The following is a 121896-nucleotide window of genomic DNA, read 5'->3' as shown; positions in this document are numbered from 1 at the left end:
TGACTTGGCATGTCCCATTATCTGCTGCATCATTTGTTCCTTGACTCATCAGAAGCACACAGGTGGCACAAGAGAGAATACTACCCTGTGTTTAGTCCATTAAACTTGCTATAACAGGAGATAAAAAGGTAAAAAAAAAAGAGAGAGAGAGACCAGAGATTAAGGAGAGACTTTTCATCCATGACCTTGGGGCTATTGATAATTATGAAGAGAGGAGACCATTAAGTATCATTCTAAAGAGTTTAAAATTTGCACATGTAAACTAAAGATGGTTGGCCTTCATAGGGCTCATTTTAAATTCTTTCCTATGTGTTCACTAAAGCTGCCCATCCTGCCTGATGATGTCAGTGTCTTCATTTAAGATACACTCAGCTGCCCTGGTGGGTATGGCTCAGTGGATTGACTGCCAGCCTGTGAACCAAAGGGTTGCCAGTTTGATTCCCAGTCAGCACAGGCCAGGTTTGCGGTAGGGAACGCATGAGAGGCAACCACACATTGCTGGTCTCTCTCCCTACCTTACCCTCTCCGTAAAAATAAAACCTTTAAAATGTTTTTTTAAAAGTATTAAAAAAAGATCTAAGTTCAGCTTCTGGGAGCCTGTGAAGATGGTCTGTACTGTTAGAATGACAGTTCCTAAAAGGTAGGCTTGAATCTCATTTGAGAAAAAAATGCAGTTTCACACAGTACTGACATGAGAAAGTCTGTAATTATTGGCTTAAACCCAACAGATGGATGCCAAAAGGGGGGCAATTATCAGATACAAGTTCCCATGGTAGCAACTTCCTGCAGAAAACATGATCCGACCTTCAATTCCTGGATAAATTACTTTCATTTTTGAGATGTATTGAGAAACTACGTTGATATCTTGGTCACCTAGAAAAATACAGACATTATTTTAATTACAGAGGAGGTATCAGTTAACAGTAAGATTGGGGAAAACCAATGTATTTCTATAAAGACCTTTCTAATTATGATTGGGAAGATAATCCCCTCATCAGCAGAGATAAAGTGTCACAGAAAAGAAGTAGTGTTCACTCTGCAAGGATTTTGGTTGCTTTCTTGTGTACCAGGTGTCAATGTGCCCATTGGTCACTGCCGGATAACTGGGGGCACAGTCAGCTCTAAGATGACTCAAGAAAGAGGTTGCTGGCATAACTGCCTTGAAACCACTCCAGAACAAGGGCCTTGGGGAACTGGGTCAAGAGAAAATAGTCGAGACTTTCTTTTAAATACAACTGGCTTCTTTTTGCTTGTCTGCTCCAGAATAATTTTCACAAAATTGCTGGAGAGACAAAGAAGACTTCATTTCCAAAAGAGGAAAGCTGATAAGGAAATACTAATTTCCTATAACTACAACAAACACATAGGAACCTGACGAAATTTCATTTTAAAAATGTCACTCTATAAATTGTAGATCTCATAAGGGGTTAATATTAAAAATATATATCAAACTAGTACAACTCAGTAAAAAAAAGCTTGATTAAAATTGGGCAGAAGATTTGAATAGACATTTTTCCGAAGAAGACAGATGGCCAACAGGCACAAGGAAAGGTGTTCAGTATCACTAATCTTCATGGCAGTACCAATCAAAACCACAGTGAGGTATCCTTGGACACCTGTTAGAATGGCCATCATCAAAAAGACAAGAAATAAGTGTTGCTGAGGATGTGAAAAATAGAAGCTTTTTGCATTGTTGGGAATACAAAATTGGCAAGCCACTATGGAAACCTTATGGAGGTTCTTCAAAAAATTAAAAAATGGAACTGCCTTATGACCCATCAATTCCACTTTGAAGTATTTATCCAAAGAAAATGAAAACACTAATTTGAAAAATATGCACTCCTCCCTCCCTGTGCACAATGCAACATTATTTTCAGTAGCCAAGAAGCAACCTAAGTATCAGTGGATAAATGGGTAAAGAAATTGGGACAGATATGTAACATATTCATTCACATGCACACCTAGGGTGGGGCAAAGATAGGTTTGTAGTTGTTTGTATGGAAAATGATACAATAATAAGTAATAATACAAGAATAAACTGTTTCAAAGCATACATCTGTAAACCAACCTCCTTTTGCCTTACTCTATATATGCACACTATTCAGCTATAAAAAAAACAAACAATAAAATCTTGCCATTTGGGGAAACATGGATGAATCTTGAATGCCCTATGCTAAGTGAAATAAGCCAAAAAAGACAGATACCATATGATTTCACTTATATGTGGGACTCAACCACAAAACCAACCTAACAGATACTGAGAACAGATGAGGTTACCAGAGGCAGGGGGTGAGGAGTGGGAGAAATAGGTGAAGGGGATCAAAAGGTGCAAACGTCCAGTTAAAAAATGAGTCTTGGGAATGAAAATTATAGTATGGTGATTATAGTTAATATCGCATTGTGTACTGAAAGTTGCTATGAGAGTAGATTGTAAAAAGTCCTCATCATAAGAAAAATATTGTTTTGTAACTCTGTATGGTGATGGATGTTAACTGGACTTCCTGTGGTGATTTCACAAAGTATATACCCAGATGAAATAATTATGTTGTACACCTGAAACTAATGTTATGTCAATAAAAGCTCAATAAAAAATTACTCTAATACTTAAAAAAGAATAGCTCTCTGGTTCTCACCCCTGGGTATACATGAGGATCACTGAAAGAGACTTTTCTCCCAGCCCAATTAAATTGAGTCTCTTAAAAGTTGGGGCTAAGGTACTGGTATTTAATTAAAATGCTCCCCTAGTGATTCTAATGTATGGCCATGGCTGAGAAACCTTAGGGCCAAGGCTCCCTGAGCCTCCAGTGTGAGCTCCTTCTCTCCAACATCCAGCAGTCTGGGCTTGGGTGCTGCTCAGCCATCACCCTCTTATCTCATGGGGAGCTGATGGCCACGGGACTTCAGAGAACACCTTGTTAAGTTTGATTTACATCTATCAGGGAACGGACAGAAGTAGCTAGTGCCTTTTTCCCCAGGAAGGGCTGCCCCCTTTGCCCTGACTCTGCTCTCCACCCTTCCTGGATAAGCCACCAGAATGGTAGGTCACAGCAAGGCTGAGGAAGCCAGCTGAGCTCCACCCCAAAGATCAGAGAAGCTTGCATGTGTCTTCTACCCTGGAGAGAGGAAGGGGTGGTATAATCTCTCAGTGTACTTTAAGCACATGATGTGGTTCTCATAGATTTCTAAAAGGTCGGGGCCTAATGACCCTCAATGCTGATGAAAATATTGTCTGGGTCAAGTGGGGTTCCTATTTGCTCCACCAATGCGCTGTGCTGACTGGTGGGGTTGTGTCCCAGGCCCCCGGACCCATTCACTCAATGCTTCTTTAAGTTGAGATGATTTACTGTGGTGATTTTCCACATTCAACCTTAAGATCTCGGGTTATGTTTTTTTCTGTAAGGGCAAAACTCATTTTTCACAATCCAAACCGCTGTTTATATGTGCATAAAAGAGTTTTAAAACATTTTTGATTAAAAAATGTGTCTTCCCTGGGCTTGGATGGATGGGTGTGTGTGCTGGGAAGGGACAAGACATGGGTTCGCACAGATAGGCAGCAGTCGGCAACCAGAGTAGCATCTGGATTCTGGCTTCGCCGACCCGGCGTCACAAGTAGCTCCCCTCTTCGGACCAGCACTGTTGATTCTGAGTACCTTTGAGACGTGGACAGGAACAGGTGCTTGTGCTCACCTGAGTTATGTTGTAACACCTCCTCTTTTATCATCTGGTATCCATCTCCACCTTTGGCAAGGAAGTTCGGGAGGACCACATTATATTCGTCATCCATTCTGAGAGGTTCGTAACTGGGCACTCGGCACCGGGTGCAAAGACCATCTAATTTGACCACCCTGTCCCCAGGGTTCCGGGAAAGATCATACATCACGTGAATTCCTAGAAAAGAAATGAGTCTATATGTTTTCCCTGGATCCAAATGGAAATTTCTATTTTCTAAGAGAGATTTTGGCCAAAACCTAAAATTGGGGCACTGGGCTTAGTTTTCATTTAGTTTGAACTTGAGTGGAATTTCAGCAAGCGAGTTGAGGTAGTAACATCACAGCTTCCCTTTCTTGGTTAGTTGCATCCTCCTGGGAGATCTGAGAACCCAGGAAAATGGGGTCTGGCCCCGACTGGGCAAGGAGCAACTCTATGGGGAGAGACCACATCTTTCAAAAATCCTGAGTGAATTGGTCTAGAAGCTCAGTTCAGCAGCTTTGAAAACAGACATAGATGAGAGGTGGCAAAGATTAGCTACAATTTTGAAGACTACAAAATGGTAATAATTTGGACTTGGGTGACTTCCACAAAACACACAACTACCCAGCACAACACTGGAGTATCAAAGCCTGGCTGTTCCCTCCACTCTCTCCTGGAAAATTGCAGAATGTCTGTGTGACCCCACAGCAGGCCTGAGCCCCACCACCTTCTGCAGCCCCTCAGTCCCAACAGGCTTCTGCAGAGGGAGAACCCCACAAAGCCATCACACCCATTGAGTGGGGGCCCACCGTGTGCAGTCAAAGAACTGAGGGCACGAAGTGGTTTTGGAGTCAAATAAGAATATTAATTTAAAGGTTAATTCACTGGGCTGTGGAATTATTGACAAAAGCGCTTCCGAAGTCCTTGGCAATTTGGGAAGCATTTCTCTTCATCTACTAGTCACTGGAATCCCTGAGGTGAGCAGGGCAGGTTTTCTCTGCATTCAGAGACAGTGAAGACTTGCCCCAGGCCACGGTGAAATCACCCTCCATGGGGGTGAGGCCAGGGCTGCGGCCCTGCTCCACCCAATTCGAACCCCTTTGCTTCAGTCATCAGGTGTATCTATGCAGCAGGCTGCGCCTCCCAGAAATCATCCTTGTTAACAACTGATGGACACAGCATGTCTGCCTTTGAACTTCAGCATGGTTCCAGATGATTATGACTGGAATGCAGGAGGGATTTTTTTTTTTCCACAAAGAGTACTGAATGCTTAAACAACTAAGATTTTAATAGAAATGATCTCAATGCAGCTGACCTGCTTAGAGTTGAGAGGGTCCATCCGAGGTTCAAATCAGACTTGGCAAATACTGCTCATTGCCAGGCACTTGGGGCTTTGAGAGTGACCTACTCTCAGTGGTCTGGGAGTCTACAGCCATTGAAAGACTATGTGCCAATGTTGACTTGTGGAAACCTGAACAAGCTTGGCCACAGGGTCCTGGTGAAGAGGGAGCTGGGCCATCTCGCCAGGAATCCAACCTCACTGGGAGGGTGACTTACCGCCCACCTGCAGGAACTCTCCAGTGGACCGGCCATAGCGGTGCACGCTGTGCTCAAAGGCCTTCTTCAGGGTGGAGCCTTTTAATCGGATCAGGTCAAAGGTGCCTCCAAAGGGTAACACAGCAGCTAGGTTCTCCCACGTAATCGTGCCTGAGGGTAGTCACAGGTGAGGCAAGAAGGGAAATATCTTGAGAACAAGCTGACACCCAAACCAGTTTTCTTTAGGACGGCAGGCAGTGAGGGGGAGAAGGTGAAGGGGACATGGGGCCTTGGGAGGCTATTGGGTCAGCATCAGCTGTGTTTAAGTGCCTCCCAGCACTTGGGGAGGGAATAGATTCCAAGAAGCCTTCGCCTGTGCCCTCCATCACTGAGCAAGACAGGTGGGGCTTATAAATGGCTATGGCTCCCAAGTCGCCTGTGCCCTGCCCTGGATCTCCTGGCGTGAGGCGGGATCTGCAGTGGGTTCTAAGCATTGCTCAGGTCCTCCAGACAGGCAGTATTTCCCTGCCCACCCCCCCTCTCCCCCTGGCCGTGAGGTAAGCGTGAGACTCACACCCAGACTGGCTGGTTTTGACAGTGTATCAGGGAAGACAGCAAGAATGTCTTGAGTATCTGTCTAGTTGGTTTATTTCATCATATAACATAATCCTGGGTATCTGTAAATGCCCTAAAAGGGTTTAATTCAGTGGTATGCTTTCCAGTACAGAAAACAATTTTGCCTTTCTCTTTCCAGAGATCAGGGTGGAGGCTGTCAATGTTTTGCATAAATCAGCAACAATTCCTATTTAACTTTGTGAGTCAGAAGTTTAGATCAAGCTTGGGTTCCACCAACCTTAGCCTGCCGCTGCTGTGTGCAGACACACAGGAGAACCTGAGCGTGTGTGTGTGTCCTTTGGGCAAGGTGCTGACTTGAGTAGTGGCGAACTCAAACTGAAGGGACTGACGCTGTGGTGCATGACTGGCAGCAGAGGTCAGCTGAGGCTGCCCGCGTGCATGGTCAGAGAGAGGACGCTGAGCCGAGGACTGGGAGCCCGGGGAGCATACCATTGTTCTGCTCGTCGATGGGAGACCGAATGCCACCACTGTTTAAAATGCACATGGACACGTGGTTCCAGGACATTTCATCCAAGTGTCTAAGGTTGTTGTTAATCTGCAACAGTAGCATGAATTTACATCACTTATTCTGAGTCTTCGTCTTTAGGATCGATCCGTTCCAGGACTTTGGTTGCTCTACTGAGGAAATAAAGCCGCTTTCCCCTGCTCCTGTGTTCCCAGAGATTTTTCAAGTATAATGAGAACTAGTTTTATGCTCTCAGCATGTCCCATGCTCTGAGCCCCCTCTCCTGAGGTGCCTGTGATCTCGGTGGGCCTTGGCAAAACCAGCTCTTCTCATGCAGACCGGCCTGTGGGACTGCTCCTCCAGGGCAGGCCCCACACTTGCTCCTGAAAGCAGGACCTGAAAGCCTTTCAACTCCAGGCCTCAGGCCAACAAGGAGCTTGGTCTTGCCCTGACTGGTCTGACTGTCCTGCAAAGCAAAAGGTCTTCAGTTTGACTCCCGGTCCAGGCACATGCCTGGGTTGTGGGTTTCAATCCCTGTCCGGGGCATGTGTGAGAGGCAGCCAATGTCTCTCTGTTACATCGATGTTTCTCTCCCTCTCTTTCTCCCTCCCTCCCCATCTGTATTAAAGAAATAAAATCTTTAACACAAACAAACAAAAAAACTCTGGCCTCAGGTCTGGGCCCCCAGGAAGTTCACAAACATGATTTTGAAGACACAGAGACAGCCTCTTGAAACTGGAGAGAACCAGTTAACATTCTTACTTCATTTTACAAAATACATGTTTAGTTACAAGAAATAAAATGACTATGTTCTCATTTGGAAAAAAAATAGTGCAAAACTAAACATTTTCTTACACTTGCCCCAGCCTATTAACAGAGAAGTAAGCACTCTTTAGCCTGGGGGATTTCCTTCAGGACCTTTCTCTAAACATCCACACCTGCTGGTGTCTGCAGCTCCTCTTGCAGCATCGGTCTTACCTGGGACAGTGTGAATATTGTTATTTTTCACTTGGCAGACATTTATTGAGGGTGGGTGGCTATGACCCCCGCACCGTCCAGAGCTCAGACCAAGAAATGACCCCTCAGGTATGGGCTTTGAGCCTGATGTGGGAGGCCTGGCTCAGCAGAGCCCCAGAGGGAGGGCTGCTGCCCCAGCAACCCCACAGACAGGTGCTGCTCAGGGCAGCTGTTGCTCAGCTTCAGACCTTACTACCATCACTGTACAAGTGTTGTCATCCTCTGTTTGTGGCGGGGGCTCCAGCCACACGAGGCCTAGCTCTCTGGAGCCAAGTTAGGCCCAAGTAGACGTTTTACGTCTACATCTTCAGAGTAGTAGAGTTTTATGTATTCAGATCGCCTTACAGGAAAAGCAACATCCAAAATTCAGACATTCAAAAGTGAATACCTTAAAATAAAGGCTTTGGTTCTTGCAAATCAATAGAATGATGGTCAGCTAGTCTAGTTTACATACCTTCCCAAGGTGCTGGGTGTCACTCCATGCAGAGTTCTAGTCTGGGCACTGATTTCTTTCTAAATGCTCAGTTCTGTAACTATCAGGTTGCCCCTCACCCCCTGCCCCGCATCTTCCCTCTTTCTTTTCTTGCCCCCCCACCCCCTGCCCTCCCAAGGCCCGGCCCTGCATCCCCACGGGCCACTCACCATAGCATCGCAAATCAGGTTGCCCATGTTGCATTCTTTAAAGCGACACGATTGAGAGGAGCCGTCCAGGTAGACAATTGTTTTCCCCAATTCCTGGGAAGAAAAATTATCTAATTTTATCCGCCACTTGTTAATTTCTGCTTTTATGGTTGGATCTAGAAGAAAGCAAAATAACCACCACAACAGAAATCAGTCTGCCATTAAAGCCCATCTCACACTGGCCTAAATTTTGAAAAAAGATCAAGCATTATTTAGCCCTTGTGTGTGAGTATACATTTCTTTACCATATGTCTGTACAGTTTGGTTTTGATTATGAAATTTCCTTAGGAGCCTCTATTCTGTTTCCTGGTACTAAGACCCAGAATGGACCCTAACTTGAAGACAAGCCGAGTATCTGAACATCAACGCATCCCACTTGGGCAGTGCCTGTTGGCCCCCTGGGGTAGCATTGGTGGTGTGCTGGACCCTGAACAAATGGCCCAAGGGCAAGTACGAAGGGCCTGCTGAGGTCCTGCTCTCTGTGTGATCCCTGCCCCTCCCTCTGGTTCTTGAGAGGTCTGTGTTGAGACCATCGCCCTTCAGGGCCCCTCACTGTCCATCCTTCCCGACCTGATCATCCTAAGCAATGAATGGCAGGTAAGGGGACATGTAGGAGTGTGTTTGTGTATACTATATGAAAATGGATGATGTGAAGTATATATTTACTCTGCATCCCAGACCAAGAAGGGGGAAAGACACTCCCTTATTTGATAAATAAAGAAACTGAAGCCCACGAAACTGGGAGATTTGCCCCAGGCACACTGCTGCTGGGGGTGGGGCCCCGCTCCACCCCATGTGAACCCCTTGAGAGGTCTGTGTGTCAATCATCAGCTCTCCTCTGGACATGAGCTGAGAGTGGCCTTCCCAAGCCAAGGCAAAGCTTGCAAAGGCACAAGAGGCAGTGACAGTGTCTGATGCTAAAAGGACTTATAGAAGCAAATGGGAATTTGTGGCATTTGGGTGTGTTTTAAATCTCTTTATCCATGAAAACAATAAATTCAGAGAAACCTAATTCTTTAGAAGTATATAGCCTTGTCCTGAAATATTAACAAAAAAAGGAGAAAAAAACTCAGCCATCTAATTTTTGGATTAGTGGAACATTGCCCTGAATTTCACATACCTTCAGGAATGCTGCTGTTGAGAAGAATGGGATTCCCATGTGAAGTGATGACATTTCCTTTTGCATCAAACTCAACCTTCAAGTAGCCTAAGTATTTGCCAAAAGCATAGGCCTGGACCACAGGAACCTTCCGTCCATCATCGGAGGTGACTATGAATGGGTAGTTCCCAGCGGGCTCCTCTTTGGAAGGTGGGTTGCCTAAAATAAAAGGGCCAAAGAGGATCAAGTCAGCCCTCGTACATGGCTGACTGCAGGCCAGCAGGCCCCTGGCCAGGTGACAGTGAATTCCGAATTGATGAATTGCTACCCACTGCTCTACCCAGCTGGTCTTCCAGAGCCCCACTTGCTAGGGCAACTGCCCGTGTTTCTTTTTGCAAACGAATCCTTCTGTTTGTGACTCAGCAGGCATTTGCTAAACTCTTCCTGAGTCCAGGGCACTGCGCCTAGTGCTGTGGGGGACGCAAAGATGCAGTACTGCTCAGATTATCCTACTTCCTCCATCCTGATCCTGGCCCTGTTATCAATGGCCAGGTATAGCCACTTCACTGTACTTCAGTTTCCTCAGCTGTAAAATGGGTGAAATCATTCCTACTTCACAGGGCCGCTGAGGCAATTAAATGACTAAACTCTCTAGCATGGTGCATGGCACATGGTAGGTACTCAATAAATGTATATTTCCTTCTCTTACGCGGTGATGGCAACCTCTAGAAACGCTAGCCACACACTTTCAGATCTTTCAGAGTCTTCAATGACACATGAACAGAAATGACAAAGGGCTGTTTTCAGGTTTTGTTACTAAGTCTTGTGTCCCCTCAGGTGACTTTTGGAAGAGCCACATTCACCCTGCTGGCCAACCAGCACACACACTCCCTACCCCAGCCAGACCTCACCTGTGCGGTTCTGCTGACTTCCGTCTGAAAGGGCACCCCTGGAGAGAGCGTCCAGCCACTCATCCCCCAGAGGCTGAGGCCCACCCACCACTGCGTTGTGGACCCATGACTACATGAGGGTGAGGTACCTGGCCACACAGAGCCTGGGCCCTGGCCTCTCATCACCTGGCATGTTTTGGTTCTGTAACTGCACCCCTCCTTCAGGCACACTGCAGGTTGTATCTTACCTCCTCAGAGACAATGACCTAGTTTGGGTTTGTATAGAACAGATACCATTGACCTACTACTGTTTCTATCAGCTGTCCCTCTGCAGCCACGAGCAGTCCTTCCAATGGGAGGTTTAGAGGGCCCAGGGAACTACAATGGGGGCTGCTTACTCGCCTGAACCAGCTATGAGAGTCAGCTGAGAGACAGGCCTGGGCTATATCTCACTTAGTTCTCCAAGAATCTCCTGAAAAAAGTCCTATTATTATCCCCAACTTTCAGACTAGGAGACCAACTGTCACAGGCAGCGTGTCCAAGGTCACATGGCTGGTATGTGAAGGAGGGCCCACTGGAAAGCAGGGCTGGAGGCCCTGGGACTTGTGTCCTCCCCACTCCAAGCCTGGGGCAGCACTGAGGTGCCCCACGCTGTTCCGGGGCTTGTCTCTACACCTGACACAAGGGCAGTGAATGTTATGGAACACCCCCTCAACCCCGCTCTGCTCCTGTGCCAAGAGCAGCCTCCTCCAGCTCAATAACCACAGAGCAGAAGTGATACAAACACCAGCACTTTACAAGCACAAAGGAGCTGTTGCCAAACTTAATTTCCAATTTTCTAACTACCTCTGGAAAAAAAAATAAAAGGAAAAAAAGTCTTGTAACTTTATTCTCACAAAAGCACCTGACTTGAGAGGCAGTGCAAGCCTTGTCCCATCTCCATCTGCAGGGTACAGCTTCAAGGGCTATGACAGCTGTAGGTAATCTGAAGCACTGCACAGTAGTTCGGAAGATTATCACTCGCATCCTCCTCCTTCTTTTCTGTGCCGGTCCTCCTCTGGGCAAGCCTGGGACCTGCTTTACTTCAGGGAACCAGGGGACCAGCTGGGAAGGGCTAGCGTAGAAGGTGGTTTCCCTGAGCCCAGAGAAGTTTGGGGATGTGCAGTTCCAGACATACCCACAAGATGGCGCAGAACACACACCCAGGAGGAAACAGCACTAAATCAATTTCAGAAAGGAAGTCTGGCACTCATCTGGAGATCCAAGAGAAGGACGAGCCTGACTTTTTTTTAGTCTGTAGTTTTCTGCCTTCCATATCTGAACTTAAACAGAATGTAAAAGCTAGAAATTTGACGATTGGTCAAATGCCCCATCTAATCAGAATGCACTGTGCAAACAGGAGCTACGAATCCCAGGTGCTATCTGACAGGGAACACCCTCCAGTACTGAGAGTCCGTGATGTTCCTTTCCTTAGAACAAACGACATGTCATCTGTGCCTGAAATGGACTGAATCAGGTACCAGCAAGATACTTTCCATGTGGTTAACTCCGCCTCCTCCACAGCTGAGCCCTCTCTGCTCCCCCTCAACTCGGCAACTCCAGAAACTATGAGCAGCGAAAACAATTCAGGGCTTCAGATTGTCCACACTATTCTACCTCCTGCCAAAGATCCTCATGCACCACATATTCTGTCCACACGGGGCCACACATCTGTCTTTCAAAACCCAACTTGTCATCTTGGTAGGAGAGAAGTTATTTACCAGAACGCTATTTCAGCCATTTAGCAAGTGAACAAATCTGGGAACCAAACGTGGAGAGTCCGTGAAGTTGTAGGTGGCATTTAGAGCTGCTAAACAGGGCATTTTCTAGCACATAGTGGGTGCCCCTGAGAATCCTCCAGGAGGGCCCTGCCCTGGGAGCCTGACCCCAGCAGCCCTCAGGAGTGCGATGGCTCCAAGGCTGGAAGAGGCAGCCATGGTGGATCCCGTGGTTACAGAGGTGCCAGGGAGCCGACCTTTGACCTGGTTTCCAATTGGCTGAAAACCAATTTCAGCCAATGAATTTCAGAATATTTTAACATAGTCCATGTCATGGTTTTTAATGTGTATAGGGACCAGTTTAAGAACTTCCAAACTTCTTATTAAGGACAGGATAAAAGTAATTGGTAATTAGCATATTTCACATCATTGCTTCTAAGGGACTTGAGTCTTTTATTTTTATTTTTTTAAGATTTTATTTATTTATTTATTTTTAGAGACGGGGAAGGGAGGGAGAAAGAGAGGGCAACGTCAGTGTGTGAGATACATTGATTGGTTGCCTCTTTCATGCCCCCTCACTGGGGATGTGGCTCACAACCCAGGAATGTGCCCTGACTGGGAATTGAACCATGACCTTTCAGTTCACAGGCTGGTGCTCAATCCACTAAACGATACCACCTAGGGAGAGCCTTTCTTTTAAATTACTTGGAAGTTGCTCACTTCCACCACCCACTGCTTTTGTCTGCTTCCCTACATCTTAGGCAAGCCACAGGGTTAGTCACCATTGTCTTAAGCCTGGGCTACTGCAACGGCCACAAGTACCCGGTCTCTGTACATCCCTCCTTCCCCTCTTTCTAATCCAGCCTCCACACCGCAGCCTGAGTGGTCTTACTGAAACATAAACATGATCATGTGCTCCCTGGTATAAAATATTTCCTACTGGCCTTAGGCAAAACACTACAAATTTTGGCGTGAATATCATGAACTATTACACCTACATGACGGGGCTCTTTCTTACTCGACCAGCTTCATCTAGAGCCAGGGGTGTCCAACATTTTGGCATCTCTGGGCCACACTGAAAGAAGAGTTGTCTTGGGCTACACATTAAATACACAGACACCAACGAACACTGATGAGCAAAAAAAGATTTTAAGTAAATTTACAATTTTGTGCTGGGCCGCATTCATAGCCATTCTGGCTGCATCCTGGCCACATGCAGCCCGCAGGCTACAGGCTGGACACGCCTGGTAGACCTTCGGTCCTGCACTTCACCAATCTTAGCTCCTTTCATTCCTCGACCACACTCAACCGCACAGCCTGCGAATGTAGAGTAAGACCCGGAGCTGGAGGGCTACGTGTGAATTACATCATCTTGTTTCAGTTTAATGCATCTTGGTAAAATGAAGAAAGTAACAAGACCTACCTTACACAGTTGTTGGGAGGATTAAAGAAGTTAATGTAACAAATGAAGTCCTACTTAGGTAAAAGCTCAATAAAGATTAGAGATAATCATGTATCAAGTTAACTCTTGGATGTCTGTCTTATCTTAGCCCAGGCATCATTTCCTCAGGAGAACACCCTTTGATCATCCCCCAGACTTGGCAAAGTCCTTCTATATGGTGTGGGGCAAAAGTAGGTTTACAGTTGTTATATGGAAAATAATAGCATAATTGCTGTATAATAGTACAAGAATAAACCCTGTTTTGTGTACTAACAACTGTAAACCTACTTTTTGCCCCAGTCTGTATGTGCTCTCACAGCATTTTGTACTTCTCCCTCCACAGGACATTTTGCGGTGATGTATTGTAGGGGTTCAGAAGGAGGCACCCCATGAGGTGTCTCTGTGGCATGGGGATGATTTTGAGCTAAAGGCAACTGAGACCCTCTGGGTTCAAGGCAAACTTCTGCTCCTTCCCTAACTACCTAGAAGAGATTGAATTAGTGGCCTTGCCTATAATAAGAGATTATCAGAGATAACTGTAAATTAACCGATCTACAGCAGGGCAAACTTCTAATTACTGAACATTTGCTCTTATCATCCTGAGAGTGACCGTGACTGTCCTTCCCCAAGGTGCCTCCCCCCACCTTTAGCTCAGAACATTACATATACCTGTATTTCCTTTCTGTCTCTGAACCGCTCATGAACGCAGGGTCTCTGACTCTCTCATGTATGTGGGGTTCCCATGTGTATGTGCGTTAATTGCATTTGGTTATTTTTCTCTTGTTAATCTGTTTCATATAGATTTAATTATTTGGCCAGTTGAAAGAAGCTTGAAGGTAAGAGGAAATTTCTCCATCCTCTATAATATAATGATTGATTAACTTGCATGCTTTACGAGGAAGCCGATCAGGGTCAGTGTGGAGGAGAGACCATTCCACTGCCAGGTCCAGCCAGGTGAGGTTGCTTCCTGAAAATCCCATCAGGGACTGTCTGATTGAGCCCTCTGCCTTGCCCCAGGCATGCTGGCTCCTGGCACAGGCTGTTACCCACTCCCCAGGCAAACACGCAAGTCCCCTTGTCTGGGACAGGTCACTCCCCAGTGCCCTTATCAATCCTGCATCTATGTAACCCCTTAGCACCTGCCACGTCACACTGAGGACCCACATCATCCCGTCACTGCCAAGACATGTCTCCCTCTTATGTGAGTCCCCTTAATAAATATTCTCAATACAATCATGGAGTTGTCAACCTCTTTCTCTAGTCTCTCAGCCCTGGAAAATTTTACTTAAGAGTCAGCATCTCTTTTTAGACAGTTAAGTCCATGAGGGCAAAGTCTGCTGTGTCTCTGGAGTTTGCCTAGCACATAGTAGGTGGTCAATAAATGTTTGTTGAATGACTAAGCTTAAGTAATTTAGCCAATACTTTTCTATAGATCAGTCAAGAATTTTCTGCTTTCCCTGTAGTGGAATCCGTTTGTAGAGAGGAGCAAGGCCTGTGTGCCCACCGGACTCCCCTGCATTCCACTTCCTCAGCTGATGAGCTCGGCAGGGCTCCCAACGCAGGATGGGAGTTGAAAGTCAAGAAAGAGGGTTTGGTGCTAGCTCAGTTTCCATCTGGTTTCATGACCTTGGGAGAGACAATGAGCTCCTGGGGCCTAAATGTGTCTCCTAAATTTGTAAACTGAGAGATTTGATTAGTGGTTTAAACCAAAAATGGTTTAACTTTCGTTGGTGTTGTTTGTTTGTTTTAAAGCTCTGAGCATGCCTCGCACACAGATTCAGTGGCAGTGTGAGGCACAGAGCAGGCTGCTCAGGTCGTGAGGCGTGAGGAGGGGCTGGTGCTGGAGTCCAGCTCCAGGCTCCTGCCCTGGCATCCTTCAGGGCACAGTGCTCACACTGGCCCTGGCTGCTCACACTGACACAGTGCTCACAGGGCTGCTGGCCGAGATGCCCTCCGCGCCCAGCTAGTAAGGCCAGGGTCCCCTGCCATATCCCCTGCCTCTGGCACAGGAGCAGCTCTGGGTGTCCAGGGCTCCCTCCATCTTCACAACAGAGTTTAGAGGTGGCTGGCAGCCAGAGAGCTGGGTCATGGTCTCCCTGGCTGTCCCTGCACCCAGCCAGGGTGCACCCACTGTCACGTCTCCTCTCTTTCTGCACACGCTTTGACTCCCTGCTCAGATTCTTGCCCTTGGACATTCTGTGAAGACCGAGAAGCCTAAAACAGGCAATGCACCTTTGAGTAGTACCCAAGGAGGATGGCCTAGAGCGTCAATTTTTAACCTTTTTTTAATCTCATAGCACATATGAACTATTACTAAAATTCTGCGGTACACCAAAAAATGTATTTTTTTCCAATCTGACCAAAAAAAATAGGTATAATTTCAATTCATTCACACCCAATGGCTGTTGTGCTGACTATTGTCAGTTTTTTATTTGATAGTCTAAGGGAAAGCAGGTCAGTGCCCCTGTCTACATAGTCAGGTGTGGCGTGTTTTAAAAATCCTTGTGGCACACAGGGTTGGAAATCGCCAGTCTGGATGAAGCTGGCCTGAAATCCATCCAGGCTGCACTCAACCCTGACTGGTCTGGGCAAATCAGGGAGCCCTGTGGGGAATGGGCTGCCACACACCATTCACTCGGCCCGCAAACATGGACAGAGCTGCAAGTGCCCAGTGTTCTGGACGCCCACCACCCCACGGGGCCAGGCCTCAGGTCTGTGCTTCATCCCCGTGGGGCCTGCAGAGGCTGCCCGACGGGAATAGAGAGCGAAGTAGTGATGCTCCTGTCTATCACCCGCTTCTCTTCTATAGGAACTGGCCACCCATGGCTCAGTCCCCTTCCAGGTACCAGATTTCCCATTCGCTTTCTACACTACAGAATAGGCATTTATAGAACAAGAGAAAAAATGAAAACAAAAATTATCACACAGCCACCCTAAAACCGAGGGTCCTTATGGCTTTGATTGAATTTAGTTTTAAATTCTAGCTCTGGAAATCATATCCCTCCGGTCCCCTACCCCTCAGAGACCTACCCTTTCACCAGATTAATCAGCAACCCCTGAGGCAGCAGAAGGCAGCAGCTGGGCCCTGAGTAATGGTCACAAGGTCTGGACACCTGGCAGGCTAAAGGTAACATCATGACCTAAATCATGTTTCAGTTCCTGAGACCTAAGGTGGAATATCCCCCTACCTACTTTCCCATGAGACCAGACAGAGAGTCACCAGAAAAGACCTCAGAACTATCCTCAACATCTGAAGAAATAATTTATTACCCTTAATTCACTTCCAGCCAATCAGCTCTCAGCATGATGTCGAACCCCAAATCCCACAGTGTCTTGTGATTTTGCCCTTGTTGATTCTGCAACCAGGAAATGGACATGCAAGTTCAGAAAGCACAGAGAGTCTCAAACAAATGGATGTGATGAGGCCCACTCCAAGACACATCATAATTAAAATGCCAAAGGTTAAAGATGAAAAGAGAGAATCTTAGAAGCAGGAAGAGAAAAGCAGTTAATTACCTACAAGAGAGTTCCAATAAGACTGTCAGCAAATTTCTCAAAAGAAACTTTGCAGGATAAAAGGATTGGCAAGAAATATTCAAAGTCATGAGAAGCAGAGACATATAGCCAAGATTGCTCTACCCAGCAAAGCTATCATTTAGAATCAAAGGGCAGATAAAGAGTTTCCCAGACAAGATAAAACTAAAGGTGTTCATCCTCATCGAACCATTTTTACATGAAATATTAAAGGGACTTATTTAAGAAGAAGATGATCAAGACTATGAACAATAGAATACAAAAATACATATCAACAATTGAATCTAAAAAAACAAACTAAGCAAACAGGAAGAACAGAGAGAGAATTATGGATACAGAGAGTGTTTCTATGATTACAAGATGGGAGGGTGGGTGGGAGAATGGGTGAAGAGGTGAGGACACTAATAAGTACAAATAGTTAGTTACAGAATAGCCATGGGGATGTAAAGTACAGTGTAGGAAATGAGTAGCCAAAGGACTTGTATGCATGACTCCTGGACATGAACAATGGTGGGAGAATTGCCTGAGGGAGTGGGGGTGCTGGGTGAAGTGGGGCAAAAGGGGAAAAATCAGGACAACTGTAATAGCATAATCAATAAAATATAACTTAAAAAGAGATATTCTAATACTAAAAATAAAATCTATTTTTTTTTGTTTCAATACTGCAAACTCCTGCTTGTGCATTTCTTAGGGCCTGTGTGTGCAGGCAGGCAAACTCCAGAAAATACACGGGAGCTCTGGTAACAATCCTCTGGTTTCCATCACTATGGCCTGTTAAAATGCAGAGTCCAAAGGAATGGGATGGAAGGAGAGAGAGAGACTGATTTTCATCTTAGCATACCCTTGTGGTTCCATTCATCAACAGTGCTCTTTTCAGAAGTAATACCTAATTTCTTGAAATTAATAAGGAGGTCCACATGACCATAAATTGATATTTTTTTAGGGAAAAATCAGCATTTAGCTGCAGAAAACATTCCCAGCATGGTCACACTCCTGGTCCAGTGCAAAATGCTGTGTGTTTGTACTCAGTGAGGGGTCTTAACAACTGATTCCCACAAATTCCTCTCAGTCACATAGGTGAGCTAGGGAACTTTCAGTACACAGTTTACATAAGCCTATCAAAGAGAACCTGGAGATCACCTGGATGACTCAAACTCTGCATTCAAGTCGTGACAGAATATTTACAAATTCCCTCATAGATGAACACCAGTTCACAACCATTGGAGTTTCTAGGCCTGGGAGAAATTTATAAACTGAGACAAGAGAATCGAGTAAACACAGCTTAGCTACTTGGGATAAAGCACTATATTCCTGGTTTATTATCTTTTAAATGTAACAAGATATACTTGGTCATATTGTATTTAGCTCAGATTCTCAAATCAAATATAAGTATCTTTTTAATTTATCAAAAATATTTATAATATCCCAATTGTTAAAATAACCAAATCAGCCCCAAGATGCCCTTGCTCATTAGGCTGCACGTCAGCAAACCAAAACTTCTCTCTGTCCCTATGCTCAGCTCTCCCAGAAAAGGAAGTCCTGGGCCAACCAGTCAGCACCTGCCTGCTCACACAAGTTACCCGATCGGCTCAAGATCAACTCTCTCCACAGAAGGAAGGTCGCCCTGCTTAAACCGATCTGCACAGGCCCAGTGTTTCCTCCCTGTTCTTGCTCACTTTGGTCTATGAAGTGCTCTGGCCTCGTGTAGCTCTGCAACGCTTCTTCTTATCTACTTAGATGGGATGCTGCCTGATTCACAAACTGCTGAATAACAGTCTACCTGATCAGTAGTTTTCAGTGGAAAATTTTTCTTGTTATAAAGTTTAGAATTGGTGGTTGCATTTATAGGGTTTAAAGAGATTCAGAATTTTTTTAAAAAAGTAAAAGTAGCATGACAAGATTTGACAAAGAGAGAAGAAAAAAATTATTTGTAGCCCCACCAACCTATGGCAAAATTTTAAAAATTTCTGTTAATTAATATACATATTTATTGAATTAATGTATATATTTATGGATTGCAATGAGAAGAAAGTGGGTGGCAGAAATCATTTTAGGGAGAAGGCATTTTCTGTTCAGTAAAACATCCAGGAGAGGACAAGGGCCCTGGTGTCCCTGTTCCTTCCCTCTTCCCCGAGATGAGGTGAGGCTGACCTCTCTCGAGAAGACAGGCTCCCTGACAGGGACCAGGTTGGGGGCAGGGTGGGGGCTACGGGGTGTGGTGGTAGTGAAGGTGCAGGCAGAGAGCACTTATTTGCATAAAAGTAGTGGGAGAAATCTTGAGTTTTGGGTAGCCTTTGATAATAGGGTTTGGGACAGAATTAAAGAAAGAAAAGGAAAGTGGGAGGTGGAGACTGGGAGGAGGAGTGGGCTAAGGAAGAGAGTCAACAGGCACGCCTGCCCTGTGATGGCATTGGCAGGGGCTCGAAGACTCATTCCAGGCTTTAGGCTTTGTGCTGTGCGGTGGCCGGCTCCCCTGTGGGGACAGCATACATGGAGAGAGACTTGTTTCAATGCAGTTTGGGGAGATCAAAATGAAAGGTCAGTTTTCCATATTTGGGTCTATGCTGCATGGATAGAAAAAAAATGGTTTGAAAGAGTCAAGACCAGAGGTGACTGAGATTTCAACCGAAGTAAAAGTTAGAATCAAAGGGACCAGTACAAATATGGGATCCCCAAGGAATTATCAGAATTCAGAAGGAGGAGGTGAGAAAAGCCCTATTGTTTCCCAAGTTTTGTGTGATAAAGAGCCTACTTATTTACTTACTTTTTAAATTAAAAAAATATTTTACTTATTTATTTTAGAGAGAAGGGAAGGGAGGGAGAGAGGGAAACATCAATGTGTGGTTGCCTCTCGTGTGCCCTCTACTGGGGACTCAGCCCACAACCTAGGCATGTGCCCTGACTGGGAATCAATCTGGTGACCCTTTGGTTTGTAGGCTGGCATTCAATCCACTGAGCCACACCAGCCAGAAGAGCCTTTTTACTTATTGACAGTAGGAGCAATCCCATAAGTTAGCTTGAAGATGTGTATCTTTGACATGGTTACAGCCTGGATAATAAGTTTTTATACAGTTGTAAAAAACTTTTTTGTGTGTACTCTACTTTTTCATTTACCATAACATGTGTTTTCCTATGTTGCAGAATATCAGAGAGAGTTGACATATTTGTCTTGGACCTACTATGCTCCAGGACCTAGTTGTGTTCATATATTACCTCATTTAATCCCTACAACACTCTCTGAGGTACTCGTATCACTGTAATCCATTTTTAAAAATAAAAAGCTGAAGCCCAGAATGGGTCAGTAACTTGTCCGAGGTCAGATAGCTTGTAGTGACCAGCCCCAGCGGAGTGGGGTTGGTTGGAGTCCAATGCCCTTTCCACAACCCCATGTGGGTAGGGGGTAGGGGAAATGAGGTTCTTCTTGGAAGACCATCAAGCAGCAAATTAAGGCAACACAAAATGCAGTTCTGGGAAAATATTTGTACCTTGTAGTAAGAATGAGCCTACGATTTCACAATAGTTGGCTTTCCTTATAACGTGACCTGCCAAACCACCTTGACCTTGTTTTGTAGTTCTTTGTATTACATTTTGGGTTTGGCTAGCTCCACTTTATCTTGGAAAACAGTTTAATGAGACCTAACTAAAAGTGATCAGTGTTATGTAACTGCAAAAATCAGTAACCAGAAGGCTTTGCTCCATGAAGGAAGCTATTGCTGAGGCTGGGGAATGGCTAGAAATTGACTAAAAGGTCCTGAGTGGTGACTAACTATTGAAATAAGTAAGGACATCACCTTTGCAACCAAGGACATCATCTTTTGAAGCTACAAGCCACACGTCTGCCCTCTGGCTGATCTCTCCAGCTGACTTAATAAACTATAGCTGTCAGCAGTCCTCATTGGGGCTGATGGTTATTTGTTGGAGAGTTTTTCCTTGTCCTGTGGATGTGGTAAATAAGAAGACCATTTTCTTGTTCTAAAAGGCAAGATTATCTGCACTGCAAGAGTGAAAGCTGATGGAGAGATGAACAATGATTGCAAACAAAGTCTTTCGCCCTCCCTCATTCTGCTGAAGCGGGGAGGGTTCCGTCCCTTCGCACTGTGCACCTGGACACTGGCTGCAGGGGGAAGAACCAGCTGTAGGTTTTTCTGCTCTGTCTTAATTTATATTTACACTGCAAGCTATGTTTATTTTGAGAACAAAATTTAATACTCACTAAAATCATTTATGCTCTCTGCATAAATAAAACATTTGAATTTCATATTCAACCAATGGGTGCCAGAATCCAGAAGCAATACAAATTGGGTACTTAGTAAAAAGACTGATCAAATAAAGAAATCTTGCTTTTAAAGGAGCTGCATCTGTTAACAGTCGTTCCACAATCCTGGGCACCTGCCTTCCATGTGTCAGCCGTAGACTCCACCCAGCGTCTGTAACGGACACTGCCAGGCTGACGAGGAAAGAGAAGTGAAGCCCGCCAAACTGGGAGGAGAAGAGGACTTCGTGAGGCTGAAGTTTCAGTAAGGCTGAAAGCAGCCGGCTGGCAAAGGAGTTAGGGGTGAGAGAGCTTTAAGGCTAGGAGGCTCTGACAAGGGAAGTGGGCAGTGTTTGGAGATAGAGCAATTCTGGATGATGATATGACCAAGTCTCAGCCTGTGACCCTAAAAGTGAAGGAGTGGAGGTGACGGTCGCAAGGATCCAGGGGCTCTGAGCCTTGGGTATTGGATCAGCTATCCACGTGGCCACACAGCCAAGATGAAAGCAGGAGCTGCAATGGGGAGGGAGAAAGGAAGTTGAATGCTAAATTGTCAGTGACTCTGAGGAGTGGTTTGGAGGCCATTCCATGACAGTGATAGGGAGGGACAGAGAGTGGTATGGCCAGGAGGCACGGGCCTCAAAGGAATAGAGGTAAAATTAAATTCCTGCAGTAACCTCAGGAAGTTATAAGGTGTTCTGACAAAAGATGTCTTATTTCCCCATGTTTTGAAAGTAAGCAATCAGGCTGTTTTCATGGGTGACTTTCTAGGGAACAGGATGTCAGAATCATAGACTTACTACCTCTAACCCTGTTATTCTGCTGATACAGACACTGATGTCCGACTCACCCAAGGCCACAGCTAGCCAGACTGGCTTGTATAATCCAAAGGTAAGTTAAAATAGGTGGAGGCAAACAGAGAGACAGCATCTCAGGGGTTTGTCTACTTTCGAGGACTGGCACAGAACAGGTTCCCCTGGAGTATTTGGTGCCGCTTTCAACCTGCACTCACTTCACTACTTTTTTCCCAAAGGCAACAACATGGATTCGACCCCTTCAGAGAAGATAGGTGCAGACCAGCCCTGGTCCTTGCAGCTTTACCATTTTGTGAGTCTGGTGAGTCTGGTTCCTCTCCATTCGGACAGGCAGACGGTTTATCTGTTTGTGTGCTACAGAGTGGTTGTAATCAAAAGGACCTACAATGACGTCCAACATTTGGAGAGGAGCTGTTCATGTACTCTTTTTGGTCATGCCTTATTTAAAGCTGTTTAAATTTTTGTGTTATTTTACTTATTTTGTTTAAACTAAACTTATTGGGGTGACATTGGTTAATAGCATTATATGTGTCATGTGTACAATTCTGTAATACATCATCTGTATATTGCATTGTGTTCTCACCATCCAAAGTCTAGTCTCCTTCCACCACCATATGTCTGATTCCTTACGGGGTCAAATGGACACTCCAGGCTTCAACCTTACCTCACCCTAAAGCTGAGTTTTCAAAAATATGGGGCAGCTACAATACAATTAAATTAATTTAACAGGTGGTAACCAGCATTATAAAAATTAGGTAACAAAACAGGAAAAACATTGGGTGCTACGTAGATGCTTTGTGAGATTTTCTTTCAGGTGTGTGGGTACGTGTGGGTGTGTGCCAAAATGATTCTTGGCAAAACTTAAAATTCCGAGCAGTGTGTCATTTTTAAGTATATTTTATTGACTAATAATATATAACTTTAACTTTATGCTAATTCAGTTCAAAACAATTCAGTGAAGGTTTTTTTTAAGGCTGGAAAAATTATTTAAATAAGAAAATATGCCCCATCCCCTGTTGTGTCCTGGAGTTACCTTATCACCTTTGTGAGCTCACTCCTCAAAAAGATGAGTATCAAAACAGTGTTTTTCACAAAACAAGTTTAACCTTGGTAAGCAATCAGGATACGTGAAAGACATGACTAAGACTCTAGAGGTAGTTTTCTCAGAGACGGTAATTATCTACTTCTAGATTTATGGATATGCAAATTATAATTTTTATCCACACATCTTTCTTTCACCCATTCATCATTAAATATATTCATCTACTTAGCAAAAGGCACATATTATTTTGCAGGACTTCATTGGCTGGAACAAAAGGACAGGCTACAAAATTAATGGAAGCCAGGCAGAGCCACCAGTCCTGAGAACTATCAGGGCACACACTTAATTGACAGCTACATGTCAAGGCTGAGGGTGACCAGTTGGTGCTGTAAGAAGGCATTGACTGAGACAATGTAAAATCCTGAGTGACAGGGAGGTGACCTCAGCATCTGAATGGAGGGATCAAGTACTATGATTGTTCATGCATGATTTTGATCGTGCCTCATTTAAAGCTGAGTTTTTCAAAATATGGACTAGCTACAATATGAATAAATTAATTTAATGGGTGGTTGCTGATGCTTAAAAAAATGAAACTGTTGAACAGAAGATATCAGAGTGCATTCCAGGTGCTTTGTGAAAGTTTTCTTCCAGTTTGTGTGTGCATGCATGTGTATACATGCACACACATACAATGCCTTTCTTACTATGGATCAAAATGAACAGAGTTTGAAATCACTACTCTAAAGCATGAGGGGGTGAGAAGCGGATATCTAGCTCCCACTGTGTGCCCTAGGGTTCTGACATTGTGTTAGAAGCTAAGAAAAGGATCCAGGGAAGGGTTTTTCGTGGGTCTTACCTACAGAGCTGGGACCTAACTAAAATAAGAACAGCTAAAGCAGAGGCCCTGTCCTGAGGCTCTTCACTGACAGCCATTCATTACACCCAGGAAGTCACAACAACCCTTTATAACAGGTTCTGTTGTAACCACCCCCATTCTACAGATGAGGGAAATCAAGCAGCGACAGGATTGAACCACTTATTAGTGGCACAGCCAGAGTTGGAACCCAGAGCACTTTACCCGGCACTGCTCTGGATTTTTCCTGGTCTTGGTACGGTCAGTCCATCTAACTCACTGAGGTTACTTAAGTGGCTCTCTGATGTTTGACTGCACCATTACCAACACTAGGAAAGTTCACATCACTGTCAGTGACCATCAACACCCTCGTCACACTTATAGATTGCCTGCTACGTGCTTGGAGCTGTTCTCATCATTTTGTATATGTCTTTTTTTATAATTTATTTTTATTGTTGACACTATTACAGATGTTCCCATTTCTCCCCTGTTTGTCCACTTCCACCTAGCCCCCACTCCCCTTCCCTCTGGCCATCATCACACTGTTGTCTGTGTCTGTGGGTTATGCATATATATTCTTTGGCTGATCCCTTCACCTTCTTTCATCTAGTTCCCCTCTTCCCTCTCCCCTCTGAGATTTTTCTTGCTTCTTGAGGAAGGCCTGTAACGCTATGAATTTCCCTCTCTGGACTGCTTTCCCTCAGTCCCACAGATTGTAGGCTGGCTGTGTTCTCATTTTCATTTGTTTCAAGGGAACTTGATTTTTCCCTTGATCTCACTGTTGACCCATTCACTGTTTAAAAACATGTTGTCTAGCCTCCATGTGTTTGAATGTGTTTTTTTTTATCCTCACCTGAGGACTTTTTTTCATTGTTTTTAGAGAAAGAGGAAGAAGAGAGAGATAGAAAGAGAGAGAGACACACACACAGAAACATTGATGTGAGAGAGAAACATCAATTAGCTGCCTTCCTGTACGTGCCCCGAACCAGATAGCAAACCCACAACCTAGCTATGTGCCCTTGACTGGGAATCAAACCCATGACCTTTTGGTCCATGAGATGATGCTCCAACCCACCAAGCCACATTAACAAGGGCTGCTTTTGCTTTTTTTTTTTTATTGTAGTTTCATGCCATTGTGACCAAGAAGGTGCTTGATTTCAATCTTCTTGAATTTGTTAAGCCTTATTTTGTGTCTTGACATGTGGTCTATACTTGAGAATGCTCCGTGTACACTTGAGATATATGCATATTCTGCTGCTTTGGGATGAAATATTCTGTAAATATAAACTTTACTTGCTCTGATCTAGTGTGTTGTTTAAGGTCACCATTTCCTTGTTGATTTTGTGTCTGGAAGATCTATCTTCTGGTGACAGTGGGCTGTTAAAATCCCTTGCTATCACTGTATTTCTGCTGTTCTCTCCCTTAAAGTCCACCAAGATTTTCTTTATATTTAGGTGCTCCTGTTTTGGGTTTGTATATGTTTTTATAAGTGTTATGTCCTCTTGCTGGATTGATCCCTTTAATTTTATGTAGTGACCTTCTTTGTCTCTTGTTACGGCCTTTGTTTTGAAGTCTATTTTGTTAGGTATAAGTATTGCTAAAATACTTGCAAAAATATTGCAAAAATAAAAGCTGGCTTTTATTTTTGTTTCCATTAGCATGGGATTTTTTTCCCACCCCTTCATTTTCATCCTGTGTGAATATTTTGTTCTGAGGTGGGTCTCTTGTAGGCAACACATATGAGTAATGTTTGCTTATCTATGCAGCTACCCTATGTCTTTTGACTGGAGCATTTAATCCATTTGTATTTAAGATTATTATTGATAGGTACTTATTTATTGTCATTTTTTCCCTTTATACCTATGTCCCTCTATTTCCTCTTCTTAAAGGAATCCCTTCAACATTTCTTGCAATACTGGTTTTGTGGTAATGAACTCCTTCAGTTCCTTTCTTTTGGGTCTGGAAAGCTATTTCCCCTTCATTTTTAAATGATAGCCTTGCAAGATAGAGTAGTCTTGGTTGCAGGTCTTTGCTTCCCATAGTTTTGAACACTTAATGTCAATCCCTTCTAGCTTGCAGTGTCTGTTGAGAAATCACTTGACAGACAGCCTTATGGGAGCTCCCTTGTAGGTAAATAACTGCCTCTCTCTCGTTGCCTTCAAGATTGTCTTTAACCTTCACCATTTTACTTATGATGTGTCTTGGAGTGGACCTCTTTTCGTTCATCTTGATTGGGATTCTCTGTGATTCCTAGACTTGTGTCACTTGTTCCTTCACCAGGTTAGAGAGCTTTTCTGCCATTGTTTCTTCAAACAGGTTCTCCATCCCTTGCTAACGTTCTCCTCCTTCTGGTAGCCCCATGGTGTTTGTGTTGTCACACTTGACATTGTCCCAGAGGTTCCTTATTTCTTTTAATTCTCCATTCTTTTGATGATCTACGTGGTTGCTTACCATGAACTTGTTGTCTAATTAGCAGATTTCCTCCTCTGCTTCATCTGACCTGCTGTTGATTCCTTCAAGCAAATTCTTCATTTCAGATATTGTCATCTTCATTTCTGACTGGTTCTTTTTTATGGTTTCTATGTCCTTTTTAATGTTTACTATCTCTTTAAGTTCTTACTGAGGCTACCTGTTCTTCCCCTAAGGCCTTTGAGCATCCTTGTAACCATTATTTTGAACTCTGCATCTGGTATTTTTGTTTTTTCCATTTCATCCATTTCATTTAACTCTTTTTCTGGGGATTTCTGTTGTTATTTTGTTTGGGACATTTTTCTTTGTCTCTCTATTTTGTCTCTGTGTGTTAGGTAGGTCTGCCATGACTCCCTAACTTGTTACAATGGCTTTATGATGAAGGTGTCTTGTTGGGCTCAGTGACACAATCTTCCAGATCACCTGCACTCCATGTTCCAGGAATGTTTCCTGTGGGTTATGTGCACCCCCTGTTGTAGTTGAGTCTTAAAAGCTGTTTGCCCTTTTGTGAGTGGAGCTGACCCTTCAGTCTGGGTAGCTATGAGAGTAAAACCTAGGTCACTGTGTATGAGACACTGTTCAGGGGCTGCCCCCCAAGGCAGAGTTGTTCCCAGCAGGGTCTGGTGCCTATCAGAATACCCCTTTGGGTGTGCCACTTGTGTGGCTGGTTGGGTCAAGCTTTGGTATGGATTGAAGTCTACCACTGGTTGTGTTGGTTCTGGGTCTGCTTGGGTGGGGTTCAGGTTAAGGTCACTGTCAGATGTTGTTTGTAGCCTGCCTTGGCCTACCTGTTCATAGCTACCATGCTGTTCACTGTGTTTGCATCTATTGGCCCTGGGTGTGTGTAGGAGGGGCCAGGCTGTGTACCAGGATCAGCTTCCTAGAGCTCTGAGCTGGGGGCAGTTAAGTCCAACACACCCCAAAGTCAGCATCTCCATAAGAGGAGAACTCTACCCCCACCCTCCGGTTGCCTGGACTTCCTCCAGAGTCTTATGAAAAAAGGCTGTAGAGTGGGCCCAAGCTGGCGGCACTCCACTGACCCTTCCGCAGGGCTCAAGCTTGGTAGGGTGAAGTGACCAGGTCAGGAGAATTGGGCTAGTGGGTCCCCTTCTAGGGGCATCATGGTCAGGCACTCAATGAGGAGAATGTGGCCCCTACTCCTGAGCCATACCTTTCAGTGTGTGTTAGAGTCTCCAACTCTAGCTGCCCCAGAAGGAGCATACCACAGGTTCAGGTTGAGTGCAGCCAGCTATCGGCCTCTACAGGACCAAGCTCAGCAAGACAGGGCATTGTCACCAGAACTTGGGCAAACAGATCAAGAAAGGCTTCCTTTGGGGGTGGCATTGGCTGGGCCATGAGAGGGGTCAAGGGGCCCTCCTCTCCTCAGCTCTGTAGTCACACCTGCTTGAGCCCTGGGCTGGAGCCTCTGAGGTAGATGCACTCTGAATGTCTCAGCTCTGAGCTGAGCTGCCCTGCCCCCTGCAAAACTGAGCCCAGCAGGACAGGGCCAGTGAGGCTCATAAAAACAGACCAAGGCAGTCTTCCATGGGGGGTGGTGCTGGCCTGCTCACCTCCCTTAGCTGCATAGCATAATCTGCCCATCACTGGAGATTAGCAGCAATAACCTTTTTGACCCATCTATATGGTGGGGCAAACTTGTGTTTACTGACCATCTCCCCTTCTTACCATTCTGCAGTGACACTTTGAAGACCCCAAGGCACCTGACCTCATCATCCCTAGTTCAGAATGTCCCATATTCCCGTTCCCTTTCTGTCTCCGACCCTCTCATGCATGTGGGGCTCCCATACTTAAGAGTGTATTAAATTTGGTTATTTTCTCATTTTTATCTATTTCATGTCTATTTTATTATTAGACCATTAGAAAGAATCTTGAGGAGGAAGTCTGTTTTTACCACACACTCTTCTTAGTGTTAATCTTTTAAAACATTTTTGGGTATTATCTACTATTTGGGGGCTATTTCCTACTGTTGCTTTTATCACCTTAGATAGCCCATATACAGATGTGCTAAGAAACAACCTCTTCAGGGGGTGGTTTGCTCCCCACCAACGCCTTCCTTCTCACTGCTGATAAAGTCTCTAATCAGTCAGGCCTTCCTCTTTTTCCTTTTCTTGAAAATACTTCAAAGCTCCATGCAGAGGGGATGTGGAACATGATGGGAAAGACTCACTGAGCCAGACTCAAAAATTTTGGGACTTTACAGTTCAAAATTTCTTTTAAAATTTCTCACTAAAACTACGTAACACCAAGGAGAGAGGGGAAGAGAAGAAGAGAGGGGGTAGGGAAAGAGGGAGAGACAGAATAAGAAGGTGAAGAGTGAAGAAGGTGTGAATGAAAAAAAAGGGTTCTGTGGAAAATAACCTCACAGGGAGAGCTGATCATAATTTCCTAACTGGGCAGGTCATGGAGGGCAGTCACACCACAGGCATAGCCACCTCTGTTTATTGTTCCTGTGCATCCAGGTCAATACGCCTTTAAAATGCCTCTTGAGTAAGGTATGTAACCCTCAAGAAGGCACACAGTGTTGTTAACTATCCTGCGATCCAATCCCCTCTTTCTTGCTTTCTCCGGTCTTCCTTGTTTCCTCTTCTTAATTTCAAATGCATAAAAGAAACTGCAACATTCTTATGCTCAGGAGCATTTGAAATCTTGCTTCCTGGCACATATCCTCAGTTTGGCTCCAATAAAATCTTACAAAAATTCTCTAAAGCTTTGGCTGTTTCTTACATTGACAAAGGGAGGGAGGTAGAGAGAAGACTGAGGGAGAGAGGAGATGACAGAAAGACCAGATCAGACCACTGGGGAGAGGTAGGGAGGGGCCGCAGGAGGAGTTTGTGGAGGCAATGGTAAACAGCCTAGGACAGGATTGGCTGAGACCTGAATGCCTTCAGAGCCCATGCAAATAAAGATGGCTGGCTCTCTCTTCCTCCGAGATGCCTGGGTAATTGTGCTGCAGCTGCCTGCATTTCCCAAAGGACGGTGTTTTGCATGGGAAGGAACTCTGGGCACAGCTTAGCATCAGGCTGGCCTGGGTTATTCTTCTTTGGATGTCTAGAGGGGATGGCCTCTGAGGCAGAAACCAATTCTAAAGTTGTGTAGCTTTTGTATCTTATGTTGTTTTAGATTGTAAACTAATCCTATAAAAATAAGATAATTAAAAACTAACAGGGTGAATGATAGGAGAACTCAGGTGTTAAAGAATTTAGCCTTAATTGATAGGCTTAAGTGATCAAAGCTGTAACTGAAGATTTAGAGTTTAGCCTTAATTGACAGGATTAAGTGACTAATACAAGTAGAAAGCTGTTATTCAAAATCGTGCAGCTTTTGAATAAAGACTCCTTTCCTTTATCCCAAACTTTTGCCTCTGGAATTTTGCCTAGAGGATGGCAATGGGCTGTTAGGACCTCAGCTGCTGTTCAGTAACAGAGGGAGAGGGAGCAATAGAGATGGGGAGAAGAGGAAAGAGAAAGTGAGGGAGGGAGAAGAAAAGGGGGAGGGGCAAGAAGGGAGAGGGAGGGAGGGAAGAAGGAAGAGAGAGCAAGTGCCTGCTCTCCTTGGGCCAGCAGAGGTGTGGCTCCAGGACACTCATGGCCCTGGTCTGCAGCTTCTTTTACCTCTGACCCTACAAATAAGTCTTGTTACTTTGAGCTATGAAGGCCTTATTTATAGTGTTTTGTTTATGCCTAAAAAGTTTTTTAATCGTCACCGGAGGATGTATTTATTGACTTTAGAGGGAGAGGGAATGGGGTGGGGAGAGAACGAGAGAGAAGAAACGTAAGTGTGAGAGAGAAACATCAAGTGTGCAGCCCAGTAGGGGATCAAACCTGCAGCTTAGGTGTGTGCCCTGATGAGGATTGAACCCACAACATTTCGGTGTCTAGGACAACACTCCAGCCAACTGAACCACCTGGCCAAGGCATGCTTAAAAATTTTTATATGACATGTTGCCTTTTGCTATAAACTGACTTTTGGTTGAAGTTCAGTAATTTTTTGTTACATATGTTTTTTATACATATGTTATATATATTTACAATATGCATAAATGGAATTGACATAATCATGAAAGCAATAAATTATTCTTAGTAATGTCTCTGCATAAGATTTACATGTTACCTTTCAATGTGTACTACATGTATATAATGTATTACATATGATGCAATTTATGTAATATGTTAAATAGTAGTAAAAATGCTAGTAATGGTTGCAAAGGCAAAAACCACTAAGTGATGGAGACATCCTGGCTGGTGCAGCCGTCTGGAAACAATTACCTGTGTAGAGAAACGTGTTGGAGTGCCCTCCCACCACGACGTCCACACCCTTCACTTTCTGGGCAATGAGTTTGTCCATTTCGAAGCCGGAGTGCCCCAGGGCAATAATTTTGTTCACGTTTAGAGTGGTTAGCTTATCCACTTGATGTTGCAATGCTGGGATTTCATCTTCAAATACTAAATTTGTTCCTAAAAGAAACAAAACAAATAACATGGACATTTATTAACAATAATTTTATTATACTGCTTACTGTACACACTAACATGCCAAGTAAAAACACCTGAATCTGTTTAAACCCTTAAATTACTAAGGCCAACACACATTTTTAATTAAATATAGAATCACTGCAAAGGTAACCCCAAAATGTTATTGATTCTTAGTTGCACTTACTTAATATTGCATTAGTTTAAGGTGTGGATGGTATTATGTTACTCAAATTCAAGCTCAAGCTGTGAGGAGGCTTCAGACTGGCAAGCCTATCTTTTTCTATTCTTTTAAAAAAAATTTTTAAAAATATTTTACTTATTTATTTTTAGAGAGAGGGATCTTAAGGGTAAGATTTCCTTTTTTTTTTTTTTACAGCTGTGTAGTATTCCATTATATACCACATACTTTTTTATCCACTCATTTACTGATCGACACTTGGGCTGCTTCCAAATCTTGGCTATTATAAATAATAGTACAATGAACATCGGAGTGCACATATTCTTTTGCATTAGTATTTCCAGTTTCTTCAAACATCTTCTCAGAAGTGGAATTTCTGGGTCATAAGGCAGTTCCATTTTTAGTTTTTTTGAGGAGATTTCAACTGTTTTCCTCAGTGGCTGCACGAGTTCGCATTCCCACCAGCAGTGTACTAGGGGTTCCTTCTCTCCACATCCTTTCCAACACTTGCTGTTTGTTGATTTATTGATAATAGGCATTCTGACAGGTGTGAGTATCAGTTTAATTCTTAATAAAAATCCTTATTTCTGCTAGCTTTCAGTTTCTCTTTTTTCTTCAAATATGGAAAGAAAATTAATTTGGATAATTTAGAAAAAACCAGCATTTTCTGTCCTCACTGACAGTGTTTTGGTGAACGTGTTCCTTCCTGTTAGAGTAGCTCGGAAATATTTCTTGAATGGTTTTAGGAATATAAATGAATGTGTACAAATGGATAAAAGATATAGCAGATATATATCACATATATCATCAGATGATTCAAGAGTATATATGTATTTCCCAGAAAGCCAGATACACAAAGTCATTAAAACTGCAAGAGATGATACCATATGATCTCACCTTTAACAGGCGCCTAATCAACAAAACAAACAAATAAGCAAAATATAACCAAAGACACTGAAACAAAGAACAGGCTGACAGTGACCAGAGGGGAGGGGGAAGGGAATTTCAGAGGAAAGGGGGAAGGGTTTGCAGGAACAAGTACAAAGGACACAGGGACAAGAACAAGAGAGGGTGGGAACAGGAGGAAGGTGGGAGCACTGTGGGGGTGGGCTGGGAGGCGAGTAAAAGGCAGAAGACTATACTTGAACAATTAAGATAAAAAAATGCAAGAGATGAATAGTGCAAAGGAAGAAAGGTGAGTTAACTAGACATGTAATAACCATACTAAAACAGGAGAGGTAAGGTTAATTGAGGTAGAGCCCCAGCTCTGGGCACTGGACTGCACAGGAGGGAAGGCAGTGAGTTACATGGCTCCCATTCTCCAGTAATGTCTCTGTTCCATTAGCCCTGGATTTAAATGGACTTCTCCAATTTTGAACACACTGAATTAAACAAAGATACTGTCAACAAAGAAGTTCAACATGAGCAGAAGGGCAAATGTATTTAAGAAGTACCTTAGAATGATGTGGAAGCCACCAGCCTGGCTTTATCAATGTCATCCTAAGGGCACCACTTGCCCAAAGCACCCATTGTTCCTACTTTTCCCTGCAGTCCATAAAAGCAATGCCAAGCCCTAATGTGGAGCATTGATTTCTGGGCAATGAGTGCCATAAGAGTAGAAAATACCTGGATTTGAGAGAATAGGAGTTTCTTTTGAAGTGTATCCAACAATTCCCACACTTTCACCACCAACAGAAAGGATTTTATATGGCAAATAAAGGTTTGCTATTTGAGATGCTAGTGGCTCCTTCGCTTTAACGTTTGCACTCAGAATTGGGAATTTTGCCTGTTTGAGGAGTGGATCAATCAGACCCTCTGCACCATTATCAAATTCATGATTTCCCAGTGCCTAGTAGAAAAAGAAAGGAGAAAAATAATTAGGTACTCTAGAATTTCCAATAAAAACATACTTCAAAGAATATTCCACTAGCCCAGTGGCTCCCAAACATGGCAGGGCTCCAGGAGTTGATCACAGGGTCTCTGTCCTCCTCAGGTCCAAAGTTGACTCAGTTGTCCTGGAGCCAGGCCCAGGGACATGCAAGTTGTCAGGCTGGTTTGAGAACTGCTCTAATACCACCTGCTATCCTGAAGGTGGTATCTACGGAAGAGTCACCTGGGAAGCTGGCTGGGTGTCCATTGTTCTGCCATCCCAGATCTGGGACTGCCTGGCCTTTTTTACTTCTGTGTTCTCTCAGAAACCCACATTTCAATCCACCTACCCGTCTGCCAGGGAAAACTGTTAAAATCAATGGGACATGAGCAAAAGGTGACTGAAAAAGTATTGTTGACAGAGACCAGGGACCTCTTTTCTTTATCACATCTCCCTATCTCCTTGGTCATGATTTCCTCATGTTTCCACCATTGTTTCCTGCCAAGGACTCTGTGGTCCCTTCTAATGTTTCTGGGGAAACGAAGATCCCCAAAGGCAAGCAGGAGAGAGCATTCTCATTTTACAGGGTGGCCTTGGTTTCTTCCTTCTCTCTTCTCTGGGCCACACTGTGTTTCATCCCAGCAGCTTCCTGTCTGATAAACAACAGCTGAAATGACCACACTGTGGTCGGGGCTTCCAGACACACTCTGAGCACAGGGCTTTGTGAAGAGCTGGCATGGTTTAACGCAAGCCTTGCCTCCCACCTTCTCTGCTCTCTCCCATTCCCTACTGCTCTGGAAGTGGCTACGTGGCACGAAACAAGCCTTTTGACACCTGGCAGCTTCCCCTGGAACAAAATACAACGTGCCAGTCACTTGCCCTGACAAGCCTGAGCCTCTTTCTCCATTGGCCTCCTGGAATTAGTCTGTCTCCTCCTAGAGGAGACAGACTAATATCTATCTGCTCAGGTTGCCAAAGCTGTTTTGCTAACTTAATATTTAAACCAGTGAGTCTCAAACTTTCTAAATACCACTCCTGATTTTGCTTCACTTAACTGGTTATCTGGGAACAGGTCAGGAACTGCTGGCTGGTGACCACTCAGTCTAAATTAGTCACCTTTGACCCTATATTTTCTTATAGCCCCATACCCCTCCTTCCTAGCACATTCCACACTCTAGTGGCATGTTCATGGGGTTCTCACCCAACTGTGTCCTGCCCCCTTCTCCTTGCTCCATGCTGTAGCCACTCACCTACCACACAGGCACTCCCTGAGCATCTGCTGCTCAAATGGTTGTGCATTATGCCCTGAAGAGGACACATCTACACAGAGATAGCAACACAGCATCTTCACATTCTCACTACCTGCCTCCTCAGTTCAACTCAGAATTTCTGATTTGCCTTCTCCCCCATCTCTGAGTATCTACTCATTTTTACTTCTTCCTCTTACCTAATTACTTCCCTCTTAAAAGCTAACCTATTCTTAAACTTTCTCCCAGTCTTGTGTAATTGTCTTTTTCTCTTCTATTCTGAGAATACCATTTCTTCCTATGGTGAAATGTTACCGTTAAGAGATTTCAATAACAATCTTGCTTAATGGTAAAGTTTTTTAAAATAAACATTTCTATAGTTCTTCATGAAATGTGTCAGCCACCTTGAAGTTTACCAACCACCATTACATGACTGGAATTAGCTGACATCCTATTTTTCATTTGTTACATCTTGACCCAAGCTGCCACCAACTACCCAGTCAATAAAGCCAGAAACCCTGGAGCAGCCAAATCCTTCCCACTCACTCCCTCCCCCTCTCCTTCCACCAACCTCCCTTCCCTTTGCCTATATGTCCTGTCTGCCCCATTGCTACTACCTACCTGCGGCCCTCACCATTCTTTCTGGGTCACTGCAACAGCTTCCTTACTGGGCTCTCAGCTAAGGTCATTCTCATCTCTAAGCTGTCCTGTATACTGCTGCTAGAACAACCTTTCTAAAAGGCAAATCTAATCTTGTCAATCTTGACCTTAAGGTCCTACAGAGGGGCTCTACTCCCTTGTTGATAAAACTCAACATCCTGAACACTTTGAACCACAAGGCTCTTTGAGATCTGGTCTCAGCCTCCCCTCCAGCCTCATTTCTGACACCACCCCCGAATGTGCAAGGCAACCAGGCAGGACTGGCTCCACCACTCATGAGCAATGACCCGGGCACATTTCTAAACCACAGCTCTCTCTGGAAGGGCAGTGAATGAAAAAAAACAAAAGTTGGAGTAAAAATGAACCAGCATTGACCAAGCAGTTGCCTCATACCCACATTGTGCAATGGGATTTCATACAGACAACCTGGTTTTGGGCTGAGAGTTGGTATTATGACTATTCTCATTTTACAGATGAGAAAAACTGAGATCTGGAGACATTACATGAATTGTTCAAGATCACACAATTAGGAAGTGGTAGAGCTGGGACTAGATCCTCTTCTGTTTGATCCCAACCTTCTCAACCTCTATGCTTGGATATAAAGGGCTTTGTATATGACCCAGTATATAGTGAACACTCAAAACCAAATCCTAACTATTTGTGGCTTTTCATGCTCTCACCTATCCTTCTCCCTTTGTACCTGATAAATGATGAGTGACTGGCTGATACATAGATAGGTGGAACAGAATATTCCTTTTTCATGCCATGCCTTTATTACCGTATTCAACTATGGCTTCAGTTCCTAAAGTCTGATGATCCTTCTAGAAGAGAGATTTCCCAAGAACCCTTCATCGTGTTCCCTGAGTTAGATGTCCTTCCCCTGGGCCATGGTCACCTCTGTGCAGCCCTCACAGACTCTGCACCTGCCCACTGGGCCCCTAATGCCCAGCAAAATTCCAAGAGCAGAGCAGGGACATACCATCAAATGAATACATGAATAAGCAGAAGTACTAATGTAGAAACTCAAGAGTTCGACAATTTTTATTTTTATTTACTTAATTTTGAAGTTGATAGGTTAGTTTTAGTTTTTTTAATTTAAATGCTATTTTATTGTTAATACTATTACAGTTATCCCAATTTCCTCCACTCTATCCAGACCCCTGTCTATTCCCTCAGGCAATCCCCACACCGTTGTTCATGTCCATGGGTCATGCATATATGCTCTTTGGCTACTTTATCCCCTAAGCTGTACTTTGATCCCCCTGACTATTCTGTAACAACCAATATATATTTCTTAATCCCTGCACCTTTTTTGTCTGTCTCCCCACCCCCTCACCCATCTGACAACTATCAAAATGCTCTCTGTATCTATGATTCTGTTTTTGTTTTGCTTGTTCGTTTATTTTGTTTTTTAGATTCAATTATTGATAGATATGTATTTATTACTATTTTATTGTTCATACTTTTGATCTTCTTTTTAAAGAAGATCCTTTAATATTTCATATAATATAGGTTTGATAGTGATGAACTCCTTTAGCTTTTTCTCATCTGGGGAGTTCTTTATCTGTCCTTCCATTCTAAATTATAGCTTTGCTGGATAGAGTAATCTTGGCTATAGGTCCTTGCTAGTCACCAATTTGAATATTTCTTGCCAATCCCTTCTAGCTAGCAAAGCTTCTTTTGAGAAAGCAGCTGACAGTCTTATGGGAACTCCCTGGTAGGTAATTAATTGCTTTTCTCTTGCTGCTTTTAAGAGTCTCTCTTTGTCTTTTACCTTTGGCATTTTAAGTATGATGTATCTTGATATAGGCCTCTTTGGATTCATCTTGTATGGGACTCTCTGTGCATCCTGGATTTGTATGTCTACTTCCTTCACTAAGATATGGAAGTTTTGTCATTATTTTTTCAAATAGGTTTCCAATTTCTTGCACTCTCTCTTTTCCTTCCAGCACCCCCATGATGCAAATATTGCTATGCCTGAAGTTGTTTCAGAGGCTTCTTGTACTATGCTCATTTTTAAAAATTTTTATTCTTTTTTCTTCTTATTGCTCTAGTTGGGTGACTTTTGCTTCCTTATATTCTAAATCACTGATTTGATTCTAGGCCACATCCCATCTACTATTGGTTCCTTGTAAATTCTTCTTCATTTCAGTTAGGGTATCCTTAATTAATGATTTCCTTTTTTAATGATTTCCATGCCCTTTTTTATGCTGTTGAGGTCCTCACTAAGTTCCTCAAGCATTGTTAAAAACAATGTTTTGAACTCTGCATCTGATAGACTGCTTATCTCCATTTTGCTCAGTTCTTTTTTTGGAGTTTTGTTTTGTTCTTTCATTTGGGCCATATTTCTTTGTCTCCTTGTTTTAGCAGCCTCTCTGTGTTTGTTCACATGCATTAGGTATAGCTGCTACAACTTTGTGGTTCAGTAGAGTAGCCTAATGCAGTAAGCGTCCCATAGGGTCCAGTGGCACAGCCTCACCTATCACCCAAACTGGGTACTCGAGTTGCACCCGCCATGTGGGCTGTGTACAACCCCTCCTGCAGCCGAGCCTTGATTACTGTTGGCAGGTCAATGGGAGGGATTTACCCAGGACAATCAGCTGCAAGGATAGCAGTGACCACTGGCCACCAACTTCCAACCACCATGGAAGATCAACTTGCAGAGGCCCACTCCACAGAGCAGGACTTAGCAGGGCTCTGGTGCCCACTGAGTCCACCCCCTGAGTATGTTGCCTCTGGAGATGGCTGGGTGGTGGTGCCCTGATGTGGTCTGTAGTTATTCCCTGGGTGCATAGCCTCTGGGGTCTCTGGGAGGTTGAGGCCAAGTGATCTGTTCAGGGCCACCTAAGTAAGCCACAGAACAGTCTGCAGTTGGCTGCTACTTATGCTGGGTTTGGAGTTGCCTAAGTGAGTCCAAGCTGTGAAATAAGACCAGCTTCTTTGCTGCTAGTGTTGGGCCTTGGGCCCCTTAGCAATAGGCAGGGGGCATGCTGAGGCTAGATGCTCTCTGTTTGAAAGAATTTAGGAAAATATGAAGCATGAGCCAAGCAAACCATTTGTATGGAAAAGCCACCTGAAACAGCCTGGGTAGACCCGAAGGTTGGGGATGGGGGAAGCCTCAGAAAATCACCAGGGTGGGGCAAACAGTGTGAGCCAGGTTGATGGAGTGTCATATATGACGTCTGCCTGCTGGTTCTGTGGCTTTGTGGGTGGAGTACTCAGAAAACATCCAGTGGCCTCTGCCAGCACTTTTTTCTGGGATTAAGTTGCCCCCAGCTCTCACCCTGATGCTGGACAATTCAGTTCCGCCCTGTCTCTAGTGCCTTTTAATCTGCTGCCTATGCCCTGGAACTCAGAGGGAGTGAGTCCGAATAAATCTATGTGCAGGCCCTTTAAGAGGAACTGCCTGAGACTAGCAGTTTGTTTTCCACAGTCTCATTCCTCACTGGTTTTTACAGCCAGAAGTTATGGAGACTTTTCCTGGCACTGGAACCCTGGGCTGGGGGGCTTGGACCCCTCACTCCTGAGATATCTCTCCCAATATTTTTCCACCACAACGTGGGTTGGGACCAGCCCATTCTGCATCTCCACCCCTCCCATCAGTCATGCTGTAGTTTCTTCTTTAATTCCCTAGTTGTAGGATTTCCATTCAGCTAGATTTCTGTCAGTTCTTAATGATGGCTGTTCTGTAATTTAGTTGTAATTTTGATGTGGTTGTGTGAGAAGGTGAACCATGTTTACATATGGAATCTTGACTGAGAGTTGGAAAATTTCTAGTTGTAAGTTATAGTTAATAAAGTTAGTAGTTAATGCATGTGAAAAGGAACTGAAGGTATGACACACCATGACTTCAAGAGACCTACAAGCATTTCCACCTTTGTGCCCCAGGAGGACTGTGAGTGACCAAGATGGTATGTGAACCGTTGTGCTCCAGGGAGAGATGTCCACCCTGATGATGAATCACTGGTCACCTGAAAGGATGCTAGGAAAAGGGTTGCTGGACTGCAGTTTTTATCTAGTTAACCTTTTCCCTGAATTACAAACCCCTTACCAAACCTTTTCCCTGAATACCAAACCCTTTACCTACATTTTTCTTCCCCTTATAAAAAGGGTCACTTTGAAATGGAACGTAAGATGGCCTGTTCGGGTGCACAACCAGCTGTCTTCTCAGATCACTGGCCATCTGAACAAAGTGCCATAAAGATTCAATCCCTGTCCTACTTACTGGTTCTCGTGGTAACAGGCAGCATGAAGACAGGCTTTGCCTGTTTCAGTATCTCTAGCAAATTTCTTTCCTCTACACACAACTAATTTTTCTTACAAAAATTCATGCAGGTGAGGGGGGTTGGAAGGTAGAGGGATCAAATGAAAAAAGAAAAAGAATTTATAGATACAGATAACAGTGTGGTGATTGTGGGGTGGGAGGTGGGTGGAGGTACAAGAGGGTATAAGGGGGATAAGTGATAATGGGAAAAATACAATAAAAATTCATTCAGAAAATTCCTTTAGAAACTCATATTTTCATTTCCCCACCGTGACGCTCTCCTGTTTGTGTCTTCCTCGAACCTCATTATTCCTAAGCTCTTCAGAAGGAGGGTCATGCCACTCACCGGAGCGCACCGTGTTCCTACCACACTACTAGCATGCAGCAGGAGCTCAAGAAGTGTGCTAAATAATTTAATTATTCATTTCTATTATTCTTATTAATATCTTGAAAATCCCTCAGAAAAAGTCTGCCCATGGGAAGAACTTAGAACAATAAAATACAGAATATAACAGCAGATCACGGTTCCATGTTCTTTTACATCTCATAGAGCATTTGTATCAACAACACACACAGAAGAACATTTAAAGATTCATACTGCAGTGTTATTCCTTTCTCTTTTGTGTCCTCTGGAAACTGCCTTAGGTGTGTACTTGCCAACATGAACACGTTGCTGCTCTGCCCAGCTTCCCTCCTGCCTTTCACAACTAATCCTGATCTGATCTGCAGGGTTACTTGCCGCTGAATGGTGTTATCCTCACATCAGGCATGCAATTTCCCTGACCCTAACTCATACTCTTACATCCTCCCTTTCTCTCTTCTGTTCCTTTGCTTTCTGAACACTTCATTTCTGTTTTTGGGTTCATTCATTCACTAACCCTATTCATTCACTAATTCTAGCCCAATGGCAACCTTCTATGTTTTTATTACAAACACTGCATTTCACTGCCCTATCCCCTCCTCTGTCCATGGCAGATGCCAATGCACTTTCCCATAAATTCAGAGAGCTGAGCCTAGTAAATGACCTTCTTCAGTATCTCTAAGCAATTTCCTTATTTAGACAAATTTTCAGGTAATTATGAGGTGATCACATCTCTAATCATTTATTTGCAACGCACTGTATGCTAAAAAGAATTTGACTTAACATTCAATTGTCATATTTTGGATACCAGAATCATAGAAATATGATGTGTGCATCTGATCTAAACCCAGCTCCTCACCCTCACTCCTTCCTTTGTGCAGGAGAACCCTAAAAAACTATTGAAAAACCCAAACCTGATGATTTTACATGAAAGAAACTTTCCACATCCTTCATTGAGCTCAGCCCAGGATAACAGACCACCCAAACCCCTGAAAGCTGAAAACAAATGAAGTGTAAGGACAAGAGGAGATCTGCTTTTTCTGTGACTCAAAATCCTGTTGCTGTTGTTAAATGAACTATGAGGAGTACAGTCTAGTGTTTTTTAATACCTTCTGTCAGTATTTGTCAATATTTACATGCTATGTGGATAGCTTGTGAAAGTGCAGTGGCACTGTAGAAACTCTATTGACCGAGGATGAGACCCAGAAGGCTTTTGAGGTCATATGTGTAGGCCATGGAGGAATGAAGATATTCTAAGATTTCTGACTCCAAATTTCTTGTTTTCATTATTAAAAATACCCTGCCATTATGAGTGAGGAAAAGCTTGTGTCTAAACTTTGGTTTGAAATTTTCACAAATTCTGAACACAGGCCAAAGTCTACCTTCTCTTTGGGGGTAAGCAATTTCCTTACTTAGACAAATTTTTAGGTAATTATGAGGTGATCACATCTTTAATCATTTCTTTCCAATGCACCGTATGCTAAAAAGAATGTAACCCAATATTCAGTTATCATCTTTTGGATACCAAATTAAATGGAAGGTAACTAAAATTCACCTAAATAGAAGTACAAACAAATGCACAACATCATAGTGCTACTCTCCCCTATACCTCAGTATCTCCAACACCAGAATCACAGAAATATAGTGTCCATGGAAGATGCTAAAAAGTTGATTGAGTCAGCCTTTCCCACTGAATTTGGACTGAGCCTCAGAATCCTGCTTGTCTTGCCCTGCAGGAAATTACTGTCAATCAACTAGACACCGACACTTGAGATAAAATTGTTTTTCATGCTTACACTATGATAATAATTATAAGTGTGGAATTTCTTTATTGACTTTTAACAATGGTGAAATATATTTTCGATGAGTAACAAATGCTAGGGATAATACTTTCAAATAAAGAAGAAAGAATCTGACTTTCCTGTCTTCACCACGTTTGTTCCAGGATTGTGTGGATGGGACCTGCAAGTGAATTCAGTAGTTGCTCAGACAGTCTGCTGCCTGGCCACACTGTTGTCTGAGGCTACATGCCAACTGACATGTTTTTCCACTCTCAAAGCTTTCCCTAGGAGGACCTGCCATTTAATTCACTTCCTGCTTTCACCCAGAAACAAATGTTCCCATTGGTATCAAGTAAATGCATGAACAGAACTAACAGTGAGGACATCCCTCAGGGAGAGAGGAAGAGAAACAGAGAACTTAGTGTGAGAATGGTCAGTGGTGGAGACACTGCAGGGGAAGTTAGGGCCAGAGCCTTGAGGCTGACATTTGTTCCTGGTCTGCCGAAGGGGACACAGAACACAGTGGCCATCTGACAGCCTTCCATGTAGGCCTCCAATGATTCTGGAATATTTCATTTTAATGGAGAAATCTTCCCCTTTCTGACTTTTGCAGTTACTGCTGATTGAGCCAAGCAATCCCCCTCCCTACTATTAAATAATATGCATCATTGGCCCCCCAAATCCATTTAAAATGTACCTAATACAGAGGGAACATTGGTAAATATTTATTGAATGAAGGTACAAGTAAAGAAATAACTGGTGAGCAGGAGAAGAAGAGAATCAATTCCCAAGGCTGGAGTTGCTGCTCCTCAGCCCCTGGGCCAGTTGCCTGCACAGCCTCTTCCATGTCACCTGGAATCCTGGACCTGTGTCATGGTGTCTGAGAGCTGCAGTGGGTCGAGGCTACAAGACATAGTCCCTCTGGACTCTGGTACCAAACCAGTAAAGACTTCTGTTTTGAAAACCTCTAATGAATGAACACAGCAGCCACAGAATAATTTCATCAGGAAACTGGGCCACCAAAGGCAAGCAGGTCACAAAGTCCTGAAAGCTGAAAAAGCCTCCCAGGCCAAGAACCTGTTAGACCTCACTGAAGACAGAGCCTGCGTTCTCAACTGGAAAGTGTGTCCCCAAATCAATAAAGCTGTGAGGCGGTCATAGTGTCCCAGCTCCAATGAGCTCCTGATACAGCACGCTTGGTTAGTTTGCCTCAACCTGCAGCAGAATTTCTATTACATGGTTTACCAGAAGATGTAGATCTTTTCCAAGTTTTGAAGGGTGCCTCCCCTGCTCCATTTCAGGCTTTCCCAGCTTGAAACCAGGCCAGGTGGGTTGTAGACACTGTGAAAACTCATGTGCCCAGGAAGGCACTGGTGGAACAGAGGCCGGGACCACTACGCCGTTTCTTGTTTCAGCAGACACTAGATGAAGTTGTCTGGGTGTGAGCTGGTGGTCACTGCCCTTTCTCTGCCCCCTCCTCCCCCCATGGCTTCCTATTCCTCTGTGCTGGCCAGTGAACCCCCTGCCAGGTGGAACACCCAGAGAAAAGCACTTACTCCCAGAAACTTATGAATGAGACACTTGTGTGGATGCATGTGGTCCCGGGTGTTGGGAAAGAGCCTCCAGCACCACAGAGACACACCCTGAGAGGCCAGCAGCTCTACCCTCCTCCCCTCGGCCCTCCCTCATGGCCAACCAGCCTGAGGTCCTGTTGTTTGTGCTCCTGCTCCATCCCCCAAGGGCTCTCTTCCTTCACCCCACTCCACTGCCCCACTCTGGCTCATCAGTGTCCTCTAGCTGGTCTCCTGGCCACCAGGCTCACACACTTCTCAGCCACTCACTCCCTACAGGCCACCAGACTGCCCATCCCCAAACACCCAGCTGCTTCCTGCTGAGTGTCTCCAAGGCTTCTCCACCTCCCACCAAAATCTCAGTCCTGACTCCCTGGATAGCCCCTCCTTGATCTCCCTGATCTCCCTGAGCTGCCTCATTTTTTCTGCCAAACTTCAGGTGCTCTGAGGTTCAGGAACCACTCTCGTGCAATGAGCCGCTTTAGATGCAGCTCAAGGGTGACTGCCTTGAGCAGCCTTCCGTGGCAGCTCCGCTGTCCATGCTCGCCTCTCTGTGCATCCATCACACCTCACACACATGTGTCTAGCAGCCTTTGTCCTCACTGTGGCTGCTTGTCCTCACATCTTTTTCCTAGAGGCAGGAGTGGTGTCGCCTCTCCCTGCATCCTCCGTGACACCAGACGAATGGCTGGCACCAGTGCCAAACAGATGTTTGCTGAATGGATACTAAAACCTCCCACTCCCCAGGTCCTGTTAAATGATCTCTGTTTTACTCTATTGTTTGTATGGGAGCCATTAAAACTTCTTAGAAGAAGGCAGGATATAAAAACAAACAGTGAAGTAGTTAAGCAACAACTTAATTGTAAAATGAGGGGAAACCAAGTTGCTGGGCAGCAGGTGAAAAGCTTAGGCAACTGCCTCACAGTTCAGAGCCTGAGCTCCGGTAGCTGCCTACAGGGCAGCTGGCCTGGGTCCCTCCTTTTCATTTCCTGTGTTTTTACTTATATTCCTACTAACATCTTACTGGCACTTGTGTATGAATGGAATAGGCATTTTTTTTAACAAAGCTTGTTGAACATTTCTGTGTGTCTTGCATGTGTGCATATGTGGACATTATTTAGATTTCATGACAGCAGTTACAGAGAAAATGGACACTTGGAACAGTCTCTTTTGGAAACCTGCTTGGGAGACCAACCGTTCAGCCTGTCAGAGGGCGCCTACGTTTGAATTAAAAGGGGGCATTTCATAGCCTCAGCTTTGCTCACAGAAAACTGTAAAATTTGTCATTGAATTTGACATAGGGGACTGTCAAGAAAGAGAATTCTTTTAAAAGAAAAAATATAAAAAGAAGTATTAATAGTTACACTTTGATGCTATATGGCCAAGGTCTGTTGACATATTAACTCACTTAATTCTTACAATGAAATGAGGTAGGTGCTATTATTTGTCTTTTTCAGAGATGGGGAAACTGAGGCATAGAGCTCACACCACTAACATGTTGTAGTGAACAGGGGTAGTGAGGTTTCAGCATGTAGAGCCTTAACCACTCCGCAAAAACTGCTGCTGATATAAATGCCTGGAAGGGATGGGTATTGTAACACCACCAGTCTCTCACAGGGTCCTCGAGTGCCAAGTAATGAGGCCACGGTCCTCATTTTCAGGAAGCAGACAGGGCAGACAGGGAGACAGCAAGACATAGCAAGCACATCAACCCGTCTATCCATGCATGCAGGAAACAAACGGGAACCACAAAGAGCGATGTGAGTGAGACCGGCCAGCAAAGACACAGGCACACCCTGCCAGTTAAGGGCGGAAGGGGCTCAGAGAGTGAGCTTTACCTTCCTGGCGCCAGTCAGGGGGATGCTCAAGGGCAAGTGACGCTGTCGACTGTGTAAACAAATGAGGAAATGAAAACAGGAGGGCCAAGGTCGTCAAAAATGCTTCCAGTGAAGAAAAGAGGCTTAAACACAATGTCAGAAGAAAAACAAAGGAAAGAAGAATTGATTTAAGAGCAGTGCAATTTGCTGTGATGCAGAAGAAAAGATTCTTTTTCAATTCACAGATACCAATTGTACAAATGTCAAAAAGCCACTCAGGAATTTGCAACACATGACTTTAGTCATACACACTATCTCACCCCATTAAGGACCTCGAGTTGCTGTCCACCTTATAATTTAAGCATCAGGGACAGGCTGGTCTGTTACACAGTGAGGCTTAGTTCCTTATCACCCAGGAAGACTCAACAATAACTTCGGGAGGGGATGATTACAAATTATGTTTGTTTTGGCTGATACATATCTGGCATTGTAGACCACTTCTGGCTTTGGGGCACCCTCCATCCTTCAGCCCTGGCAGGTAAATGTGGCTTCTGACTGAATGGCAGAAATAACTGTTTAACATTTTCCATAACAGATGAAAAAATTTACAAACCTTCCACACATGCAAAATATGCATACCAATGTTACATTTAAAATGACCTGCTCAACTATTTGAGGTTCAGGCAAGTTTAACTACATCTCTGAGGGGCTAGAGGGCTCCGGCTAATGTGTGTGTTATGTACAGAAGTAGTTACTGAAGTGAGGGAAAGGGAATATCAAGGGAATTTTCAAATTCTTGTGATGTGGTTGAAAAAAACAGAGACAGGAATTTGCACAACATTCAGGTGTATCTGGGAGTGAGTTCTGGAAAGCTGCCCATTTGGTGTGTGCTTTGTTTGGCTCTTTCCAATTTTTGGTTGAGCAAACACAGCCTCTAGAATGAGAACAACAGGAGCTCCTGAGGTCAGTGGCACCCAGCTCAGCTCTGGTCTGTACCTCAGAATGGGACAGAGGAGGCAAAAGGGCTGTGACCACATGCATGGGCTCACATCTCTGAGGCCTGGGCACCCACAACCCCTGACACTTCCAACACCCAAGGTTTGAGATCCAGAAATACTAACAACCTTCTTTGTCTTTTAAAAAACACCATTGTTGTCAGGAGAGCCCTTTTGGGCCTCCCAGTGCAGTTTCAGAACTAGCGTTGCTAGTTCCGTCTTCCTTTAACCAGCTTTGTGATTCAGCTTAGTAATTCTGGCAGTTTCCTTGATATGAGAACATCAAATTCCTTCGTAAAAATTTCATCTGTAAAGCACTTGGACATAAGGTGACTTCTCTTTACTTTAGGGATCAGTTTTTCTGGGGCAGAGAAGAAACACATTCACTTCCACGATCCCTGTGCACAGGTGCTAGAACTTTAGTCATTTGTGCTTTGCTTTGCTTATCCCCCATCCTTCACTGGACTTACCCAGCCTCTTTATTTGGTTAAGAAGGGGTCGGATGGGTACTGCCCCCTTCATCTACTGAACAGCGAGTTTTGCCCAAGCAGGTCTTGTTCACTGTCCTCAGTACTAAGCTGAGCCTGGCACAAGGTAGTGCTTAGTGAATATTTGTGGACTGAATGAGTAAATGAGCTGCAAAGACAACAGGCTTGAAATTAGGCTCATCGTCCTCCCATTTCCTTCTGCATCATTTTCTATTACTAATAGAATAACACTATCTGATATCCTGGGGTCCTCTTTCTCTGGAAACAATGAGAGAAGACCCAACCCACTGTCCCACAAGGAAAGGGCTGCTGTGAAGGTAACTGTGAGGGAGAAATGAGAGAGTTGTCAAGCAAACTTAGACCTGAAAATTAGGTCCCCAGGGCAAACCAAGTTATGCTGGTGGATTAGAAGCCAGACAGAGGGGTGGCCAGGGGCTGAAATGCTGAAATGACATGCAACACACCACTTTCTCCAGTCCCCCCATCTTATAGATGAGGAATCACTGCCCAAACTTACAGAACTAATGAGTTGCAAGAGGCAAGCCAGAAAGCCTGGGTGTCCCAACACCCCACCCAAATCCCTTTCCATTGCCCAGATCTGTCACACCAACATAGGGGGCCAATCAGGTCCAGTAAGCCCAGGAAAAGCCTTCACACAGATTGCATCTCTGTGCTGCAAATAGCAGGCTTTAGCTGTTGATGTAAGCTTAAGTAGAAGAATCTGCATTCCTGTGTAGTAGTGTCAAAGTCTGCAGACTCTCCCAGTGCTCCCAGCTTGAACCCTCTTAGTTATCTCTTGATTACCACCCTCTCCTGAGACACTTCAGCCAAAAGAAGGTGAGAGCATGGCCAGCACTTGCTGATCCCTTACTGTGGGCCCAACCTGTGCTAAGCACTTGACATGCATCATCATCTCCTTTAAACCTTACAACAACCTTTGGGATAAGACTGCCATCACACCCATCTCACACATGCAGAAAGGGAGGCCCCATGAGATTAAATGACCTGCTCGCAGTTCACAGATTGATTATAAGGGGCAGAAAGAGGACTTGATCCCTGACCCCATCACCAAGGAGTTCATCCTTTCAGCCATAAGCCATACTGCCTGCCTATTAAAACTGGCTCCCCTGGATTCAGCCTTTCTTTCCCCATCAACAAAGTTCAGTCCTTAGCATCTCACACCTATACTACTGCCCTGCCTCTTCCCTCGGCCTCTTCTGTGGTGTCTTCTCCTTCCATCCATTTCTGCTCATCTTCCAAAACTGTGGTTCTTCTATGTTGATGAGAGGTTTTTCTCACATCAACCAATTCTCTGTAGACACCAACTGGGTGTCCAACAATTCTATTCAGTTCTGATACCATCTACCTGGAGTGAGCAGCAGATCCCACAAGGTAAGGGGATCTGCCACTTCAGATGACAGTGGAAGTCTTGGGCCACCTGTACCTTTGGCTGATCAGCTATCAAACTTCCACAGGTTTAATAATTTGCTAGAATGACTCATAAAATTCAGGAGAGTACCTTAGTTACTAGTACTGGTGTATTATAAAGGATACAACTCAGGAACAACCAAATGGAAGGTGTGCATCCACAGGGCGTGATGGGGGGTGTGGTTTCTGTGTCCTCTGGGCACACCACCCTCTCAGAACCTTGATGCATTCATTAACCCAGGAGCTCTCTGAACCCCATCACTTAGGGGTTTTTAGTGGAAGGTTCATTACACAGGCATAATTGATTAAATCATAGGCCATTGGCGATTAGCACAATCTCTGCTCCCTCTCCCACCCCAAGAGGTTGAAGGGAGGCTGAACATTCAAACTCTCTAATCATGGCTTGGTCTTTCTGGCCGCCAGTCCTCATTCTAAAGCTATTTAGGGGACCCCAGTCATCAGTCATCTCAGAAACTGGGTACAAAGACCAAATACTTCTCTTTTCTTGTACCAGAGTCATACTCTACTCAGAAACCTCCATGGCTCCCCTGACAACAGAAGAGAGCCCAGACTTGTCCAGGTGGCCTCTAAGCTGTACACAACCTCACCTCCCATGGTCCCTACCACTTGCCATGGTCCAGGCTGGTCTACCTTCCAGACTCCTGCCTCTGCACCTTTGCCCCATTCTCCTGCCCTTTAAATGAATTGAAATGCTTCTTAGGACACCGTTTGTTTGAAGATTGAGGGGGAGTAGAGGGCTCCAGTCAATCAAGAAAGCAATCTGGTAGTCCTTAGTCAAAGTCAGGATACAGCTGCCTGCGGCCAGCAGTTCTGCCCTTGTGCATGGGTCCCAAAGAAATCCTCACAGGTGGGACCAGCAGGAAGCTATTCGGAGCAGAATGCTTGTGGAATTGCAGCGTAATTTGTGTGATCTCCAAATGGACCCATCACTCAGGGGTGGAGAGGGGAGCCGATGGTAAAGTCTGTGGAGATCTCCGTGGAGCACGATGCACATTATGTGGTCTACAGAGAGTGACAGGGCCAAACCATACAACCAGTTTAGGACAAAAGTAAGAAGTACAATAAGCTGAGTAACAGGATGAGTTACATAATTTAAAAATACAGGCACCTCAAAGAATAACAAAGGCTCTGCAAGTACATACAGAAACGAAACATAAACATCTAACATGTTAGAATGGTTACCTATGTGGGACATAAATACCTGAGTAGTGGTCCCCTGGGTGAGTTAAAGACTGGGGCCACAGTCTCCACCCCAGCTCCTGGCTCAGTTACCTTGGAGCAATTTGTGGACCGAAAGTGGGCTGTCAGGCCAAGGCCTCAGAAGCAAGGGCAGCTAGAGAGAAGGCTACGCTTCTCTACTGAGGCTATCTTCCTCACAGCCCACCCCCCTCCATGGCGATGGTGAGAATCTCATCTTTAGAGATGAATTCATTTGGCTTTGTGCTTTGGGAGTGGGGGATTTCATAAGTCTGCTCAATGAGTAAACATTAAGGATAGTGTAGACAATGGGACTTAGAAGAGATGGTGAAGGGGGTAGAGGAGGGAGGTAAACTGTGCCAGGCTGTCAGAATCAGATAAACTGAGAGCTGCAAAACCCAAACCTTCCCTTCCTCTCAACTTTTTTTTTTTTTCCCAGAGCACCTGGACTTAAATCTCTACTGAGCACTTATAACAAGCCAGCAGGGTGCTAGGGAATTTACATTAATTATCACATGTATTATTCACAAATATCCCACCTATGGATGGCGGTTATCCCTCCTGGTTTGCAGCTGGGGAACTTGAAGTCAGAGAAAGTAACCTGGCCATGCTGGCCTGCACTGTGAGTGCGTCCGTGTTGTTTTCCTACTGCTCGGGGAACACTGGACTTTCCACTGCTACAGCTACAAACATCCTCTTTTGACATCCTCTCTCTAGAGATTCCTGCCTAGCAGCACGTCCAGATCTTCAGTCTCGCCTTGGGACCTCCAGGGCTATCAGAACTGCTCCAGCAGCTCTCGCTGGAATGTGGCAGGTCTAGAAAGTCTACATCTCCTCAGAGACTCTTGCTGAGGGAACTCCCAGGGTTAAGCTAGGTTCTAGTAACTTCCTCTTTGCCTCCCACACACTTGAGTCCTTATTTGTGGTTTCTCGTACTAGGTCTAGTTTTTAGAGAACTAGAGATTGTCCTCCACAACTGTTTTCCATTCTGATCTGAATCTCCAGCTTCCTGAGATGCAAGATGTGTTACGGGTAAGGGGTGGGGGGAGGGGGATCCTTTAATGAATTCTTCTCGAGTAGTATAAACAAAATGACAGTGAACCATCTCTGTAAAACAAGAATACGGCAGAGTTTTGCCACATGCTAAAGCATTACAAGAACTAGGGTTATATGCAGGTCAAATGATGCCTGTCAAATGCAGGAATGCACAAAGTTCTGAAGAGATGGTGTCAGAAAGGTGGCTTTTACCCAGCCTTCCCACTGTCGCTCCTCACCTGCTTTACACCCTGCCAGCTATGTAAGCAGCCTAGTTTTCAAGTCCCAGGCCAGTCACTTTGAGTGAAATTTAAAGGAAAGTAATTCCATACAACACCAAGTATTCTGTAGTCCCTGGTGGTGATTATAACTTGCAGATTGCCCATGCCTCACCCAGAGTCCTGTCATAAACACTTGCTGAGGTGATTAACACCACAAGCTCAATTTGACTTAAACAGGAAAACAGTATTATTAGAGAAAACTATGGATTTTCCTTTTTTTTTTACCATAATGAGTTTATAAAACTGTGAAGAAAAGGGTGTCACAAAAAAGTTGACAAAGTTGTGGTTTATATGTGAATAAAAAAATAACTCATGAAAGGTTTATTCTACCCTTCTGGAGAGCAAATGGAGATGTATGCTAATAACAGTTCAATTAAATAAATATTTATTTTGCCATTACTGTGTGTAAAAGACCAGGCAGGTTGAGCAGTGGAGATACCAAAGCTGAGATCACATCGAGTTCTTGAGACCCACAATTCTGTGGATTCAGGGGCTGGTGAGCCCCCCAGATAAACTCTGGGACTTAGGGATCCCTTTGAATTGCTGTTGCCTTGAGCATCCCTCATAACCTTAAAATCAACAAGCAGAATGGAGAGGAGCTCTATGGCCTTCTCTTATCTCTCTAAAAGGAGCTTCCTTGTTACAGGAAAAACAAAAAACTAAACCAAACAACTCTACCCTCTTATCCTGTCCTTTCTCCAAGTCTCCAGGAACAATACAGCATTGGGCTTTGCTGACCTCTGTGCTCTTCTTATACAAAGTATATTGTTAGCCCCCTGTATCCCATGCAAGACCACGCCTCTCCTTACATTCCACATGCCTGGACTTTACCCTTCTCCCTGGACCCTTGCTCTGTTCTTTCTCTTCTGAAGCTCCTAAGATTTTTTTTTGTCCCAGTTTATCCCCAGAATCCCTTTCCTCTAGGACTTTACACAGGGTTAAACTTGGGTGGTGGCGGTTTGCTTAAACAAACCAACCAACCAACAATATGTATGTTTTGGTTATACTTATGTATCAATGTGTAACCCCTGTCTGCTCCTTTTCTAAAATTCAGTCCAACAAATAAGGAGTAACCTTAACAGAGCGTTTGGGAGCTTGGACTTAAACTTTTGCATGCATTTTAAGAGTCTGTCATCTCTTAAGTTGGATTCTTCCTAAGTCTCTTCTGCCGAACTGATTTTATTGAAATCCTTTGAAATACTAGTATTTTAGAATATTGGTCCTCTCTGGAAGTTTCTTTCTTTTTTCTTTTTTAAAAATTTACACAGCAGTGTCTGGTAACAATAATAACTAACATTTATAGAGGCTATATGTACGCTGTGCCAGGCAACCCTTTGAGGTAGATACAGTTCTTACCCTCATTTTATAGAGGCTGGATAGAACGGAGGCACGGAGAGAGTAAATAACCTGCACACATACGGTAGCTGAGCAGGGAATCTAACCCAAGGCTGTGGGTTAGAATTTAAGGTCAAGCTCCAGAGAGAGTCAAATGGCTTTGGAATCCACCCTTATCCATTGATAATGTACTCAACCTCTTTGACTCTGAGTTTCCCTTCCAGTACAATCGAGACAAAGCATTCTTAAATAGCTGGAGCAGTAAATGAGCCAGACGCGTGGTCCCCTACTTGGGTCCCTGGTAGTGGATAGTTGTCAATCTCCCGCGCAGCCCACCTGAACCGTCTCAGGCAGGGCTGGGCCTTCTGCATTTGCATCTACCTGGCACACCGACCAAAGTCTTGCTTTCTCCCCACATCTCCCCTGGGTCCTAAGGGGAGCTTGCAACCTCGCCATGTACAGGCTCCTCCTGTACCCCGGCTTCTCGCTCCGTCCGAACTCCTACCCGGAGCTCCCGAGCCTCCGAGCTAGCCGCTGGCTTACCATGGCATCATAGCCCAGGGCGTTCATGAAGTGTGCCACCTCAGCTCCCTTGTATACGGTGAACCAGATGGTGCCCTGGTACTGGTCGCCAGCGTCCAGCACTAGTACGTGGGGCTCCGCAGCGCGGATCCGCTGCACTTGGGTGCGCAGTCTCGCTACCCCACCCACGCAGCGGCTGGCAATCATGCACTTGCTTGAGTCCTCGCTGGTCTGCTCCAGCCGGCTGTGCACGTCGTTGGTGTGCAGGATGGTGAGTTCCCAGGCGCCTGCCACTTGCCACAGCAGCGCTCCCAGCACTAGGAACTGCGGAGCTTGGTGACACATGGCTGTGGCGTGCGTGCGAGTGCTGGCTAGCCTAGCTAGCGCTGCGAACCGCAGCGAATGCAGGCTAGCGGAGGAGCGAGACGCCTCGGTGGAGCGGGGAGGGAGCGGGGAGGGAGCGGGGCGGGAGCGGGGCGGGACCGGGGCGGGAGCTCCTTCAGCCCAGAGTCCATCCCCGCCCTTGGCACCGGTGCGCCCCTGGCAGCTGGCACCCGCTCCTGCAGGAACAGTGGGGAAGTTGTTCCCGGCGAGGAGCGAGCACCAGCCACAATCCCGGGCCGACCGAGAGCTTGGGCGCCGGCAATCCCGCGGCGGGCGGAGTCGGAGCGTCCACCCTACGCCTACCGCCAGGCTGACTCTTGCTTCTTTTGAGGACTGGATTTTTCTAAAGAAAAATCGCACGATTTGTGTTGGAGTTGTGGCGGATTGTGCGAGCAGGTCACTGGAAAGAACAAAAGAGGGTAAAGAAAGGAGGTGGACAAAAAAGGTGGGAGACATGGGGGCGCGTAGGGTGAGGAGAAGAGTAAAGAGAAATCCAGACGAAGGAGAGAGACGCGATGTGCATTTTGTACTTTGGGAACCAAAAACGGATTGTGAGACGTAACCAGCCACTCTCTTTCCAGCCTTTGTGAGAACTCCTAAGGAGTGAGAACTCCCTAAGTCTATCTACTTTGTTTAGGTGGAGAATTTTAGAAGCTAACAAATAATCCAAATCCAGTCCGTGTTTATTTACTATTAAAACCTTAGCGATAAATAGCAACGGTGGGTAGACAGCTGTGGGAAGCTAAAGCGAACTATGAGGAGTGCAATTAGTAGCTCTGAGTGCGTGCTGCAGCCTTCTGTTGCTTTTGTAGGCATTTTTTTCTTTCTGTCCTGTTTTGAGGGTTTAATGTGTTAAGGATGGTGCATACATCTTTTAACGCAAAGCTTTTGACAAGGAGGATAATATGAACACAATAAACAAATCATCATTATAATCTAATTTTAAATGGCAGTATTTCCTTCTGTTTAACAGATTGATTTCTTAGTGCAATCAATAATCTAGCCACTTTGGTTGCTGGGTTGGGGTGCGTGGGTGCAAAAGGTGAAAGGGGTTGATAAGAAGTGCAAACCACCAGTTATAAAATTAGCCACGGAGATGTAAAGTACAGCATAGGGAATGCAGTCAGTAACATTGTAATAACTGTGTATGGTGTCAGATGTGTGCTAGCCTTATCATGGTGATCACTTTGTAAGATATATAAATGTCTAATCACTATGCTGTACACTAATATAATATTGTATATGAATTACAATTTTTTAAAAGTAATCTGGGCATTTTGGGAAGGGTAGGATAGGAGAAGGGTGTTTACCCATTAGTATATCAATGAACGTTGTTTTTTCTTTTTTTCACCTTTTGGCTACTAAATCAAATGTGAAAAGAGTTTAGATCAAAGAAAGTAAAGGTTTGTTGTTGTTGTTGTTGTTGTTGTTGTTTTAAAGAAAACGGCAGCAAGCCTGGAGTCACAGCGGAGCTTGTGCTCGGAGGCCTGGCCCTGGGTGGCATAGGGACAGCGTGTGTATGGGGAAGGTTGTTCATCATGGTGAGGAAGCAAGTTGGGGTCCTAGGCTCTACTGACTGGTTTGGGGCCAGGGTAGAGAGTAGTTGATCATTTTATTAGGTCCTCACATCGATCATGGCATCTTTCTGTCTAGTTTCATGAGTGTGGTAGGTAGGTTGAATGTGTGCCTGGGGCTGAAACACTTAAAAAAAGGTGTTATCTTTAGTTTGAGCAAAACTCTGTTTCTGTGGTCAACTGACTTGAGGCTTTGTTCTTAAGAGTTTGATGCTGACCAGAATCTCGCATCCTAAGGACTTACTGATTAAGGAACGGAGTGAACAGACATCAAGGAGAAAGAATCATATTAAACAAAAGAAGTTTCTGCACCGTTGCAAAGTCTGTGCTTTCAGTCGTGAAAAATGATGCAACTGAATGGAGGTCAGCTGGGACTCCAGCCCAGGCATTCCGGGCCTCACCAGAGTCCACATTGTCCCAGCTGCATCACCAAAAACTGTCACCAAGTGCAGGTTTAGCTGCCTACCTCTTTGAAAACAATGCTTGAGAGGCAGGTGCTAATGTAAAGAAAAGTGGTTTATTCAGATACTGGCCATCTGAAAGAAGAGGGACTCGTGTTTCAAAGACCACCTCTTAATCTCAATGCAGGCAGAGGTTTTTATAGGGAGGGAGAAGGGAACAGAACAAAGAGAAGATCAAGGGAGGGGGTTGCAAAGCTCTCTAAGTGCAGACAAGCACAGTCTATTCAGGTAAGGCAAGTGATAGTCCACCTTGCATCATCCTGGTTTAGTCATCCTGGCTTCACGTCATCCCAGCTTCATGTTATTCTGGCTCCACAGTTGAAAGTCAGCAAAGCTCCCGGAGCTAGGATGCCTGAAGGTCAGAGTCTATCTGTGTCTTTTGAAGTTAATTCCTAGGATTCTTATACAAACATGCTGTTCACCTACAAGCTACATATTAGTCAAAGTCAGCACTTACAGAAACAATGTCCAAAGAATGGCAGGGTGGGTTACAATTCCCCACTGTTACAATTTTCCACTACTACAATAATAAAAACAAAACCACTCCAAAATTGGGTTAGAGCTTCTATGCATAGGAACTGCCTTGTATGTCTTACTCCTCCAACCTCTGGAATGTTAAAACTGGGCACAGTATCAGCCTGGGGACTGGGCCTAAAGCAACGCTGCATCGCAAACCACTGTGTACAAAGATAACAAGAAAGCCAGTATTACGACTTTCGAACTGAAGATTAAAAAATTTCATTAGAATTCGTAACACTATGCTAGTTTTTTTGCACTGATAGAAATGCCTTCCCTCTACTGATAAAATTATTTCCCTTCCCTTGCTCATAAATACCCCTTACCTTCACCTCCTAATTGGAACACTATTTGGGTTTCTGCCTAAATCAGTGCTTGCTGAATAGCTATTCTGTTGGATCTCAAATAAATGTTTGTTGCCTCTCACTTCAGCCTTCATTTTTAGGTTAACACATTTTTTTTTTGGATATATACTCAGAAGTGGAATTGCTGAGTCATATGGTGGCTCCATTTATTTTGTTGAGGAATTGCCATTCTATAGATGACTGAACCATATAACACTACCACCAGCAATGCACAGAATTCTAATTCTCCACATCTTCAACACACGTTTTCTGTTTTTTTGATAGTAGCTGTTTGGGAAATAGTATCTCATTTATCCCACGGCTGTTTGAGAAGTAGCATCTCATTTTGGTTTAATTTGCATGTCCCTGGGCTCTGGAGCCTGGTATGGGGCTGGGACACCTCATGCCTTAAGGGGCAGGGACCTCCATAGCCAAGTAATCCCTCCCATTTCATAACTGCCACCCACACATGGGCGTGGGTCTCGCCCACCCTGCATCTCCACTCTCCCACCAGCCTCGACATGGCTTTTTCTGCATATTCTAAGTCATAGGACTAGTGGTCACCTAGTCTCTGGGTGGTTCTCAGTGACCGTTTTTCTGTAGTTTAGTTGTAAATTTGAAGTAGTCATGACAGGAGGCAAGCACAGCGTTGACCTACTCAGCCATCTTGACTGGAACGGCCCGAAGATAGATGTTTTACTACAGAAGTTATATGCTGGGGCAGGACTACCCACCATGACCTGCCCGTTAGGAAATGTGTTTTCCTCCCTCACACCTCCAAACAACCATTCTAACCTGCTCTCTCATTTCATAGTAGATCACATTTAATACTAGTTCAGACTTAATAATAACAAATTTATTGGAAAATAAGACACAACTCCATTTGTCAAATCACAGTAGAATTGGAACCACAGTTAGCTATGGATAAAGAAGCTCAGCGAAAGTCAATGAAAGTGTTCTGTGAGAACCAACACAGATCCCATAGTACCTTTAAACCCCCCCCACACACACACACAGTCCTGCCTTCCTCCCTTTGCCAAATCAGGCCAGTCAGGGGTACCATATCTCAGGAAAAGAAACAGAAGTCTATAGCCTGGCTAGACTCCTGGTTCCTCCTGGTAATCTGTGCTCAGCTGGGCAGGTCTCCCACAGTCCCCAGCACCATCAGCGGTGTCACCAAGATCTCCAGTTCTTAATCCAAAACCACACGGCACCTCCTCATGGCCCACCAGAGAGAGTCCTTTCACCCCTTTTCTTCCTGCTTGGTCTCGAATTGTCCTCCCATCTAGTCCTGCATGGTCTCATGCATTTTCTCTCTCTCCTCGTGGTGGCCCACCTTTAGTGTAAATCCCAGCTGACCCTCCTCCATAACCCCATTTCCAACTCCTCCCACAATCGGCTGTACCTGCCAGCAATCCCATAGTTTCTGCTTTCTTTGGCTGTCATAATTAGTCTGGGCAGATGTGGACCCCTGGTGTGGAGCAAACCATCACCAAGCTCTGGTGCAGGTGCGGTAAGGGGTGCTGCCTCCCCGTTACACAATGGGTCAAAATTATGCATACCTTCTGGCTCCATTCAGGCTGGAAGACTAGTCTGCTGTTGTTGATATGCAAAATAACTCTTCATGGCCCTGCTCCATGTCTCCCTTCCCCCAGCCAGGTCTATGGGGATATCCTATAATCCTGGACACCCCAAGTTCTAGACACCATTACAAATTCCCCCTTTGAAGGGCCCTGGGGCCTCCCAGCCCATTACAATACTGCTTGCCTCAATTTCATTTAGCTCTTTTTCTGGAGATTCTTTCTTTTCTTTCACTTTGTGGTTGTTTCATTGTCTCTTCATATTAGTTTTCTCTTTGTGTTTTTTTTTCTGTGTATTAGATCGATCTGCTTTGACTCCCAGTCTTTGTAGGGTGGCTTTATGTGTGAGGTATTCTGTGGGACCCAGTGGTGCCGTTTCCTTGCTCTCCTGTAGCAGATACTCTGGGAATGTCCATTGGGTGGGTTATGTGCCCTCTCCTGTTGTAATTGGGTCTTGATTGTCATTAGCCCATTTATTGGTGGGATTTCCCTTCCAGCTGGCTGACCCAGAGGCTCATCCCCAAACACATCTTGAAAGCTGTTGTATAGGTGCTGACAGAACAAAACAAGATCACACACACACACACACACACACACACACAAACCCAAAAAGAAACAAAAATTCACAGCAAAAATAACAAAAGCGAAAAAGAGCAGTAAAAGAAAAAGAATATAAGAAGACAAAAAGAAGGAAAAAAGATTATGAGATGAGAGAAGGAAGACAAATATTAAGAATAAAGAATAGAAAGAGAAAAATAGCAAAGAAGAACAAAGGGAGAAAGAATAAAAAATAAGAAAAGGAAAGAAAAAAGGATAAGAAAAAGTAAAATTAGAGTTATGAAAGAAAAATAGAGGAGAAAAGAAAAAATAGAAGAAAAATAAAAATTATGAAAAAGAAAAAAAGGAAATAATGGAAAAGAACAAAGTGGAATTTGTCTCGGTAGAGTTTAACACCTGCCAGTTGGGATCTCTGTTTAGCTATGGCTTCGCTGTTGTCTGAAGCTGGTGTAAGCTAATGTCAGATGCTGCTCACGTCTTGCCCTCAGCAGCCTGTTCAAAGCTGCAAGCAATCTGCAATTTGTGGCTCCTCTGCCAGGCTTGGCTGCACATAGGTGGGGTCAAGCTGCAAGGCCGGCTTTTACCAACACAGGACCTAGAACTGGGTCAGCAACCATCTCAAAGCACTGCAGGATCTGCCTCTCCCTGCCTCTGCCTGCCTCTGCCTGCCTGGGCTTGCCAGCCTGGTGTCAGTCTTAGTCACTGAACTGCTTCTGAAGGGGCTTCTGGAAGATTTGGGAGGAGTGGGCACCTGGATCTCCCATGGTGGGCAGGTGCCATTCTGATTCCAGGGAAGACAGTGGGTGTTCCTGCATACACCTGAGTCTGTCCCGGATTGTTCTCAATTTGGCTAGGGCAGAACCCCTAGTAGATAAGTGGGTGAGGCTCTTCAGCCCAGAGTTTGGGTCTGCTGGAAACCAGGAGGGGTTTCTATTGGCTCTTTGGTGAGGGGGAAGCACCAGTCTGGTTCCTGGGAAAGAGTAAGGAAGGGAGGTGCCCCAAAGCCAGTCTATGACACCCCTTGAATCTACGCATGAGGCTGTCTCCTCCTTTCTGGAGCAGCCAGGAATCAGTGGCCAGAGGGGAAATAAAGCAAGTCTCCTGCTTTATTTAATCTAATGAAGAACTTAAAACAGGAGACTAGATGCAAAAGGGAGGCATGTCACCCACTCACTCAGCAGTCCTGAGCCTGGTCCAGTAAGACACCAGGTTCCAAACATCGCAAGCAGGACTGATAGAGCAGGAGGAGGGCGGGGCCCTGAAATTCTGTGTGTATCACTTCCACGAGCAGGGAAAGAAAGCCTTTGAACTGTGAATCAATCCCAAGGTCTGGAGAGGGAAGGAGCAGGAATACCTAAAAGCTGGCTAAAGTATGTAACCCTTGGAGTCAGTGCGCTCAGATTAGCTGGGTGCCCACTTACAGTTTCAGGCTCAAGTGTATAGAACAAACTTACTAACAACTTTATTTCTTCTATACATGGGGGTTCAGACTACCTGGGTGCCTGCTTGTAGTTTTGTGCTCAAGTGTATTTCATAAATAAACTTGCTATCTTATTTCCACTATATGTGTTTGTATCTTGCCTGATTCTCTTGCCAGAAAAGCAATAACTGAGGAGGGGAACCCCCTGACTCTGGTCTCCCTGGTGCCCTCCTTAGCAGGGGTTAAGATGCAGAGTGTGGGGGGGCGGGGAGATGCAGGGTGGGGTGAGTAGGATTCCAGATGGTGGGGTGAGTGGCACCCCCCTGGGTGGGGTAATTGTTTTTCCCCAGGTTGATTTCTCTGGGAGGGGCTTGCTCTTAAGAAAAATGGCTGATTCCATACCCAGGGATGACTGCACACAGGGATACCGGCAGCTGCTCCCCGATGTCTCTCCCTAATGCCCCCCTCTCTGGACCCTCCTCAGGTGACTCCAGTCCACATTGCCCTTCTTTCACTGGAGCCCAGGGTGAGTGGCTGCAAACAAAAAACTTGTGTTATGGCTTCTTAAAAAAAAGAAGTGGCTTTGTCTCCCACAGGCTCTATCTCCCTGTGGACAGAAACCCCACGTCTGGGCTGGGGAGCCCAGTCTGGAGTCCAGGCTTCCTTCCTCTCAGGGTGCGGCTCTCACAGCCTGCTCTTCCTCTGTGACCTCAGCCTGCTGCCTGTGGGAGCAGGGTCAGCTCCTTTCATGACCCTGCCCTCCCTACCTGTCTCGAGATGGTTTCTGCCTGTCCTTGTTTAAAAGTCTCCTATTCAGGCAGTCTGTAGTTGGTAACTCTGAGTGACTGTTCCCCCACTTTGTTTTAATTCCAGTTTGGTTGTGGGAGGAGGTGTGAGAGTGGTGCTCCTACTCTGCCACCACCTTGTGACACCCCCAATTTATGTACCTTCTGATGAATTTTGCTGTGAACCTAAAACTGTTCTAAAAAATAAAGTTTGTTTTTTAAAGAAAAGTCCTAGAAGGATGCCAGTCCTGCTATTTTTAAGTCTTGGCAGCTAAGCCAATAAAGTATGTTATTTTTCAATAGTATGCATAATGGTGATTATAGAATTTTTTTAAAAATATATTTTATTGATTATGCTATTACAGTTGTCCCATTTCGCCCCCTTCATTCCCCTTCACCCTGCACACCTTCTCCCACCCACATTCCCCCTCTTTAGTTCATGTCCATGTGTCATAAGTTCTTTAGCTTCTACATTTCCCATACTATTCTTGCCCTCCCCCTGTCTATTTTCTACCTACCATCTATGCTACTTATTCTCCATACCTTTTCCCCCTCTCTCTTTCTCCCACTCCCCTGTTGCTAACCCTCCATGTGATCTTCATTTCTGTGGTTCTGTTCCTGTTCTAGTTGTTTGCTTAGTTTCTTTTGGTTTTTGTTTTAGGTGTGGTTGTTAGTAATTGTGAGTTTGATGTCATTTTACTGTACATGTTTTCTATCTTCTTTTTCTTAGCTAAGTCCCTTTAACATTCCATAAAATAAGGGCTTGGTGATGATGAACTCCTTTAACTTGACCTTATCTGAGAAGCACTTTATCTGTCCTTCCGTTCTAAATGAAAGCTTTGCTGGATAGAGCAATCTGGGATGTAGGTCCTTGCTTTTCATGACTTGGAATACTTCTTTCCAGCCCCTTCTTGCCTGCAAGGTCTCTTTTGAGAAATCAGCTGACAGTCTGATGGGAACTCCTTTGTAGGCTACTGTCTCCTTATCTCTTGCTGCTTCTAGGATTCTCTCCTTCATTTTTACCTTGGCTAATGTAACTATGATGTACCTTGGTGTGTTCCTCCTTGGGTCCAGCTTCTTGGGAACTCTCTGAGCTTCCTGGAAGTCTATTTCCTTTGCCAGATTGGGGAAGTTCTCCTTTATGATTTGTTCAAATAAGTTTTCCACTTGTTGCTCTTCCTTTCCCCATTCTGGTACCCCTATAATTCAGATGTTGGAACATTTAAAGATGTCCTGGAGGTTCCTAAGCCTCTCCTCATTTTTTTGAATTCTTATTTCTCCATTCTTTTCTGTTTGGTTGTTTCTTTCTTCCTTTTGGTCCACTCCTTTGATTTGAGTCCCAGTTTTCTTCCCATCACTATTGGTTCCCTATGCATTTTCCTTCATTTCACTTAGCATAGCCTTCACTTTTTCATCTAATTTGAGACCAAATTCAACCAATTCTGTGAGCATCCTGATTATCAGTGCTTTGAACTGTACGTCTGATAGGTTGGCTATCTCTTCGTCACTTAGTTGTATTTGCTCTGGAACTTTGATCTGTTCTTCTGTTTGCGCCATTTTTTTTGTCTTGATGCACCTGTTATGTATGGGGACAGAGCCTTAGGTGTTCACCAGGGCAGGACAACCCAGGTCGCCAGGTTGTGATGCTGTATTGGGGGCAGGGGTCATAGAGGGAGCAATGGTGCTTGCTCCTTTCTCTGTCGGATTTCAGTCCCTTCTACCTCTTCCCCCAAGCAAACTGGGCCCCTCTGGTGCTGATTCCCATGTGGGCGGGCTTGTGTACATTCTAGGATTCTGTGGGTCTCTCCAATGAATTCTCCTGTGAGGCTGGAAGTCTCTCCCGACACCTCAGCCCCTACAGGTGTTTTCAATTGGTGTTTTGAGGCTTTATTTCCCAGCATTGGGACGTTGAGTTGTGAAGTCTGTCTGGCTTCCCAGTTTTGCCTGGTTTATCTGCGCATGAATGTCGGACTGCTCGGTCAGCCAGCTGCCTTGCGCGCAGTGCCTCACTTCACAATTGCCACCTCGCTGGGTCTGCTTGTTACCACCTCCCGCCCAGGGTCCGTCAGCCCCCACCTGCTCACTTGGGGTCCATCAGCTGCCACTATTTTTGCCGTTACCCCTCTCTGCCCAGCTGCCTGACTCTGCCCCTCCTACCCATTTGGATGAATGCATTTATTTTAACTCCTTGGTTGTTGGACTTCCATACAGTTCAATTTTCTATCAGTTCTGGTTGTTATTTTGTTTCTAAATTGTTGTTGTTTTTATTTTGGTTGTGCGAGGAGGTGCAGTGTGTCTACCTATGCATCCATCTTGGCCAGAAGTCCTGATTGTAGGATTTTTAATAGACATATTTATCCATGTAAATATGAATAACTGGCAGGTAATACAACTAAAAGGTATATGTATCTTTTCAAAGTGAAATAAGAATGAGTTTTCTTTGGAAAACTGAAGTTTCTCATATTTTCAGGTGCTTTTAAAGATTTCCCTCTTCTGGGTGGTAGAGAAGTGCTTTCCATGATGTTCCTATTTTTTGACAAAAATTCTTAAAAATGCCAGACTTCAGAAATCGGCTCCTGATGATGGTGTTGCTTCTATGGCTGCGGAAAAACTTCTGGGTTACATGAGGAGTCCTTGCTGCAGTATCTGTCTGTGCAGAGAGCAATGAGAGCTGTCTTGAGGAGGTTCCTTTCTCATGAAAGTGGGAAAAGATGTGTGACCAAGCGTGGCCAGAGTCCCACCTGTGCGAAGGGCAGGAAGTGTTTCTTTTCCAACAAAATTCTGCTTGGCAACTTTTCTTTTCTTTATTTAATAAATCATTTAAAAATGTCCAGTCTCTGTAGTTTTTAAAAAGGACTGAAAAAGCATAAGAACTTGTCTTTGGCGACATCAGCAAGCACATAATGAACAGGACAAGGAGGTGGCTTCTTTAAGGAGATGGCCCGTAGTTTCCACCAGTTGCCTGCTGAAGGGGAACCTTGAGGTTGCCCATTCTTCAACAATAGGCCTCAGAATGTTAAAAAGAAATGTTGTTTCTGGAACATCACATATTGGACAGAACTATTTCCAGCCTTCCTCCACCCAGCACAAACAGGGAGATTTCAGAACGTCTGTGTCATTATTCTGGGACATTAGACGAGACCTTCAGAAGCCAGAGAATCAGTGTGCTACGCTACCCCAGGAATATGTGTGGGTCACGCTGCCTAGCAAACCTAAAACTGTCTGTAGTAGATTCAGTCATTATTTAAAAAGAAGTTTATAGGTTAGGCTGCCCCAAAGCTTTTGCAGAAAAAAAGAATTCCATTTGGCTGGAGACAGGTCTGGAATCCAGTGCTCCAGGTATAGAACCGGCCACCCCCTGGACTGGTGATACCTTTGCATTGCTGCTCCCAAGGCTACTAAATGCTTTTGCATTTTTATTGTTACCTTTGAGTCACTCCCTTTCTTTCCACAGGTTGAGTTTCCTGGGGATTTTGTCAGGCTGAAGGTTGTCTTTACCATGCTTCTGGAGTTTTTCTCATACTACTGTTATAATTACTAATGTTTCAATTTATGTTTCCAAACAAAGTTGCCTTTTGTTCTGTAATGAGCTCTTTTTTCCCCCCACTGGAAATCCTGAAATTTGGAAGAATGTAGCCATTTGTGTAGAAAAAAATAGCTGCATATTTATGGCTATTTTTAAAGAAAAAAGACAAATAATACATTTTTTAAATTATAAGGAAGGTATGTATTTTAGGAGGACCTTCTATGTGACAAGCCCTGTAGTCAACACTTTATTTTAACCATTTTATTTAATTCTCACAGCAGCCTTTTCAACATTGAGGGTTATAAGACACAGAGCGATGAAGCACTTTGTCTAATTCAGGATAGCCAGGTCTGTCTGGATAATAGCTTCACTGACTCAAAATTGAACACATTTTTTAATCTCTTTTGAATGGGAGGCAGGGTGGATTGGAAAGAACACATTGAGACCTTTGGCAAGACTCTTGGTTCCACTGCGGTATAATTTCTCATTTTATGTAAGAAGAAACAATGTAATAATCTACCCTCCAAAGCTTGCAAAACATTTTCTGGAGAGATTGTCATTGGTGACATGGTGGTGGGTGAGGCAAGCCTAGGGTTGGGGCTTCCTTGTAGGACAGTGGGAGAAAGGGAAGCCACAACGGGTTCCTAGAATCATTGACAGGGAGGTGGCAGAAGAAGTGGTAGGTAGTAACTGGAGCTCAAGAGCCATTTCTGTGGGGAGCTGAGGCCCCATTCACTCCTATTCAAGGACACTGGGCTGATAGGTAAGGAAGACTGACATTAGCATGATAAGCTCCCCCTTTCCTTTGCAGAATAGTTAACATAGATCTTCAAGGGCAGCCATAGCATCCTGTAACGTCCATCATATCCCTTCCATGTGCCTAGCATTGTATACCATCCTCTTCAATATCATTTTGATTGTCACAACAACCCTACAAATACTTTTGTTGTCTTTTTTCAGAGAGGGCGACTGAGGATTTGAGAGTCTAAGTGTCTTGTTCAAGATCGTAGAACTGGTGGGCAAAGAACAACCCTGCTTTTGATTACTAACACATTTGTACCTCTTTCATAGGCTCTTGTGTTTTCACAAAATTGTGAACCTGGATTTCACTTAGCTGAGAGGCTTTCAGGTTGAGAAGCTTAAAATAAGGTCAGGAATGCTCTGAGAAACTTAATCCCATTTTCATCAGAATTATTAATACAAGATTAACCTGATTTTATTGTTTCAGACCTTTCCCCTTCAAGCTGTCCCCGAACCAACCTCCAGAGAGTTACACTTTCATCGTGCTTGTCAGCTCAGGCCTTAAAAAGTGTGATAAATCTTACATGCTCATGACATATAATTCTTTTTGAATTCTGTTTGATAGTATTTTGTTGAGAATTTTTATATCTATATTTATAAAGGATATTGGTTTGTAGTTTTCTTATTTTGTCATGTCCCTCTCTGGTTGAGAAATATGGGTAATATTGACCTTTTAGATTGAATTGAGAAGTTTTCTACCCTCTTTTATTTTTTAGAAGGATTGGCGTTCCTCTTTAAACATTTGGGAGAACTAACCAGTGTAGCTATCTGGGCCTGAACTTTTCCTCATGGGAAGATTTTATATTAGAAATTCAATCTCTTTACTTCTTGAAAGTCTATTCAGATTTTCTATTTCATTTTATTGAATTAGTTTTAGTAGTTTGTGTCTTACTAGGAATGTGCCATTTCATCCAGGTTATCTGATTTGTTGACATACAATTGTTCATAGTATTACTTATACTTTTTAAAATTTTTTTTATAAAGTTGGTAGTAATGTCCCCTCTTTCATTCCAGATTTAGGTATTTAATTTGAAGCTTTTTTCTTCTTGATCAGTCTATTTAATGGTTTGTCCACTTTGTGGATTTTTAAAAAGAAGAACCAACGAACAATCAATTTTTTTCTATTATTTTTCTCTTCTCTATTTTATTTGTTTCTATTATACTCCTCATTATCTTCTTTCTGCTTGCTTTAGGCTTAGTTTGCTCTTATTTTTCTAGTTTCTTTAGTCAAGATATTAGGTTGTTGACTTAATACATTTACAGTTATCAATTTCCCTTTAAACACAGGCTTCACTACATCCCATTTTTGGAATGTTTCATTTTCATTCATCTCAGAGTACTTTTTAATTTTTCTTTTGATTTCTATAGGACTATAATACTTAATCTCCACATATATGTGAGTTTCCCAAAGTTTCTTTCTTTTTTTGAAAAATTGTTAATTTTTAAATTTTGTTGTATTTTTCCATTATTATTTATCCATTTGATCTTTTTTATTTGTAATTTTAGTCCATTATGGTTGGAAGTCTTTGTATAATTTAATTTAAATCTTTGTTAATTGCTGCATAACTTGTATAATTTGTTATTTTATTTAAAATTTTTTAAATTTGTATAATTTAAATCTTTGTTAATTTATGGAGGTTTGTCTTACAGCTGAGTAATTGCCTATCCAGAAGAATGTTTTGCATATACTTGAAAAGAATTTATATCCTGTGGCAGTTGGGTGAATGCTGGTTAGATGCCTATTATTTCTAGTCAATTTATAATGTTGTTCAGGTCTTCTATTCCCTTTTTAATCTTCTACCTAGTTGTTCCATCCATTATTGAAAGTAAAATATAGAAGCCTGTAATTGTTGTTGAATGGCCATTTCTTCTTGCAATTCTGTCAGTTTTTACTTCATGAAATTTTAGGCCCTGTAGTTATGTGCATATGTCAGTATGTTCATAATTGTCATTTATCTCTGATGGATTTTTTTTGTCTATCATTATAAAATGTTCTTTTGTCTTAAAGCTTTTTTGGTCTGATATTAGTATAGTATTCCAGCTGTTTTTTAGTTACTTTATCCATTATGTCTCTTTTCTTATCCTTTTATTTTCAACTTATTTTTGTCTTTGAATATAAAGTGTGTCCCTTGTAGATAGTGCCACAGTACTTTGAGCATGTTATCCCAATGTCTTCTGGCCTCCATATGTTCTGATAAAGAGTCAGCTATTAATCATATGGCAGATCCTCCTTATGTAATGAATCACTCCTCTCATTGCTTTCAAGACTCTCTGTTTTTATTTTTTGGTAGGTTGACTATGATATGTCAAGTGTGGATCTCTTTGAGTTTATAGAGCTTCTTGAATGTGTGGATCTTTGGTTTTCATCAAATTTGGAAAGTTTTGTTCATTATTTTTTCAAATATCCTTCCTGTTCTCTTTTTTTTGGGGGGTTCCTATTGTGTGAATGTTGTTATACATAATTATGTCCGACAGGTCTCTGAGGAACTGTTCATTTTTGTTTATTCCTTTTTCTTTCTGACTGAATAATCTCTATTAACCTATCTTTAAGTTTGTTGATTCTTTGTTCAACCAGCTCAAATCTATTATTAAGCCCCTCTATTGATTTTTCTTTTCAGCTATTTTCCCTTTCTACTTCAGAATTTTTGTTCATTCTTTTATTTATTTATTTTAAATAAGTTTTCCTTATTAGTACTATTTATCTGATGAGAAATTGTTCTCATATGTTCCTTTACTTTCTTAGACATTATTTCCTTTCATTCTATGAATGTATTTATGAATCTATAGCTCACTGAAAGTTTTTGTCTAATAAGTCTGACATTTGGGCTCCTTTAGGGACAGTTTTTATTCACTGCTTTTTATCTCCTGTGTATCGACCATACTTCCCTATTTTTTTTACATCTTATACTGTCTTTGTTATATGGTACATTTAAAATAATATAATGTGGCAACTCTGAAAATTGGGCTACCCTATCCACCCACAGTTTGTTGTTCTATTTGTGATTGTGGTTATTATTGTTGTTGCTGTTTGTTTAGTAACTTTCCTGAACTAGTTCTATAAAATCAATATTCTTTGTTGTGTATGGCCACTGAAGTCTCTGCTCAGTTAACTTAGTAATCAGCTAGTGACTGGACAGACATGTCCTTAAATGCTTTGAGCCAGTAAGTCTCCCAGCCTTTGCAGAGGGGCTTCTCTGGGCGTGTTGTGATGTAATTTATGTGTGTTGATGGGCAGTATAGAACTCTACCTTAGCCTTCACTTTTTGCTTGTGCAGAATCTCAAGGCTATCCAGAGGTGAAAAAATATGACCTTCTCAGATATTTCCTGGGCATACTCAGAACCCTGTACATGTGCATGACTTTTAAAGTTCTTAGGAATATATAGAATTTTTCAGAGTTCTCTATGGGCTTTTTATTCATTAGCTTTTCTTTTAAAATAGTTTTGGTCAGCTTCTTATTTGCTTAACTGGTATTGCTATGTTAGGCAGCTATAATGTTAAATAATTGTCTTGGATTGTTTTTGACAAGCACTGTGGGGAAAAGGATAGTATACTGGGCAAGTGCTGAGTCAGGTCAAATAAAGACAAGCCTTGTGAGTGGAGGTCTGTCTCCAAGGAGCTTCCAGACAGGTCATTTAATGACAATTCTTCAGGAATAGAAATGTCTGGGGAGTGCAAAACCTGTATCATTATCCCCAGTAACTCCTTTCATCACTGGTATTAACAGCTGCTGTGATTATAAGACTATTGGGTTTCAAGACTATCACGAGGCAAATTAAATTTCAAAATGCTTTCTTTCTTACAGAGATTCAGCCATTTTTCTTGAGGAAACTAGAAAACATTGAGTGTTGCAAGCCTTTGATTAATTGCCAGAATTTTGAAGTTGATTTTGACAATTTTTGCTGATTTTCTTTTTATTTTTATAGAGAAGCACAACTGGGAGGGGCTTTTCCCAGCTATTTTGGAAGCTTCTTAAGGTCTCTCTCTCTCTTTTTTCCTTTTCTTTTTTTTTTTTTAGCAAAAAGCAATAACACTATATCTGTCCAGCAGAGAAACAGAAATTCCCTACTTTATTTTCTTTCTACTCTCCATGTCTATTATTTAATTTTGATTACAATATCTGTCTTTGAAAAGAGTCATGTGGTTTTCTGATTCTTCTTTCAATCCCTTAACTCCTCAAGAATAAGGGGTTCATGATGTCCTATCTTTCAAGTCCACACTTCTCCTTAACCAAGATGGGCTAGGGCCTCGATTAAAAGAGTGCTCCCAACATTAGCAGCACAGACCTGGCCAGAGGGAAACTCTGAAATGCAGAATCTCAGGCTTCACCTTAGAACTGAATCAGAACCTGAATTTTGATGACATCCACTGGTCTTCAATGTGCACATTAAAATTCTAGAGAATTTCATGCTTTAAATCACAACATTTAATTTAGTTATAAATGTCCTTCAAGTCATGTGTTGCTTATTAATCTTGCCATTTTAAAAAAAGGAATTGAACCTTTTATTAAAATTTAACAAAAAGTAAGTTTTATAAGACATTGAATATAGTGTAAAATTGCCACCACTTTTCTGAGGCTAAAATTACAGCTGGGCCTTGCTCCTGACCACATTCTGATTTCATCCTTTCTTTCATGTCTCCTTCCTTCCTCATCCTCCCTCCTACTGCTCAGGAACTGATTAAGACCCAAGGACTTAGGCTCCAAAGATCTGAGGGACATGGCTACAACCCCACTGGACTGCAAAGTCAAATATAACAATGTATTTGTCTGTATGTTTTCTGTGAAGCTCATGCTTGAGCTCAAGCCAGTAGGCAGTGGTGCCAGACCTCATGTTGGACATCAAGTGAGAAAAACAAGCAGCACAGTTTTTTTCCTTTTTGCAGCCCAGCAACTCCAGGAAACCTTAAGAAGCAGAGAGCAAGGGTAGACCCCAAGCTGGTAGCCACTGAAGATCTTAAAGGGATAGGATTGGGCCCAAGTCCAGCCAATGGTACGAGGCACCTCAGCAATTAGGACTTTTCAGATGTAATTCATCAGAATTTATTATATGCTTGTCATGCCAAACTGTAAGAACCTTTCTTGAGGGAATTGTCTTATGTCTGAAAATATGACAAGTATTCTAGATTTCCCAGGATATTGCATTTTATTTTTGTAGATCCAATAACTCTGGGTTTATCTCTGGCAAGGGAGAATTTCAGACTAAGCAGGAAGAAGTAGATGGACTATGGCAGCCCATTCTTGCAGGCCTTTCCAGTAACCCAATCAGGCAGCTTGACCATATATGGCATTGGGAGCACTTCAGCAAAGATGTAAATCCTGCTTATCTCAAAAAATTGCTGATTCTTGGTCTAATCAATAACCTGGATGAGAATGAGCCTTCATGTTGATAAAGCCTGGCATGAAAATTCTACTCAATTGATATGTACTTGAGAAATCAGCAATGCCTTGTTTCACCAGACATCTGAAAAGTTCTGAGGGCAGGTTTTGACTAAGTTAACTCTTTTAACTTATTACCAATTAGGTAGGCATTTCTTGGGTTGTTTTATAGTCATATCTCTCTGGATTTAGGGGATTGCCTTGGACTGGATTAGGCCTTCTGTCCATTAATGTCACTAACTGGACCCCTGAGACAGCATTCCAGATACTGCATCAGGCTGCTCCAGGTACAGCTTTTCTCCTCCTCTCTCCCCTCTCTTTCCTTTTCTTGTCTTACACCTCTCTACTTTGTATTTCTCTGTGGTCTATGGCTGGGAGCCCCACTAACACTAATCAATCCATTGTCCAATAGATGTCTTCCATGCACCAGGCACCATGCTGGGAGCTGTGGAGGATACAATAATGAACACAACATGTGTTTGTCTTTGATGAACTTACCCATTCGCTAGAGAAGCAAGCATACTCAAACATAAGGATGATCCCACACTGGGAATACTTTGCTATAAATATAAGTACAAGTATAAATACAAGAAATTCAGGCAAGGAGAAATTACCATTGTCTCAGACAGTCAGGGGAAATGACTTTCCAGGGTTGGTGAGACTTGAAAAAACAATAAGTTAGCAGCTAAGATATATTGATGTTTCCTCAAGAAAAACAAACAAATGCTGTTGAGCCCTGGACTTGTTCTTCTGGACCTATAAGTTAAAAAAGTTCTTTGTAGTCCCAAGTGAAATAGTGAATTTCTGAAGCAGATTTTGATTATGTTCAGAGTTTTTTTCAATATAATATCTACAGAATAAATATTATCTATAAGTATTAACAATTTTCATGGCAATTTGAGTATCTAAACAAATTTCTAAGCATATGCTAATTCACTTGAACTTGGAAGAAACATCCTCTCTAAAGTCCAAGTTAGTTGTGTAACTGACTCTACTGTTTCCTCTTATCTACACAAATTGAAAGTTGTGACCACTGAAATGTATTCAATTAAAATATCAGAAATGATTATGGATTAGCTGCATATCTTCTATTAAGACTTGGACCTGGTGTCAAATCAGAGCAGCTGTGTTCTACCGTAACAGCCCCCCAGACACAAGAGTAGATATTGTGGCAGGCTCCAGTCCAACCATCTCATTATCACAAGGCTGTGAAGGGTTTCTCTAAAAGCCAGTCATCAGCCTTTGCCTTTCTGTGTTAGTATTGGCACAACCTCTGTATCTTAGAAGTGGGAGTCAAGTGCGAACCTTTCTTCACCTCGCCCTTTCCTCTTCCAGCCCTGGCTTTATTTAGTTTGTTTTGACAATTGATTTGCTTCCTCATGCACAAGCCTCCCTTTCCTGAAAGGAAGAGAAGGCCTGAAGGTCAAGCACTCCACTCTTCACCATAAGCTCATGGCTGATTTCCCTGCTCTTGCCCAGGTTGTCTACTGACACACACAGCTACCGGCACAGTGACATTTGTTTAGGTTTATCTCTGATAACATGGTCACCCAAACTATCCATTTTGACACCTATACTTGGTATTATTCCTGCATCTGAGGTCCTCAGGAAAAACAAACATCTTTTATAACAGTTATTTTCTTTTTCTTACCATACTAGCATCATAATCAAATCAGGAAAAGCCTTTCTGGTGATAAATTCTGTTAGAGATAAGTGTCAGACTCACACAAATGGCTGATGTGATAGAAGGTCACAAAAGAGAGGCACTACTGCCTGTGGGTCTGCATTCTGTGTTGCCTGGAGGGCTGCAAAGCCCCACCTGCAATTTGCAGCAATTTTCCACCTCAAGACCAGAAGGGTCATCCTGTGTTTAGTTAACCTAATCTCTTAATATATATGGATTTTAAATTGCCTACAAGTGAGTAACACACTACAACTCTTTATTAATTTATATTGGGAAGCTTGATTTAATTTGCCAAAGTTAATATTTTTTTTTCCTTTTGGTCCCTCAGTGCTGTTTTGTTCATGGCAGCTGCTGACTAAGGCGTAGGGTGTTGGTGTCTGTCAGCATAGATTCTGTCAACCAAGGATGATTTCCAGGCTCAAGGATTTGGAAAATTTTCTAAGCAATCTGGAAGGGAAAGCTGTGTTCCCTTGGACCTCTGTTTTACCTTGCCTTTCTTGCCAAGTGTTGCTTTGGATGACTCTGCTGACCAAGGATGATTTTAGAGTTCAAGGGTTCAGAAAACTCTCTAAGCAATCTGGGAGGGAAAGCTATGTTCTCTTGGACCTCTGAGTTTTACCTTGCTTTTCCTGTCCAGTGTTGCTTTATCTCCTTGTGAATTCTGCTGAATAATATGATTGTTTATCTTTAGTGCTCTCCTCCCTACTTTAAATAATGTTTCACATTTTCCTGAGGTCAACACCAGGAACCTCTGAAGCAAAAAGCACCAAAACAGCCTTTTCATTGAAGTCCTTAAAACATAACCTGAAGTGGACGAAAGTTTTAAAGCTGAGTACAAAAAGAGTTTGACTACAATTTCTTGTTGCCTAGATGTGGAGTTTTGCTTGATTTCTGATTGTGTGTGTGTGTGTGCATGTGAGAGAGAGAGAAGGGTGGGGGAAGAAAGAGAGAGAGAGAGAGACAGACTAAATGTCTCTGTGTATCGGTTCTGTCTTTTATACTCTATTTGCATTCATTCATTCATTCTCCCTCTCCTTTACATGTTTCAATGTAATTTTTTTCTATTACTCCTGCCACTAAAACACAATCAAAACTGATGGTCAGGTAGTCCACAGAGGTATGGCTGTGATGATTGTCAAATATGGAAATATTCTGAACCTGATGACAAATAACTGTTGCTTCAAACCACACCTGAGTGGTCCTCTGCTGCCAATGGATCCCCCAGACCTCTCCCAAACCAGGGTTCATACCTGGCATAGCTAGGAGTGAGCCTCTAGGATTCTACTTTGATGTACCTCTCCCTGTACTCATTCTGTTTAGTTAGTGTCATCTAGGCTATGCCAGTAATTACATTATTTTGATTATCACCTCCTCTAAACACAAACACCTAACTCACAGAGTACATGGGTATTCAGCCAATCTTGGCTCTGAAATTCAGTCAAGGTTTGTGAAGGAAGCCCAAGAAATCCCTGAACAGTGAGAACAGATTCCACAAAGTTCAAGCACTAATGATCACCTGCTTTCCTCATTGTTTGTGATAATTTAGGTGGTCACAATATGGACCTAGCTATCTGGCTGAAGTGGGAGCTTCCTATCACTAAAGCAGACTTGAATATCTTCCAAGGCCCTTTCCAAGCAAATGATATTTAAAAATTAGTAAACATTGCAAATTCTCCCACGAAGGGCATAACTTAAATGTCACATGAAATACATAAGAGCTAAACAAGTAAAGAACCAGGTACTACCTTAAGGCCTCTGTTTGCCTGTTCTTGGTTTAGACATCTGGTGGCTGCAAGATTCAGCTCAATATAGTGTAAGCCTGTCATTTTGGGACTTTATGCTGGAGCATGGCTTATCCAATGCAACCAAGAGGATGTGGGATGAAATGACAAGCATGTGTGGGGGTATCAAGATGTTGGGGAGGGAAGTGGTTTGATTTCGGGAACAAGCAGTTGAACTTTCTATGTACAATGACGAAAATGAAAGGATTTATCTGTGGGTAAAACCAAAATGGAAGGAATCTCTAGTCTCCTGAAATGGATGAGGGTACCACTGCTACAAGCCACTCCAGAGGGACATAAACTCTGCAGAGTATGGCATCCAGGGGAAGTGGCTCTGGTAGCCAAAGCTTGTCCTCTGAAGAAGGTTGCAGGTGAGCTGTTGGGAGTGAAGGAAACAGAAGCAGAGGGTCTGGGTGGAATGTCAGTATGGCTGCTGAAGTGACTTCTCGAAAGTTAGCTAACTTGAACATAAGTTCTGTTTTCTCCTTTGTGAAATGGGATGATAATACTTTCCCCTGTACCTTTCTTAGCCTTTGTAAGTTATGTGGTTGGTTGTGATAAGTGTCAGTAATGATTTCTGCTAGGAGTCTGGGAAGCAAAGTGGGTCCTGGAAAAGGGAAACACCCTGGGGACCTGCAGCCACGAGGCTCCTGGCAGCCCACGTACTCTCTGATCAGATCCGGCTGGGCTGTATACCTTTCTTAAATTAAAAAATCAAATCCCAAGAAAGCTGAAAGATTACAATAATTAACATCCATATCCTTCCCTCTTAGATTCACCAGCTATTTGCGCGCGCACGCGCGTGCACAGACACAGACACAGGCGCGCGCGCACACACACACACACACACACACTTTTATAAGCCATCTGAAAGTAGTATGCTGGTGTTGTGATACTTCACTTCTATATGATTCTGAATAATGCACAAAGACATTTGTCACTTTTCTATTCAGTAATCCTATTTCCATATCTAAGGAAACAAAATTCAATGATATTCAACATCTAATCGATCATAAAATTTCTAAATTGTTTCTGGAATGTTGTCAGAGTCAAGGTTAATGCATTGCATTTGCCTGCTGTTTCTTTCACAGACTTTAGTACAGCCTTCCTATCTCCTATTCTTTATTATTGACTCTATGACACACCCAGGGCAAATGTCCTGCAAAGCACTTTGTGCATTCCTGTCACTCTTTCCTTGTTACATTGTGTTTCTGAGTCAGCCCTTCTAGCCCTGGTCTGTGGGTCATGGGGTTAGCTTTGGTGCTGTAACCTGAGGACCTTGCTAGATGCTCTGGGTTTTCACTTACAGAACTAAGGGTAAATTTTTGCACACGTGTGCCTCCAAAGGACTCCTGGTTCTCTCAATTCCTATTCACCACCACCTAAACCTATGTTTACTACAAATCAGTCATACTTGCTCCACCATGACCTTTGGATCTGTTCTATAATGTGAGGCAGAAAAGGGTTTTTCATTTTTCATCTGCAGTAATAGTGTGGGTTCATTCTCAAGGCACCAAAAGTAAAGTGGGGGTTGAATGAAGATTTGAAAGAGGATTTGTTGTTTCTGGCTTGAGTATATGTGAAAAAATCTTCTTCCTTTGCAGCTTGCCTATAACAGACTAACACACCATAGGCTGTAAATAAGGCTAAGACTTTGAGTTGTGAAATGTTGGAAGAGTGGAGAGGGCAGAAAACTGGGTTATAACTGCCACAAGCTTCTCTAGCATTTACACAGCTCCTCTTATTTCCCCAGGGATCTATAATCATGGAGACAGAAGGGATCATTTTGCAGATGAGGAGATAAGTCCTAGAGAGACAAAGTGATCTGCCCAATGCCACCCACCTCATTGGTGGGCCGACCTGAGATTTAAGTGCATCTCCTAAATCCAGCCCTGTGTTTTGTCTGTTGTACACCCAGATAGAGTCACTTGATTTGTATTTAGATGCCTGAGAAAATAGTTTGAAATGGCAAGTGCTAGAGAAGAGAACACAATTAATTTAGTAGATGTGAGAGACTCTCACAATAGTTAAAATGAGAGGAATGTTCTTTTCCCCTATCCTTGAATCTTCAAACATGACAAAGATGGCATTCTCTATGAAAGGACAGAGCACTTTGCTTCTTGAAAATTCTTTCCATTCTGGTCTGCCAAAATCATAGTTTTTTGACCTTTGGAGTTTGAGTCAAGATACTATGTATTTGGGGATAGGAAACTTTCTTGGGTTGTTGTAATGAAGGGATTAGTTGTTTTTGAATTGCAAACAGAATCACTTTTGAAACGATGTGTTTTTCATAGGCACTTTCCTTCTGAAGTTATTTTGCAAAAATCTTTCTCTTCCTCCTCCACAGACATATAAATATCCTTTGCAATTACCAGGTGTCTGTCTCCACCTGTCTATTACAGAGGGAGTTTTCAGAAGTCCCAATTATATACCAAATCTCAGATCATGGCCTAGATTGTACTTTGATCTTAAAAATAGAATTTAAGGTATTTTTTCTCAACCATGTTGCAAATATTCCGAGGTTTTATTTTTTTGTGCATAAAATATATTTGTTCAATGGGTCTCCTTTTTTCAGTTAAAAAAAGTATTTTCAGTTCCCTACAGAAAGGAAGGAAGGAAGGAGAGAAGGAAGGAAGGAAAGAAGAAAAAAGAAAAAATAATTGTCAACCACCTACGCTTAGTCATGGTTTAATATTTTGGCCAATTATTTAGACTGTGAATTTTTCAAACTCTTTTCAATGTTTATGAAAATCTTCTCCAGGAGCAGTGAAGAAAGGAAATCAGTAAGTTACACATCTTTACCAGTTAGATGTTTTGGCTGCAAATAGCAGAAACAAACAAATAAACCTTCAGACTGCTTTATCTTTATTTTTATTTTTATTATTTTTATTTTATTTTAATCATTGTTCAAGAACAATTTTCTATCTTTTACTCCCATCTCTGCCCACCCACCCAGCCCTCCCCACATCCCTCCCATTTCCACCCACCCCTAGTTTTTGTCCATGTGTCCTTTATATTTGTTCCTGTAAACCCTTCCCCTTTTCCCCTGAAATTCCATCCCCTCTCCCCTCTGAACACTGTCAGCCTGTTCTCTATTTCAGTGTCTTTGGTTATATTTTGCTTGTTTCTTTGTTTTGTTGATTAGGTTCCTGTTAAAGGTGAGAACATATGGTATTTGTCTTTCACTGCCTGGCTTGTTTCGCTTAGCATAATGCTTTCTAGTCCCATCCATGCTGTTGCAAAGGGTAGGAGCTCCTTCTTTTTTTCTGCTGCATAGAATTCCATTGTGTAAATATACCATAGTTTTTTGATCCACTCATGTCCTGATGGGCACCTAGGTTGCTTCCAACACTTGGCTATTGTAAATTGTGCTGCTATGAACATTGGGGTGCATAGGTTCTTTTGGACTGGTGTTTCAGGGTTCTTAGGATATAGTCCCAGGAGTGGAATTTCTAGGTCAAAAGGCAGTTCCATTTTTAGTTTTCTGAGAAAATTCCATACTGTATTCCATAGTGGTTGTATCAGTCTGCAGTCCCACCAACAGTGCACTAGGGTTCTATTTTCTCCACAACCTCTCCAACACTTGTTATTTGTTGCTTTATGATGGCCATTTTGACTGGTGTAAAGTGCTTTTATTTGCATCTCTCTGATAGCTAGCGATATTGATCATCTTTTAATGTGTCTCTGGATCCTCTGTATGTCCTCCTTGGAGAAGTATCTGTTCAAGTCCCTTGCCCATTTTTTAATTGGGTTGCTTCTCTTCTTAGAGTGGAATCTTGTAAGTTCTTTGTATATTTTGGAGATTAAACCCTTGTCTGAGGTATCATTGGCAAATATGTTTTCCTATACAGTTGGTTCTCTTTTTATTTTAATACTGTTTTCTTTAGCTGTGCAGAAGCTTTTTATTTTGATGAGGTCCCATTTGTTTATTCTTTCCTTTATGTCCCTTGCTCTAGGAGACATGTCAGTAAAAAAGTTTCTTCATGAAATATCTGAGATTTTCCTACCTACGTTCTCTTCTAGGACTTTAATGGTGTCATGGTTTATATTTAAGTCTTTTATCCACCTTGAATTTATTTTTGTATAAGGTGTAAGTTGGTGCTCGAGTTTCTTTTTTCTTTTTCTTTTTTTTTGCACATAGCTGTCCAGTTCTCCCAACATCATTTGTTGAAGAGGCTATTTTTACTCCATTTTATGTTGCTGCTCCCTTTGTCGAATATTAATTGACCTTAGATGCTTGGGTTTATTTCTGGGCTCTGTGTTCTGTTCCATTGGTCCATGTGCCTGTTTTTATGCCAGTACCAGGCTGTTTTGGTTACAGTGGCCTTGTGATACAGTTTGATATCAGATATTGTGATCCCTTCTACTTTGCTCTTCTCTTTTAAAATTGCAGCAGCTATTCAAGGTCGTTTATGGTTCCATATAAGTTTTTGAAGTGTTTGATCTATGTCTGTGAAATATGCCATTGGTACTTTAATAGGTATTGCATTGACTCTGTACATTGCTTTGGGTAGTATGGACATTTTAATGATGTTAATTCTTATGATCCACGAACACGGTGTATGTTTTCATTTGTTTGTGTCTTCCTTGATTTCTTTCTTCAGTGTTGTGTAGTTTTCTGCATACAGGTCTTTTACCTCCTTGGTTAGGTTTATTCCTAGGTATTTTCTTTTTCTTTTTGCTATATCGAATGAAATTTTTTTCTTGATTTCTGCTTCTGCTGTTTCATTGTTGGTATACAAAAATGCCTTTGATTTCTGGATATTGACTTTGTACCCCTCTGTTTTGCCAAATTCATTTATTAGGTCAAACAGTTTTTTGGCGGAGTTTATAGGATTTTCCATGTACACTATCATGTCATCTGCAAACAATGACAGTTTTGTTTCCTCCTTTCCGATTTAGATGCCTTTTATTTCCTTTTCTTGTTTGATCACTGTGGCTAAAACTTCCAATAGTATGTTGAATAGAAGTGGTGAAAATGGACAACCTTGTCTTGTTCCTGATCTTAGTGGAAAAGATTTTAGTTTTTGCCCATTGAGTGTGATGTTGGCTGTAGGTCTCTCATATGTAACCTTTATTATATTGAGGAGCGCTCCCTCTATTCCCACTTTGCTGAGTGTTTTTATCATGAATGGGCGCTGTACCTTATCAAATGCTTTTTCCTCATCTACTGATATGATCATGTGATTTTTGTCTTTGCTTTTGTTTATGTAATGTATTACATTTACTGATTTGTGAATATTGAACCATCCTTGCATCCCTGGGATGAATCCCACTTGGTCATGGTGTATGATATTTTTAATGTATTGTTGGATGCAGTTTGCCAATATTTTGTTGAGGATTTTAGCGTCAATGTTCATCAGTGATATTGGCCTGAAGTTTTCTTTCTTTGTTGTGTCTTTATCTGGTTTTGGGATTAGGATGATGCTGGTCTCATAAAAAGAGTTTGGGAGTCTTCCATCATTTTGGATTTTTTGGAATAGTCTGTGAAGGATAGGGGTTAGCTCTTCCTTAAATGCTTTGTAGAATTCTCCTGTGAAACCATCTAGTCCAGGGCTTTTGTGTGTTGGGAAGTTTTTGATTACTGCTTCGACATCATTTGCTGTTAGTGGTTTGTTTAGGCCTTCTGCTTCTTCTCATTGAGTTTTGGAAGATTATATTTTTCTAGAAATTTGTCCATTTCACCTAGATTTTCAAATTTCTTGGCATACAGTTCTTCATAGTAATTTCTTACAATCCTTTGTATTTCTGTGGTATCAGTTGTAATCTCTCTTTCATTTCCAGACAGCTTTAAATAATTAAATTCATTGGCTCATGTTATAAGGAACCTAAAAATGGTGTGGCCTTCAGGGTGCATTAATCTTGTGAGTTGATGATGTCTTCAGGGACTCAGATTCTTTCCATCTCACCATTCTGCTAACTGCAGGATACACTTTGTTTTAAGGCTGGTTGCTCTTGGGGTCAAAATATGCTTGTCAGTAGCAATTGGAACCATATGTGTCCTTTTTCAGGTTTAGTTTGAAAGAGAGATAATCTTTTCTTGTGGTTTTCTCTGGTGCCCAGAAAATTTCCCAGAACAAGTCCCCTTATATTAACCTAAACTGAGTCATGTGCCCATTTCTGAACCAATTCCTGTCACAAGGAGAATGCCATACTTATACCTTATTATAGTAGGGTGAGTTCCCCAGGAAACAAACTCTGAGACAATTTGCATGCATGAGGTACCTCCATCTTGAGTGGTTACTGGATGTGAGCTGACCACAGGGACACCTTGTAGCCTTGGGTAAGTTATCTGTCTTTGCCTTGCCTTTCTGGGGCGATCCCTAGAAAGGTACTCAGTTGAGAGCCATCCATTATCAAAATCCTAGCAGCTGGGGGAATGGATATTTCAGTCTTGAAGTGTGGGGATCTGGGCAGCGCAGCACAACATACACTGCATTTTACCCACTGATCTATTTGGGTCTACCTACTTTCCTTGTATAATATGCTTTCAGAATAACTCTGCCAGGAGTCTGATTGTTCTGTGTTCCTGGGGAACTTACAAAAAGGAGGTTAGCAGTCAGAAAAAATTGCTACCACTTTGAGGTTTGAGGAGTTTAATAATCAACTTGCCACCAAGTAGCTAGTTTCTTCAAAGGACGATGCTATAGCCCCTCACTTCCACCTGCAGTGGTAGGCAGATTCTTTCCCAATAATATTGGGAAAGAATATCAGAATTTGAGGTACCACCCAACTAGCATGGAATTTACCATATTTTTCTTTTTCAGGCATCTCCAGCCTGATTTCAACCCAGTCAAAATCTGGAAATCAACCCTGTAGAACCAACAGAGATCCAGAAAAATTCCTTTATTTTTGGCTTGAGAAGCAGAGAAGAGAACTCAAAGCTCAGAGGTTGGAGGAATCACCCTGGGTTTTGTATTTTTTTCCCTTTTTCTTTTTCTACATTCACTCTTACCTCAGGATCTTGTGTTAGGGGTGGTGGCAGCAAAGCAGCCAGCACGGGAAACTGCAAAAGTCAAAATTCTGAGAAAGGGGAACTTCCATTTTTCATTTGGTATAGCTACAGTGCCAAGAGGCAGAACCAAAAACCTCTCTCCCAATTCCCACCCCCTTTCTTTCCTCAAGTCATTTGGACCCTAGAAGTGACTTACTCATATCCATGAGTGATTTTTGACTGATGGACTGAAAAAAGGAGGGCCAAGGCACTGGAAAGTACTAGGGAGACAAGAGAAAAGGAAGAGTTTGGGGACTGGATCCCATAAAACTGGGAACATCTGGGCTAATCTCTAACTTGTGCATGGTAGATCTGCTCCTAATTAGCACTCCAAAGACAATGAGGGCTAACAGATAGACCTCTCACCAGGTCACAGGACAGATCTGAATAGCATTTCAAGCCTTTGAAACTTGAACTGACATTATAACCACAGCACACAAAAAAGTGAGTTGGAACTTAAAGTTTGAGCCTAACCAGGTCAAGTGCCTGCTAAGATAAAAACATAAACATTCTCTCTAGGATTTAAATAAGACCCAGAGAGTCTCATAAAGTGACTTTCAAAATTTTCAGGACATAATCCAAAATTACTTGGCATTTGAAGAACTATGAAATTGTCAAAAGACAATCAATAGATGCCAATGATGAGATAGCACAGATGTTGAAATTACTTGACAAGGACTTTAAAACAGATATTATGGGAAGAATTGTGAACATTTTTTGAAACAAGCTTAAAATGGAAAGTTAAAATACAAGACATAAAGATGAAGCAAACGGAAATTTTAGAACTGAAAAACACATTAACCAAATTTAAAACTTCATTGGAAAGACTCAATAGCAGAATGAAGAAAAGAGAGGGGAGAAATAATAGTAAACTTGATGCCAAATCAATGGAAATTATTCAATATGAACAATACAGAGAAGAAATATTGAAAATTAAAGAATAGGCTTCCGGTCAAGATGGTGAAATAGGTAGACATGGTTAGCCTCTTTGCACACCACATCAAAATTACAACTAAACTATAGAACAACCATCAGGAATGTCAGAAATCAAGTTGAATAGAAGTCTGACAACTATGGAATTGAAGAAACCACATCCATCCAGACTGGTAGGAGGGGCACAGACATGGAACAAGTTGGCCCCACAATGACATGGATAAAAATTCTAGAGGGATTATCTTGGGAGTGAAGAGTCCCAGACTCACACCAGGCTCCCTAGTCTAGGATTCCAGTCTATTTCCCTACAACTTCTGGTTGCAAAACCCAACAGGGATTGAGATGGTGGAAGAGGCTGCTAGAACCCCAAGTCATTCTTCTTGGGGAGCCCACACATGGACTCATCTACTCAGATTCACTTCCTCTGAGCTCCAGCACTCAGGTGGCAGCTTGAAGGGCACCAGCTGTATATAGAGAGAGACTAAAGTGTCTGGCATAGGAGTGAGCAGAGGCCATTGCCCCTTTGCTTAGCCCTCCCCCACACCCAGTCAGTAGGCTGGTGCCATATCTGAGACTCCATCAACCTGGCTAACACTATGTGACCCACTTTGGAGATCCACAGAGGCTCCAATCCACACAACTTATGGGCCCACCCAAGCTGCTTTTCCATGACAATGGCTGGTCTTGGTTCCTAAATCCAATCAGACAAGCAGTAGCTTGCTTCAGTGAGCCCTAGTGGCAGCCAGATTAGAGTCACAGTTTGGCTTCACTGGGAATCTCCAAGCCCAGCACAAATAGCAGCCATCTCAGATTGCTCTACAGGTCAGGCAGGGTGCCCTGGGTAAAACACAGGTGGGGATTGACCTTGGCTTGGACCACCAGGGAAACCCCAAGGCCAATGTACCCAGTGCATAGCTAGAGACCATGTTGGAATGCCACCACCCTGCCCGTGCACAGTTGATCCTCTGCAGAGGGCAGAGTTTGGTGGACACTGGTCACAGCCAGTCCTTACAGCTGACTGGCCTAGGTAAATCCCTTCCAGTGATCTTCCAACAGCAACCAATGCTTAACTACAAGAGGAGGGTGTACTCAGCCCACACAAAGGACACTCCTTGTGTACCCAGCTTGGGTGATAAGGGAAGTTGTACCACTGGACCCTATAGGACACCTACTACATTAGGCCATGCTACCAAGACATGGAGTCATAGCAGCTGTACCTAATACATAGAAACAAATACAGGGAGGCTGCCATAATGAGGAGACAAAGCAACATGGCCCAAATAAAAGAACAGATCAAAACTCCAGAAAAAAAGCTAAACAAAATGGAGATAAGTAATATATCAGATGCAGAGTTCAAAACACTGGTTATCAGGCTGCTCAAGGGACTTAGTGAGGACCTCAGCAGCATAAAAAAAACCCAGTCATAAATGAAGGATACACTAATTGAAATAAGGAACAATTTACAGAGAAACAACAGTAGAATGGATGAAGCCGAGAATTACATCAATGATTTGGACATAAGAAAAAAAAAACAAGCAATCAGATCAATAAAAAGAAAAAAGGAATCCCCCCAAAATGAGGATAGTGTAAGCAGCGTCTGCAACAACTTCAAGAGGTCCAACATTAAATGCTTCTCAATACCCCTACCTGATCTCAGCCCACTTTGCAATTTTCTGAACTATACTATTGTGGGGGTTGTCTCTATTCTTTTACTCACTACTCCTATATACTAATCTTTAGTCCAACCCTACCTTAGAAGCTGACCTCCCACAGCTTCACAGCTTTCTAGATCCAACTAACAATCCTCTCGTCCCCAATAAGAGTCTTACCTTCTTTCCATCCTTTCTAAAACGTGGATAGTGGGGTGGAGGATCATGGCTACACTATAAGGAGCCAAAGGATAACCCATCTCTTCTCTACTGGCTGCTAAAGTAAATATCATAGTATACTATCTTGTTGTTTTAAACCATTTTGCCTTACTCCTCCAACTGATCCCAAAAAAGAGTAGGGGGAAGCTGTGAACACCAGGATACACGAAGGAGACTGCACCACTGAAACACACAAAAATTCTACCACAGAAGTTCACACCATAATTACAGGGAATCAGAACAGTTCAAATTAACAAACAAGAAGAACAAAGAAGAAACCCACGAACAATGAGAAAACAAAGAAACAACCCCCAAATGAAGGGAAACGAGGAAGCCTCAGGAAAAATGCTAGATGAAATAGAGGCAACTCAACTACCAGATAGTGAGTTCAAAATAATGATTACCAGGAAGTTCAATGAACTCACAATGAGCTTTCAGAAATTAGAGGGAAACTACATCAATCTCACTGCAAACTATATAAACATGAAAAAGGAAATAGAAATTCTCAACAAAGGTCAAGAGGAAATGAAGAATACAATTTCTGAACTGAAGAACAGAGTAGAAGGAATGAAAAGCAGGATTGATGAAGCAGAAGATCGGATTAGTGAGCTGGAGGACAAAGTAGAAAACAACATCCAGAAAGAGCAAGAAAAGGAAAAGAGGCTCAGAAAGAATGAGGAGGGATTAAGAGAAATGCAAGACAATATGAAACGTAATAATATCCATATAATAGGGATACCAGAAGGTGAAGAAGAAGAGCAAGGGATCGAAAACCTGGTTGAACAAGTAATGAAGGAGAACTTCCCTAATTTGACAAGAGAAAAAGTCACACAAATCCAGGAAACACAGAGAGTCCCAATCAAGAGGAACCCAAAGAGACCCACCCCAAGGCACATCATAATTAAAATGACAAAATTTCAAGACAAAGAGAGAATCTTAAAGGCAGCAAGGGAGAAGAAGGAAGTAACATACAAGGGAGCCCCAATAAGGCTAACAGCTGACTTCTCAATGGAAACGCTTCAAGCCAGAAGAGAATGGCAAGAAATACTCCAGGTAATGAGAACCAGAGGTCTGCAACCAAGGCTACTATATCCAGCAAGGCTCTCGATCAAGATAGAAAGCCAAATAAGAAGCTTCCCAGACAAAAGAAGTCTAAAAGAATACACCTCGACCAAACCAGCTCTGCAAGAGATTCTAAAAGGACTGCTTTAAGGAGGAGAGAAGAAAGAGAGAGAGAGAGAGAGAGAGAGAGAGGAACACACGTACATAAAAGACAATGAATAAGTACCTATCAATAATAACCTTAAACGTAAATGGATTAAATGCTCCAATCAAAAGACATAGAATAGCTGATTGGATAAGAAAAAAATGACCCACATATCTGCTGTCTACAAGAGACCCACCTCAGGATAAAAGACCTACACAGGCTGAAAGTGAAGGGCTGGAAACAAATCTTCCAAGCAAATGGTCAGGAAAAAAAAAGCTGGGGTAGCAATACTCATATCAGACAAAAATAGACTTCCAAAAAAGGTCCATAAAGAGAGACCCAGAAGGTCACTTCATAATACTCAAGGGAAGAATCCATCAAGAAGACATAAATATTGTAAATATATATGCACCCAACATAGGAGCACCCGAAATACATAAAGAAAATCTTAGAGGACTTCAAGAAAGATATGGACAGCAACACAATTATAGTGGGAGATTTTAACACCCCACTATCAAAAATGGACAGATCTTCTAAACAAAATATCAACAAAGATATTGTGGCATTGAACAATACCCTTGATGAAATGGACTTTACTGATATATACCGAGCCCTCCATCCAAAAGAAGCTAAATATACATTCTTTTCAAATGTGCATGGAACATTCTCAAAGATAGACCACATGATAGGACACAAAACAAGCCTCAAGAATTTCAAGAAAATTGAAATCATACTAAGCATTTTCTCAGACCACAAGGGACTGAAGCTAGAAACCAACCCGAAGGAAAAAAAACCAAAAAACACTCAAAATCATGGAGATTAAATAGCATGCTATTAAACAATGAATGGGTCAAGAATGATATTAGGGAAGAAATCAAAATGTTTCTGGAAAATAATGAAAACGAACTCACTACAACCCAAAACTTATGGGACACAGCCAAGGCAGTCCTGAGAGGGAAGTTCATAGCGATACAGGCCCACCTAAAAAGGTTAGAAACTTTCCAAACAAACAACCTAACCCTACGTCTACAAGAACTCGAGGAACAACAACAAAGACAGCCCAGAGCAAGCAGAAGGAAGGAAATAACCAAGATCAGAGCAGAATTAAATGATATAGAGACTAAAAGCACAATTCTAAGGATCAATGAATCCAAGAGCTGGTTCTTTCAAAAGATAAACAAAATTGACAAGCCTTTAAGCAGACTCATCAAGAAAAAAAGAGAGAAGACCCAAATAAACACAATCAGAAATGAAAGAGGAGAGATTACAACAGATACCACAGAAATACAAAGGATTGTAAGAAATTACTACGAAGAACTGTATGCCAAAAAAATTTGAAAACCTAGATGAAATGGACAACTTTCTAGAAAAATATAATCTTCCAAAACTCAATGAAAAAGAAGCAGAAAGTCTGAACAGACCAATAACAACAAAAAGAAATTGAAGCAGTAATCAAAAAAACTCCCAACACACAAAAAGCCCGGGACCAGATGGTTTCACAGGAGAATTCTACAAAGCATTTAAGGAAGAGCTAACCCCTATCCTTCACAGACTATTCCAAAAAATCCAAAAAGATGGGAATCTCCCAAACTCTTTTTATGAGGCCAACATCATCCTAATTCCAAAACCAAATAAAGATACAACAAAGAAAGAAAACTTCAGGCCAATATCACTGATGAACATTGACGCTAAAATCCTCAACAAAATACTGGCAAACCGCATCCAACAATACATTAAAAAGATTATACACCATGACCAAGTGGGATTCATTCCAGGGATGCAAGGATGGTTCAATATTCGCAAGTCAGTAAATGTAATACATCACATAAACAAAAGCAAAGACAAAAACCACATGATCATATCAGTAGATGAGGAAAAAGCATTTGATAAGGTACAGCGCCCATTCATGATAAAAACACTCGGCAAAGTGGGAATAAAGGGAGCATTCCTCAACATAATAAAGGCCATATATGAGAGACCTTCAGCCACATCATTCTCAATGGGCAAAAATTAAAACCTTATCCATTAAGATCAGGAACAAGACAAGGCTGTCCACTTTCACCACTTCTATTCAATATAGTACTGGAAGTTTTAGCCACAGCAATCAGACAAGAAAAAAGAAATAAAAGGCATCCAAATCGGAAAGGAGGAAACAAAACTATCACTGTTTGCAGACGACATGATAGTATACATAGAAAATCCTATTGACTCTACCAAAAAACTGCTTGACCTAATAAATGAATTTGGCAAAACAGTGGGATACAAAGTCAATATCCAGAAATCAAAGGCATTTCTGTACACCAACAATGAAACAGCAGAAGCAGAGATCAAGGAAAAAATCCCATTTGAAATAGCAAAAAGAAAAAATAAAATATCTAGGAATAAACCTAACCAAAGAGGTAAAAGACCTGTATTCAGAAAACTACACAACACTGAAGAAAGAAATCAAGGAAGACACAAACAAATGGAAACATATACCGTGTTCATGGATTGGAAGAATTAATATCATCAAAATGTCCATACTACCCAAAGCAATTTACACATTCAATGCAATTCCTATTAAAGTACCAATGGCATATTTCACAGACATAGAAAAAACACTTCAAAAATTTATATGGAATTATAAACGACCCCGAATAGCTGCTGCAATATTGAGAAAGAAGAGTAAAGTAGGAGGGATCACAATACCCGACACTAAACTATATTACAAGGCTACTGTAATCAAAACAGCCTGGTACTGGCATAAAAACAGGCACATAGACCAATGGAACAGAACAGAGAGCCCAGAAATAAGCCCAAGTCTCTATGGTCAATTAATATTTGACAAAGGAGGCAGCAACATAAAATGGAGTAAAAATAGCCTCTTCAACCAATGGTGTTGGGAGAACTGGACAGCCACGTGCAAAAAAATGAAACTTGAGCACCAACTTACACCATATACAAAAATAAATTCAAGGTGGATAAAAGACTTAAATATAAACCATGACACCATTAAAGTCCTAGAAGAGAACGTAGGTAGGAAAATCTCAGATATTTCACGAAGAGACTTTTTTAATGATGTATCCCCTAGAGCAAGGGACATAAAGGAAAGAATAAACAAATGGGACCTCATCAAAATTAAAAGCTTCTGCACAGCTAAAGAAAACAGTATGAAAATTAAAAAGAGAACCAACTGTATGGGAAATCATATTTGCCAATGACACCTCAGACAAGGGTCTAATCTCCAAAATATATAGAGAACTTACACGACTCCACTCTAAGAAGACAAGGAATCCAATTAAAAAGTGGGCAAAGGACTTGAACAGACACTTCTCCAAGGAGGACATACAGAGGATCCAAAGACACATGAAACGATGTTCAATATCGCTAGCTATCAGAGAGATGCAAATTAAAACCACAATGAGATACCACTTCACACCAGACAGAATGGCCATCATAAACAAAGCAACAAACAACAAGTGTTGGAGAGGTTGTGGAGAAAAGGGGACCCTAGTGCACTGTTGGTGGGACTGCAGACTGGTACAACCACTATGGAAAGCAATATGGAACTTCCTCAGAAAACTAAAAATGGATCTGCCTTTTGACCCTGCAATTCCACTGCTCGGACTCTATCCTAAGAATACTAAAACACCAATTCAAAAGAACCTATGCATCCCAATGTTCACAGCAGCACAATTTACAATAGCTAGATGCTGGAAGCAACCAAGATGCCCATCAGTAAATGAATGGATCAAAAAACTATGGTACATTTACACGATGGAATTCTATGCAGCAGAAAGAAAGAAGGAGCTCCTACCCTTTGCAACAGCGTGGATGGAGCTGGAAAACATTATGCTAAGTGAAACAAGCCAGGCAGTGAAAGACAAATACCATATGATCTCACCTTTAACAGGAACCTAAATAACAAAACAAAGAAACAAGCAAACTATAACCAAAGACACTGAAATAGAGGACAGGCTGATGGTGACCGGAGGGGAGAGAAGAGGGAATTTAAGGGGACAGTGGGAAGGGTTCACAGGAACAAACTTAAAGGACACATGGTCATAGACTAAGGGGAGGGTGGTAATGGGAGGGAAGGGGGGAGGGTGGGAGGGGGAACTGGATTGGGAGTAAAAAGGAGAAAACTGTATATGAACAATGATTAATAAAAAAAAAAATAAAACCGTTTTGTTCAAAAAAAAAAAAAAGAGAGGTCCAACATTTACCTTACAGGGGTGCCAGTAGGAGAAGAGAAAGAGCAAGAAATCGGAAATCTATTTGAAAAAAAAAAATGAAAGAAAGCTTCCCTAATTTGGTGACTGAAGTGGACATGCAAGTCCAGGAATCACAGAGTCCTGATTATGATGTATACAAAGAGGCCCCGTCCAAGACACATCATTGTTAAAAGGCCAAAGTTTAAAGATAAAGAAAGACTCTTTAAAACAAGAGGAAAGAAGCTAGTTACCAGAGTATTGCTAGATGGGAGGGGAGTGTGGGAGAGAATGGGTGAATAGGTGAAGGGATTAAGAAGTACTAATTGGTAGTTACAGAATAGCCATGGGGATGTCAAGTTCAGTATAGGAAATGGAGAAGCCAAAGAACTTGAACACATGACCTATGGACATGAACAATGGTGCGAGGATTCCCTCAAGAAGTAGGTAGTGCTGCATGGAAGGGGGCAAAGGAAGACAAATCAGGACAGCTGTAATAGCATAATCAATAAAATATAATTAACAGAAAAAGAAAAATTAAAGAATTGAACTCAAAGTTCCAATGGGACAACTAAAGGCCTAATGTTTGTTTCCTCACACTCCCTGAGGGAGAGAAGAAAGAATGTGGTGCTGGAAAGAGATCTGAAGAAATGATGGTTGAAAACTTTGTATGTTTGGAGAAAGAAAGATACAAATTTTAGTGGTGGAGCAATCCCCAAATGATAAAATTAAAGAAATCTCTACCCAAATACATCATACTCACATTTCTGAAACATTAATGACAAAGAAAAATTCTTGAAACAGCTAGAGAGAAATGATGCATTATCTCTAGGAGAACAACAATTTGATGACAAGGATTCTCTTGCACAAGACTGTCACAAGGAAGTGACACAACATTTTTCAAGGGCTGAAAAAAAAGAAGTGTCAGCCCAGTATTCCATATACAGCAAAAATATCTTTCAGAAATAAAAGTAAAATAAAAACATCCTCAGATGAAGAAACTAAGAAATTCTGTACCCAGAAGACCTGCTTTAAAAGAATTGCTAAAGGGAAATAATACCCGAAAGAAATTTGGAAAATTAAAAATAAAGAACAACAGAATTGGTAAATATTTGGGTAAATACAATAAACTATTCTCCTCTTGATTTCTGTAAAATGTGTCTTATGGTGAAAACAAAAGTATAACATTGTCTGAGGAAATTTTCAGAATATGTAAATATGATATTTAAGACAATACCTCTACTATATAAAGAAGGGCAAGGTAAAGGGAACTTTTTGGTTTTAAGGTTTCTATATTTCAATTGAAGTGAAAAATATTAATTATACCAATTAGTTAACAGAGATTGTTAGAACAGATTAAAAGCATGTCTTAACCATATGCTGTATATAGGAAACATAATTCAATTATAAAGATATAGGTAGATTAAAAGTAAAGAGTGGGAAAAGATACAATGCAAAAACTAGAAAGAAGGAAGCTGGAGTGGTTATACTGATGTCAAAGTATACTTCAGAGGAAAGAAATTACCTCTGGGTGAAAAGAGATATTACATATTGATTATATAAAAATAAAAAGGCCAATTCACCAAGAAGACATAAAAGTCTAAATGTACATGTACCTAACAACAGAGCTTCAAAATACATGAAACAAAACCTGACAGAACTGGTAAGAGAAATCAACAAATTAAAAATTTGTGGTTAGAGAGTTCACCACTCCTCTCTCAGTAATAGATAGAACAAATACACAGAAAATCAGCATGGATATGGAGCTGGACATGAACCACGGAATCTAACTGACATTTTAGGACACTCCATCCAACAGCAGAATACACACTCTTTTTAAATGCACATAGAATATTTTCCAGGAAAGGCCATAACCTGGGTCATAAGTCAAACTTTAAAAATTCAAAGTTAAAAATTTTGAAAGAATTTCCTTGTCCCTGATCTTAGTGGGAAAGTTGCAAATTTCTCACCATCAAATATGATGTCAGCTTCAAGATTTTTCTCAATGTTCTTTATCAAGTTGAGGCAGTTTGTTCCATTCCTAGTTTACAGAGACTTTTTCTCATGAGTAGATGTTTGATTGTGTCAAATGCTTTTTTCATATCTATTAGTAAGATCATGTGATTTTTATTCTTTAGCCTGCTGATGTGACAGATTGCATTAATTGATTTTCAAATGTTGAATTAGCCTCACATAATTGGGATAAATTTCACTTGGCTATGGTATACAATTCTTTTTATACAATATTGGATTCAATTTGCTAGTATATTGAGGATTTTTACATCTATGTTCACAAGAAATTTTGGTCTGTAGTTTTCTTGCAGCATCTTTGGGTTTGACATTAGCATAACTTTCATTTCCTAGAATGAGTTAGACAGTATTTCCTCTGATTGTATCTTATGAAAGAGATTATAGGAAATTGGCATAATTTCTTCTTTAAAAATTTGGCAAAATTCACTAGTGAATACATTTAGGCCTGTTGGTTGGTTTTAAAAGATTATTAATTACTGATTCAATTTCTTTAATAGTTATAGACCTATTCAAATTATCTATTTCTTCCTGTGTTAGTTTCACCAGATTGTGTCTTTCAATTAAGTATTTTATTTCATTTAGGTTGTGAAATTTGTTGGCATAGAGTTGTTCATATATTCCTTTATTATCCTTTTAATGTTCATGGGCTCTGTGCTGATGTCCCCTTTCTCTTCTTTGGTATTAGTAATTTGTGTCCTCTCTCTCTTTCCTCTTAGTCCAGCCACAGCCTTGTTAATTTTGTTGATCTTATAAAGAGCCAGCTTTGGTTTTATGGTTATCTTTTTCATCTATTCACTTCCTGTTTTCAATTTGATTGATTTCTGCTATACTTTTATTATTATTTTTAAAGATTTTATTTATTTATTTTTAGAGAGAGGGGAAGGGAGGGAGAAAGAGAGGGAGAGAAACATCAGTGTGTCATTGCCTTTCGCACATTCCCACTGGGGATCTGGCCTGCAACCCAGGCATGTGCCCAGACTGGGAATCGAACTGGTGACCCTTTGATTCACAAGCTGGCACTTAGTCCACTGAGCCATGCCAGCCAGGCCATGAAACTTCTGAAAGGCAAAATAATATGGATAAATTTGAGCTTCAGCTATGCAGCCCAGATTTCCCTGGCCTCTCTAACTTGGAGGCACTCCTGACTCAGTGATTATAGGAAGGGTTTGGAGGCTTTCTTCCTGCCTTCATGTAGACAATATTTATTGAACTGTTAGGTTCCTGAAAATGTTCTAGGTAAAAAAATAAATGATAGACTAAAATTCCTGGTCTAGTGGGGAGCATGTACAATAAACAATTATACAATACACAAAGCATTTCATTTAGAGAGGGGCTGCCCTAGTACATGGCAAGCAATGGAAGGCATATGACTCAGGGCAATAGGAGTAGGGATGCAGCAGAAGCAACAGGAGTTACTTGTCTTCTGGGAATGTGCCATTCAACCTGTGCCAGTCCAGAGACAGAGCCTTGCACCTATCATGGTTATTCCTGGAAAACTTTGCTCACAAAAGCAATATTAGACAATGTAGTGATCTGTAAGAGAGGGTTTCATTAATCATCCTACTGCAGAAACATAAAATCTTCACTGAATATTTGTTTCTCCTGAGTTCTTCCTCAGCCTTATCCCCCAGGTGATGAGGTGATGACAGACTGGAATTTTATGGCTACATACGAGCAGCGAGCCTTAGTGAAGGCAGGTGGAAGAAAGAACATCCTGGGCAGGAGAACATGGTATAAGCCAAAGTTTCTGAGGCCTAAGATTATGTCCAGTTTAAAAAACGGGAAATAGTTTAGGATTGTTATGCCTTGCTAAGACTTGAGGAGTGGCATGAGCAGAGGTAATTTTAGTAGCATGCCCCTGATGGCAGGGTGCAGAATGGTTTGAATAGTGGAGACCCCCAGAGCAGGGAGATGAGTCAGAAACCCTGGGGCAGTGGTGAGGAAGGAAGGGGAGCCAGGATGGAAAAAGTGAATTAAAATAATTGGAGGGTTGAAGTCATAGATACCTCTGTGAGGTAGAAGGGAAGGCACTATGAGTGGGGACATGAGATAGCTAAAAGTTAGGGGTTTTTTAGAGAGTAAGATATTAGGTTACCTTATGTAAAACCTAAGATGAGGAAGAGTCCTGGATAATGAAAGATTGAAGATGTGAATCTAAAGGTGAGAAACCACAGTCTAATGGCAGGCAAGAGATGATGATGATGATGATGATGATGATGATGATGATGATGATGATGATAGTGATTTGCCTTTAGTTTCATGAAGAATACAGAAGTAAGCAGCTGGTTTGGAAGTGAGATCATCACATAGAACACAGCCTGGCATATTGAATCCCCTAATAAACAAGTGATTGAGGTGCAAAAATAAGTATATAGTTAAATTCAGAATTCAGTTGACCTTTGAACAATGTTGATTTAAACTGAGGGTGTCCCCTAATATGCAGATTTTTTTCAATTGACCACAATTCAATTCCTCCATACAATAAACCCAAGTTGTTCATGTGCCAACTCCACAGTTGGGAATCTGTGTATGTGGAGGGCCGACTGTAGTTAAACATGGATTTTTGACTTTGCTGAAGGTCTGTGTCTCTAATCATTGCATTGTTTGAGTCAACTGTACTCTAATGTTGTAAGGGTGGTGGGGAAATCACTTAAGTCACAAGAGAATGTCCAAGCTAAGAAAAAGTCTTTTAAGAGTTTATTTGAGCTGAACTGAAAACAGTTGCTGGGAAGCAAAACCTCAATTAATTGAGAAAATGCTCCAGGGAATGGTGGTTTTGCAGCTTATTTTATACATTAGAATCTAGGGAGGAAACTGAAGGAGGGTTATGTGAAATTTACTGGTGGTAGATTAAGAAGGTAGGAGAAGGCAAATTGGGGAAATATCTGAGGTTGGATAAAAGTAAAATGGAGAGATACATACTTTTTACATTTTTAAAAGTATATTTTATTGATTATGCTATTACAGTTGTCCCAATTATTCCCCTTATGCCCCCTCCAGCAGCCCCCCACTCCTTCAGGCAATCCCCACACCATTGTTCATGTCCATGGGTCATGCATACAAGTTCTTTGGCTACTCCATTTCCTATACTGTACTTGACATCCCCATGGCTATTCTGTAACTACCAATTTGTACTTCTTAATCCTCTCACCAATTCATCCTTTTTTTAATGCCCTATCTGGCAACTATCAAAAGGCTCTCCATATCCACGATTCTGTCTCTGCTCTTCTTGTTTGCTTAGTTGGTTTTTCAGATTCAATTGTTGATAGATATATATTTATTGTTCATAGTTTTGATCTTATTTTTCTTGAATAAGCCCATTTAACATTTCATATAATAATAGCTTGGTGATGAGAACTCTTTAGTTTTTTTTTTTTAACTGGGAAGCTTTTTACCTACTTTTTGATTCTAAATGATATCTTTGCTGTGTAAAACAATCTTGGCTATAGGTCTCTGCTTTTCCTAACTTTGAATATTTCTTGCCCATCCCTTCTAGCTTGCAAAATTTCTTTTGAGAAATCAGCTGACAGTCTAATGGGAACTCCCCTGTAGCTAACTAAGTGCTTTTCTTTTGCTGCTTTTAAGATTTTCTTTTTATCTTTTTTTTAAAGATTTTATTTATTTATTTTTAGAGAGGGAAGGAAGGGAGATAGAGAGAGAGAGAGAGAAACATCAATGTGCGGTTACTGGGGGTTATGGTCTGCAACCTAGGCATGTACCCTGGCTGGGAATTGAACCTGCGACACTTTGGTTTGCAGCCCACGCTCAATCCACTGAGCTACACCAGCCAGGGATATTTTCTTTTTATCTTTAACCTTTGGGATTTTAATTATGATGTGTCCTGCAGTGGGCCTCTGTGTCCATCTTATTTGGTATTCTCTGTGCTTCCTAGACTTACGTGTCTATTTCATTCACCAAATTAGGGAAGTTTTCTTTCTTTTTTTTTTTTCAAATAGATTACCAATTTTTTGCTCTTTCTATTTCCCTTCTGGCACCTTTATGAAGTGAATGTTGAATATCTTCAAGTTGTCCCAGAGGTTGCTTACACTATCCTCATTTTGGGGGTTCTTTTTTCTTTTTGTTGTTTAGACTGGTTGTATTTTGCTTCCTTAAGTTCCAAATCTTTTATTTGATTCTCGGCTTCATCCACTCTACTGTTGTTGCCTTGTAAATTGTTCTTCATTTCAATTAGTGTATCTTTCATTTCTAACTGGATCTTTTTTTATGCTGCTGAGGTCCTCATTAAGTCCCTTGAGCAGTCCGATAACCAGTGTTTTGAACTCTGCATCTGATAGATTGCTTACCTCCATTTTGTTTAGTTCTTTTACTGGAATTTTGATCTGTTTTTTCATTTGGGCCATGTTTTTTTGTCTCCTGTTTTTGGCATCCTCTCAGTGTTTGTTTCTATGTATTAGGTAGAACTGCTATGACTCCATGTCTTGGTAGCATGGCAAATGTAGTAGGTGTCTTGTAGGGACCAGTGGTACAGCCTCCCTTATCACCAAACCTGGGTACTAAAGGTGAGCCCTTTCATGTGGGCTAAGTACATCCTCCTCTTATAGGTGATCCTTAGTTATTGTTGTCAGGTCAATGGGAGGGTTTACCCAGGCCAGTCAGCTGCAAGGACTGGTATGACCACTTACCACCAACCTCCGCCCTCCATGGCTGATTTGTTGTACAGGGCAGGGTGGTGGTGCTCTCACGTGGTTATAGCTGTGTACTGGGGGTATTGGCCCTGGGGTTTCCCAGGTGGTCTGGCCCAAGATCAGCCCCCATCTATGTTTTACCTGGGGCCACTCTGCTTGAGCTATAAAGCAATCTGAGATAGCTGCTACTTGTGCTTGGCTTGGAGATTCCCAGGCAAAGCCAAGCTATGACTCTAGGTTTGCCATGCCCTGGGACACTTAGCAAGAAGTATGGGGGCTGGTGACTCATCAAGGTGGGTGTTGCTTGTTTGAAAAGATCTAGGAAGTTGTGAAGCATGAGTCAAGACCAGCCACTCATATGGAAAAGCTGTAAGTTGGGTGGGATGGAGCCTCAGGGGATCTCCAGGGCAGGGAAAACAGTGTCAATCAGGTTGATGGAGTCCCAGTTTGGCACCTGCAGCTGGCTCTGTGGTTGTGTGTGGGGAGGGTTCAGAAGAAGGACAATGGTCTCTGCCTGACTTTCTATCTGAGATAAAGCTGTCCCCCAGCTCTTGTCTTGATGCCAGACACTTCAGTTCCTCCCTATATGCCACTGGTGCTTTTCAAGCTATTACCCTGGTGCTGGAGCTCAGAGTGAGAGAGTCTGAGTAAATCTGTGTGTGCATTCTTTAAGAAGAACTGCTTGGGACTCCAGAAGTTTCTTCTACCAACTCAATCCCCACTGGTGTTTGCAACCAGAAGTTATGGGGACTTATCTTTCTGGGACTGGAATCCTGGGCTGGGGTCCTGGTGTGGGGCTGGGACTCCTGGCTCCTGAGTTGTCCTTCTTGAATTTTGATCCACCACATGTAGACGTGGGACCAGCCCATTCTGCATTTCTGCCCCTCCTACCAGTCTGGATGGATGTGGTTTCTTAAATTCCATATTAAAGTTGTCAGACTTCATGCAGCTTGGTTTCTGATGATTCTGAGTGATGGTTGCTCTATAATTTAGTTGTAATTTTGATATGGTTGTGGGAAAAGGTGAGCCATATTTACCTATGCTGTCATTTTAGCCTGAAGTTGGATTCCACATATACCTCTTTAACGTTGACAGGCATAGGATGATTAACATTACAGCACATGGAGATGATATGTGGGAAACAAGATAACAGTGTTGTCTTGTGCTTTGGTGCCAATGGCTGTGCTTTCAAGAGGTCTGGAAAGAAAGTTACTCTGACCTTGGAAAGACATGTTATCTTAGATACACAAAGACAAAAGAATTTCAAAGGTAAGGATTAATCTTCGTCATGGAAGCCACAGGCCTAGGATATGACTACCCACTGTGACCCACATTTAGTGAGGAATTTTACATTCATACAACCCTGTGTGGGCAGAGACTACCTGTTCCTGTCCCTTGCTCTTTTGTTTTCTCTGCTCCTGTGCCTGAGCCCTCTGTGGCAAACATGCTCCACCAGGTACTTACTTGGTCAGGCCAAGAAGCATCCAAACTTGATCCCCTAATTTGTATTTATTGGAGTCAGAGGTATTGGGGCCGCACTGTATGTCTTGCCCCTGGCATTGTTCAATCCATATGTTTGCTGGGCCGGAAAGAACAACCCAGAACCCTGGAATAAACTAGGTTCAAGAGATCTATCAGGTTCTACTCAGTGAATGTAGATTATAGAAAACTGAAGAAAGAAGTTTCAGGGTTTTTTAAAAACAATATAATAGTTTGATGGTATTTTTTCCAAATTATTATTCTTCCCTGCTATACCCTCTGCTACATCAACCCCCACCTCTGCAATCACCCCACTGTTGGCTGTATCCATGAGTTCTTTTTCTTTCTTGCTCAATACCTCCAACCATCCCTGCCCCACCCCCAGGGTGGTCAGCCTGCTTTATGTCTATGAATCTGTCTCTGTTTTGTTAGTTCAGTTTGTTCATTAGATTTCACACATGAGTGAAATCATATGATATTTGTCTTTCTTTGACTGGCTTATTTTACTTAGCATAATGTTCTCTAGGTCCATCTATACTGTCGCAAAGAGTAAAATTTTCTTTTTTCTTTCTTTGTAATGGGTGAGTAGTATTCTATTGTTTAATGTACCATAGTTGTTTTAGTCACTCATTTACTGATGGACACTTGGGCTGCTTACAAATCTTGGCAATTGTAAATAATGTTGCAATGAACATAGGGGTGCATATATTCTTTCGAATTAGTGTTTCTGGTTTCTTTGGATAAATTCCTAGAAGTGGAATTGCAATGAATGTTTCACTAGAAAGCTGCTTAGAATGAGGGTCTTTTAGAGGCCATCTGCACAATTTTTCACTTAACCAGGAAATATTACCCATCCATATGCATGAAATCTTGTTGGAGTATTGTGTTGAGGTTTATACTGATTAATAAATATGTGAAACTTGAAAAAAAACTATCCTGTGTGGTTACTCTGGTCTCTGAGTCTGTAAGGCCTACCACGTGGGCCTCCCGTGAGCTATTCCGGTTTAGTACGTGGCTTCTTTTCCATCTACATTTACAACTCTAATATGTTTCAAAAAGTTTTCAGTGGTGTAGGAAAACAAGTGTGATTTATTGTGCAAAAAGTCCAAAATTTCTATTCAGTAATTTTGGGGAAAAAAGCTAGAAAAAGCTTTTGTACTTTCGACCATAAACAAGTATCACTTTAAAATTAAATAAATAATAATAATAACAACAACAAAAAAGAATGTGTGAGAAAGGAAGGCTTTTGTCAAGGCCTTCTTCTAAGCCACCTCTAATTAGCATTCCAGCAAGGATGAGGTTAAGAAACTCACATCAGAGGCATTTTGGAAATGACAAAGCTTTAGATGATCTGGAACATGGCTTACGGTGGTTCTCCTGTTGGGTTGTTTGTTAGAGTTGAGGAGCAGCGTGAGGAGAGGGCTCTCCAAGGGCTGCTCCCTGCCCCTCAGAGGTGCCATCTGTCAGTCGTACTGTGAGGTACATTTTTATACCTCTCCCTATTCAGGGATTGAATAGGATGGTGGTTTCCCTGTAAGGGAACATCTCACAGAAGAGGAAAGAGATGGATAAGGGAGCATTGGAGAGGAGAAAAATGGAAATGGGAGATGTTGGAAGTTGTCTCTAAAGGTCAGGGTCCACTCAGGTCACAGATTTTCCATTGCCAGAATCAGGGCTCACGACCTGGCTAGAGATGGGGCAACCTTCCACCTGGGACTTTGTACAGGCTTATCAGCCATTAACTTACTAAGGCAAATGCACCAGCCCTTAGAAAGAGGAAGTTTTACATTTTAAACAAGTTGGCTTTTAGCCCCATCTTTCCTCTGGTTTGAGCCAAAGATGTATGTTTCCCTTAACAATAATAACTGGCTTTCATTTTCTGTGCAAAGCTTTGTGGCTCTAAAGTCAGGACGGTTTATTTTGAATTCATAGCCACAGCTAAACTGGGCTGGCAAGACATGAATTGGAACATAATGTGAGGGACTGTGGTCTGGAGGGATGTATTGTTTTAGCTTAGAGAAAGAAATGAAATTCTCTCTTGTAACTGGGTGTGTTTTCTGTGCCCAGTGAGGACTGACACCTGTGAGTTTTTTCTATTAACTAGGGGGCACCAGCGAGCTCTCCCCTGTGTCCTGATGCCTGAGGCCCCTTCACTCAAGTTGTAGTCAGACCTCTTTTGGCTGTGACAAACAAAAGACAGGGAAGTAACTGGGTTTAAGTCATCTGCCTTAAGTCACACTGTAGCTACACTTTACTGCCCATCATTTTTAGGCCTTAGAGGTCATTCTAGTTTGGGAAGATAAATGAAATTTCCCCTTGCATCCAGGACTATTATTTATTTGCATAGCACAGATGGGCCTCCCAGTTTCCTGAGCTGTCAACAGCTTGACTCACTTCCCCCAGTCATGCCCACTTATTACATTAAGGCTGGAACACAGCGGCAAACTGTGTGAATGTAAAGGGATTGTATTATTCTTTCCTTTAGAGTTATCTTTGGATTCAAAGTTCTAAGTTGCTTCAATTTTTCTGGTGCATGGGTAAAAAGATGCTCTAAAGACGCATAGCCTGTCTTTGGTAGCTGTCTCATATAGTCTATTTGTAAAAGAAAATTAATTTGGGGGTAACATTAGCCATGCTATTCTTAAAACTTTGTTCCCAGGCTGCCTTGGATTTCTTCATTTATTATGGTAAATGTGTAACCCCACTGAGTACGGGCTCCAAACTAAGTCGGCCTGCTTTTGCTGGGACCAACCCTTGGCACCAAAGTAACCCATCTTGAATTGATAACAGAGCATGCCCGTTTTCAAGACTTCAAGTGTTTGGTTAAAGCTGCATCAATCCAGTGAGTCTCGCTTCATTTTTAAGATGTTCCAGAGTGCTGACTTACTCAACTGGTCCATGTTTCCTGAGGATGTGATTCATTCATACCCCACAGACGGGAAAGAACAACATTTGAAAGTGCACATAAGAAGTGGATAAAACCCTACTCTTTTTGGCAAATACGTCTCTTGTGGCATAATGTGGAGGTTTCTGGCACTTTGCTCTGGGGCAAGTGTTGGAGATGACGTTATTGAGGCTGCAAATGGGGGTGTGAGGACAGCTTGCTCCTGCCCAGCCTAAGGCCCCAAGAAAGGAGGGCTTTTCTGCTCAGGGAAGTCAGGCAGTAGGAATTTTCTGGAGTTGGGGACATATGTTTCCTCACTGAGGATTCATGGCTAAAGTCTCATTTCTGTGCCTGGCCCAAGGCTGGCCATGGGGCCCAGAGAAGCAGAGAAGGGAGCCTGCTCTAGAGTCTGGTCTTCTGTCTCCCTTCTGGCACAAGTACAGTGCTTGGGTCTTGTTTTCCAAGGAGCTTTCCCTGGCTCCTGGCTCCAGCTTTGCTTTTCCTTCTTGGACATGGTGTCTATTCTTTTGTTTAGAAAACATTGCAGCCCTGGCTGATGTGGCTGAGTGGATTGAATACGGGCTGCAAACCAAGGGGTCGCTGGTTCGGTTCCCAGTCAGGGGACATGCCTGGGTTTCGGGCCAGGTCTCCAGTAGGGGGCATGTGAGAGGCAACCACACAGTGATACTTCTCTCATTCTTTAAAAAAAAAAAGAAAGAAAACATTGCAGCCTATAAGTAGCCTTTTTGCCATATTGACTTTTATTGCCTTCTATTAGGAAGTTTTATGGGAACTAGATGCCTTGTGCTTGAACATTTTTATATTTCTGTAAAAATGCTTAATTCTACCTCAACCTGAAATTCAGCTTGATTTAGGCATCCCATGACAAGGTTTTATTTATTTATTTATTTATTCATTCATTCATTCATTCATTCACTCCCTTATATATTCCACCAATACTTATTAAGTGACAGCTATGTGCCAAATACTTATTCAATTATTCATGTGTGTGGAGACATTTTATTCACTGGAATTCTGAGAGGGGCTAGGAGTGACAGGCTGGCCCCCATGAGAGAAGCAGGCAGAGGAGAACAGGGCTAGAGTGGCCTTCCAAAAGGCTCCAGGTACAGGGTGACAGCTGGAGCTGGGCTTCTGGAGACCAGTGCCTGAGCCTGGGCTGGCTCTGAGAAAGAGAGGAGATGGTCTGGGCCCTATGTTGTGCTGTGGTAAGTGTGCCCACCCCCAGGGTCCTGCTAATCTTCAGCCCGACAACAGTAATCATGATGCTCATAAATCATGCATAGTATGACTGGGTTTCTTCACAAAAAACGAGAGGAGTGGATTTGGTTTCTAGATTGGCCTTGGAGTGGAACATCCTAGGCAGGAGCAGAGACAGAGCTGTCTCAGGGAAATGGGTTTGGATATCACAGCTGTCATGGGGAGGACCCAAGACTCATCCAGGATGGTGCAGTTGGGGGCCTTAACCAGGTTCATCAAACTTCTGTGAGCAAGAAAATTCTTAAGTGATACCTTCTGAGTTTCACCAACAAGTTTTGATTCAGGTTATAGCCTCAGACCATGATGAATGCTCACACGCTTAGTGGGCAGAAAAATATATAAACAAACAAGCATAAGAGTAGATACTATTTGCTATCAGTAAACTACAACTCCAAAGCAGCTAACTAGGCATTCACCAAGGCCATTAGGGAATGGTCTGGACAGAAGGCACCAACCTCACTAGAAGTTCAGTTCTTGTCTCCTCCACAGGGCTGCAGCTGATGCTAGCCCTAGGTTTTCAGTTCTATTTTCATCTGTAAGACATAAAAGGTCACAGATGGTCAACTCACAATACAGCTGGGATGTGCAGAGATTTAATTTCTTTATTTGACCCTAAGTGATATTGTCTTCCTCCCATGTCCCTGGTCACTAGTTAGTGAGGAAAAACTCAACCAAATATTGGTTCCGTTTAAAATCTGGTGTAATCGCTTGAACCAAGTTCCTAGGAACATTCATTTTCTCAGTGGCTTCTTTCCTTTAAGCCGGTAGTGCTGTGGATAGGGGAAAGTTTTGGTTCATGAGGTTTATCAGTTTCATGTTATGTATTAACTGCTTCACAGAAAAATGAAATCTGGCTAATTATATGATTCCTTGGTGCATGTGTTTCTCCAAGGACCCTAGGTGGAAGTCTACTCTGTTTTACCATCTGTTTTGATATCTTTCATTTAACACGTATTTGTAATAAAAATCCTTGTATTTATTTTCATGACCACATACTTTCCATTGTGATGGCCACTTGGGTTTTTAGAAATACGTTCAAATGCCATTTTAATTCCAATTTAAAGAAAGCCTCAAATTTTACCCAAACTAAATTCTGCCTGCCAACTCAGAGTTGCTAAAATATTGGACATAGAATGATCTGGATTTGGTGTTTCTTTTCCCAAGAAAAGTTAGAAAAACACCAATGTAGAAGGCTTTCTTTCCCCCAAGGAATTTCTTCATAGCCAGGTAATTTCTGGAAGCCGCATGGTGTGCTCCTTGAGTCTTCATCAGTCCCTCCAAGTGACCTGAAGTAAGTTACAATCTCAGTCCAATGGTGTGTGCAGCAGCTTCAAGCCAGTCCCCAAACCAGTACCTATACCTAGGCCCTCCAGCTTAGAAATGTTGAAGATTTTCCTGAGCACAAGCACAGGTGTGAGTTGGCAGGATGCCTCCCAGCTCCGTGTTACCCATGGTGGGTGAGACAGCCTCCATAAGTGTCCACTCTGCTCTCCTGCCCCTGTGCCCATGCTCCTGCCCTCTCTGCACCTGCTCTGTCTTTGCAGATCCTTGTCATCTTTAAATGTTTTCTCGAGTCCCACTAGAGCATGAGCTCTATGAAGGAAAATGTTAGTGGGTCTTAGATTGCCTCCTGTTTCCCAGAATGCCAAGCAGAGCAGCTTGCACATGGTAAATGCTCAATGAGTTTGATGAACCAGTAAATAAAATTGGACCAATGATGGGAGCAGTAGAGAGGAATGAGACAAAATGCTGCATAAGCCATACCTTTGATTGAAATCAGATGGAGGATCATCTTAAAGATGCCAGTGGGCGGCCCTGTGCTTACAAAGAGGAAGGGATAGGAAAGCTAGGAATGGCTCTAGGAAGTCCCAGGTGGGACTCAGACACCTGATGAAGGTTTTCGGTGAATGTGAAGAGAAGGTGAGTGGGCTTGACAGAATCACTGAGGCTGGCATTGCTTTTGAAGCAGTAGAATAAAAATGGGAAGAGATGTGTAAAGAAAACTTAAGGCATTTGGGCATCCTAAGGGTTTGTTATTCCAGCATTTGGAGGCCAGAACTCCACCACCCATCCTGTGTAGAGTCTGAGTTTGAGATCCTGCTGAAGGTTTGAAAGACAAAGTTGGGAATTGTTAGGCCTGAGCCTTTTAATCTCAATTATGAGAGATATAACAAGATCATATGAATTATTTTTAGACTTGGGCCAAATGGTTTACATTGGCTTGTGTCTTTCTGCTCCAAGAGGACAGAGGTTTTTTAGTAAGTGCCCTTGTATTCTTGGTGTTTCATAGCTCTGCACTTTCATCAAGGGTTAGTTAGACCAAGTTTCTCGCCTTCAGTCTGCACATCCTGAGCTGGATGAATGTTGCAGACAGATGTACACAGCAGGCATGTATCAGAAATTCAGACTGAATTGTGCTAGTAAGGTACATGGCTTAATTTATGCTCAACAGAAATGATGAGGTTTTGGGGGAAAGCTTTGGTGAAGGCTCAGGGACTGCCATTCTACTTGTCCCTTCTCTCAGGTAGACACCTCTTCTTCTCCACCTGGCTGAATACAGACCATTTCTCAAGGCTTATTTCAAATTCCATGACTTTTATGACACTTTCCTGGGCTCCCAAACCCCTCTGGGATCCCACCTTCCTCTGAACCCTAGAGTAATTACTCATACCAAAGTGGCTGCTAGTTCTGTGCTAATTAAAAGAAGGTGCCTTCTTAAGTCAATAAAAAGGAAAAAAAAATTTAAAAAGGGGAAAAAAGGTGCTTTTCCATGGTGCAAGAATTAGATTCTTTTTTGAGGGTTCTACAATGATTCATTATTTTACAACTTTTTCATTAAGATAATACATATGCTTAAAACATCCTAAAACATTTAAAAAGCCTTATCACTTTAAATGATTGACATTTTGTTAGCAAGGTTATTAGCACTTACATCCCAGAAGTTCTCTTTTTCCATTTTAAAAATGATCTAGTGGAAGCAATTTCCCTTCTTTGTGAAGCCTTCTCTCCCAGAGATTTCTTCATGAGGAAGGAAGGAAGGAAGGAAGGAAGGAAGGAAGGAAGGAAGGAAGGAAGGAAAAAGGAAGCTGCAGTTGGCATCGCAGAGCCAGGGTCTTGTGTGGGGAGGAGCACTGTGGGGTCTGCATCCCCAAACCCCTCCACTGTGTGACTTGGAGTGAGCACACATTTTGTATTTTATCGCCCTGCTTCTTATTGTCCACTGGTAGACATGAGTTTTAAATGGCCAGGCTCCAAATGTCTGCTTGTTCATTTGCCAGCCATGAGTAATGTTGACCTTGTTGGAAACTCAGTTTCAGTGTCTCAAAGAATTAGTTACCTGTGGTGTTTGTAGCCTGATGGCAAATAGTGAACATCTATTTATTTCCTGAAGTAGTTCCTCCAAGTACAGCTGACAGCAGGACTAAAGTGTGTTTCAGTTCCAGCGTGAAACTCATGACATTGCTCTATCCTGCAGAAAGTTCTTAGAGATATTGATGATGATGATGATGATGATGATGATGATGATGATGATAATGATGAAGATAATAATAAGAATGATAAAAGTAGCCATTTATTTAGTACTTACACGGTGCTATCGACTTTATAAAATGAAATTCTCATGACACACTGGGTTCCTCATTGTAAGGAAATGGAAGATCAGAGTAGGTAAAAGATAAACAAGGGGTGGCCAGTCTCACCCCAGGGGCTGGAGAAAGTCTCTGTGAGCAAGTGACTCACCTCTCCCCTCAGTTTGGAAGTTGGGCAGGGCAGGGTTGCTTGGAGGTGTTTGTTTTCTGTATCTGTAGATGAAAAAGAAAAAAGGGCTTCTATGGAAAATAACCTCAAAGGGTGATCTGATCATAAATCCCAAAATGGACAGCCCATGTAGTCACTGCCCAGGTCTGTAACTTCTTTAGGGAAAGGTTTAAGCCAGCTCTGGTCATTGTTTGCTAGAAGTAATACTAATTGAAGTGGGTATTAACGCTCAAGAGAGCACATAATCTTAACTATCTTGTAATACAATTCCCACCTTGCTTCTCCTGACTCCATGTAATCTTCCTTATGTTCCCTCCTAAATTTCAAATACATACAAGAAGATGCAGAACTGTTATTCTCTGGAGCATTTGAGATCTTGCTTCCTGGCATATGTCATCAGTTTGGCTCAAATAAACTCATAAAAAATCTCTACAGGTTTGGATGCTTCTTGTGTCAACATATCCATTAAGTGTGCAACAGGCTGTTGCTGCTTTGACAACAGCTTCTATTTCTTTGCCTCCCGAATACACAGCTTGGTCTCTTGAAGAGTCAATACACGACTGGGTGGTTGAATTACTGATTTTCAAATGGGCAATCCTAGACATTGGTCTAGTCAGGTAGAAACAGAGAGACCTCAGGGGTAGAAGTGGCTGAGTCTATTCACTGCAGTATTTGCCACTTTCTCCCCGCAGCAGCTGTGAACACATTTCTTGTTAGTGGACCACAGCTTCTTCTATTTTAAGCACTTTAAAGGGCCTCATGGCTGCTGAAGATCATTCTAAGCTCCTGCTTAATAGTGCTCAGGCTTTCCTGAGTCTGCATCTGGGACCTACACAGTTTTTTGTTTCTGTTTTTCCCCCTTCATGCTCTCAGGTCCTTCTCCCTCTGTCTTCTGTTTCTTACAAAGGTAGCCAAGAAAAAGGCGCAGTTAGGAAACATTTTGCTGGAGGCTTCCTGGTTTTCATGAGACTTTGAACATTCTGTTCTTTGAAGATAGCCATAAAACTTGGGTGCTGAGAATATTTGGCATTAATTAGCAGTTTTATATTTGTGAATAAAACTGGTAGGAGATCACAGCTAACTTGAATAAAATGACCTCCTCTTAGCTTAGCACCATGATAAAGTTAAAAAATAATTCAAAAAAGAAGCAGATCAAACAGGAATAATGTAAAAGTTTAATTCTGAGGAAACTTTTCACATTTTCATTTTGACCCAGAATAGTAGCTCATAAAATCATCATCTCTGGTTTAGAGGATTTTTCCACAGTTGCTTATATTTATTCAAAGCCTCATTCTGAGCAGGGACCTGCTAAGATCTGGTCAACTTTTAATGCATCTTTGAAGACTCTGAGTGTGAGCTGAGAATCTTTGCTCTAATTTAAGGTGTCAGATTAGAGATATTACAAAACAGAGGCCTGAAATTGATAAAAATTAATAAGTAACTCTGGGTTTTATTGCTGAATTTACATTTATTTATTAGTCAGTTTTAGGCTAATCTAACTAATGTGGAAAAATACGTGATATAAAGGTTGACATTCCCCCAAGAACTTCCTGTGTGAATTGTGTGCCTGATTAAAAATATTACATGTTGGTACTAAAATTATAGACCTCTACTTTTACCACCCACAGTGTCTGGGGAAAGTAGGGAGCAATAAAGAGAAGCTATTTAGAATTATGGAGTTATTTCTCCTATCCTACGGTCCTCTTGGAGCAGTGGCTCTGTGGAAACACAAAGTCATGGATTTGTGGGAGGAAAGAAAATATGGTGGAAGCATGAACAGAAGTTAGCTTGGTGGAGAGTCAAGGATGTGGGTTGTGTGAGTGGTTAATTACTTGACTGACCTGATTGGGCTTTTGGAAAACTTGAGAAATCCAAGTTGTTTTTCTAGCCTATGTAGAGCAAAAAGGGGCCACGTACTAAACCTGACAAGCTCAGGGGAAGCTCGCATGGTGGGTCTTACAAACCCAAAGACCGAAGTGACTACTAGGGTGGTCTGAATATAAAAATTCCTAACTAAACTAGGGTCATGGTGGGTGGTCAGTCAAGCCTAGGCCTGTAGCTTCCTTGACAAAGGTCAATCTGCACATTTGAAATTGTCCATTGTCTTTGTGCACCTAAGATAAAATATCTTTGAAATGCCAGAGTAATTTCCTTTTCCAGATCCCTTGAAGGCACACCCTCAAGCATCAGAGTGTAAGACCACATTGTTATTCCGTTGGCCACATACCATTTCCGTGTGCTGTAAATGTTAATTATCCTATACCCACCAATGTAAAAGAAGCATGTGTCTCTCTACTTCACTTTTTATCCAACCCTAAAGATTTCCCCTCTTTGCTTTCTCCTGTTTCTGTAATCTACCACAAGTGAGTTTCATGTAATTTTAGGTAACCCTCCTTATGTCTCCTTCTTTGACTCTAATATATAAAATAAGCTGTAAAACCACCATTCTCCAGAGCATTTTCTCAATCCATTGAGATTTTGCTTCCTGGCAATTGTCATCAGTTTGGCTGAAATAAACTCTTATAAGACTTTTTCTTAGGCTGGATTTTCTTTTGTCAACACCTGAGAGCTGATTACTTATTTTTTATCCTCACCAGAGGACAAGATTATTGATTTTAGAGAGAGGGAAAGGGAGAAAGAGAGAAAGGGAGAAAAACATTGATGTCAGAGGGAAACACTGATTGGTTTCCTCTCATGTAGCTCCGTGACCAAGACCAAGCCCACAACCTAGGCATGTGCTCTGACTGGGAATTGATCTCCCAACCTTTTGGTTTATGGGATGACCTCCAACCAGTTGAGCCACACTGGCCAGGCCTGATTACTTTTTGAGTCTGGATGAGTCACTGTACATTTCTGTAAAGAATCTTTGAAAAGTGGTTAAAAAAGGTTTTTGATAAAAATTTGCTCTCCCATTCTCCTTTGCCTTTTACAACATACAGAGATTTTGACAGTCTCCCCAAAAGAATCAGAAAGCAAAATATTTATTATCTCTTTTCTAGAATACTCCAAAATGGGGTCTTAGAACATTATATAATAAATGGGTTAAATAGAATAATTGATTAAAAAAACAGGTGTAACTTTTCTAGATAGGTGACTTTACAATAAAATATAGTCAGTGTTTATGCAGTATTTATTTTTCCATTCATTCAATGCTAGCTAGATTTTAAAAAAATCCTCACCCAAGGATATGTTTATTGATTTGAGAGAGAGAGGGGGAAAGAGAGATTGATGTGAGAGAGAAACATCTACCAGTTGCCTCCCCTACGTGCCCTGACTCAGAACCAAAACCACAACTGTTTGTTTTACGGGATGATGCTCCAACCAACTGAGCACAGCAGTCAGGGCACCATGTAGATTTATACTGAGCACTCTAGCAGATGGTGTGCATACCCCACCCCAAGGTTTACCTCCACCCACAAAGGATGGCTTTGTTGCACACTGGACACTTCTCACCTTTAAGTGTTTACATCCCTTGGCTTTTCTTCCTACAATGAAGAGAGTGTGTTTAGCTTTTGTACAAGTGCAGGAAGTGCTGGAAATTAATGCTACTGAGGCAACCCTTAAGCATTGAGGGATGAGAGTCAGTGAATAAGTATTCTAGCTTTGCTACCCTCTGTGGGATAATTCTGAAGGATGCTTTCTAGAGGGTCCTCAGGGGGACTGAGCACTAGCTGCCCACAGTGACAATCAACTCCCTGATGAATATTTTATTAGCATTCCTCCCTTCCTTGCCTTGATTTCCCCACTTATGCTTCTTGGGATCATCTTCCCAATCAGCTACCTAACCCAGGGTTGCCCCAACTTGCTTTCAGAGAAAGACGGGGGCAGATGAGCACATGTTGTGCTTAAGGTACCACATTAAACCAGAGAAACTTTCAAGGATCTAGTAATGGAGACAGAGAAGAGACTAAGCAAAAATGCACCAGCAGCAGAATGTGCCCACATACTTTGAATGGTAGAAAAATTACAGCTAAAGAGGGATTTAGAGAAAGGAGAGATGCTTTTACTGTAGGATAAATCAGACCATGGAGGAAGCAGGATAAAATTAGGACTTGAATGATGAGTTGGAATTATTTTCCTATGGAGTTGGGAGGATGGCATTGAATTTGTGATCTTGGGATGAGGGGGGCTGGAGAGGAAAAGAAGGGGAAGGAAACCAACATTTATTGAATGTGGGATACAGGTCCAGCCTAAAGGGGACACAGTGATTAGGAGCACAGGATGAACACACACTGTCACATTTACTCCCCCAAATAACCATGTGAGCAAGATATCTGCCATAGTCAACTTGGGCTGCTATAACAAGGTACCATTGACTAGGTGGTTTATAGACAACAGAAACTTATTTCTCAGAGCCCTAGAGGCTGGAAGTCAGAAATCAGGGTGCCAGCAAGGTAAGGGTCTGTTAAGGTTGTCTTCCAAGTAGCAGACTGCTGAATTTTTGTATCCACACATGGTGGGAAGAAAAGCCTGGCCCTGGCTGGTGTGGCTCAGTGGATTGAATGGATTGAGAACCAAAGGGTCACTGGTTCAATCTAGTCAGGGCACATGCCTGGGTTGCAGGCCAGGTCCCCATTAGGGGGCGTGTGAGAGGCAACCACATGTTGAGGCTCCTCTCTCTTTCTCCCTCCCTTCCCCTCTATGTAAAAATAAATAAATAAAATATTTTTAAAAAAGAAAGAAAAGAAAAGCTAGCTAACTCTCCAGCCTTTTCTAATAAGGGCACTAATCCCATTTATGAGGGCTCCACCTATGATCTAATTATCCCTCAAAAGTTCCACTTCCAAATACCACCACACCCAGTTTAAGATTTCAACATATGGATTTTTGGGGGGACACATATATGCAGTCTACTGAAGTATCATTACATATAGTTGATAGAACATAAAGCTGAGGCCCAGAGCATTTAGCTGATTGGCTTAAGGTGACACAGATAGTACATTCCAGATATAGAACCAAATCTATGTGCACCAGTCTCAGAAAGGAGATTGAAACACAACTAGTTGAAAAGTTTAAGATAATGTAAACAGCATTTCATTGGGCTGTAGTGATAAAAATGATGTTCATTATTTACCCCCACTCCCATGTTCTGGCTTATTATTTAACCAAATCAAACTTGGTAGACAGTTGTAGTCATGATAACAGATAAAGAGCCTAAAGGTTGGGAGTTAACACTAGTTTCTAAGATAGTATAGTATTTTTTAGATGAAGAGAGAGTTAGTTCTCATTTCAATAGGCACTATAAAAGGCATTAGGAGCTTAGATTTATACTTAGTTTCAACTAGAACAAATTGTTTGCATCTGAGCAATTAGTGTAGATGTTTAAACATTCTTTGCCTAATATTCTGTTTCAGTAGACGTGATTAGGGTGGCTTATTTAACTGAACTTTGCCCCCAGATCTGTAATAGAAAAGAATAATGACTGTTACATATTTGGAGAACAAATAGTAGTAATTCTCCCTCTGGGGACACAGTTAACTCTTTTACAAGTTATATATACTGTTAAATAGGCATTAAATAGGCATGAAAGACTAGGCTTTCTCTTTTAATTCAGAAACTGCCAAGAAAAGAAAAAGACGGAGAGGAAAGGCAACACGTATTAAATAGGGTGGAAACCAGAGGCCTTCTCTCTTCTGCAATTGGGAATTTTATGCTTCTTTAGGTTTTCAAACTTTTTCCAGTTGCTTTAAATGGGTTAAATCTGGATGAGAATTTGTCTACAGACATCGCAGTTCAAAGGATTTTACATAATTAAAAATGAAAGAAATGACTTAAAGGAGTGGTGGAATATAACTCTAACACTCTCCAGCCCCCATTGGAAAGGGCAATGAAGGTGAGGAAAGAAGTAGAAGAAAAAGAGAAAGGAATGGGATGGAAGGTTTGCTCTCTCTTGCATCATGGAAACACCAATGAGAATAAAAAAAATAATAGCTGGCATTTATGTGGGTCAGCCACTCTTCCAAGCCCCGTGCTGATGAGAAAACTCAGGAACAAGAAGAGAAATGATTTTGCCTAAAGTGGTTCTGAGATGGAAGCCAGGCATTCAGGTTCGGAGTGTGCTCTAAACCTCTCTATACTCTTTTGCTTCAATAATAGTAACGAGAGTAGTTAAATAACTCTTCTTATGTGTTCTTCATGGAAGGTGTCATCTCCATTTTACAGACAAGGAGCTTTGGAAAAATGAGCACATCAATTAGCCTCAAATCAGAAAATATAGATGATGGAACATGAATTTTAGCCCAGGTTTGTCTCATTTCAAAATTTGTGCTTTATGTGCTACGCTGCTTAAAGTTCAAAGTCAAAGAGCTTACCAAGTACATTTTCTGAAAGACCTTTCACCTTTCTGTCCTAAGAGTGCTGTGGCCAGGAGAGCTGGTTAACAGGGCACCTGAAGCCCTGGGGCTGCTCCCATGTGCCCTGTTCAGGTAGGCAGACCAGTCCAAAGGAGACGGAGGAGCACTGGCTTCCAGAAGGACTGAGCTGCCTTGCTACTATAAATTCAAGTGCTAAATAAACCTCTTGACAGCTCAGGTATATTCCCTCATGGGTTTGAGAGTGTACCGCTTTAAAATACAATCATCAAAAGAGGTAAGACCCTATCTCCCAGGCTTCTGAGAGAATATGGACCTAATTTCAACAGTCCCCTAACTCCAAGTGGCAAGTCCTACCTCAAGTCATAAAGATAACAGAATTAGCAGTTTTACCTTGAAAAACATGAATATAGCAAATTGTATCTGTTATGAACCCAAGTTTGTGTGCCTGTTGCTTTGAAAGGCCAAAACTTAAAATGTCAGTTTGCAGTAAGGAAAGGTTTATTGATGGAGAAGGTGCCAACTGAGAAGATGGGAGATATAATGGTGCCTCAAACCAACTTTCTTGCTGGACTAGCTTGGGGTTTTTAAGGGACTGGGGGGAACGGGCATGTGCAAGTGCTGGTGGAGAAAGTTTTAGGGGAGGACTTTGGAAACTGGCCATTTATGGCAAAGGGCCATCAACACTGGACCTTCCTGGACAATGGACCATTTGCTTCTGAAGGGGTTTGGGTGTTCAAATTCCAGTTATGTCTTGGTCCTTTGGTTCCGGGTGCAGCTGGAGGTTGAAGTTCTCTCCTCTGCACATGTTTTGGCTGTGTGACTGGTGGCACTGGTCTGTTGTCTCTGAAAAACAACTCAATATCTCGTTAAACAGGACAGGACCAGTTTGAGTGGGTTCTGCAGTTACATGTCCACTTAGTTGTGGGAAAGATTTTCGTCTTCTTCACAATCTCCTTAGCAAAATTGCTTGTAACGAGCATCACATTCATGAGAATCTTAGTGAGATTGAAAAATACAGACTCCTGGGCCCTCTTTAGGAGACTCTTTCAGTGAGTTTAAGTGAGAATGGGGATTTGTATGTTTAGGAAACACCAAAGTAATTAGGATAATTAGTTAGGTGTGAGAACCACCTTTCTAACTAACTCCTGGCATGAGTGTTACTGTGCTAGGAAAGCAAGTCAAGTGAAAAAGAGTAGTTTGTTCCTCAGGGGCACCACTCAGTTTATCCTGGTGAGCACCTTTGAAACTGCTTGTGTCCTTTCATTTGCTTCCCTTCTTTTTTCCCCTTGTCTTTTTTGTCACTTTTTATTTCTGTGTGAACTCATTACTGTCAGATCTTAAAGCCACAAGAAACTCTGGTCCAAGTGATGATTTAATCAGCTACATCTACTGGACAGAGGTTCTAAATGTTTTCTGACTCATATACTCCAGCTCAGCTACAGGTATTAATTAGGTATGTAGTTTGCTATGTGAATGCCAATGTGATGATGGATGATCATAAACAAGGATGTAATAAAGTCTGCTCTCAAGAAGTTCAGGTATTTTGTTAGATTAGCAAAGACATTGTTTTCTAATTTACCATATTATTACTTTAAACAAAATCATATCACTGGAGATTTATTATGTTTCTGGTTGTCCGTCACCCAGCTCTGGTGACACACACTGACAGGTAAAGCTACAACTAAACCATGAGTTGGTTCCCTTGGTTCTGTGCCTTGCAGCTGCCACCTTCAGAGACTGAAATGAGTTCCCCAGCTGCCTTTCCACCAGCACAGCTGCAGCAAAGGTGGTAGAACTGTGATTTAGCACATTTCTGGTTCCAATAAAATTATACCCTATTTCAACTGAAGTAAACCCAATAGCTATTGTCAAAATAGGAGATGACATTGCTGTGTGGCCTATGAAGAGATAATTTGGGCATTTAAATATGAAATGTAATTCCTTGGCTAAAAAAAAGATAAGCAAAGTCAAAGAAAGTCAGGGATCTTTCTTTTTGTATAAAGGCATTATCTATTATTCATTGAAGATAACACAAAAAATTGATCATAGATTTAAAAATTTGCTTGAAGTGTATTAGAAGAAGAAAAACTGAAGGACTCAGAACCAAAGGGAAATGGTTCTGTTTTTTCCCCCTTATCACTACTTATTAAGTTGCATCTCATAAAAATGAAGGGTAATTGGGGAGGAGGATGCAGTAAACTGGGGAGAAAGGGGTAGCAAAGAGCGACTTACCTGGAATCCAAAAATAACCCTCTCAGGAAATGCTCTGCCCAAAGTACCCTGTTTGATTTAACACAACACAAATCTCCATCCCCGTGCTATTCAGCCAGCCTCTTGCCTATCTGCCTCTTCAGGATTTCTCAACACTTTGAACCATGCTCAGTTTAATGCCTTTTTTCTTTTTAAATTAAATTTATTAGTTGACATTGGTTAATAACATTATATAAGATTTGAGTGTACAATTCCATAATACATCATCATATAGACCCAAAGTCTAGTCTCCCTCCCTTACCATATATTTTACCCCTTTACCCTTTTCATCCTTCTCCCAACCCCCTTACCCCCTGGTCACCACCATTTGTTGCTTGTGTCTATGAGTTTGTTTATTTGTTTTGTTTGTTCATTTGTTGCTTTCCTTTTTTGTATCCCACATATGAGTGTAATCATATGGTTATTGTTCTTTTTTCCATCTGACTTATTTTGCTTGGCATGATACTCTGAAAATCCACCCATGTTACTGCAAATGGCAGTATTTCATCCTTTCCTGTGGCTGAGCAGTATTCCATTGTGTATATGTGCTACATTTTTTTGTTTGTTTTATTTTCAGATGAGAATTACAAGTCAGTTTGTACGGTGGGCTTCAAAATATTAGTGTCAGTTAATCTATTGCTCTTTGACTTGTTATCCATTTGTTCCTTCTTTCACTCATTTTTAAAATCATTTACCAAGCACTTACTGAGTATTTGTCTGTAGTTATAGAGGTAAGTAACAAAGTATATGTGTTTATAAGGTCAAAGTCCTGGAAGAGACAGACACGTAAACCAACAGTCCGGTAGGTGTGATGAGTGTATAGTGGATACTCTGCCCAGGGTAATGAAGAGCCTGGAAAGGGAATTACCAGCTACCTGGCTGGGGTAGGGTGTAGTTTCAGAGAAGGAACTGCTGAGCTGAGCAGAAGAAGAAGAAGGCATTTCATTCAGAAGGAATACATGTACAAATGCAAATGCACCACAATCCTTCAAAGCTAGTAGCTGCTTAAGTTTTGCTCATAACTTTTCAGCTGGAAGGTAAAGGTAGGTTTTAAGTGGAAAGGTGGGCAGTCCTTCATTGTGTTGTAATTCTTGAGATGGCAACAATAAGAACAGTAAGAAACATTCTGTACCTTCAGATCTAATAAAGCTGGGGCTTGATAGGATTAGGTTGGTGGAGGAGGCACACACGCCTTTTTTCCATGTCATTTTATTTCCAGGGTGTAGGTTACTGGCACTACATTGGTATTACATACATATTTGTTGAATTTGATTGAGTTGATTGAACCATTTTTTAAACTTATGAAGGTAACAAGGTAATAAAACAAGTAGAGAACAATACTTATCTTATTTGCTATAGGTGAGTTTATGGTAATCAAATCTCACCGGTGTTAATTATTGTAATGATGTTATTATGATGTCAACATTCCATGCCCATGAGCAAAGGAAATTGGTACTCTCACTACAAACCAAAGGAAAAACTCGCGCACTCTCTCAATGTATGCACTAGAATTTGTACTCAAGAGTGACACAACTGATTCTCCACCAGGGAGACATCTAACCTATATCACCATTTTTTCTCCTAGGAAAGGAAAGTACCTGTAAGTCTTTGCAACTAAGGACATACATATTTAGTTCAGGGGTTGCCTGCTTCATGCTGGCTGAGAGTTGCTGCCTGTGATGAAAAGTGGTCCCTTGTTTACAAAGATGATCACAAAATACTTCCCATGTCCTCACTCACTCCCTTTGCAGTTGCAGTGCGACTCTGCCACTCCAGTCCATTCTAAAGCCTGTTTCTCATCCCCCTGAATCTGGTCTGGCCTTGTGGCTTGCTTGATGGACAGAGTGCAGGGGGATGATGTTCAACCTTTATCATTCAGGACTATGTCTCAGGAGGCCCAGCTGAGGAGCTTGTGCTCTCATTCTCTAGGAAGGCTGCTGTCAAATGAAGTTTTATTTTTAATTATATTTTTAATATATCTTATTGGTTAGGCTATTATAGTTGTCCCAATTTTCCCCCTTTGCCCCCTCTACACAGTACCCCCATTCCCTCCATCAATTCTCCCACTTAGTTCATGTCCATGGGTCATGCCTATAAGTTCTTTGGCTTCTCCATTTCCTATACTGTTCTCAACGTTCCCCTGCCTATTCCATACCTACCAGTTTGTGCTTCTTAATCCCTTTACCTTTTCCCCCATTCTTCCCCTCCACCTCCCAGCTGATAACCCTCAAAATTATCTCTATATCTATGATTCTGTTTCTCTTCTGCTTGTTTCCTTAGTTTGTTTTTTAGATTCAGTTTTTGACGGTTGTGAATATATTGCCATTTTAATGTTCATAGTTTTGATTTTCTTTTTCTTAAATAAGTCCCTTTAACATTTCATGTAATAAAGGCTTGGTGATAATGAACTCCTTTACCTTTAACTTGTCAGGGAAGCACTTTATCTGTCCTTCAATTCTAAATGATAACTTTTTCTGGTTAGAGTAATCTAGGTTGTAGGTCCTTGCTTTCATCACTTTCAATATTTCTTGCCAATCCCTTCTAGCCTGAGAAGTTTCTTTGGAGAAGTCATCTGACAATCTTATGGGAACTCCTCTGTAGGAAACTATCTGTTTTTCTCTTGCTGCTTTTAAGATTCTCTACTTTTAACCTTTGGCATTTTAATTATGGTGTGTCTTGGTGTGGTCCTCTTTGGGTCCATCTTGTTTGGGACTTTCTGTGCTTCCTGGACTTGTATGTCTATTTCTTTACCAAATTAGGGAAGTTTACTTTCATTATTTTTTCAAATAATGTTTCAATTTCTTGCTCTTTCTCTTTTCCTTCTGGCACCCCTATGATTTGAATGTTGGTACATTTGAAATTCCAGAGGTTTCTTACCATATCCTTGTGTTTTTGAATCCTTTTTTTCTTTTTTCTTTTCCAATTGAATTTTTTTCTTCCTTATGTTCCAAATTGTTGATTTAATTCTTGGTTTCATCCATTCCACTGTTGATTCCCTATAATTTTTTTCTTTATTTCACTTAGTGTAACCTGTATTTTTGCCTGGGTCATTTTTATGCTGTTGAAGTACCCAGTTAGTTCCTTGAGTATCCTAATACTCTGCATGTGACAGATTGCTTATCTGCATTTTGTTTAGTTCTTGTCCTGGGATTTTGTTCTCTTCTTTCATTTGGGCCCTATTTCTGTGTCTCTTTTTGTTGGCAACCTCCCTGTGTTTGTTTTTGTGTATAAGGTAGAGCTGCTTTGACACCCTGTTTTAGTAGTGTGTCCTAAAGTAGGAAAAAGCACTCATAAATTAGATGGGGCAGAGCCTTAGATAATTACCTGGGTGGGACAACATGTGTGAACCACGTCGATGGAGTCTCTGATACGGTGTGCTGCTTTCTGTCTCTGTGTTGAGAAGGTCTCAGAAAAGGGACAATGGCTACTGACTGGCCTCTGGAGTTTTGTCTGGGAGGGAGCTGTTCCTCAGCACTTGCTTTGATGCTAGACACTTCAGTTTCTCCCTGTATGCCACTGGTGCCCTTCAAGCTGTTGCTCCGGTGCTGGAGTTCACAGGGAGTGAGTCTGCATATGACCTAAGTTCTCTACAGACCCTGTAAGAGGAGATGCCTGAGAATCCCACAGTTTCTTCTACTTCCCAACCCCCACTGGTTTTTGTAGCCAGAAGTTATGGGGACTTATCTTCTTGGCACTGGAACCCTGGGCTGGGGGCCTCGGTATGGGGCTAGGACCCCTCACTCCCAAGATATCCCTCTTGATTTTTATCTACCACTTGTGGGTGTGGGACCACCCATTCCATTTCTCAGCATCTCTGCCCCTCCTACCTGTCTAAGTGAATGTGACTTTTTAAATTTATTGGTTGTGGGACTTCCATACAACTTGATTTTCTGATGATCCTGGGTATAGTTGCTCTGCAGTTTAGTTGTAATTTTTGTTGTGGTTGTGTGAGTAGGTGAGCCATGTTTATGTATGCCTCCTTCTTGACTGGAAGTCTATTTTTTAAAAAAATATTTTATTTATTTATTTTTAGAGAGAGGGGAAGGGAGGGAGAAAGAAAGGGAGAGAAACATCAATGTGTGAGGAAAACATCAATCAGCTGCCTTTCTCACACAGTCCTGGCCAGAGACTGAGCCCACATCCCAGATATGTGCCCTGATCAAGAATTGAACTGGCAACCTCTTCCTTCGCAGGACAGCATCCGACCAACTGAGCCACATGGGTCAGGGCCAAATGAAGATTCGATTAGCCTGTTGGAGACATAGGGAAAACTTAGCAGCTAACACCTATTTTCAGATATGTGATTTATGCTGTTCTAGACCATCCATCCCAGATGAGCTCCTAGATGACTGCAGCTGAATGCGTGACTCCAGACAAGATCCACAGAAAAATCTTCTAGCATAATCTAGACCAAATAGACTCACAAAATCATGAGCAAATAAAATGGTTGTTGTTTTAAGAGACTAACCTTAAGAAATAACTGATGTACTAATGACTTTTCTCTGTGCAAACCTCAATGTCTCATTCTGGGGTTAAACTAATCTGTGACATTGCCTTTTCAGGGCTTTGCCACAACACAGTGGCAGGAAGAGATGACAGCTGCTCATTTATTCTCACTCATGTTTATTATTTGCATTTGGATTGAAAGGAGCTCTGTCCTCCAGGACAGAACTACTCTAAAGCTCTTCAAGTATAGGACTGGGAGTCCATCACACATAACCAAATCAAGCCATGTCCTAAATAGAGGCATACACACCCAGATCTGAAAGGTCTTAGAACTCACATAGCCTCATTCCCTCATTTTGCATTCAGACCAGATATGAGATAACTTGCTTGTATTCTCACAGCTCATTGATGCACAATTAGGACAAGAATGATAATCTCCTGATTACTAATCTAAAATGCTTTGCATGTACAAGTTAAACATACAAGTTTTAATGTTTAAACTTGAATGGCTTTTGACCGAGAAGAGAGGCTAATTACTTCAAGACATAATTTTTGGGTCACCAGAAAGACCTTCAACTTCAAAAATGCTGCTGGAACCCAGGTACTAGTAATATGTAATAAGACAGGTCTAACTTTAACTGTATCCTGACTGCAAATGAGAAAACAATAATAAAAATAAAATAAACTCATAATTTTCATCTCAAACATATGAATATAATTGTTGGTATCTAATTAGCTATATAAAAAACTAAGATTTTCTTCCATTTTTGTACACTCTGGCAAATTGCTTATGATCAACATCTCATTTTCGCTTAATGCTTATTCAGTAATAAAATATTTCCTCTCTCTTCTGTCTTTGTGGAGAGGTTTCTGAGTTAAGGAGATTTTGTTTTTAGTTATATTTGCCCAACAATTTATAATTTCTTCCCTTCCTTCCCTTTTGTTTTTTTTAATCTTTTTTTCCTGGTTCACTTTGGCTTTGTGTAGCTTACACATTTCCTTTTTGTTGAAGTACATCTTTCAGTAGTTTATTCTCAATAAGTGTTTCTGGAAAGTTATGTCCTTGTCTTTGTATGTCTGAAAATGCTTTTATTTCATCCTACTGTTGGGGTCTAGTTAAGTTGGATATAGAATTCTAAACTGACCAGATATTTTCCTTCATGGTTTTTAAGATATTCAGCCAAGATCTGTGGCATAGATGGTTGTTAATGATAAAGTATTTTGTTAGTCTTATTGTTGCTCCTTTTCAGGTGACCTATCTTTGTCCTCTGGTGGCTTCTAACATTTTCTGTTAGTATGGTTCTACTGTTTAAGTTTCACAGTGAGGTGTATAGGTAAGCCTTTGTTTTTACTAATTTTGTTCAGTTCATATATTCATCTGATATCTCATAACTTTCTTCAGTTCAGGAAATTCTCTACTATACCTCAAAATTTCTCTTCCTTACTCTCTTTAGTCTTTTATTCTAGAGCATCTACTAAACATGTTAGAGCTTTTCATTTTAGCTGCCACATTTCTAACTTCCTTTTTATATTTTCACCTTTTTATTTATTTATGCTGTGTTCTGGATGATTTCCTCAGATCCATATCCCAATTCATGAATTATTTCTTCACCTTTGTCTATCATTTAGCCTGTTTAGTGTCTTTTATTTTAAACACTATATCTTTCACTTTTCTTATTTATTCTGTACCTTTTTAAAAGTTAGATTTTACATTTCATTTTCTTTCTTTGTACTATTCAAGTACTCATTTGAAAACCTATTCAATAATGCTCATTAAGCATAATTTCTCCTATTTTGGGTCATTGGACTTTCCCTTTCACATTCTGTTTCTTAATATGTTTTATAATTTAGGTCTACAGGTTCATTTTCAGGAGGGGTTATCTTTAGAGGGAGTCCTGTCCATGCCCTGAATTGTAGAGACCTCTTGATGACAGAGGTTCACTTGTCTTTGTCTAAGTCCTTCTGAGTTTACTGCTTCCAAACCAATTTTGACACCAGGTTCTCAGCTCCACATTCTTGTACTGCACAGGTAACAGGAAGGTGGTTGGTTCTGTAGCAGTGTGTGGTATAGTCTCAAGATTCAAACCTCTCAGTGTGTGTGGGAGTGGTTGTTGAAATTTCTGCACTTAGAGCCTAAGGAAGTTCAACTCTCTTTTTCCTGCAACCCTGAAGTGCTGGGGGAAACTCTCAGGTAATGTTTACGAGATTTTCAGACATTTTGGAATAAGCAGTGCTAAGCAGAATGCCCCTTCCTACTTCTTGATATATGTGGGGCCTGAAGTTTAAATTTCTTTCTCACAAAGGTATGAACATATCAGCCCTTAAAATATATACCGTATTTTTCAGACTATAAGACGCACCTAGGTTTTAGAGGAGGAAAATAGGAAAAAAAATTGAAGCAAAAAATGTGGTAAAATATTTAATAACATAAATAATATAATATTTCAGTGTTGCAGGTTCGATTCCCAGCCAGAGTACATGCCTGGGTTGCAGGCTATAACCCCCAGCAACCATACATTGATGTTTCTCTCTCTAGCTCCCTCCCTTCCCACTCTGAAAATAAATAAATAAAATCTTTAAAAAAATAATAATATTTCACCAATGTAAATGTAAACAGAACTCAACAGCAACATTAACAACCATTATTCTTCACAAATTTGGTGGGGGATGGGGGAGAAAGTATGTCTTATAGTCCAAAAAATATGGTATATGATCTAGTGTCTCCCAAGGACTATGTGGTTGTAAAAACTCCTTATGTCCATGATTATGTGTTCCCTCTTAATTTCTTTTGAGCTCAGTTGTGTCTTTAACATGGATATATATATATATATATATATATATATATATATATAGAGAGAGAGAGAGAGAGAGAGAGAGAGAGAGAGAGAGTCTTTGTATTTTATTTTATTTTACTTTATTTAGTCTTTGTATTTTAAATGATAGTGGACATTCCTGCATCTAATCAACTAACATCTTGAAGGAAGTTCCACAGGACTTTTGTTTACATTGTTTACTTTCCCTGAAATGTCCTTCTTGTCTCTTCCATATACCCATTCCCCACCCTCTAGTTACTTCCTCCTCTCCTTGTGATTCTAGCTCAAACGTAACTGACTCCAACTCCCTAAGATCACAGCCATGTCTATTGTTGCTCACCATACTATCCTCTGCTAGCACAGTGCCTGGAACAGAGTAGGTGCTTAATAAATGTTTGTTGAGTGAATGAATGAACAAATGGATATTTTGCTTCTGCAGTCAGAGGAAAATGTACAATAGAAAAAGAATCAATTCTAGTTTATCACAGCTCTACCTGCTCTCACTTATAATTCCTAGGACAAGAAATATTCTAAATGTTAAGGGTTAAGATAAATTAATAAAACTCAAGCTCAGTAAATCCAAGCCTACATTAAGAATTTTTGTTTTTAAACTTTTGATAAATGTGAAAGAAGTATACAATGTTTATGACATGGTGTTATAAACATATTTTTATATATGTAGGTTTAGTTAGTGCTTGAGTAATTACATGTGATTTTCATAGTCTCCACCTCTCACAATCTTAAAATTGAAGAGTGGTTAATATGTTCTAGGTTGAAGCTAGGTGACCTCTAGGAAATGTAGAGAAGTGAGGGAAAAGATGATCCAGCTTACAAAATAAAAACACGGACAAGTCACTATCAACAAAAAAAATGCAACCCATTGAATGGAGGAAGATAGTTACCAATTATAAATCCAATAAGGAGTTAATATCCAAAATTTATAAAGAATTCATACAACTCAACATCAAAACACCCCAAACAATCCAATTAAAAAATGGACAGAGACCTGAATAGACACTTATCCAAAGAAGACACACAGATGACCAATAGACATATGAAAAGATGTTTACCATCAATAGGCCTGGCTGGTGTAGCTTAGTAGATTGAGAGTGAACTGTGAACCAAAGCGTTCATGGTTTGATTCCTAGTCAGGGCACACACCTGGCTTGTAAGCCAGGTCCCTAGTGGCTGGCCAGGAGGTCCTCAGTTGGAGGTGTATGAGAGGCCACCACACATTGATTTTTCTCTCCCTTTCTTTCTCCCTCTCTTCCCCTCTCTCTAAAAATAAATAAATATAATCTTTTTTTAAAAAGATGCTCAATATCAATAATCACCAGAGAAATGCAAATTAAAACCACAGTGACATATTATCTCATACCTGTCAGAATGGCTATCATCAATAAATCAACAAACAACAAGTGCTGGCGAAGGTGTGGAGAAAAGGGAACCCTAGTGCACTGTTGGTGGGAATGAAGACTTGTATAGCCACTATGGAAAACAGTATGGAGGTTCCTCGAAAAATTAAAAGTGAAACTGCCTTATGACCCAGTGATTCCACTCCTGGTACATATCTGAAGAAACTCAAAACACTAATTTGAAAGAATATACACTCCCCTATGTTCATTGCAGCGTTATTTATGATAGCCAAACTATGGAAGTAACCTAAGTGCCTATCAATAGAAGAGCAGATAAAAAAAGTAATGGTATATACAGGGTGAGTACACAAAACACAGAGTTTATTCTTACATTATTACTTTCATTTTATTATATTACATTCTGTACAAAAAACTGTAAACCTACTTTTATCACACTGCATAAACAATGGACTATTACTCAGCTGTAAAAAGAATGAAATCTTACCATTTGCAACAGTATGGATGGACCTAGAGGCTATTTTTCTAAGTGAAATAACTCAGACAGAGAAAGACAAATACTATATAATGTCCCTTAATGAGGAATCTAAAGAGCAAAACAAACAAACAAAATAGAAACAGACTCATAGATACAAAGAACAGACTGATAATTGCCAGAGGGGTGGGGGGTTGGGGGTACTGGGTGAAAAATTGAAGGGATTAAGAAATACAGATTGGTAGTTACAAAATAGTCATGGGGATGAGAAGTACAACATAGGGAATAAATGACTAATATTGTAATAAGTATGGATGGTGCCAGATGGGTACTGGAAATATTAGGTGGGCCACTTGGTAAAGTATATGATTGTCTAACCAATGTGCTGTACACCTGAAACTAATACAAAATAATATTGAATGTAAACTATAATTGAAAAATAAAATTAAAAAAACATGAACAGGTCTA

The 121896-nt window shown here is 41.9% G+C and overlaps 1 protein-coding gene and 1 pseudogene across 1 annotated transcript; one reads left to right on the top strand and one right to left on the bottom strand.

The window, feature by feature from the left end:
• Nucleotides 1-687: 687 nt before the first annotated feature.
• On the bottom strand, nt 688-52152 carry NT5E (5'-nucleotidase ecto). The gene is made up of 9 exons (XM_045842860.1): nt 51723-52152; nt 32455-32677; nt 30444-30632; nt 9126-9323; nt 7967-8121; nt 6292-6397; nt 5248-5397; nt 3688-3888; nt 688-873 (listed from the first exon to the last, which is right to left on the bottom strand). The coding sequence occupies exons 1-9, from the start codon at nt 52044-52046 to the stop codon at nt 716-718; spliced, it is 1704 nt and encodes a 567-aa protein (XP_045698816.1). The 5' UTR covers nt 52047-52152; the 3' UTR covers nt 688-715.
• Nucleotides 52153-94630: 42478 nt separating this feature from the next.
• LOC123821814 lies at nt 94631-96047 on the top strand (annotated as a pseudogene).
• Nucleotides 96048-121896: the final 25849 nt, after the last annotated feature.

The sequence above is a fragment of the Phyllostomus hastatus genome, unplaced genomic scaffold (genome assembly GCF_019186645.2).
Source record: "Phyllostomus hastatus isolate PE091 unplaced genomic scaffold, TTU_PhHast_1.1 phas_contig_40, whole genome shotgun sequence".
Taxonomy (NCBI): Eukaryota; Metazoa; Chordata; class Mammalia; order Chiroptera; family Phyllostomidae; genus Phyllostomus; species Phyllostomus hastatus.
This window is presented reverse-complemented; position numbering and strand designations above follow the sequence as displayed.

Coding starts and splice junctions, on each gene's coding strand:
- NT5E (XM_045842860.1), bottom strand. CDS start 52,046: ATGTGTCACCAAGCTCCGCAGTTCCTAGTGCTGGGAGCGCTGCTGTGG. Junction 3,889..5,247: donor AGAGTTCCTGCAGGTGGGCG/GTAAGTCACCCT, acceptor TTTCTTTTCTAG/GAATTCACGTGATGTATGAT. Junction 874..3,687: donor GGTGTTACAACATAACTCAG/GTGAGCACAAGC, acceptor GTATTTTTCTAG/GTGACCAAGATATCAACGTA.